Source organism: Homalodisca vitripennis, chromosome 7, assembly GCF_021130785.1.
Source record: "Homalodisca vitripennis isolate AUS2020 chromosome 7, UT_GWSS_2.1, whole genome shotgun sequence".
In the NCBI taxonomy this organism is placed as follows: Eukaryota; Metazoa; Arthropoda; class Insecta; order Hemiptera; family Cicadellidae; genus Homalodisca; species Homalodisca vitripennis.
The window spans coordinates 46,464,102-46,601,669 of NC_060213.1; the positions used below are offsets into that span (position 1 = coordinate 46,464,102).

A 137,568-nucleotide genomic window follows, 5' to 3' on the forward strand; every position below is an offset into this window, starting at 1 on the left:
AATAATTAGGCCACACTCTGTTTTTGAGTTTTATTTCAAAACCGTCATTATTTGTGGTTGGCTCATGTACTTTGTTTTACTGAAAAAAGATTGAATATATAAATCTGAACAATTAAGTATCTTTTCATTTCTCTATTTCCCAAATTAATTTCTTATGAAGCGTAGATACTACACACCAAGGATATCAAGATCTCGATTTAAATGGATTTAAAATTATGCTAGTAAGTTTCCAGTAAAAACCCACTTCCACTCATTTTTTATGAAGAAACTATGCAAAAAATTGTTTGTTTTAAAATTCTCCGTTGCCAATTTTCCGTTCATCTCTTCAGACTTATATGACTCCAGATTCCACTTATATGAAGTCAAGTCTGTGACAGCAGCAGACTTCTGACGCTGCACTAAGTGGAAGATGAAACTGGAGCTTAACTCAACATTGAATTCAAAATTGCATTAACACTTGAGTAAATCGATCTTTAATCGATTTTGTTAGTCTAGCTCATAATCTATTCTCATTTATATCAATACTTTTACAATGACTGTCATATATCTCCCAACAAACCAAAAACTCCTTTCTGCTCACTGTCATTTTGCGTAGCTAATACAGATGAAATTAACAGAACTAACAGAACAGAATTAACAGAGAATAAACAGAATGGGAGGGGAAGACAAAACGCCATAGTATTTTTTTACAAACTAATTAGCCTAGTTTATTCTTAAACAGTAGATCACAAAATGGAAATAGTTTGATAAAAGTAGTAAATTTATTCAGTACAATGACTCCGAGTTGCATGACCTCGGCTTCTTCAGTTTCTCAATGTTTTTGAGGACGATGTCATGTAATGTGCAATAACGGTTGCGGATCTCACACATGACAAGCCACAAGCTAAGGTATTCTTTCTCGTCCAGCTCCTTCACAGCTCTCCGATAATCCTCAATATGAGGGTACTTGGCGACCTGCAACATTACACTAATATGTAACTGTCATCATATCACATGAAAAAGCATAAAGTAAGATACTTTTCTGCTACAATTCTGCAGCCATCATCAATGTGAGTGTATTTTGGGACCTACAACATTATAACATTTAACATGATAAAGCATAAAGGTAAGATTCTTTCCACCTCCTTCACAGCTCTCCAGTAATATTTAACGTGATAGTAATTGGCAAACTGGAACATTACATTCACATGTAATTAACATCACATGACTAGCTACAAACTAAGGCATTATTTCTCATCCAACTCCTTCAAGTTATGCGGTAATCATCAGTGTAAGTATATTTGGCGACCTACAACATTATAACATGGAACTGTCATCATATCACATGACATAGCACAAAGTAAGGTAAATAAATTCTTGTACACCTCCTTCACAGCTCTCCAGTAACATTCAATTTAATAGTACTTGGTGACCTGCAACATTCATCATAATGTAACTGTCATATATGACAAAGCAAAAAGTTCCTTTTTGCCCAGTTCTTTCATAACTATCCAGTAATAGTTCCAGTTCTATGTCGTACTTCTTGGTAAACTGCAATATTACATCATTGTGCAACCATCATCATATCACATGACAAGCCATAAAGTCAGGTATTCTTTCCTTTTACCTCAGTAGGGTTACGTTTTTACTGGTTTATATTTGCCAGTAGAATCTATACAAGGAACAGAAAAAACTTGTGTGTTATTCAAATTTGAGTAACTCGGAAGCGGCACATCACTAAGCCCAAATATCAAGATAATGGCTGGTAGATAGATCTGGATTACTGTGGAGGATGATTGTTGGAGTGAGTGAAGTTCCCTCAATACTAAAAGCCTTCCATAAGACTAAACATGAGAGTATGGTTTCTCTGCCCAATTTTGTCAGGAAGAGGCTGGAACATAGCTTCCCATTCTTCCAAAAGAATGAGAACGGCTATTATCCCTCCTTATGAGATCTCGACTGGAGACAGCCCCTAACCCAAACCTTACATGACCTGAATATCCTGTCATTATGGAAGCAGCACAAAAATAAGTGAAAAATAAGACTAAGTGCAATCAGAGAAACTATTATACTTTTGGAATGTTTCAAATGGGACATTCTCAAAAAACCCTCTTATAGCCTGTACTTGTCTCTTAGTGATTTTCATGTATGTACATAGCTTGCACCACAGCACTTCACCCATAATGAAAAGCTTTGAATGCCGTGACAAGTTAGCTATCTTCCCAGACAGAAGAGGTGTATGTAGAGGGCATATAAAAACTGGTTAAACAATATGACAAGTACTTGGATTTATATTGAACTATGTGGAGGAATAAAAAAGTGTAGTTTTATATTGTAAACAGTAAAATAGTTGTATATTTATATATGCAAGGTTTTATATGAAATAATTATTTCTGGACTGCCTTCGTAAACTGTGTTACTGAAAAAAGATGAGCATAGAAATAAGAACAATTTAGCATCTTGAACCTATTGGCAAATCAAAATCTTAGCACATTTAAAACCCAGAAGCAGAGTGGTTTGCAGTGGATGATAGTGCAACAGCAACAGACAGTCAGTGGCATGTATACATTTACTTAAGGCATTTTTTATTGCACTAGTTAATATTTTAAAACATATTTTTATACAATGTTAATACATTTATTAGATAAATAAATCGCTTACTCCCATAAGCCAGAGTTATTTGCAGTAGCAGATGGAAACCACAAAACACCAAACCCAGCTGAGAGCATCCTAACGCATTCTGGTGGAAATGTCATGAAATATAATTGTTATTGCTAAACGAAGAACAGAGAACACAGCATATGTGCCTTTCACCCACAATGGGTTAAATTTCTGTCTCCAAAATTAATTCCTCATAAAGCCCAGATTTTACCACTCACATGTAATGCTATCAAGACCTCAATTACTTCAATCAATTTAAATGTATTGTGAATTTGTTAATGCAATTAAATTTCCAATGTTAGAACACTTTCGTTCTGCCAGGATAATATAACAAAATTGTTAACACCTGCAAACGGATATTTATTTATTGCAGTTGAAGTGAGTCAAACAATTACTTGTTGGCCCTGCTGATTTATATCTAGATGCATACTACATCTTTTTCAGTGGTATAACTAGATCTTGGATTTGAGAGGTAATAAATCTGACAGAAAAGCACATCACAGCAGAGGGTATAGAACCAGTCTTAATAAAACTAAATTTAAATAAATAACATAGGACTACTTCAAAGTAAAACATTTAACTGCTGTATTCGAAGAAGTTGGGCTGCTTTACATGTCTAATTTTCTAAATTTTTTTAGGGGACATTTTATTCTCCTACTACCCCCAAAATAGTTATGCCACTGTTTTCTTTGATCAATAAATCAAAACTATTAGAGCCATGACTAAGATATGTCCAACGGATTACTCTTGATCACTTTTTGTGCACATACAAAATTCTAATTTTAATTAATTTATACTAATTTGATCTCATTACGTACTTATTTAAACATCAAGAAATTTAAAATTGAATCACAATTAATTATAATAATATGATTCCAGGACAAAAACTGATAGAATTATAGGATATTATCATCCAACCTTTTGGCGTCAGCAGTATTTGAATCAGACCATACGTGAAAAGTGGTGCTGTACAAACATAGCCAACCTTGCTGGCCGACTGGATTTTGAAAAGTAGATATTTTCTTATAGAAAACTAAATTACCAATAATTTCAGCCAATCAAACAAAACTTTTTTAACTGATTAAATATTTCGTTAACCTTGGATCAATTGGACCCTGTTTTTCATACAAACATTACTATGACCTATTGTAAAATAAACACAGAATTAAGTATCTACCAAATATTAATTCTTGAATTGAATGGTTTCTATTTCTATATTTATTCAACAAAATACATGAGTTATATACAAGAATGATGTTAAGGTATTTCATCTAGTCACTTCTTAACACTTTCAGTGCCGACGTCATTTGACGTTGCGCATGGAATTCTATAACTGCTAATGTCTTTAGACGGCACCGACTTTAACAGTAATAAAAATGCATTTAAACATATTTGGACTACGGCATTGAGTCATTTGCTATTTCCACTTATTTCTTACTCTATGAATTATTATCTATGAAATGTTGTTTATGATCTATGAAATCTGCAATATCGGAAAAAAGTGATTGTTTACGAACTTGTCGTCGCATTGGCCATTTGTTGTCGTTCTGCTATCGTACTGCTAATTCGTCATCTGCATTGTTATTGTTTTGCTTGCTTTTACTTTAAGTTTACAACGATTGTTTTGTGAGTAAATACAATGAATCGTGACAGTATCAATCGTGAAGACAATCAAACGCTAGAAGAGTTATTCATATTTTAAAGTGACAGTGAAATTTATTCCAATATCACAAAGATGATGATCCTGATTTTATTACCAATGGACTTTTTGGAAATGCAAGTAATTTTTTTGACATTATTTCTTTCCTCAAATAACATATATAAGCAAAATAGTAATAAAAACTTGTATTATGCTCTTTGATAACTAAAACACAATCAGGTAAAGCTGCAAGAAGAGCCACTTCCTATCAGTGTAGCGAGTAAAAAATTGCCATTTTCAAAGAACTATGTTTCAAGACTTTCCACACTAAAAAATATTTTAAAATAAGTGGGTCTCAATTGTAAATATGTGTAGCTATAGTGACAGTAATAACAATGCTGAATACGGTGGTTTTTTGTTAACTTTTTATTTTAAAAAAATCTTATGTTTTTAAGTTATAAAACAAGACTTTCTGTTTGAAAATATTTATGCATGAGCATTTGCATTTGCATTTGTGTAGAAAGAGGAAGTACTCAGCTTTAAAAAAATGTAGGTTCCATGTTTTGTTTTATTTATTTCAAAAACAATAAAAGGACGACAGTGTAAGAAAATTGGACAAAATAGGAGGCAGCAGTGAAAGTGTTAAGGCATCTGAATATTTCAAAATAAAATTTCAAAAATATTTACTTGATTGTCCATTGATTAGTTTTTATTTTACTTTAAGACACTGTTAAAAATATATTTAGATTTAAAAATATGATTTTATAGTCACGGAACAGTTTAATTGATTAATTACATAATAAAAATATTATATTATATACATATATATATATATATATATATATATATATATATATATATATATATATGTATATATATATGTATGTATTATTTAAAATAACATTGTTAAATTAGTAAGTAAGTACCGGTACTCATTAAAACTGTCCTGTGATAGTAAAATCGTATTTTTAAATCTAAAAATATGAGCAGTTCAGACATATTCTTGTACTTTAAGCGTCTATTGCACTTATTTCTAACGGGAGCGTGTCAAGTTCGCGAATTGGCCAAGATTGTGAATGACTGAATGGTAACGCTGTAAATGAAGAAGCACATAGATTTGTATTTTGAAATGAAAAATATAGATGTCTGTGCAAGACAAAACTTAGCAAAATACAACGTTATATAAAATAATAATTTGTAGTTTATATTTCGTGTAGCAAATGCTCATGAAAATTGTTAATATTTATTTAATATTCAACATTATATTAAAACTACTGGAAATATATCATTTAAAAAGATTTTGCTAGAAAAAAGACTACTTATTATTCATTAATTCCTGATGATAAAACCAAACAATTAAATTTTTAACAAGCTACATAAAATTATTTATATTTTGATACACAAATCATTTAATTAGGCAGAAATTACTTTTATTATATTTAAATAAGTGACAACCTTTTCAAATAAATTCTAATTGTCTATAATTTGGTGGAATAAAAATTTTTTATTCCATGCTATAATAATAAAATAAAATAATTAACGTAAACAGCACATAATTGTTAACCATTTAGGGGACCATCCAATTGTATGTACACAACAGAGAATCATATTGCAATATCTTTGTTATATTAAAGCAACTGCATTGTAACTAAATCTTTACTAATTACTAATGTAATTACAGTAATAAAAAATAAATAATCGTCTTGGTGCACCATATCATAAGCTAATAAATAATGTAATTCTAATTATGAAAAGTAAATAGTAATTAATATTTTGTAGGCCAGTATGTAATTGGTGCACCAAAGCATAAACAATTAATATGTGTGTATGTTAAAGCGTTACCATTCGATATTTCACGAACTTGACACGTTCCCTTTCTAAAATTGTGTGGGTAACTACCGTAATTGGGCTTGGTAACACTGCAATATAGAGAATGACAGTACTGCAGTATTTGTGCTCCAAACAGGTACTGGGAGAACTGGAGAATAGGCCTGGAGTATTCCTTGCTTCGCGTATCAGGCTTGCCTAAAAGGGATCCCAGAGCCTTCTCTTCTCTGGGTTTTTATCTGTAGCCAGTAGTATTCCTTTTGGCCACTGGTCACTCTCATCTCGTTTCTATCACCCAACCATCAAACTCCTCTTTATCACATCCCCATCCCCTTTACATTATCTCCTTCTCTGAGGGATGCCCATGTTGCTCTCCGAATGAGTGAGACAGGACCGGAGTCCTACGACTGTTCTTAATATTTACGAACAGTCCTACGACTGTTGGCCGCCAGATCCAACTCTCTTTGCTGCGGGTCTACCCCAGGTGAACTGTGGTTTGGGAAGTAGCGCATCCCAAACTAGGGGAAACACCTGGCTGACAGAGGAGGAGCTAAATAGGCTCCAAAAAAAGATAAGCACAAAAAGCATTCAGCCGTTCTCAAAAAATGGCACTGGTGACAAAAAATTTCAATGTAAAGAAGATGAAATAAAAAAGAAAGAAATTTGATGATGAGACCCCATCCACAACAGATAATGAAGTAATATTACAGGAAAGAGATACAGTGAGAGTGGAAATATTCAATGAAGTTTACAACAGAATTGTTTCTAATTAAAAATAACAGCCAAAGAAAACTTCAGCATATTTTAAGCATTTTCCAGAATTTATTTGTGTTCAAGATGGTCAACTTTTAAGAAATCACCTAAAGAATCTATCTGAAGATTATTCAAATGTGATTGTCAATGTCATTATTGCTAGATGAGTTAAAATACTTTTGTGACTTCCTGAATATCTTAGAAGAAACCAATGCAAAAAGAAGGCCCACCATAGGTAAAGGAACAAACGTAAACATGAGTAAGAAATGTCTAGGAAAATAGTATAAGCCTGTAGTGAAAACCAACGCGTTCACTGGGAACTTTCTCAATCTAGAAACTACCTTGAAAATGTTTCTTATAATTCCAATATCCAGTGCTTCGGTGAGAGATCCTTTAGTGATTTGAAGAGAATAAAACACTATCTTTGCACGACTCTTTCAGAAGATCACCTGAATGACTTGGCAATTCTCTACATTGAAATTGTCTCTTTGAAAAATATCATCCGTGACAAACTGATAAGACCCTTTTGTTGCTCAAAAAGCCAGAAAAAATATATTTAGCGCTTACTTCACAAAATGTAAATATTAAGAACTAGCTGTATTCAGCGGCTCACATGCTTTTCGTAAGCTTTACCCATGTATGAGCACTTCTAGTAGGAGTAAATTATATTTCTAACGCAGATGTAGAGTTTGCCATATTGACACAATCAAGAAAATCTGTCAAAAGAGTATGTTTATAGCCATTGTACATGTATATGTGAAGATTACATTTCACTTTATTATAAAGTGTTCTAACACTCAAGCTTTAAGTTCCACCAGAAATGTATTTTACAGACAAATATACATCATAACATAGCGCCTTGAAATAGCGTTTGGCTATTTAATATACATAACTGTCTCGTAGTTGCAGTTTGTAATGCGCAGGCACTTTCAAAACTTTTATGTTTTGCAGCACTGGTCTGGTGGCAAGTTACATCAATGGGCATAGCATATTTCCTTCTGCGTGGAAAAAATACATATACATACCAATCTTCATAATGATCAGTCAAATAGTTTCGAGTTTATTAATGTATCAATATACAAACATTCATCCTCTTTATATATATATATATATACAAGTAGATAGTAATATGGGGTTCCTGGCGCACTTTCGGAGCCAACCGAAAAGCAATGTAAAATACTGTTCAATGTACCATAAAGGAAGCTGAGAAATAACACAGCAAATCTCAATGAAAAATTAACCGAATCTACAGTCGTTCGTCTCCAAAAGCGATCGGTACATTACTCTGTGGAATGAAAAATTAACCGAATCTGAGCTTCTACTTTCTTTAAGCTGTGCTTTGTAAAATGTTTGTCAAATCTGCTACGAATAAAGGAAAAATCTTCGAAATCTTAATAAAATTTAATCAATTTAAAACATTTTTACTAAAAACATACTTTAATAAAAAAACTTTTCTACTAAATAAACAACATGAACTCACCAAGCTCTCTTCAGTTTCTAGCATTAAAACAGTGCAACAAAGATGAATTCAGTGAATTGCCGGTTTATTCTCAACAACAGTTGATACCGTCTTTAAATGAAACAGAATTAAAAGAACTTGTAGAATCTTTTGCAGAAAAAACGTCTAATGGAGTGTTTTACTATCGGCAAAAAACTAAAAAAGTAAGGGATTACATATTTAATATAATTACGAAAGATATTGAAAAGAAAGTAAAAAAATAAACAAACAGAGAGTTTTCATCGTTTTTTTATGACATTTTTCCCATATTATACGTTCTTTCAAGATAATCAAGACTTAATTGATGAATTTCTTAGGAATTTTTGTGAGTATCAAGATTTATCAACACAATTATTAAAGAGCATTATAGAATTTTTCTTATAGAATATAGCCACATTTTGTGTGAAACAAAAGTATTACTGTAGATAATATTCCATGTGATTCCTATGAAGAAAGACACCAACTATGGTTATCAAAACAGTACTATGACGTGGGGAGGGACTGCAAGTTTTAGAGTTAAGACTTTATTCTACAAAGTTAATTGTTATAATTTCTTTATCTTTTATAGTCTTCTTTCCAGTAACAATCAAGTGTAATTTTTCATTTTTGTTTAATTCTTTAATCTTTTTCTCATCCAAAACAGTCAAAAATCTGTTCGGTAAGTGTTACTTTACAATCTTCCAACTCGGCAATTATTGTAAACCCGAATTTATCTTTCATTTTCTCCAAATTCAAGATTCTATGTTTTCTTCCTTTCTTCCAATTCATTTAACTTCTTATACTCTTTAAACTTACATTCTCCAATATCATTTAACTCTTTCAAGAACTCCATTTAAATAGAAAAAATTTAAAGACGGAAAAAATGAAATTTGCTAACAATACACTCGAGAAGTCGGGGAGAATGTGAGTAAAACCGCATTCTTTTCAAGAGGTTCTTCGTTTTTAATTTCTCCAAATGTACTATAAAATCATCGAGGATTTCTGGTTCAAAATCATAAACAAATTCAACAATCCAGATAATGAAAAAATACAGGTAATATCTTTTTCATAATAAACGTGTGTATCGATACCTACAAACCTAATGTATTCTTTGAAAAGGAAAATAATTTGTCAATGGTTCCAAGAGATAAGTAAAAATTTTTATTCTGTTTTCTAAATTCTGTAACAAAATTTTGTTTTGCTTCTTGTCTCCATATTGCAATTTTTGTAAGCAGGTTATTCAAATGTGTTAATTTATTTCGAAATTTCTTAGGTTTTAGGTCTTTCTAACAAAATTAAATTACAACCTCTACAAACTAAATATCTTTTTTATCGATAATTTCTCCTCTATTAGAACACTTGTAACAGTTGGCATTATACTCTTCCATTTAAACAAAAAGATTTTTTTATAAATGGAGATTATGGAACTAAGTCTGCCGAGATATAAATTTTTTTCTGCGCAAAATGTTTGTGTTTACATTTCTACAACAGAGATAAATAAGAAATAATTTCATTCTATTGTACAACTATTTAGGATATTATGTGTACGATTATAAAGATTATTCCGGAAGAAATCGAGATATTTTTCATCAACGAAAGAGTATATTTTTGAAGTTTTAGAAGGAATGAAAGAGAATAATATGAACATCATCAAATTATTGTAAAAGACAAAATGAATGATTGTGTCTTTGGTGTAGTGTTGTTAGTGTGCGTGTTTGCGCTATGGGGAATCACATCACATTCAACTTCTACGGTGTCCTATTGTTTAGAGACTTGGCCCTTGCACTGCTACTGTCCAACCAAGTTAATGGCTAGGAGCTGTAATTCGGGTCTTTAGACTCTGGAATTTTTTTTGTTTTCCCCAAGTCTCAATTTTCTTTGGTAACTACTGTGTAGAAGTTGATGGAGAGATACAATTTGGGAATTTGTGTCGGGTGTTTTGTAAGTGTAATGTTGTATTAATGAACGATGTGAATGAAAATGTAATGAACGAATTAAGGAAGAGAAGGAATTAAGGGAATGAAGTGGAAAGGTGAGGAAGCAAATGGCGCGCCAACCACAGTTGTCATTACTCGGCTTGTTCTATAGTCATTACACTATGGCCACTCGTGTAAAGACTTGTCCCCAACCACTGAACGACAACCATGTCTTCCTCAATAAAAAGCGCGCCTGAAGCTCTGGGATTTTGAACCCAGAACCTCAGGCTTTGAAGGCAAGCGTCTTTACCAACTGAGCTACGGAGAGTCTCGAAATTATAAGCTATATCTCTGCTATATAAGTTGTTCAATTAGGAGTGCTAGTTTACAAATTTATTAATAATTTTATATTTCAAAAACCACTCAACCGATTTTAATGAAATTTGGTACACATATAGTAAATACTTAAACTCTTTCGACTTAACTTATCCATAAGGGTGAAATCATCCCCTATTTCTTAATATTCATAAAAAAATAAAAAAAATTATCAGAAAAATCTGAAAACTTCAAAAAACAAGCGAGTTCAACTTAAAATTTCATGAAAATAAACAAAATTTTCAAAAACTACCCCAATCATCCCTTATCTTAAAACTCTTATATCTCGAGAACTATTGGAGCTTTTTTGCTGAAAATTTGTATATAGGATCAGTAAATATTAAAGTATTTTTTAAAATCATAACTTCCGGTCCAACCCTTAAGATGACCTTGGAATAGTTTTTTGTTAATATCATCCCCATTTTTTTAAGATATTCTTTTGAAATTAAAAATGAATACTTATATCAATGTCTTTTACAATTCTGTAAAGTTTTAAAAATTATCCGATGAATAGTAGTGGAAAATAACGTGATTTTTACTGGAATTTCTCTAATATCGTTCTTAATCACATCATAGGCTAAAAATTTCTCAGAAACCACAACCACATAACAAATCGCGTTTGTAAACAGCTTTTTGAAATCCCATATTGATAATTATATCGTTCTTTGAACCAGAAATTATTTGTCAAACTCTTTGTTGTATCAATGACATAAATAGGTCTATTCGCTAAAAATTCTTTAGGATTGTAATACATTTTCCTTATTATTACAGTAAACTTTCTTAAAATCTTGATACATCTGATACATGATTCTGAAAAAGACCTCCGGAAATGTTTAAATTTTGTAATTCCATCTGGATAATAAGAACCGTTCAATTTTACTCTGATATTTTTTTACATTCAAACTATCAAACTTTGAAGGATTTTTTCTCTTGATTATTTCTGTCTATCTGTTTGAAAACCTATGATAACGAACTTGGGATTGAAGATATTTCTTATAAATATTTGTGATATCGAACGAATAAGTTGTTCCGGAAATACCTTTTTGTTCAATACATTGCCAATCTAGAAAATTAAACATAATGTTTTGACTTTTTGTAATTTCATCAATCAACCTAATTTTACTGTGATTTTATAATCAATCATTGGAACTCTAATAAAAAAAATCTGTAATTGTTATTTTTCCATCAACAGGCATAACATTTCCCAGTTGCAGTCTTCAGAATCACAATCATCGTCTTCTGCTCTTATAAAACTTAGATAAAAATCCTCCTTTATAGATCGGAATAGTAACATTTTCAAAAAATCCTAATCCAAAATGAGATAAATTTCCAGCTGCTTCAAAAACACAAATTTAAAATCTGATTCAAAGCCATTAGAAGTTTGAGAAATAACATCACTTTTTTGAATACGAAATAGTTCCTTTAATTGTGCTTAATTGGCCACAGTTTTCGACTTCTTCTATCAATTTATTGTGTTTTCTTACTTCAATCTTAGAAAATAAAAACGGTATAAAATTATCGATTAATTCTAAACATTATCAGTTCCAAGATATGCTTGACCATCTTGTTTTGTTAAAGTTCCAGAAATATAAAACTGGAAGTTAGACGAGCAAAAGTTATCTCCAAAATCAATATTAAACTCAGTTCTTTTATTCGGTTCATTCAAATGTTGTTTACTAATTGGATAGAAATTTTTTAAACTCCGCCCTTTCAATATCACTAGCATATTTTCTGTTAGTCCGCCATTTAATAAGAGAAAAATTTAGAAATTTTAAACATCGTGTATCATTTTTTCATCGATCTAATGTACGTTTTTATAAGAAAAGATATAAATTTTAGTAAAATTAATTAAAAAGATTAGAGTCATTTTTAATGATCTACTTCGTCATATTCAGGATTCTCTTCCTTAAATTTTGCGATCTCGGTCACATATTTCAATTAAAATCTGCACAGGATAGTAACCGCTATCTATAATATTGTTCCAATCAACTGTATCTTTATTTTCATCCAAAAACTTTATACTCAAGTGTTGATAGAGACAAAGAACAGACATATGATCTTTTAATTGATAAATGTATATTTTCTTGAAATGAACTCTGATGATAAAGTTTGATATTTAGCAATGTTATACCAATTCAATTTGTTTACGTATAATCTCATCATATCTTCGGATAATTCATATTTTGAGAAATGTCATCCCAATGTTCTTTTTTTCAAATCTCTTTCGTGTTGCATGATAAAAAGATCGAAAGCACTGTAATGTCCCGCCATCTCTATTTATTAAGAAAAAATTTCAAAATCATGTTTTTTATAAATTGGCTCTTTTTTTGAGTTACATTCTGCACATTTTCCAGATATTCTCTTAACTCCATTGATGTTTGCATAGTATTTTTATATCATTTGTTGCAGTTTTTTCTTTACATCTCACACACACTAATATATGAGCGCCATTTATATAAGGAAAATTAGTCATCATAGCCGCCTAATCCATTAAATCTTGTTATCAATATTTTCAAAAGTTTTATTAACATCTTCTTTAAATTTATTAAAGTTTTTCTTCTAGTTTATTTACTTTATCGAGATATAAAGAGTATCGATCTTCTATTCTTTTAAGTAAATTCATTATTATGTGTTATTTGCTCATTTAAACGTGTACCAAAAATTTTCAAAAAATGTTTATTTTCTCATTGAAATGTGTATCAAAATCTTCCAGAATTTTGTTAATTACTTCACCAACTAATACCATTAAACACTATTTTTATATGTATTAAAGTTTTCTTCTAGTTTATTTACTTTATCAAGTAATTCACCAACATCGTCTACTGATCTTTTTACTTCTCGCTTCAAGTTTTTCCATAGACTTCTGTTGTGTAAAATCTTTAACATGCTGTTTATGACTCTCATAATTTTGTTTTAGTTCATTAAACATTTTAATAGGATCTTCTAAGTTGAATCATTACAACAACATCAAATGGAATTAATTCCTTTACTAACACCGCTAATTCTTTTTCCTTTAAAATCTAAGGCTTTTTTAACATTCGGATCATGTAAATCAACAATATCGATGTTTTCTGATAATTTTAGAGGTTTTAAAATTTGTTCTTTAACAACAACATCATGTTTGTCAATACCAGGTCGAACACCGACAATTCTTTTCTTATTAGCCAAACTAACATAATTCTTTTCAACTTTGATCGCTTCAGTGAATTTCATCAGCTTTTTCGATGTGAGACATTAAATTGGTAAATAATTTTTTTACACCATCATCAACTTCTTTTTCCAATGTTTTTATTTTATCAGCAACTTCATTTGAACTCATGAAATTTTGCAAGTTTGTTATCATATTCTGCTTTAAAATCTTCAATCTCGACAGCAAACATATCTGAATCTGGAAGGTTTTGTAATAAATTTTCTAACTTGTTATCAAACTCATTTCTCAAACTATCCAAAATTCAAACTATTATCTACATTTTGAATAATTTGTGTTTCCAAATACGTCAAAAATATTTTGTGAATCCATATTTATTAAGCAATTAAATTTGTTAACAACTTCTTTAAAATCTTTACCAGTACTCAGTTCATTCAAAACAAAAACACATAAAATGACCACAAAATTGGGGATCTTTATAGTCTTGAATCTGAGAATCATTGTAGTAGACGCTTGATTTTTTCAAATATTTAATCAATTCTATAGGTGGTTTGTCCTCAATTCTTCCATACGAATCAAAAAATAATCATTCTTATCTTTTTTATAATAACAAATCCAATGCGTTCCACTTCCCATAAATCGAGTCTAAATTCACAATTCCACATTCAAATTTCTTAACTTTTTTCCAGGTAATGTATCTCTCATGAAGATTCCTCTAAAAATGTTTAAATATTTTGCAGATTTCTTCCAATTCCCCGAATGTTAAAGGTTTAAATTTTTTTTTCAATGTTTGATTTCATTCACGTAATTCAAAGTTTTTTCATCTAATCAGATCCTGTAACATCTTCCAACTCTTTATCTAACCAATTTAAAATGTTTCGAACAATAGGAATCACATCCTTTTTAACGATTAGGAGCAGCTTTACGAACATAAGGAACAACATTTTTAACAACTGGAATATTTTCTCCAAAATCTAATAAATCTTTCAAAAGTCCACCATTTTTAAGTTCTTTTCAACTGATTATAAGAAAATTCTATTCTGGTTCCTTTATTGTTTTTCTTATGTTTTTCGAGTTTATTGTATTGTCTATTTGTTTTAAAAATATCTTATCTTCGCCATTTTTTTTAGTTGATTTTATTTTAAATTGAATACTAACGGGTATTTCTTCTTAAAAGCGGATTTTATTTTTTCTTTCTGATTTTTGCTGAAGTTTACGTTCACCCTCCATTTATATAGTTAAAATTTCAAGTTCTCTTCGATTCCCCATTCCTAGTTTTTCTCTTCAAAAACATTGCTCCCAGTGTTGGAAGCGCAACAAATCTTTCACCTAAACTAGCATCTTTTGATAAAAATCTATCCATTGCCTTATCTTGCAAAACTTTTATCTGCGATATGTCTGGAATTTGTGTCTCTATGTTTTGCATAAAAATATCGTGTTCCATAGCAGCTTGATCTAATTTATTTATACCAGGATTCTCCTCTTTTTAGTCTTTTTTCGAGTTTTGTGCCAGGCCCCAGATACTGATAAGTTGGTACGTGTAATTCAAAAGGTAAATTGTTGATAAAATCATTCAAAATCCACTACCCTCAATCATAGAGGAACTTATTGCCGGCAAAACTCGTTATAAATATTTAATTCCATCAGGTTTTTCAATCATTTCATCAAGTTTGTTTCGAAATAAAATCTTTAAATCGCTTTCTTTTCGTTCAAAAAAATTGTTGTTTCCAGCCTTTTCTTGAGCATAAATATAATTAATAATTCCATCGAGTTTTGTCAAATCGTCGATATATCTGTACTCAATCGTATTATCACTGTATTTTCTCACACCTGATCCTTCGATTCGTTTTTTCCCAAATTGGTTTAATTCAAATTGAGATATTTTTTACCTTTACTTGACTTTGGTTCTTAGTTGATGGATCATTATTTTTGTAAATTGAATCAGATTTCCAAAAAATTTCAGTATACTTTTTCAAGTCTTCTTCAGAATATAAACCGTCTTTTGGAACATCAGTGCCTGTTAATAATCTCCATAAACCTTGAGTTCCTTCATATGTTTTTTCATTAAATAATGATAACATTATGCTCAAAATTCACGGGCAAATTTCCAATCATAAAAAACTTTTCTTTTTTCTGTCCCAATACAAACCAAATTTATCATCCTTTGCTCTAGAAGAAATTTTTTACCAATTTCACCAATTATTATATCCGTTGTTCCAGGACTTATTGGTTCAACTATGGTAGAGTCTTCAATGATTCGAGGTCCTAAATGGTGTTGAAGATGGTAATTTTGGCAATTCAAACTCAGATTCTGGTATCGAAATATCAGCAAATTGTCCGTACAACTGGAACCCAAAATTCATCAAATTTTGATTATCGCTTAAAACATTTTTCAATTTTTGCCCTCAACAACATTTTTTATTGCAGAAGATTTTACAGGTTGATTAATTTTTTTGAATAAATTCTTGTTCTTTTTCATCAATTCGAATCTGTTTTCTTTAAAATTCATTGATTAATTTCTTTTCTATTTGATCAAGTTTTTTCGCTTCTTCAGAAGTTACGTTCGCCATTTATTTAGGAAAATTTTGAAACGTAAACGTGGAACGTGGAACGTGAAACACGACCGTGGAAACATGAACGTGAAACGTAAACACGAACGTGAAACATGAACTGAAACATGAACGTGAACGTGGAACGTAAAAACGAGAACACGAAACGTAAACGTGAAACGTTTAAAATCATGAAAACAACTAGATTATCACTCGTTTATATTGGAAAATTTATTCAAATATTTACCATTTTTTAGGCTTCAAAGTTAGATTAATAGTTAAAAATCCATAGTCTTCTTTCCAAATTTTATCACACAATTCATTAAAGTGGTTAAAACTCATATCAGATCCCACATAATTGTTGTAAATCTTTCTCGATAGTGATCGTCTTGCTTAAAAACACACAACATATTCAAATTATTTCTAATAACTTGTTTATCAACCTTTGAAAAAAGCATTGAGAAAAGATAGATACAAGATATGTTTTTGTGACGAGATCATTACGAAATATTCCTTAATAACGTCCTGATTTTCCAAAATACAATCATCAAAAACGATTAACGAATTGGGTTTTACATTCGCTTAACGGAACTATGTCCTCAGAAGCATTATAAAAATATGATATTTTTCTTACTTAAGTTCTTCTCAATATTTTCAAATCTTTCTTGTAATTTTTTTATAGGCGTCTTGTTCTAAAGATTTACTAAAAACATACAAATTGGAATAAGGAATCAACCTATTGTAGATAAAATTCAATAATAAAGTTGTTTTTCCACACATCCACTTGAACCAACAAATTAACAATCTGATTGGTTGATCTTTCTTATTTTCTTCAAACGTTTTGAAGTTTTATCTGATCTTTTTGCTTTAAAAAATTTCTCCATTTAAATAGAAGATTTTCATCTTGAAGCAACGCTTGCGAAAATGAAGCTGTTCAAGTTGACTTCAGAAAGCTCTAAATTAGTTTTAAACTTGGAACATCCTATACACTTAGAGGAAGAATCAAATTATTTTATCGGTTTAAGCGTTTTTAATTCTGACAATTTTGTAATAAATATTAGTGAAAGTTCTCCTTATTGTATAGGATTTAGTGAGAAGAACGTAACAAAATATTATGGTTTAAACAAAGGATATTATACCTTCGATCAAATAAAAAATTCCCTTAAAAATTATCTGAAAACATTCAAACAATCAGATAAATCTTTAAACTTTGACGAAAACAAGTTTGAAATGCAAAAAAAAAATTATCTCTCTAATAAAATTCAAATAAAATCACTCAGTAAGAATAATGTTTTCAGCAATTATATTGTAGATTTGTTAGGGTTTGTTCAAGAAACTATTGAGCCAAATCAGGTATATTTAGGAAATAAAACGCCAAAATTTTAGACCGTTCGATGAAATTGAAGTGCACTGCAATCTCGTTGAACCTAGTTTTTGAAAAATCATACCGAACATTTACACAAAGAATCTGAAATTTTGTACACTTTTTTCCCAAATGTTGCTTATGGATCAAAAATCAGTGAAAAAACCGAATGAAATCGATTATATTCCAATTAGAAAAAATATTAAAAGAATTCAAAAAATCGTTCTGACTATTCAAGACTCTAAGGGAAATTTATTAAATAATGAGAGTAAAACAACAATAAGATTTAAGATTGAAAAAGGAATAAAAATGAGTTTGATGATGATGACAAAATTCAATATTTTTACTTAAAAAAACAGGGGCTATTCGAATGGCCCCTTAACAATCTTCATCCTGACCCTGTTTTTATCAATGAATCTGGACCTTTATACTGAAATAAAAATTACTAGTTAAATTTCTTTTCTATCTAAATGGAGTCAGTTGTAGACCTACTCAATAATCAACTTAGATTTAAAAGCAAACATATCTTTACAATTGTTGACGAAAATAATGAATTTTGGTTTTAAGGCTAAAAGATGTTGCAGAAATATTGGAATTTAAAAATACGAGACAAGCTATCATAGATCATGTTAAAGAAAAATACAAAAAAAGCTTTGAAAACATAGATTCTGACAAGGGTAAATCGAATCGCGACTCTTACAAAAAATTACATCCAGACACTATTTTCATCAATGAACCAGGCATATATTCTTTAATACTGAAATCTAAAATGAAGATTGCAGAAAACGTTTCAAAATTGGGTTTTTAGAAGAAGTTTTACCGAGTATTAGAAAATATGGAGTACAAACTTGAAACGAAAATAAGCAGTTAAAAGATGAAATAAAACAGTTACAAATTAAAGATGAAATGAAATCATTGAAAAATAGAGAATCAAGAATTGCGAATGGAATTAATGAAGAGAGATATGATATGTAAAGATTTTGAATAAGAAAAAACACCATGTTTTTGTGTTAATTAAGAAGAAATCACATGTGGGAAATGGCCTTATTACGTTATCAGAGCTCAGAAACGAGAAATACCAAAACCGATTAAAAACATCTAAAAATAAATTATCCTGAATTAGAGATTTTGTTCATTGATGACGAACCAAATTCTATCAATCTGTATAACCAAATGAAAGAATCTTTGAATATTTTATACAACGGAAATCATTTTACTACAAATATGGCAGAATCTCGACTGATTATAGAATATCTAAATTACACGATGAAAAATGTTTCTAAACTTTACTAAAAACTCTCGATTTAATTATATTTTGTTTTGTAAAATGTTTAGCATAACTAGGTAACCATTGTAGAATTCTTTTTTCATATTCACAAGGCATTTCGTTTTTTATAACTTTCGCTGAAAAATTTTTAGCACAATCTTTGCAAAAAGCATCTTTTCTATTCTTTACTAATACTGCCAGTTATTAAATTCAGAAATATTTTTAATTTCTTTACAAAGTAACACTTTTTTCTCTTCTAAAGTTAATTTGTCCATTTTATCATATAATCCTTACAATAACAGTCTTTTCTATTCTCTTCTTGACACTTTTGTACATTTCTTTTGAGACTCCATTTATATAGAACAGAATTATTACACGATGAAATGTTAAACTCTTGAATTATGATATTTTGTTTGTAAATGTTTTTGATAATTATTTAACCATTTTATAGTTTCTTCCACATTCAACATTGAGTATCTTCATAATAAAATCTATGGTGATTCTTCTTTACACAATCTTTACAATAGGAGTCCTTTCTTATCTCTACTATAGTGATCACTATTAAACTCTGAAATTTTTTTAAGTTTCTTTACATTTTAAGACATTCTTTATCTTCCAAAGTTAATTTTTCTATTTTATCATATAATTCTTTATGATATTCCCTTTCACAATCTTTGCAATTATAATGCATTCCATCTTTCCTATTTTTATCTTTATAAAATTCATTTAAATCTTTTAAATTCTTTGCACTTTGTACATTTCTTTTGAGACTCCATTTATATAGAAAAAATTACAGCTTTGACTTTCTCAATTCATATTCATAAAACTTTCCGGTTATTTCTTCATTATTTAAAATCTTTTATACTATAAGTTACAGGATCTGTGTTATTAATTTGATAAATCACAAAAGATTTCTCTTGACCAGTTGTTCTTATATTTGTTCGAAAATGTTTGTTTTTTACTAACAATTCTTACATGATCCATTGACTTTAAATTTATTTTTGTATGAATAATCTGGTGGAATATACTTGAAAACGGTCTCTAATAACTCCTTTTCTGCATCTTTATCTACGTCTTTGGGCTTCATTTGATTGTGCTGTGAACTGTATCGTGTATAATTGTTTTACGGATTTTTTGAAGAATATCGATCCATTAAAGTTTTTATTAATCTCAAAAATTACTTTCATTCTCTTCATTTTGAGTTCTGTTATATCCTCTCTACAATACTTGATTTATCTTCGTTTTTTCAGTTGATAAATCTTAATGTTGTATTTCCTCAAAACATCGTTAAAATTTTCTTTTATTTTTAAACTCTAAACCCTTATCTGTATGAAGTAGGTTTAGGAGGTTTGTGATTGATCCTTATGGCATCTTTTACTATATCTTCGAAAGCTTTTGAAATATCCTTGCCGTTTTTTCTTTTGATAGCTCTTGACCAAGCATTTTTGAGAAAGTATCAATAACATTTAACATATACTTAAATCCATCATTTTGATCTGAATAGTTAGACATTATAACTAAATCTTGCAGCCCATAAATCGTCAATTCCTAATGTTTATAATTTTTTCTCTTTTTAAACTTTTTTCGTACTGGTGCATGAACTTCTCGAGCTTCAATCTCTATCTCATCTTTAGTCTTCAATTCTTTCTTTACTTGTTTTTTCATAAGGATTCTTTATAAATTTACTCTTATTTGTCTTACATTTTGAACATTTTGCAGCAATTCTATACAATCCATTTTGAGTTTGAACGATTTTTGAATCTATATTTTTCGTTTTCTTTTTACACTTGTGACAGTGAATTAAATCATCTTCCATTTACATATCAAAAGTTTCCAAGTTTATCTAATTCATCTAAAATATCTGTTTTATATCCATACGGTAACTGTATCGATCTTATTTTCTAGGACAATTCTCTTATCATCTTTAGCGTTCAGTGCAAGCTTGTTTATGGAATGGTAACAGTGTACAACTCATGTTTATAACTTTTGATGACTGTCATCTCCCTAAATTCTTCTTTATCTTCGAACAAACATCTCTTCAAGTTTTCGATATTATTTATTGTTTTATTTACAAACGGCTTCTCTTAATTCCTTTACACCTAACTGGGTTTTTATCTAGATATTTTGTACGAGTACATCTTAGACCTTAAACCACAAATTCTTCCTAAAACTTCGCTATTTAACTCATCTTTGAATTTCCCTATTACCTTCTTATTTTTAGTAGTGAAACATTCATGATCTTTTGGATAATCACTTGTATCAAAAGTCATCTATATTTTCTTTAATAATTTTTAAAAGGATCACGTTTTCAATTCTAGAAAATAACTTGTCTGTATCCAATGTAACACAGATTCAAATCTGATCAAACCTCTTTAATTTATCGTAATAAAACTCGTACATTAGCAATTTTGAGAGGTCGAGAACTGAAAATCCTATGTAAATCGGTTTGTTAAATTTAACCTTTTGTTTGTACATGTGACTCGCTATACAGTTGTCGTCAAAGATGTTAAAGCATTTGAAATTTGTTTTCTTAGCTTGTTTCATTGAAAATTCTTCATTTCCAAGCTTAATATCACATCTGTTTCTCACATTTTCCATAGATTTTCCAAAAAACTGAGTTGTTCATTCAGCTTATAAAAGTCCTTTTCAAAGTCGCTTGTAGCTTTGGTTTCTCATGTTTGTGTTAAAATCAATGTATTCTTTCATAAAAGGCTTCTGATCGAATGCAAATAACTCTATTCACATGTTTCAAAATCATACCTTGTTCCAAATAGAACTTCAAATTTCTCGAATGAACAACGTATTCAGTTTTATCCAGTAGAGTTGTGCAAAGTTTGTTTTTTAAAATGTTCTGGAGCAAGAGGTAAATCCTTGTGATGTTCGTTGTAAATTTGTTGGATATCCCAGATCGACTTCGAGAATATAGCCATAATCTTCGTCGCCAGTGAGTTCCAAAATTGTTTCTTTCCATTCTGCAGTTGTGTAAGTTTTTTGGATCCATCCACTTGATATCACTAAACGGCAGTTTTTGTATAAGACCATACCCATAAAGGTTGTTTGCATCGAGATAGAGTAAATAGTTTTTTTTCGGGCTTTGTCTTATCAAAATCTTTTAAATATTTGTTATTTGCTTTCACATATCGTTTAATACACTGAGAAATGCCTCCGCGAATACCTTTTTTCGATCATCAAATACATATTATAATCACTAATTAATTGTAATTCTATCTTCGTTAATTTTTAACATAGCATCCCATGCAAGACTGGGAGCTGTTTAGATAGTGTGCTGGATCGAGTTTTATAACAATTAAGGCAAATGTTTCTGAAATTTTCGAATATATCAGCAAGCAATAAAACATCTTGGATATTGTACAAATCAGAGTAATTTCCTAGATTTTTCTCTTTTAATTTGTTCCAAACATTTAAGTAGTGTTGAAAATCTTTCTCAGATATGCTCTCGTCTGTCAAAAGTGAATAGAAATCTTGAATTCTCAATTCTTCTGTGTAATCAAGTTTTTCAATACTGTCGATAAATTCATAGGGAAATATTCCTTTTCCAGATAGAATTTTAAAAATCTCGTCGTCGGTCATTTGGCTGTCTTTCTATTATCTCATTCAGTCCATCTTGTATAAAATGATTTGTATGTTTGAAGTCTTCTCTCTTTAGATTTTTAGCTAACTTTTTCTATAGACGAGGCCATGAATCTGAAACGTGTCTACAAACGAAAAACTTGATGAATTTTTCTTGGCTTATCACCTTCGAATTCATAGCCATATCCAGAATTTACAGAATAATTTATATATTTTTCATCGGTGTTTGCAATCAAATCAACATTTTTCCATATTGTTTAGCCAATTCTTTTATGTACAAATGAGTATCGTAATTTGACATATTGTGGCAGAAAACGGGAATATTCTGAGGAAATTTCAAATTTAGATTGCAACATGCATGAGCTGCGCCTCGAAACTTGCCGGTTTAAATGACAATGATCTCTCACTTTATTATAACTCTTATCTTTCCAACTATCAGGAGTAAAACCATACTGAATTGACCCAACATCATAAGCAGACCATTCACAGATATGACAAACGTTTGAATTTTGATACGAAATTTCTTCTTCTTCTGTCAATTTCATAGGTTTTCATGTTCTTAGAATTATATTTTTTCGCTATGTATTTCGATAATTTATTGAGTTCTTCAAACAATTTGTCGGGACGTTTTTCAAATCTTCTTCATTTTTGGCACGATAACATATCGGTTTGTACATGCGATTGGTCACATTCGACACTAAATATAGAGTTAAAACCATAAGGAATGTGCCTCTGAATCTTGGTTGTAGTCGATCTTTGTGGATTGTTCTTGCATGTCGGAATTTTTTCTAATATGCTCTCAAAGTCCATATAAATTAACGTACGGATGGTTAAATTTCTTTTGATAATTAGTAAATTTTAGTTGTTTGACCTGGAAATGGCCATAATTGGCTTACAAACTTCATGATTTTTACAAATTTCTAAGTGATCTGTTAAATCTCCAGATTTGTAAAAATGGCTTAAACATCTTCTACACAAAAAATTTTCTTTCTTTTATGTTTAGACAACTGCGAAGAGGAAAACAAGCTTATTTAAAATCGGTTATCAAAACATAATGAGATTTATCATCTTGTTTAACATACAATAAATCAATGTTTGTTTCAGCGTCATATTTTTCAGAAATTTGTAACGGAACAATGTTAATATTTTCATCAAAACTGTAGATCATTGATAGACATTGTTGGATACTTATACTTGGAATTGTAGCTTCGTTTTTCAAAATTATTTGTTATTTCTTTCAGAGACATTGGATACTCAAAACCTGAAAATATTTCGTCATTCACAAATTTTTTCGTATTGCTTTACACGTTCACAGTCTCTTTTCTGGTTTTTTCAATAGCACATCTTATTGAGTAAATAAAGCAAAAATCATCTCTAAATTTTTATATTTATACAAGCTTTTTTATCTTTGATATTCTTTGGTAAATCGATGTATGATCCTGCATTCATCATTTCGTGTTTTGTTAAGGCTCAAAACTAGTTGTTTACAACTTTTAAATGTCCATCCCGGAACCTTTATTTGGATTATTCGTTTGTTCTCGATGTGTTTAATTTATTAAATTGCTTAGTAATAAAGTCGTTTACGTCAAAGATTTCGTCTGCTTTGATAGTAAAATACATTAGACATGTTTTGCGGTTCACCATTCACTAAAGTTTCGTTCGTATTCACATTCCAAAGAGAAATAGCCCTTCATATTTTTAACATTTTCTTGAAATTTCTCGATTAAACTTTTAATTTCTGACCGCATAATTGAAAAGATATTTGTAAATTGACATGGAATTGTCGTTCAAGTTTGTTAAAATGTATTGCTTGAAAAGACCGTGTATTGAGGATAAAAACTTCTACATCAATGATATTTTCGGATTTTACTTTAAGAGTTTTATCAATTTCTTCGATCATTTCAGACTTGGTTTTATCGTTAGTTACCGATAGCCAACTTTTCAGCTATTGGAATGAAGTTTTTCATCATTAAATAGGTCGAGATTTTTCTTTTCAACTTTGAAATTTCTCTTTAATTCACGTAATTTCTCAATATTAAACATGTTTTCGTGATCGGCAATTTTAATTTTCTCTAGGCCCACTGTCTTAAATAATTTAGTTCATTATTGTAAAATTTGCTTGTTTTTTTCATGACTTTTAGAATTATAATGGCGATCATAGTTTTTTTCTTAAAATTTCTATTTTGCAGAACGGACATGATTATTTTATCGCGCTCCATTTAGATAGAAAAATTTATTTTAACTAAATGGTGCTTTGTAAACCAACGATTGCGCCTCTCACGGCGTGATATCACTACGGATATGACGCATGCGAAGCGATTATCGTGATGGTCGGTCTGTAGTAGCACACCTCGACTGATCATTGATACACCACAGCGCAATCTTTCGAACTAAAATGTCGGTAATGCAGATTTGCTTTTAAGAATAAAAATTGTGTTCCCGTTTACTATTATAACATTTTCTTTTTTCAAAAATGTTAGATAATTTTACCTATTTTAATATGCGTACATTTTGTTACTTGTAATTTTTCAAATTATATTTTAAATTAATTTCTTAAATTTTTACTTCTCGATGGGCTGTTGTATTGTGTTGCTGAGTATATATGTCCGCGAATTCGGTTTGGTCGGTTAGGAAGTTTACTTCTGAACTGTTTCAATGCGAGTGGCCATAGCGGGAGAAACACCAAGTTCAGAAGTATTCAGATCGTATTCCGGAACCATTTCTCTAATCCGTATCTCGCTCTTCTTCTCTCTCTAGCCTGAATATAGATCCTAGCCTATAAACGGCAGAAGTGTTCGTGTCATATAGGCATAAAAAAGAGAGGGAGAGAGAGAAAGAGACAGAGGGAGGAGAAAAGGTCGACCGAGAAATGGTTTTGCACTTTTTTGACTTTGAATTTTTTCTATTTAAATGGAGTTCTTGAAAGAGTTAAATGATATTGGAGAATGTAAGTTTAAAGAGTATAAGAAGTTAAATGAATTGGAAGAAAGGAAGAAACATAGAATCTTGAATTTGGAGAAAATGAAAGATAAATTCGGGTTTACAATAATTGCCGAGTTTGGAAGATTGTAAAGTACACTTGCCGAACAGATTTTTGACTGTTTTGGATGAGAAAAAGATTAAAGAATTAAACAAAAATGAAAAATTACACTTGATTGTTACTGGAAGAAGACTATAAAAGATAAAGAAATTATAACAATTAACTTTGTAGAATAAAGTCTTAACTCTAAAACTTGCAGTCCCTCCCCCACGTCATAGTACTGTTTTGATAACCATAGTTGGTGTCTTTCTTCATAGGAATCACATGGAATATTATCTACAGTAATACCTTTGTGTTTCACACAAAATGTGGCTATATTCTATAAGAAAAATTCTATAATGCTCTTTAATGAAATTGTGTTGATAAATCTTGATACTCACAAAAATTCCTAAGAAATTCATCAATTAAGTCTTGATTATCTTGAAAGAACGTATAATATGGGAAAAATGTCATAAAAAAACGATGAAAACTCTCTGTTTGTTTATTTTTTACTTTCTTTTCAATATCTTTCGTAATTATAATTAAATATGTAATCCCTTACTTTTTTAGTTTTTTGCCGATAGTAAAACACTCCATTAGACGTTTTTTTCTGCAAAAGACTCTACAAGTTCTTTTTAATTCTGTTTCATTTAAAGACGGTATCAACTGTTGTTGAGAATAAACGGCAATTCACTGAATTCATCTTTGTTTGCACTGTTTTAATGCTAGAAACTGAAGAGAGCTTGGTGAGTTCATGTTGTTTATTTAGTAGAAAAGTTTTTTATTAAAGTATGTTTTTAGTAAAAAATGTTTTAAATTGATTAAATTTTATTAAGATTTCGAAGATTTTTCCTTTATTCGTAGCAGATTTGACAACATTTTACAAAGCACAGCTTAAGAAAGTAGAAGCTCAGATATTCGGTTAATTTTTCATTCCACAGAGTAATGTACGATCGCTTTTGGAGACGAACGACTGTAGATTCGGTTAATTTTTCATTGAGATTTGCTGTGTTATTTCTCAGGCTTCCTTTATGGTACATTGAACAGTATTTTACATTGCTTTTCGGTTGGCTCCGAAAGTGCGCCAGGAACCCCATATTACTATCTACTTATACATACACACACACTTACATATCAAACCAATAACACTGCCATATGAAATGCACATATGAAAACAAAAAAACAAAAACAAATCCAAATTTTTCAATTCATTATGACAAGTGTTAGGTTGAGCTCTTTGCCAACGATCAGCTAATTAGAAAATATTACTCTTTATCAAGTGAACTCTATAACCTAGCCACATGTAGCTATAGGCTTGAAATTTTTCATGCAACTTCGGTGAAGCCTGGTAATTTGACATAAAAAATAAATAAAGATCAGAGAATTACAGCGTGGGACAGCAGGTGTCCCATGTGCTAATCTGCTACACTAGTATGCCAGCAGGACAGACGCAGTCCCATGCGACTTTACCGCTTATTAATAGATAGACAAACACTGTCCCAAATTACTCTAAAGGATTAACTCATTGCCACATAGAATTTTAAAAAAACTATAAAGCATACTTTTTCCAATTGACATGGCTAACATCACAAAGATCTTCTTACTCGATATAAAAAATTAGTGTGAACGTCAGAGACTAAGAGAAAATTTTACATTCTGTGAAACAGGCAGACTCTGCGGTACTTTGGTACTATACGGAGATACTACTTGTTATTACGCAATCTAAGTAGGTAAACACGTACATACATATTATAAATAGAAAAAGTTAAAGTTAACCCTTACAAGCGCTCATGTGATCTGATGTTGGAAAAGTACTGATTGAAAATGTCAGTGCGGGCCTCGGTGGTACCTTCGGTGATAAAATAGAAAAAACATCCTTCGAGATAGTCCCCAAATTCAAGCTCAGATAATGTGAGCTATAATAGTTAACTTTAACTCTGGTACTACTAGTAGTATATTTATGATATCCTATTCTAAACTTACTTATATCGCATAATAACAAGTAATAGATAGAGACAGAGTGGTCTCTAAAGTACCGACTTTGCATTTCATGCTTGTCCACATATCAACTCATACTCAATAACAGTATTGGTTCATCAGTTTTCTCTCTTGTCACTTGTACGCACAGTTCAGTCATCAAGTCTGAATAAGTCGCAGATTTAGTAAAAAACATTTTCAAGCCGTAATATTAAAGTTAGTTTATCCAAAGAAGAGTGTACAGGACACCTCAATCTTACTATTGGTATTTAACCACCACCACGTATGACTGATTTCGTTGGTATTCAAGTTCCCAAGAGTATTTTTCTTCAAGACGGTGAACATTCACATAGGCCACAATCTATTTGAACTTGGAAAAAATAGCTCATGTCCATGCTAATGATAGGGTAAAAACTGCATTTATACTATGGATAAAGCTTCAGTATAGCTCTCAGTATTTCAAAAACTTTTGCATGAATTTTAGTGTCATTCAACTAGGAAACTTGTTGCTTGTTATGTCTCTCGTTATTTGACTGACGGAAAAGGTGAGCATGTAAGAAGCAGCCTACAAACCCTCAAAACACTGGTAGTCATAGAATTATTTCTAAAATTGTCAATGCTGGTGAGACATATCTACCATTCTAAAACATTCCAATTCCAGGAAGAACTGCTTATAGACATTATTTAAGATGAGACAATTCTGACAATGGTGAAAACAATCGATTAGGAATAAATGCTGTATTCCTTTAGGAGCACTGATCTGCCAAGAAAAACACTTGCACTTGCACAGTCATCACAATTCGTCAGAAACTGACACTGATGAAATGATCACTCAGAATTATAACTAGTTTCCAAATGAGTGACTAAGTACTTGCAACACATGGAAAATTAACATGAAAAGCACACTGAAGCTGAAGTGAATTACTAAACTTTGTACACGCATGACAGTTAATCTACCACATAATCTATGCTCATGTATCAAAACTTTTACAGTAACCCTCAATATCTTCCAGCAATAGATAAACTTCTTGAGATAGGATTACGTCTCAGTTAAATGATAATATATTCCAAGAGCATGTAAGATTTTTGGACAGCATAGCAGTTCATACTAATCAGCCAATACTGACATAATAATGGTACGTAAAAAAATTTTTTAACAAAGCATACTAACTAACCAGTCTAGTAAATTCTTAGACACTAGATAACAAAATTGAAATACAACAGTTTGAGAAAAGTAGTACATTTATTCAGTAGAGTGAATCCAAGTTATAAGACCTTGGATTCTTCAATTTCTCAATGTTTTTTGAGGATGATGTTATGTAATCTGCAATAATGGTTGCGGATCTCAAGCATAATTAACAACAAATTAAGGTATTCTTTCTCATCCATCTCCATCACAGCTTTACGATTATCCTCAATATACGGATACTTGATGACCTGCAACATTACATCAATATATAAACTGTATGTCACACAACAAGGTATGCTTTCACGTCCAATTCCTTCACAGCTCTCTGATTATCTTTAATATAAGTGTACTTGGCAACTATGAACATGTATCTTTAATATAAGTGTACTTGGCAACTATGAACAAGTATCTTTAATATAAGTGTACTTGGCAACTATGAACATGTATCTTTAATATAAGTGTACTTGGCAACTATGAACATGTATCTTTAATATAAGTGTACTTGGCAACTATGAACAAGTATCTTTAATATAAGTGTACTTGGCAACTATGAACATGTATCTTTAATATAAGTGTACTTGGCAACTATGAACATGTAATTTTATGTCACACAACACACGGTTAACCTGCAAGAATAGAGTCATTTCTTTCTGACTTCATATAACATATAGTATGGCAATAGTAGTAACATAGCTATGGTGGGAAGGGTTGATTCAATGTGAATGTTGAGTTTAGCTGCAACATACGGTCAAGTCTGTGACACAGGCAGATTCTAGATGCGTTGTGGAACCTGTAATATAATGTCAACAAGCAAAACTTTCAAAATTAATACAAGGGTTATTAGAAAAATAAGGTTCCCGTGATGTTTTAAAATAGACAGCTCTATATTTCTACTTAGTGTTATACATCAATTTAAAACTTAAAAGTTAAGCTATTTTTCCGCATAATCACCGTTTCTGTCCAAACACTTTTGTAGACGATGCTCCAACTTTTCTATCCCCATGTTGTAGAATTCTGCCGCCAATCCTTTGAGGAATCGAGTAACCTCTTCCTTGACTTCATCATCGGTACTGAAGCGTTGCCCACCCAAGTGTTCCTTTAATTTTGGGAATAAGTGATAATCACTTGGGGCTAGGTCTGGGCTGTAGGGGAGATGGCTGATCTTCAAGAAATATTGTCTCAACTTTTCCAACAACTCCATCTGAAACTGAAGGCCGTCCACTTCGGTTTTCATCGTGAATTTCCATGCGGCCTTCACTGAGTTCTCTACACCATTTCCGAACGTTTTGAACAGATATGCAGTTTTCCCCATAAACTTTGATTAACTGACGATGAATTTCAATAGGTGAAATCTGTTTTGCATTTAAAAAACATATCACAGCACGAATTTCGCATTTGGCGGTAACAACGATAGGAAGCTCCATCTTCGAAGGCAGCTAGGCCAGCACTGTTCGACGTAGAGAGGCGCGAGTGGTATGGATAGAGAGAGGGACAGCTGATGAGTAAGACAGTATTGCCAGATTTCTCCCAACGTATCGCATTCTGTCTCGGCGGCATAGGGAACCTTATTTTTCTAATACCCCTCGTATAACCAACCAAGTACATACTGTCAAAAGAATATTAATTGTGACACTAAAAAGCTCCAATAACTTATTAATTTAATTGTAATTTCTGTGAAAAACAGTATTTCGGCCAAAACTTTTAATCCCTTACACGTAAGAGTAACTGGCCATCAATTTGACATTGTCCATAGCGACATAGAAAAATCTTTTGTCAGTCATGCTATAAATGTGCACAATCAAAATCATTGAAATACTTGTTACACTACCAAAGCCATTAATAATATCCATGAAAATGTAAATGAAACATTTAATTTAATAGATTTAAATTGAAAGAGAGAGAGAGAGAGAGAGAATCTTTATTTGCAAAATCCTTAAGATTTGAAATGGCGTCAATATTACAAAATTTACAAACATTTGAAGATTAATAGTCATTCAGATTAAAGCTTCTCCAATTCAGAAATTCAGCAACCGTGTAGAATGGCCGCGCAGGCAACAAAGTTTTCAGACAAGTCTTCAATTTGACCAGATCCAGCACCTTCTTGAGCTCCTCGGGCAGCGTATTAAAGAACTTTGCTCCAAGGTATGACGGCTTTCTCTCGAAGAGGATAAAAATTCAAATTAAAGAAAAAGAGGATAAACTGCATGCACTAGCACTTCAAACAAGACATCCGAGAAGTCTTGATTTAAGATAAATTTCATGTTTTGTACTTATTTATAAACCTTAACTTCATGGACATTAGACTGATCTATTGCGTTAATTTATAATGTTTGTTTCTTACTTGAATCTTCACTTTCTTTTCCTTTTATATTACAATATTTACACTGTTTATATTTATTTGAAAAAGTGTATTCGATATATGAATTTTCAGACTCTTTAGCAAAAATATTTTTTTTCAGTAGCACTTATTGCTTTGGTGTTCAACAGAGATTCCACATAATACTTATTGCCTAAATTGGTTATACTTAATTGTTATGAATGTCTGTCACTGCAAATAAGATTTGACTATAACATAACTATAACAAATCTCTAGTACTAGTTACAGACAAAGGCGGTTAGAAGCGTATAACATTCGATTTTGTTTATACCTATGTCAGCCATGGCGCACCAGCACTACTGTCATGGCAACAAGCACGGCCTTTTGTTGGACACTACTCTCCAATCGTGCGCGGACCGCTCACATCATTGACTGCAAGAGGAAACCATAATATTTAAAATACTACTTGAATATATTTGAACATTTTCCATCATTTTTTCTCATATGGGCTTTGGATTGCTAATGGCAGGTTTAGCGATAAATAATAAATGTTTGAAATTGCAGTTTAGCAGTAAAGCGCAAAAACTGGTCATTCTTACAAACTCAAAACTTTGTTGGTAGTAAATAACATTTTTTATATGTCCAGACACAGAAATAAACAAGCTAAGTTTTAATGTAACTCTTGTAATTTTAACTCTATTACTTGGTACTTTGGTATCATCCAGAGGCCACTATTTTTGGGAGAGTTTTTCTTATTAGGGACCTGAAAAAAATCAACATTATTATAAATAACATACTTTATTTACTTACTGTGAAAATTAAATGTCATTATAATGATTGGTTCTTGTTTTCTGCCTCCCAAAAGGAAGTGATATCAGCGAGAGGGCGACTTCCCTGTCTCTATCTGCTTCTTGTTATTACGCAATATAAGTTGATTTAGATTAGGTTATCATAAATATGTTATTAGTAGTACCAAAGTAAAAGGTTACGTTTACGAGTGCTCAAATGATGTTAGCTTGACTTTAGGTATTATTCTGAGGAATGTTTAGCTTTTCTCAGCAGAAGTGCGGAAAGGTACTACCGAAGCCCGCACTGATCGCCAGTGGCATTTCCTATCTGTACTTTCCCAAACTCAGATGATGTCCCAGATCATTCACTTTTCCGACGTCAGATCATGTTGGTCGATCTGGCATAAAATCTGAGGGTGCGAAAGTACCGATCGGAAACTGTGCGCCACTTCGTACCTCTGGCAGAAGAAAGAAAAATCATCCATCGAGATAGTACCTAAATTTAAGCTCAGATTACGTGAATGCTAGTTAACTTTTTATATTTATAATATGTACGTAAATATTTACCTACTCATATAGCCTACAACACATAGTAGATAGGGACAGAGTGGCATCCTTCTTAGTGACATCGCTTCCTTTTGGGAGGCAAAAAACAAAAACCAATCATCATAATGACATATAATTTGCACAGTAAGTAAAATTAAGTCTATTCTTTCTAATAATGAAGTGTTTTTATGTGCCCAGTAGGAAGAACTTCCAAAAATAGTGGCCTCCGAATGACACCACAGTAGAAGTACAAGTTAGTTTGCGGTTAACTCGGGTACCTGTACTTTTTGATCCGTGAGTAGGCAGGTGCTTTCCAAACAGACAGTTCATCGGCCGGTGGCGCAACATGGTATCTAATGTTTTATTATTATTTATCTTATAGTATCATTGAAAAACAGTATTTTTAACGCTGTAATCTTATTTTTCAAAGGCGATACTTTTTGCAGTTGGTTGTTCTCTCTCACTTTTGTTACAATTTTGTGAGAGGATTATTAACTAGTGTTGTATTTTCCCAAAATGGGTTGTTTCACAAAATGCAACAAATGTGATCGCAGCTTAAACCCTGATATATTAATATAAACAAATTGTATACTAAATTTTATTATAATTTACATTCTCTGAGAAGTACAACAATACATGATTTGAATATAAGTAATATTTTGGTGGTTTAATGTAAAAGTCTTGCATAGTGCTGAAAACAGGTCTTAAAACCTTTAACATAACTCTAGATCTAGGGTTATAAAAGGCCTTTTAGTTTTTTTCAAACTTAGAGTTGAACTTGTTCACTACTCACCTTGGAGATGACCTTCGCTCGTGAAGCATAGTACCGAGAAATCTGGTCAAAGAATGCGGCCGCCTCGCTCTCCACCGACTGTATCTCGGCGAGCGTGTCCTCCTGGACTGACACACCAAAGTTGTTCCCATCTTCAATCTTGGGAATGAGGAAGGAGATCCACATCTTGAGCAAGTTTGCATCCTCCACCAGTTGTTTGATGTGAGGTTTCACTGTCTGGATCATGTCGGACAGCAGCTGGTTAGATGGCGCCGTACCGGAGAGAAGCGCCAGCACCTTGGTTCCGCTCACCTCGTTCATACAATTCATCTCCAGCTTGGCCTTCTTGGCCACTGGTTCCAGGTGGCTATCACAGACATCAAACTTTACAATTAACCAAAACTCTGGAACGTGCACAATAACAAGACTTGAGATTACATTACGTCTTGATAAGTCATTTTAAACCTGTCCTTGGCTGACAAAGTCAATGGATTTATTGTGTGATATATCAATTAAAGCTGTGAAAACAATTTCAAAATAAACAGCAAAGAGTTGTGTAGAAAGGGTTATGAAAAGGTTTAGGGATTGCTAACAAACAACAGAGTATTTTTATTTTAAAGGTAGAGACATTTATGAATGTAAGACAGTAAGGACATCTGTATAAAGCTGTTTTGATGGATCCCAAATGACACCAAACAAATTAAAATTTTTTTAAAGACAGCATATTAAAATCACGATGTACAGTTAACGTATTCATGAACATAAAAACATGCCTAGACTGTATAAACATAGACCCCTCCTCTACAATTATCATTCTGTATAATTATTCAAGGGTGATCCCTTACTCCAGGATGATTATCATGGTCATCACTGTGAACTCTCTCAAGAAACAAAACATGTCTTACCAAATCTTTGTTTAAGTTTATCATTTTGTTAACGTTTATTCATTATCTGTCTACAGTATTGAGCTATGCTCAAGAAAACATATGAAACATAAAATATCTGATGCAACATAACATCAATTGTAACAAGTCACTTATTAACAAATGGAAACCAAATCTAAATAAAACTATAATAACTTAAAATATTTGAGGCTGAGTAAAGAAACTTTGAATTACATCCTTCTTCACTTGTTTAAAAACTCCTCAACCATGTTTTAGGCCCGGTATAGGAGAGGGGCTCCAGCTAAGGCTAACTGGTTAACTGGGTACTGAAGGTTTCTGTGTCATAGCTGATTTTTATGTTCATATTGGCGTTTATTGAACTTTGTTGAATATTTTATGTACAGGTAGAGAATTTTGTAAGTATGTAGGGAAGCCAAAGTCAGAATTCCAAAAAGCGTTTGCAGGTTTGCCTGTATTTCAGTTGAAATGATATAAAAAAAAAATATTTTTTGGCTTCTGAAAATCTTATTACAGTCCACCGAGTTTCCCAGAACACAACTACATATCTCATGTGCGAGCTGACACTGGCGTAATAGACTTACAAAGCAAGATGATCTCGAACCCACTAGTGCTACATAATCTTTTGACTTCATGGCACTATCCAGCACAATCCCCAAGAACCTTGCTGACAGATTTTAACAACAGAGTTAAAAGTGATAAAACAAATATTATACACATTTGTAATCATTAAGTGTAATAATTGTAACTGTAAGTGTAACTGAAAATATTAAGCAAAACTGCCACCAAAACTTAAATTCAAATCCATTGAAAACATGAAATATAAAAGGCAATCTTTAAAAATATATGTAAATGAAGGAATAAACTAACAACTTGAGAAATTCTGTAGCAATGCTACTTAATGCATGTTTTTGTTAAAGTAAAGAATTTGAAAATTGCTCATGACAGATGAAATCTATACTATCTAAGCAGTATCACTGAATCCTTTAAGTTGAAAATTAAATTTAGGGGAGGAAGAGGAAATCACTACAGTACAACCCCGATAAGTATTTGATGGGACTGTACGACAGTGAGTGTGTACTATTTACAGTGTGTACTATACTACATGACACACGGCGGCCGAGTGGCGGTCATTGTCCCGGATTCTCGGAAACAATAACAGACGCGTATTTCCCCAAATCCTCTCCCACGCTACCGCCACGCCTGGCCCCTCAGTACCGTTCCTACCTCGCTCCGCTCGCTTGTGCCCGTGTTGTGTGTGTAGTGTACTGTATTGTTTGCTTCTGTTCTGCAATCGTGCTTCAGATAGTGTGCTTCATTTGTGTTGTGCGTTTGTTTTTATCTACACGATGGTAACAAAACGTAAAAAATGTTGTAGTGACAATGGAAAAGAGACTAGAGGCATTAGGTAGGATTGATAAAGGCGAATCTTTAAAAACAATTGCAGCATCTTATGGTATCGGTACATCTACAGTATCGGATTGGAAAAAAATAGGACAAAAATCGAAGAATTTTGTTTTAAGATGATAACTAGAGACAGTTTGGGCAATCGGTGCAAAGCTAAGAAAGCTAAAAACGAGACTCTTGACGATGCTTTGTTTGTTTGGTTTTGTGCGGAAAGGGAACGTGGTTTGCCAGTGTCTGGGCCTATCATTCAAGAAAAGGCAATCAAGCTGAATAAACAGTTGCTTGATTGTGAACCAAATTTTACTGCGAGTCAAGGATGGTTGGATAGGTGGAAAAAAACGGCATGGTATTCGCCAACTATCTATCACAGGTGAAAGTCTATCTGGGGACAACAGCACTGCTGATGACTATAAAAACAAGTTTTTGCATTTTTTTAAAGAAGAAAATTTAACGGCAGATCAAATATATAACGCCGATGAGACGGGTCTGTTTTACAGAATGTTGCCGAGCAAAACTTTGGCCTCAAAAACTGAAAAAGACGCAAAGAGATACAAAAAAAGCAAAGACCGATTGACAATAATGGCCTGCAGCAATGCTTTGGGGAAGCATAAATTTCCTCTACTCTTAATAGGAAAAGCGAAAAATCTGCGAGCACTGAAAAACGTAAATCGGGATTCTCTACCAGTTGTCTACAAGTCTCAAAAAAGTGCATGGATGGACAGCAACACTTTTAAAAACTGGTTTTTTTATTGTTTTGTGCCAGGTGTGACGAAATATTTAAAGATTGTAGGTTGCCAATTAAAGCTGTCCTACTAATTGATAATGCTCCTTCACATCCGTCTGCAGATGTACTGGTCAGTGGGGACATTACCGTCAAGTTTTTGCCACCTAATGTAACAGCGCTATTACAGCCCATGGACCAGTGGGTTCTCGAGAAAATCAAGAAGGTTTACAGAAGACAGATGCTAAGCACAATCATTGACAATGAAGGAGAACACTGTGTAGTTGAGATTCTCAAATCATTTAATGTGAAAACTGTAATGTACATGACTGCAGAATCTTGGGTATTTAACAAGTGACTACAATCAGCTTAATTAAATCTTGGAAAAAACTGTGGAAGGGTGTATGTGACTTGCCTGAAAATATAATTCAACCAGTGGGGAACTGTAATATGGAAAATGACTCTCCAGACGATGTCCAGCTCCAAGAACTTTTGGATATGTTCCAAAATATTGATGACTGCTCTGAAGTCGATGAAAATGACATTACTCAGTGATTAGGGGCAGACAATAATGGAGGCTATGACCCACTTACTTACGAGGAAGAGATCACGTCGTTTTTACCTGATGCTAATGAATCAGACGCTGAGGAGGCAGACAGGGACATTGAAGATCCAGTGATGAGTCATGGAGATGCAGTGACCAAACTAAACAAACTAATGGTTTATTTCGAGCGGCAGGCATAAACATCGCCGGCTGAATTGCTCATGTTGAAGAGACTGCGGGATCGCACAGCACACAAGCGGCAGACGACATTGGCACAACCAAAGCTGACTGAGTTTTTAACCAGGAAATGGAGTTATAAATGTACTGTAAGGGTTAATAATAATTAAATGTGCATATGTTTGATGTTTTTATAATTATAATGGAGTTTATCTGTAAGTATATACCGTATTTTATTAATTTTTACCTAATTCTCCGGCTAACCCAGATTTTCGTTAACCCGGATCGGCCGCGGTCCCGATTAATCCGACTTATCGAGGTTCCACTGTACTAAGACGAAATGTCCAAGAGTTTAACAGTACGTATCAACAGAAAAACAACGCTTAGATATCTTGTTTGGGTTATGATATTAAGCAAAGCACAAATGTTAAACACATGTATTGAGTAACAACCTATAATTTGCTCACTGACAGGTCACACACCTGTTGTTGAAGGTGATGGGTTCCGGTACAGGAATGTTGAGGTCTTGATGAATCTTGTTCATATCCTTCAGGTTAAATTGTGACGACTCCAAAAACTGGTTCAGTTCCACAATCTTTGCCGGGAACCCTTTCAGGATCAGATTCTCCGCCTTAACACAACACAATGGCTCAGTCATAATGACATCCGACCGCTCGTGCAGCAATTCATTATGCAAATAATCTTGAAGAAACATGGTATATCTTATATATTCAACAACATTGTCATAGTGCATATTATAATATTTATTAATATGAGAAAAAACATTTACATGATAAGCTAATGTACATTTAAATATAACTCCTAATTATCATGATTATAATATTCTAATTTGAATAAATAATAATATGATGATACAAGAAAAACTACAACAATAGTAATTTTTCAGTTATTTTCTATCTAAACTGAGCAACATAAGTACTAGTACTTTAATTTTAAGCTTACATTTCTGAGTTATATGGTCAGTTATGACAGGATTTCACTAACAAAAATATTAAATGAGTGAAAATATACTTTGGATACGTAAAAGTTACAATTTCCATCTTATTATGTTTAAGAACTGAAATGCCAAGACAACTAAGCAAAAGCAAAGTTGTCAGGACAGTAGCTTTTCACTATGGTAAAGTGTGAACGTACTTGTAAGACAACATTACCAACAACTGTGTTTGTGATATGCTGCGTAGTGTTAAACCGCTCATTTGGAAAAAAAACATTGGTGTATGAAAAATGCTCATACAATTTTATACAGCACTGAAATACATAATGCATCTCAAAACAAATAAAGGATCACTTCTTATCTTTACATATAACAATCTCGTGTCACAATGTTCTTTTAAACTAATCTCCAAACCCACGGAACCGATTTCAATGAAATTTTTTAGTCATGAATGAATTGTTTGGTCCAACTTAAAGATAGGGTAGTTTTATCTCAATTTTTAATTGCAAATTTCAGATTTTAATTTTTTAATTGATCAACTGTTCTGTACGATGTAACTTTGACTATAAATTGAAAATCCGTTTTAAAACACATCTTAGTTGTCTTTTGATAGAAGAAGGCTTCCCTGACCTGAGTATGTATATATATATATATATATATATACACAAAATCTTTCAAAACGTGTGTGTTTATGGCCATTGTAATTTACTCTTGTCTTTGCATTTTTTGTTCTATGGTTGATTTTGCCTTGTTTCCCTATTAAAAAAAAAAATATATATATATATATATATATATATATATATATATATATATATATATATATATTAATCAAGGCAAAATTTGCCTTGTTTCCCAATTAAAATATATATATATCTATATATATATTTATATATATATATATATATATATATATATATATATATTAATCAAGGCAAAATCAACCATGGAACAAAAAATGCAAAGACAAGAGTAAATTACAATGGCCATAAGCACACACGTTTTGAAACATTTTCTTAATCGTGGTAACAAGGCAAATTAAACATTGGCGTCGAAAATACAATTAATTTGAAAGAGAAGTGCTTATACACGTCAAAGCATACAAAAGTGTGGGCAAAGCCACAGCAAAGTAAAAATAATAGACATTTTTATTTTAAGAGTTCATGTCTGAATGGTTCTATAAATTAATATAATGTTGATATGTCTATATAAAAAATGGTAAGTTTCGTCACTCTTATGGGTTCCTTCCAGACCATCTTTCAAGAACAATACTTGCAACACATCTGTGTGGTTGGATCAACTTATCTAAGAATCTAAGGGGTGCTAAGATATCTATCCTATCAGATAGTCAAAGGGGTCTGGGGCTGTCTAATATTACTTAAAGCCCTGGCTAACCACAACAATACCACTCTGATGTGGGTGGCAGGGCAAGAGGGATTTGAAGGAAAGAAGACAGCGGAGAGATTGGCGAAACCTAAATCTCATACTAGTAGGCTCGGAACAAGTTTGTGGCTTGGCTACATGTTAAGTCAGGAACAATGTCACAAAATGGATGCTGTGGAAACTTTTCTCTACTACAAAGGTCTTCAGACCTAAGACAAGCGAAACCAGTCATAGACTCACAATAGATAGACATTGAAGCAATTCTTGGGCTCAGCAAACTGGACATCAGAGTGTTCTCTAGTCTTATGACAGGACATTACCTGCTAACTACCACCTGTTTAAGATGGGTGTCTCCGGTTCAGAGATATGTTGCTCCTGAAGGAGTCCGGGGAGACTGATATACATATCATTTATGACTGCAAAGCGATTGCCCTTTTTACGTGGGGAAACCTGTACTTGAGTCGCTTGTGTCGATGAGAATTGTCAACACCTTATCCAGACAAGTGATGTTCACCTCAGTGGTATTTTTCACTTAACATGGACCCAAGACCAAGACCACTAATTTTAAGGTTAGAAAGCTTATCTCTTGGTTTCTTTATTTTGCAATGGAAGCCATCAAGATATTGGTTGGAAATAAAAAAATATATAATTATTCTATTATTAAGCTGGTAACATAAGTGACATGTTAAGTTTGACATTTTCTTGACAACTTTACACAAAACGTCTAATAACTTGTCTATAACACACTGTAATTCAATTTGCACAATTACTAAAAATGATGTCTTTCCCTCCAATAATGGGTACAAGGAACGGCAGGTTCTTGTCTAAATATTTTTTTCTCCATCATAAAGGGATGTTCATACTAGTCATTAACGAACTGGACACACTGAAGGACTTAAAATAATCCATCAGAATTTTTAAATGTCATTATTGTTTATTAATAAATATTATTTTTAAATTAAACTTATTAAAAGTGGTGATTGTTCAGTACATTCCAGAAAATAATTCTATTTTGCTTATAAAAATAATACCTAGCGCTGAAAACGGATAGATTTGGGCTAGTGACTTATCAAGTAGTGTGGACAACATTTTGAGAATAAATAATAAACTTTAAGTCAGACAGTTGCATTCTAACATATTTCTTCTCTAATATAATTCAAAAGTTTTAATTTTATTTTAAAATGTTGACACAGTTTTCACCCTGGTATGTCGAACTTGGAGAATCACCAAAATCTGAAACTTAATAACTAAAAATTACCATACAAATATATTTAAACTTCAAACTCACCTTTGTCATGAGGTTGTCTTTGTATTGCTGTACCTGGAACATTACATATCGTCAAATTTATTTGGTTAAAATGAAACTTTCACAGAGATTCTGTTCGTTAACTTATGATAATAATTACAAATATACAATACAGTGATATAATACAGTGATATAATACAGTGACATGATTAACACAATTTTTTGCGTTGCAGCCTCATCTACAAAGCCTGAAATGACTATAAGACTCATTGTTTATACTCAGCTTCTTAGGATATGCAAATGTATCTAGTTTATTTTAATTATTAGTTCGGTTAATATCAAATGCAGAATGTGTTCCTTTAATTAAAACTTTTTTAATGGTTGTATTGATTGATTTATAATCATACCTTTATTTATATCTTTCAGAAAACTCTCACAGCGCTCAATCTGTCCCGGGCATTACCAACAATTATTCCGAATTTGCCAGTCAATTACTAAGCGTCTCAGAAAAATTGTATTCCATTCATTCCACATACATCTTTATAGAATAACTTGAACATAAGACAGCTTGTAGCATAAATCACAACGAACCTATTTAGATGTGTTTATAAAATATGTGTGCTTTTTTGTCAGTTATAATTTCTACAAGCCGTGTTAAATAGCACAGATATTATCACTTAGAGATAATTAATTATTAATTAATTATTATTAATTAATTATTATCACAGATACATAAACTTTGAAGCAGGGAGGGGGTTGTTTTGTGCTCAGGAGGTGATATTTTTATTAAGTGATATTTTCCTGAAGTGCTACCATAAAAACAATTGTGAAAGGCAAAAAAAAGTTAAATATATAGCTATATAATTTTTTAAAAGTATAAACTAATAAATCTTTCATAAAGTAATTTACTAAATTATGTCACCAACCCTTATATATATATATATATATATATATATATATATATATACATGTTTAATCGGAGTTATTCAATGGTATCTATTGGGTATGAGTAAACTAATGTTTTTAAATGTCCCCAAAGGTAAAAGTCCAAAGGATTTAAGTCCGGTGATCTTGCTGGCCATGAAACTGGTCCACCTCGGCCTATCCATTGATTTGTGAAACTCTTTTTTAGGTGTCCACGAACTTAGATACAATAGATACCATTGAAGAACTCCGATTAAACATTTCTATTGGAATAGAAACCATTAAGCAGACACGTGGAGTTTTTGAACCGGTCCGAACCTCAATGAGAAGACGCCTGAACGCGTGAATTTTGAACAACGGAGGTCATTTTGAGCATCATCTTTATTCTTCCGGTGAGACTTAAAGCGATTGTAGATATGTTTATTGTATTTAAAAATAAATTTTTGAACTAAAAATATGTTTGTTTTTCATCAGCTGTTACCAATCAGATACTCATTATTATAAGACAGCAAAAGTTTGCTGTGTAGTGTAATACGTGAGGAGTCAATTTCATAACTTTTTTACACATTTAGTTAACTTTGCTTATTATGGTTGTTTTCAGAATTAAATTTTCTACAATCTGTAGTAGAAAAAAACCATTTGTTTATTGGTCATTTAACAATGTTATTGGACATCAAACATTTAAGACGGTATTTTTGTTATTAGATTTTTGGCAAATTACATACTTTTTCTCAAAAACTGTTCACACTAAAACCTCTAGAATGGTTTTATTTGATTTTCAGGTGATTTTCCTTATAAATCCACCTTATTTGAGTTGAAAAGTAAGAACAAAACATTTCAGAATCACTAAATTTCACCAGGTGAACTGAAAACAAAGCAAAATCTTTCGCCAGCCATTACTCATTAATGGAGCGTTTCCGGACCTACCATTATATAACATTTTTTTCTTATTTTTAGCTCTACAATCACCTCTTAAAATATTTTACCATATTTCTGAGTCACCCTGTATATATTTCAACATATAATAAAACAATAACACGATTTTTCCAATATTTATCTTACTTGAAGAAAAAAAGCATTTTATAAACGGAGAAAGACAGTAACGATGAAACAAATTGTAAATACCCAAAAGACCAAACATAATTTTTTACTTGTTCTTTGTTTTTAAGAATAAATATTGTTGCTAATTTCAATGTAAGGCTCAAATGGTTGTGTTTCAATCCTTGTTTGCTCAACACTTCACCAAAGCATCAAAAATGTTGTATAAAGCTCGAAAACTAAAAATTTGGGTAAATACCCAATGTATGTTTATATATACACTGTGTATTCACCATGCCCACATCACTAAACATACACTGAATCATTTACTCTACATGTACTGAACTATCACATTCTGAAAATTTTACAAGTGAACTGACAAATCTCTAAATAAGTGATTACAAAACCTTTGTGTTTTCGTGATTACGAAACATTTGTTTTTTTTTTTTTCATAATTACAAAACCTTTGTGTTTTCGTGATTACGAAACATTTTTTTTTTTTCATAATTACGAAACGTTTGTGTTTTCGCGATTACAAAACCTTTCTTTCAACGTATTTTTCCAATTGGAGAACCTAACAGACATAAAACGTTCTTTTTTCATAAACCTTGCTTTCAGACTCTTTACAAGTGTTTATAAAACATCTTACCAATAGAAGAGCTTAATCGAGTCTGATTGTACGTTGCTGATTTGCTTGCTGATATCATTGGCACTAATAATAAAATATTATATTCAAAATTATTCACAAAATATTTTTATATTCTATAAATAATAAAATTTATTTAAGAAGCATTTAAAAAGTAATAAAGAGTACTTGTAACCAATTATAGTACAAGACAATTAATACACGCCTGGGTTATGAGCGGTGTTACCAGCTGTCATATAGAAGAATAACTAGTGATGAGATAATTGACTGAATTCCAATCGAACAATCTTTACTGCTCATCTTCACTTCTCATCTATCCTGAATCGTTTACATTCACAATTTAAATTAACACGTGTTTACACTATGACACAGAACGTAAGCAAAAAATAATAATGAAATTAAAATATGCAGAAAAATGTATTTCCAAATAACAGATATAACCAACAAGAACGAAACGAGACATTGCCACGTCACCTCATACTGAGTATCTGCTGATATGACAATGTGGCAACACCACAAAGTGAGTGCAGCAAATGCACATATGACCAGCCTTGCAATAATGTCTTGTACTATAACATGTGCAAGTCAGGTCTTTAATAGAAGTGTAGCACTCCCAGCAAACACATTTTTGTTATGAGGTAATAATTCTATTCATTTGGCTTTATACTTATCATAATAAATATAATTAACTTGCTTTTGTTGATTATTTTGCTATAATATAGTATACACCACCTTGGCGTCAACTACAAACATAATTAACAATTAACAGTAGCCTACTGGCGTTTACTAACATGCTAACTACTTACGGTGCTTCATGCTTTACATCTTTTTATTAGTAATGAAACTAATAATATATTTATTGTATATAAATGTACACTATTATGTTGTCAGATTTAAATATTTTCAAACCAAGATGTTTTATTTAGTCTGAGTTGTAAATCAAAGAAAAGTATGTTTCAATTCCAGGAAATAAACAAATTATTCAATATTTTACCATAACCCTTAACTTCCGTGCCCATATTAACACGGGCGATCACTATTGCATACAACTGCCACGCCTGTGTTAACACGTTTCAAAAAGGTGTTTCGCTAAACCACTCCTGACAGCTGTAAAATGACACACAATGGCCTCTAGTAGTGTTTATATGAAATACTACAGATCCACAGTAGTGCTGCTTAACTGCTATTACACTCTGGCAGTCCACAAAGAAACTATCACGGAAGCAAATTGGTGAAGTTTTTCCTGGACCTAGGAACAGAACGTTGTTGTTTTCTAGTTTTATTCAATTGCGTTATTACTATTACAAGTTTCTTTTATTTTATATTTTGACTTCAGTTGGTATGGCAGGAATTAGCTGTAATAAGGATTTGTTCGGAAGCGTTTTGAATTAGGCACTTCAGCAGTGTAACTATTCTGAGAATGATGGTGATCCTGAAGCAAATTTAATTCATCAACCATAACCAGACGTGATGATACAAGAGATTCTGATGGCAGTTTGGTAAATGAGTATATCGCTAAAGTTGATCGTGGTAAGCGAGAAACACGCTACATTTGCGCTGACTATGGAACAGCTTTGAGTGCAGCAAATAAACCCGGCAGTACCTCTTAACAACGCCGTTGATAACTCTGCACTTAAAATGTTAAATAAAGTATTATATGATGCTGTTAAATCTGTTTCTGAAATTTTGTCAGCTACCCGATATAAATGGATCCACCAACCTTAAATAAAACGTGGATAAGAGTTCATTTGAGATCAGATACTCTGAAAAGTTTACATATTACATAATATTTAATGTACATAATATTTTACACACCCCCTCAATTATTTTTTTAATTTGAAACTAAAGGAAAAGTTGAGGAGAAAATATAAAAAATACAGTTCTTTAGAAAATTATAATAGATTTAAGAATCAAAGGTCTTTTTTGAAGCGTGAAATTGAAGGTTGTGTACGATAATTACTTGCATAACATAGAAATTTTAATTAATAGAGACAGTACTAAATTTTGGAGTTTTTTAAATAATAAGAGATCTGAAAATAGTAAGTTAATGGTTATGGAATATAATGGAGTCAAGCTAGATAGTGGAATAGCAATCGCCACTGCATTTGCAGAATATTTCAGTTCGGGTTTATAACAGATATACAGCGGAGCCGAGTGTAGAGTCAGCGACGGCGGCGCCGTGTCTGGCGGGTGTGTCATGCCTTGCTCTCCCGCGCATTAGCGAACATGACGTACTGGAAGCTATTAAAAGGTTAAAATCTAAAAAAACACCACTGGGCCTGATTTTCTGCCTCAATATTTATTTAAAGGGTGCGCGGACACTTTAGTAAAACCATTAACATTTTTGTACAATTTAAGTCTGACCTCTAACGTTTTCCCCGACAAATGGAAAATTACAAAAATTACTCCTATATTTAAGAGCGGAAGGAGATCGGAAATAGTTAATCACAGGCCAGTGGCAGTTTTGAATGTATCAGCTAAAATATTTGAAATAATTGTACATAAATCTCTATTTAATCACTTTAAAAAATACATTTCTCCAGCACAACATGGATTTGTTCCGGGGAGGTCGGTTAGCACAAATTTGTTAAATTTTACAGGATATATCTCCTCGGGGCTAGACTCTGGAGCTCAGACTGATTCTTTGTTTTCTCGACCTGGCCAAAGGCTTTTGATAAAGTCGATCATCAGATTTTATTTGCAGAAGCTGCATTTTTATGGCATATCATTAAGTTTTTTTAAAATTTTTCAAATCTTACATTGTTGATAGGAAACAATTTGTTTTTTATAATGGTTTCAGCTCATCAACCTTTAATGTTCAATCAGGAGTTCCTCAAGGTTCAAATTTAGGGGCCTTGCCTGTTCACTATATTAATAAATGATATAAGTAATTGTATATTCTTCTTCTAATACTCTTTTGTTCGCGGACGATTTTAAAAATATTTAAGCAAATAAGGTCACATTCGGACGCTGACGAGCTGCAAGCCGATCTTAATAACGTTTTTAGATGGAGTATTGTAAACAAAATGTCTTTTAACGCAGCAAAACGTCAGGTAATGACTTTCAGAAAGATCTCGTAATTACATAGAAAATGATTATTTTTTGAATGGAGTACTAGTATCTAGAGTGAACGAGAAAATTAAAGAATTTAGGTATTTATATAGACTTTACTTTATCTTTTAACTGTCATGTAGATGCGTGTGCTTCAGCAGCTAGTAGAATTATGGGGTTTGTTATATTAGACAAAGTTTCAATTTTAAAAATGTTGAAACTCTGATATTGATGTATTGTTCATTGGTCAGGTCGAGGCTAGAAAACAATATCATTATTTGGAATCCTATTCACATTACATATCAAGATATGTTAGAAAAAATTCAAAAAACGATTTTTTAAGGTTTTTATTTTTCAAATGCTTTAACATTTTTACGTACGCAGTTCCATATGACGAGTTGTTTGGGGGCTGTTTTGGGTTCGGGAGTCTTGAATTGAGAGGAGGAGGGTGGCTAGCCTGATGTGTTCCTATATAAGCTGGTGCGAGGCGTGGTAGACGATCCTGCTAGCCTGGCCGTCTTATTCTTATCGCGTACCTTCATTCAACAGTAGGAGCAAACTTCTGTTCGCGGTTCCATTCTGCCGCACGACGGCTCACGCATCCTCGCCGCTCTACCGGGTGATGAGGTTGTACAATTTTATACAGAGCTTAGGGTCTGATGCAGACATTTTTTTTTTACTCACAAAATGTATTTAGAATTAAAATGCCTCAGAAGTTTAAATTAATTAATCAGCTGTGTACATTGTAATTAATTTTTATTGTATCTATGTTTGTAACTGTTTGATATTCCACCCAATTAATTGTTTGTTCCTGATTTATTTCATGTGCATATATATTTATTACTCATTTTTTTGTTGTTATCATTGATATATTTATTATTATTGTTATGGATTGTTATAGATTTATTTATTCTCTTCGTTAACTTATAAGTTAAAAGTTATAGATTAATATAAGTTATAGGCAATAGGCTGTAAGTAAAATTTTTTTTATGTTATCACATAATTTAAAACCATATATAAAGTGAAGTGAGTGAAGAACATTCCCACCGTTAATTGTTTATATGTAATAACTGCTTTATTGTAAATGGTTAATACTGTTATAAAGCATGCAAATAAAATAAAATAAAAAAAATAAAATAAAATAAAAATATGAAATAGTGCCAATTAATGGTGTATCTTGAGAGATGTTTTTATTTACAGTATGGGGGCTACACCATCATCAATTACCTTGGACTCATAGCTAAAAGGGGGAACTGGTCAGTCAAATTACATGTGACCTTGGAATTGCAGATAAACGTACAATTGAGTCCTGTAGCTGATTTTCTGGAACTTCTGAATATTCCTACCTTTGAGAGCAATATACTTTAGTATGAAATGATTGAAATGTGGCAACGTAACAGTACCATTACCATTTAGTACTCTTAGTATTATGTAAAATAAAATTCAGCCAAATATAATATTTTTATAAGCTATATTAAGTTATTTGTACTAATATGTATTACAACGCCACTGTGGCGGCATTATCGGTATTAATAGTGACATACAGACATGCATTAACACATTCAGTGCTATGACACGTGACGTAATCCATTATCTACATGCCATTACACTACGGTTAGCACCATGTATCAGAAATTATATATACCCCTTGTTACGAATTGGGCTGTATGTATCATTTTTGACATACATTACTTTCTAGTTTGAGCCATATGTATGGGCACTGAGATTTTGAATCTCATGGCCCAGGCCTACCATAGAATCCAGCCAGTTTCATTCGAGGATGTCAGATTACTGCTTATATTACAGGTCTGAAATAAAGTACAGACACTATTTCAATGAATCTTTGAAGTTATAAATGTATAAAAACAACATGCAAAATATAAAATGAACATAAAACGAGCTAACACAAAGAAAAAGAACATTTTGACCAGTTATTACAGTTAAATAAAAACTGAAGGTTTTCATGGATTAGAAATAGTGTAAAACAAGTGTTTACTGTTGAAAATGCATAACTCATGAAGGGAATTTCCTTCGCAAATGTCAAAATATTATGAACACCTATTTTACTGTCCTTTTTCCTAACAAGTTTTCGGCTTTCCCACTTCTTCCATGATTCCAGTAGCATATTTTAAATCCATCTCTTTCTTTTCTTTGGTGACTCACATTTAATATTTTCAACCAAGTGATGTATACTGCTCTTCATCTCCTAGGTGCAACAGACACTATGTACTCTACAAGAAGAGAGGTTATTACCTTTTCTCTGAACAACATGTGTAATAACAACTTGCGTGGGATAATTATTCACGTGACCCTTACTTGATTTAGTCTAAATTTACTTGATTGAAATAGAATGTGCCACGGGTATCATTTTTACACAAAGATGAAGAATTTAATTTACCAATACTCATAGCTTGTTTCAAAAATAACTTAAAATTAGAGTATTATATACTTATTGATTTTAAAATACACTTGGCCTTTGCTTGCAAAAATCAAACTTTTTCTGGTGAGCGGTACGCCATATTTGGTAGTTTGGACAAGGGTGGCAAATTTCCCCAAAAGGCCCTTGAGGTTTAAGACATGGCAATAGACACCATAGAAGAATAAGATGAAGAAGCAGAATGGCAGACTTTATATACGACTTACCGTAAAAATTACATGTGAATATAATGATCGGTTCTTGTTTTCTGCCTACCAAAAGAAAGCGATCTCAGCGAGAAGGATGCCACTGTGCTATCTACTACTTGTTATTAGGACATATAAGTAGATAAATACATAAGTATGTATTATAAATATAAAAAGTTAATGCTCAATTAGTGATCTGAGCTTGAATTTACATAATATCTCGAGGGGCGCTTTTCTTTTTTCACCAGAGGGAAGGATTTTACACATGGGTAGCCAAACCCGCATTTATATAGGGATGAAGTATAATAAGTGGCCACCAATATAATAGAATAAACTATCAATATTCAATTGACCAAACTATCGATTGAAATGCTGTCAGACATGATTACTCTGTAAAGTAATAATTGTAAGTATTACGCTGTTCAAACTTAGTATAAATAAAGTTGTGTTATTTTCTATAAGCTAAAATACGTACACTTCTTTTACACTTAGAAATATTGCTTCACTATGATAAAATCTTAAAAGTATATAATGTAATTCAGTTTGACATTATTGTGCCAAATCAATTCAAACAAAGTTAAATTATGTGTATGGCATTTCAGTAATGGCCACTAGAGACGGGAAATACTGTTTGTCAATAACCTATTACAAAATAATGTGTTGAGGTATTACGTTTCAGTAACCTGGCCCGCAACTCGTCTAATGTAATCTGATGCCGGAGAAGTTGGATGATCTGGGATGTGATCTGATGTCGGGAAAATACCGACCAGAAACACCCCTGACCATCAGTGCGGGCTATAGGCGCCACCCTGCACTTTTGGCAACAGAAGAAAAAAAACATCCCTCGAGACAGAAACCATATTCAAGCTCAGATCACGTGAGCACTTGTAAAGGTTATTTTTAACTTTAGTTGTTACTGGTTACAGAGTAACCTAAACCAGAAAGTTGTTATGAGAACACCAAATGATTCAGCAGTATATAACTGAAATAACAGTATACCGGTAACAGGTTACCACTGAATACCTGTTACTGACGCCAATACTGCCCATCTGTAATTAATGGTGACCTACGTATTATCTGTCACACAACAGTCGCAAGTTTTTCCTTGAAAATAGTAAAAAGTAAGTAAATGTTACATTGTTCAGTTCATAACATTTTGTAAATATACATAGCCTAGATTGTTTTATTTATTGTTAATATATTAATTTTTAAGATGTTAAACCAGTTGAACTATTTGTTATTTAAAATGCCTATTAATGTAATTTGGTTCAACATTTTTTTTTTTAATTATTTGTAGATACTCATGAATATTGTGAATCGACGATAATCATAATTCGATTGTGGTGGTGGCCGCTTATTATACTGCAGCCATGTATAGAATATTTTACATATTTTTCTCATATTCATTGGAATTTCCAATTTCTCCAAAAATTAGTTACTTTTTGCTATTTAATGCTTTCTTTAAAAATTACTGTAACTATTAAGTTAAAATCATATGTTTAGTTAAACAATTGTAATATTAAATTATTCAATATACCACAACCTAATAATGAGTGTAGGCCACTTATTACAGTCTACCCAGTAATTTTACTACCTAATCCTCCTCATAATTAAATTTCTAATATGAGTTTCTCTTATTCCTAATTTCATGTTAAGTTAAAAAAAATAAGCCGTGGTAACCCATAAAACAATGTAAAAGTTCCCAAAAAGAAACCAACCACAATAATTCACAAGAGTAAGGAAATCCCACTAAAAAACAATTAAATGTCTATCTGCTGATTCCAAATGTTCTAGGTCAACTGAAACTGTAATACCGTTGAAATGAATAAATAGTGATGTGCGCGAGAGTAGAGGAAAGATATCCATGGGAAGCACCATCCAATAAATGTATTCTCACACAAAACAAACAAAACAAAAAGCATAGAATCCCCGCCTAGCGAGTCAAAGTGTTTAAAGGGTCTGTTTAACTTAAACGATACTTATAGCTCATAAATAATACATATGGCTCGTAAATTATACATGGCTCATAAAAGTAATAGGCCTATTACTCCATTTAATTTTTAACAAAGTATGTGTTAAGAAAATTGACACTGATTGGTGTAATGTTGGGTACTTTGAAATTATCCGAAGGCCACTATTTTTTAAAGTATTTTTACAAGGGACTAGAAGATTTACATTAGAAAGAACATACTTCATTTCACTTACTGTGAAATTGACATGTCATTATGTTGATCGGTCCTTGTTTCCTGCCTCCAAAAAGTTGGTGAGAAGGAGGCCATTCTATCCCCATCTACTACTTGTTATTACAAGATATAAGTAAGCTTAGATTAATACCATACATGTGTTACTGGTAAAACCAAGGTTAAAGGTTAACCTTTACAAGTTATCACGTGATGTGAGCTTAAATTTTTGTGCTATCTTGAAGGATGCTATTTTATTTTTTTCACCAGAAGAAAGGGCAACCGGTGCCCACACAGATGGCCAGGAGCATTTCCTGGTACTTTCCTGACCTCAGATAACGTCTCAGATTACTATTCTGACGTTAGGTATACTGACAAATTTTAACTTAAATTCTGTCTCAGATTACAAGTGAGCGCAATTGTTAAATTTGTATATTTATAATACGTAGGACATGTATTTACGTACTTGGGGAACTTTAAAAAGCGGCCTACACTCATTAATTGATTGTTATTATCGAACAATATATATATATATATATATATATATATATATTATTCAGCTTGGATATTATGTAACAATTGCACACAAGAAGAATTATAATACATTAACAAAAATTAAAAATTATATTACAATTATTTATAAAATAAAATTAACAATAAAATTAAAAAATAACAAAATTAACTTTTTTCTAGACCTATTGAGAAACATAACAGTTCTAGCTTGCAGCATGGATAGCAGTGAGTAACTGCTTTTGTGAAATGGATAACTGGATTCTCCACAGACAGACGCAATACACCACGGTACTAAATCACAAAGTTGGTCTGCTAGACAGTTTGCCAGTACTCCACTCCTCAAACTTGATTTTTCCCCAAGAACTTTCAATTGCTTATCTCATATAATTTTCTTATACTCATTACCATTTTCAATTTATCTAAAAATTAGTTACTACTTGTTGTTTACTGTTTGTATTAAGTTAAACATTACTGTAATTAACAAGTTAAAACCATATGTTAGATTGAATGTATTGTGAACCAAATTCTTCATTTGATAAAAAAAACTGAATAACAAGTGTAGGCCGCTTATTGGAGTCCACCCACCTACTCGTATAGCCTAATACAAAATTAAAGATAGGGACAGAGTGGCCTCCTCATCACTGACATCCCTTCCTTTCAGAGGCAGAAAACATGAACCAATCGTCATAATGACAAGTAATTATCTCATAAAGTCAAATTAAGTCTGTTCATTCTAATAATATAGTTTTTTTTAGGTCCCTGGTAAGAAAAACTCACTTCTATAAATATTGACCTCTGGATAATACCAAAATACCTAGTTTTTTGTAGTAACTTACTGTAGCGCTTTGTCAAAAGTTTGACCATTTTTTGAAAATACCATCCTGCCTATTTCAATTTATGCCTATATCCAATTACTAGAAGGTAGGTAAGTTAGAGGCTTAGGGATTAGTTCATCATGCAACTTAAATTGATATTCCATTTTTGAATTCTCTCTAACCTGTGTATTTAATTAAAATATAAGCTGACCTGTAATCACAACCAGCTTCACAATCTTAAATTAAGTATAGTACTGCAAGCCTACAAGAAATCCTAGTTGATGTCAATAAAAAAACTACTCAGCACAGACCGACTAAACAGATAAAAAGGTAAATCTGTATCTGCTGATCTAAATTAGACTTAATTCATAGAACTCAAAACTATGCCAAATGATTCAATTGGTCACTTCTGGCCTTGATTGAATTCCAATTACAGGTGCCAAAATCTGACTTCCTGATAATAATACGCAAAAGCCAAACATGTCCATAAAAGTTGCGGTTTTGCTTAAAAACATCCATTATAATATACTGATTAGCCTGTAAGGGACTAACTTTATTTTATGTAATGTAGGCTAAGGGCTTGCAACGATGGTTCGATAACATAACCTCAATAATGATAAGTGCTAGTTTAAAAATTAAACCAAGATGGTCTTGACGTTTACCTTGTCAACTACTGCATCTGCCATTATATTGCAATGTGTGTGTGTGCACTTTCTACTGTAATTTAAAATGTACACATGTACTTGCACTATACACACCAGCCACAACGTTGAAGTTGTGGAATAGGATCTTGATGTTGATGTTCTTTCCCGGAAGCGAGGAATAAACTCGGCTTTGGCACTCTGGTTTGAACAGCAGGTGGGTAACATGGTCAAAGTAGAGTCTATATACCCAAGTTTTTTTTTTTTAATTTGCTTCCTTATCCCACATAAAACACACTTTATTATCTGTTTCAATTTATAATCGCATTTTAAAAGAATAATATTAACATATAAAACACTTCAGTCACTGGGCTTCAGATCCTAGTTGTTACATATAACAGGAACTCGATGCATTGCTCAAATCTGGTTTAAAAAGCGGGAAATTTAAATAATCAGTGAAAAACACCTGATTTTAGTTTAAAAAAATAAGTAATCTTAAGATTACTTCCTACAATAAAATGTTATATTGTACCAGGATAATTTATTTTAAAGTGATAAATCGTTATAATACTGAGCATATATCACATTTCATATAAAAAGCAAATAATAATAATACAGTAGGTAATGAGAAACAGTATAGAAAATTTAAATAAAAAATATCAAACCGCACCAGTCCGGTAACAACAAATAATGCTTAATACAGTTGTTACTAAAATGCATTAATCAATAAATCACCACATTAATAAATAAATATATTTATATATATTTATATATATATATTATATATATAAAACATATATATATATATATATATATATATATATATATAAAACAGCTTATTTTAAAATCATTGTATTTTCTTAATGTGTGGTGCAATTATGGCCTTAACCCTTGAAATAGCTATTTATTTTTAATTTGTAGGTATTTATATTGGAATATACTTGTTATACATGTTTTTCTAGCAATAAACAAAGTGTCATAATATTACATAAAATTATTGCATACATAGCTTGCTAATTGTTTTTTTTTTTTTAATTGCAACTTTTGAATAAGGTATCATTTCTACTGAACAGTTTTAAGCAAAAATCGAAATAGCAAAAAATGCCAAATATGTATCTGTAAGAAGTTTATAACATTTTGTACATACATAGACAAAATTAATATGGTTTATTATTTTTGTTTATTGCAAATTAATAAAAATATAACTTTTTAATTGGTCATACCTTTACATGTTTTACTTGAAGAGTAATGTTTTAATTTTATCTTTTGCTCTAAAAATCTAAAAATTAAATTTGCAGACAGAATCAAATGTGGGAAATATCTTTACAATATCTAGGACTAGTAATATTGTCTGTTGCCATGCTACGGTACTTTGAAGTTCCATCCCATTGCTCTTTTCCTTAGATTTTAGCTATGAATAATTCAGTATCCACGATGAGAACTGATGTACTACAAATAAACAAACAATAAGAAACAGCAGTAATATATTACTGTATCACTGCCTCTGGAGGAATGAGCATGCTTAAAAGTTGAAACAAATTTTTTTGTCCTGTAGAGGTGGTGCTAACTTATAGTTACCAGTGGTAATCAATGTGAATAGCATAAGAACAATGTCAAAGCTTATGTGTAGATTTACAAATTTACATGTGCAAATTTAGTTTTTTCAGGCACTCTAGGCTAAGCATACGCTTCTAAGCGTGCTACTGACATGATCGTGGCCGAAAATTTAAGGATCATCTGAGTAGATAACAATTTTATTTTGTATTCCATACTATACATCACATTTAAGAAATGTCAGAATATATTTTGGGATATGGTTCAATGGTTCAATAGGCAAAAATAATTAAAAAATGTTATATGACACAACGGTTTATTTTTATTTATTTTGCATCCGACTGCCTGAATGTATTTTATTTTTAAAATTGTAACTCATAAACTGTTTAAAACTCTGATGTCAAAACGATGTAATGAGTTCATTTTGAGTGTCTTCGTCAACAAATCTTTTTGGATCTCTCCAGATGAACATGACTCCAGATTTCAGGAGTCAAGTCTGTAACAGCATCAGATCCAAGATGCTGCACTGAGGAAGGTGAACTGGAGCTAAACTCAACATAACAACAGAACAACTGTTTAAGTTGCAACATTGTAATTTTGTATTATTAGGAAGTAATTTTTTTTTTTTTTTTTTTTCTTCCTTGGGGCGGCCTACTGCCATGCACTTAAGCCTCAAGGGCCTTTTGCGCACCCCCGAAAACACCATGAGGACTACCAGTCTACAACTTCAGCAGTTCAACAAACCGCCGAAAACAACCTATCAAGTCCTCCTGGGAAAACTCGCCACCCCTGTTCAAGCTACCAAAGATGGCATACCGCTCTCTTGCTATTGCTGGGCAATCAAAGAGCAGGTGCTCAGCAGTCTCCTCCTGCTCATTACACCTTCCACAGAGCGGATCCTCCTGAAGGATACCAACTCTGTGTAGATGCTTCTTCAGGTGACCATGCCCCGTAATGAGACCAATGACCTTGGAAGACATTGATCTGTTTAATGAGAGAAGGTCCGAGGCCACCTTGGAGGAAGGTGACTGTAATACCATTCTACTCACTCTCAAACCCGGATGCAACCTCCACCTTCTCCCATGCTCCGCGCGAATCCATTTCGAGACAACCCTAGAGGATTCACACCTTGGAACACCGCAGAATGGTTGAGGGCCCGTCATAATTGTTGCTGAGCCCTGGTTGGCCAGGACATCAGCTCTTTCGTTCCCAGAAATCCCCTCATGACCAGGAACCCAACAAACGGTTACATTGTTGATTCTGGCAAGGGAGGAAACGGTCTGATAGCAATCCCAAACCAGTTTGGATTTGATTGCGCAGGAATCCAGCGCCATCAGCGCTGTCTGACTGTCCGTGAAAATGTTGGAAGTAACTTTCTTCTGAAAGAACAAAAAATCCATTGTTCATTGTCAAAATGGTGGTTAAAAAATATAATTGTCAAGGCATATAAAAGATAGCTTATAAGAAGACAATGATGTTAATATCTTACCTGTTATGAACAGATGATAAAAAAAACGGAATAAATGCATGTTGACTAATCTCTTGCAATTCACTTCAGTCAATAAGTAACAGATTACATATAGGGCAAGAGTACTAGTATTTTTGTATATCATCAGTTTTCTATGAATAAGATATTATCATTTTTGTATTTTTACAACGTATATTTTATTCTTGGCAATGTTTTCTCTCATGAAATGTTGCCTTATAATTATTAAAAGACCGCCATTTGGAAACTATTAATGATACATTTTTTTCTTTGAAACGAAAAGACAAAAATGTAGAAATTGTAGTGTTCTAATAAGACAAACAGACAAGCAAAACTAAAACACTTTAACTTGAACTATTTCTAAGTCATTATATTTTAATTAAAAATACAGGCGTTAGGGCCTACACATATTGTTATAAGACCCTTTTATTATTTTAATTTATTGAACCATATCCCAAAATATTTCTACACATTTTTGAACACTCTGCATAAATACAATTATAATTTACTCCTACACAGCTGTAACAGATGTTTGTAATAAAACTCAACACACATGATCAACTCAATGGAAAAATTGTTCAATATATAAATGTTTTGGTGTATTTTTCTGATTTATAGTCTAATCTTTTGGGTTCTTTACTTTAGTGTTCCCTGGCTGAGAGATGTGTGAGGTGGACTGCCGGCTGGCATGCAATGAGCGTGAATCCATCAATAAGTTCAGGGTTATCCAGGCCAACCTTCGGCAACAAGACTTACCGTACTTCACTCCAAAGGAGGTGGTTGTCCACAACACACCAGACGATTGCTGGGTTAGCTTCCTGGGCATAGTGCGGGACTTGACACCACTCGTGCGACAGTATGAAGGTACAAGAGAGATCAAGCCTATTCTCGCTTACGCTGGGAAAGATATCTCTCACTGGTTCGATACAAGGACTGGAGATGTGAGTATTAGATCATGAATTAATGTTGTAGTGTACTCTATTATCCTACTAAAATCTTAAGCCATTTTGGTAGATGCAAGGACCTAGCCAATGAGGGGATCCAAGGGATCCAGACCCCCCCAACTTTTTAATTTTTTCAATTACTTTTTTAGTAAATGATATTATTTAAATAATTCAGTATTACTGACATGTACTGCTAAAAGATCGTTCTCAACTCAGAAACGGGTGAAGAGCATTTTAAGGAAAAGAACAAAGCCGTTTGAGATCGAAAGTTAAAAAAACAAAACGAGGATATAGCTATTCTAAGGTCATGGACAGCACATACTTCAGAAGACATAAAGTGACATACTTTCTCAGGTAAAAGTATATGGAAACAAAGAAAAGATTAAGACAGGATATATGCAAAATGAGAAGTGTCCTTCAGCAAATGTTATAAAAACCCCAAAAGACGACAAAACTATGTGGATATGAATAAAGTGCCATTAACAATGTTATGGAAAACATTGAGTCATTAAATCCTGTACTCTAATAAACAAAATCAATTGTAACATTTATTTTTACAATATATTTATAGCAATACACAGTTAACTCTCATTAATGATTTTTTAATTTTCTTTGATCTCCACGCTATAGTATCTGGGGCTCCCACTGTATATGGATCTCCTATGTGGCATAACTAAGGTAGGAGTCAGAGGGATAAAACTGCCCCTTCCCCATAAAAGCCTTAAAAAGTTCTAATAATATATGTATAACAGTAATGAAACTTGTTTTAAATACAACAGTTAAATGTTTTACTTTGCATTAGAACTATCTAAATTATTTCCATTTATATTTACTCCATACCCTCGATGTGGTACAATCTTCAATCATTCATCTCCACCCCTCCAGTCCTATAGTTATGCCACTGCTATGAATAAACATTTTATTGTTTTTATTATTGTGGTACCCCAGCTCTTGTGGAAGGTAAATGATGTAGGGATCATCCATCGAATGACTATGTTGTGGCATGGAGCTAGGGAGATAAAGAAACTGTTGAAGTTGACACCATGGGCATGACAGGATCATCCTGAGAAGATTGAAGGTCTGGCACCTCTAGAGGAGGTGAGACTTTTAATACGTAGGAGGAACAGGCAGGTGAAATTTGCCATTTTGATAATGGGTGTACTTTATTTATTTTACATTTCAATGGACATCTCCATTTTTACAGTTTTGAACAATAATTAAACAATGAAAGTAAACAACTACAGTGACAAATAGAGCAATAACGATTAATAAACTATTTAAGTGACGAAACGGATATAAACTATGAATGACAATAACATAATTAATTATTAGTGTACCGTGATTTGAACTATGGAAAACAACGAACAATAACAGCAATAAATTAGCACGAAACAATGAGAATAAAACCATGAATAAACAAGAATAGACAAGAATTAACAAGACACAATATATAAATAACAGCAATGAGAGACGTACAGGTAAAGTATAAGAACGAGTGTCTTCCCTCATTGTGCAACTACTAGGCAGATAACTCATGCAGACCGGCGATCCTCCTCTTGAGCACTGGTATACTGTTCACAAAAAAGTCAACGATGTCGGCGACGCTATTACCAGAACTCTGAAGTCGGTACATCGTATTGTTTGCTGCGTGGTTGGTGCGATGTTGCTGCCTAGCGAACAGGTCTCTGGAGCGAGTGGCTGAAGGGGTCCTGGAGAGGATCTGGCTCAGCATATCGGGACAGTCGATCTTGCCGTTAAGGATCTTTGACAGCAGTACAACGTCAGCGGAGAATCTGCGATCCGCAAGAGTCAGGAGTCCCAGATCACGAGACACTTCCCCGATGGGAACTGTACTCAGTTCCTAAGCTATGATGTTTCCAGAAGAATTCCCAACTATCATCAGTTTTATAAGAAATGCATAATAAATACAGGATCTCTTTTGTTTTCTCTCCTCTTCTTTTGCTTCCGAATGCACCACAATAAATAACTGATGAGAAATTGCTCTTTTCACAGAGTTTCATAACTACCAAGCCAAAAATTTTGAGAAAGTTTGGTAAACTTACATTTTTTACTCTAATCCAGCACAATGAGGTTGTTTGTTCTCATCTACAGATAGTTCACCGCATCCACCCTGTGACTGGGGTAAGAGTGCCATACACCCCTCATGGTCCAGTGCCGCATGTGCTACTCGAGGTACCAACCACGGAGTGGATGCCTCTTTACAGCATCCCTTGGTGGTTTAACCCCGCTTATGTGGTGGGCTATGTGACCCGAGCAGCACGGTACGTCCGGATCATGAATGTTTTGGCCAAAACCGAAGTAGTTACAGAGGTGAGTTATGTAAAACATTGGCAGCAAATAGTCACACCCATAGACCTCATGAGAATTTTGAAAAAGATGAAATAGTAATTTCTGAAGATAAAACCACAATTTAAACAGTTCTATTGATAAATAATGCTTTGGCAACTCAAAGTAACTTTATGGTAAATTTCATTGTCTTAAATACTTAAGAGGAATTTCAGTCACTCTAATCTTATACAAAGCTTTAATGAGAATTTCAGTCTGTGGTATTTATGAATGATGAGAATAACAAAACATTTCTGAAGACTATTGATAATTATTGCAATAGACAGATTTCTGTAATATTTATCTGGGGATGACTGTGTGTTAATCAATCATGCAAGTGTTTTATACACACACATATGTTGATAAATACATCATGGAGTTTTTGATGAAAAGTAAAAAGGCAACACAATACTCATCATAGCCACAATAGAAATGAAATGTTTGTGTGATCAAATACCACATGATTTACTATAGAGGAAAAAAAGGTAAAAAGTTGTTTAATCTGTATACAATATTGTACCAAAATGTCTAGTCTAGAGTTCCAAATTATAATACTTTTAGAAAAGTAATTCAATTTTTTATTGTAGGTAACTGTGTGTATTTTGCATATGCAAACAGGTGTTAAGGACTTCTTCATAAAATATCTTCATAATCCAAAACTTCTATAAGATGGAATTTTTAGATGCCAGAAGCTTCCAGAAGCAATTTCTTTGTGGGTGCAAATTTCTATGGACCATGAAATTTGGAGAGGCTCATAAGTTACTAGAGTCCGAGAACTTCTAGAATCTTGAATTTTCATATGCTAGAAACTTCCAGAGACTGTGAGATTCCAGACTCTGGAAATTTTCAGTGATCAGAAAACCATGTACAATTAAAATTTATAGAGGCTCAGAGGTTTCTAAAGTTCTTCTACTTCTAGAGACATGAATCTCAGATTTCAGGAGCTACCAGAATGTTCTGTAGCCAAGAAATTACCAGTACCCTGAGACTTTGACTAACTTTTTTTCTTTTTTCAAATTCATTTTTATTTACATATGCAATAATCAAAACCAATTTCCTTACTTTACCCGCTGACATGAAAGAACAACAAAACCACTTACATAATTCCCAACCATAAATCAAAGGTATTCCAAAAATCATTTCTACATTTTGGACCAAAAAAAGTTAAATTCTTTAACTGAAATTCCATTAGGAAGTGCACTGACACTTATACCTTTAAATCCATGTTAACATCCTCTTTTACAGATGGGGTTAATTTTTAACCAGTCTTCATAAAATATCTCATAACTATAACACTATTTGAATTTATATGTATTATTCTTATTTTAACACTAGATATTGTTATATTTATGGCCATATTTGGTATATTGTAATGTATTCTACTCTTTTTTCTAATCTAATTACAGCTCTTCTAGTATTTTCTCGTAGGTTTGCTCTGAAGACACTCTAGAACGTATTCTCGAGCGTCACTTGATGAGTAATTCTCACTCCGAAAGCTACACTTGGAAGTCAGAGGGTCAAGTACTCAACATGAAGCTGACGCTCGACCAGAACGGAATTCCTGATCCAATTCCAAGACTGAGAGCAGTTAATCTGCCCGACGATTACTTCATACCCTGCCTCATGCTATATTTCAACGACGATCTAACTTAACGTTTACAAGGAAGTATGACACATTTTACTTAAACATTCTTTAATATATCACATTGATTTCAATTGTTTACATCCATCATATGGACTTATTCAACGATCAACTATTTCTAGATATAACACTAAAATCTTTTAGAGAACTATTCTCTCCAGTAATAAATATATCACAAGAGTCAACATTAACAAACATTAAATTTTTAGAACCATTTGACAGTTAATTACATTTGTCTGTAGTAATATTCACTTTTACAATATTGAGCATTAACGAAATTTGTTTGGATGTAGCTAAGAATTTTGATGTACTTATTTTTCTCCTATAAATTCTGTAAAAAAATATTCTGTACTTAAGTAGAGAAATTAAAATGTTTCCTATGCGTAATGTATAAGTTTTTGACCAATTCAACTGATATAACTAGATAAAAGTTATTTGACGTTTTTACATCAGAAAACAAATATGATTTTAATCTTAAAACTACAAATTAAAATGTTGCTTGAGGCAATATTAAAGTTTAGCAAACATTGAGATATATCAAATTAGGCTTTGATATCATTAGACACATTTACGATTGGCATATTAAAATATTCAAGACTCAACACAGCCTGAGAAAAAGATTGAAAACAAACACTAACAAACTAGTAAATCATAAAAAATACTTACTCATCTATTAATGGACTTATAACTAAATATATTAAGATACAGTAAATGTGTGTTAGCACCAACAAATCTTAACTATAAAGTAAATATAACAGCAATAATATTGAGATACTCTCATAGTCATATAAAAATACTCAGCACAGTTTCCTGCTCTGATTAGAATTTGAAACAAACAAATAACAAACGTGTTGACACAGAATAAGCTAGACATTGAATACGGCTTGGTGCACATAACGTGAAGAAAGATTTGAACATAGGTAAATTTGAAAAAATTAGTGTAGTAGAAAAATTAATGAAACAGTTCTTACATATGAACTAGTTTCAAAATCCAATTTTGCCGATCTCGTAATAGCCTCACTCAGGTCATTTCCCAAAGACCTATAGATTTGCTGGAGGTATGGGTACAATAAATTTCTGGTTATAAAAAAAATTTAATTCATAGACCTTTAAGATAACTTTCCCAAAAGGCAGGAAAAGTAGAAGCATTTTTTTTATCACTCCACGTCGATCACTACAGGCTTTTAAAATAGCAAATTTATGAAAATTTGTAATCAGGTCCAAATAAAAATGCTTGAAGATAAAATTTTAATTGTATATCTGACTTATAGCTTTAGGAAATTACATGTTTGTATTCATTTGTGACTAAAGTAAATCATATTAAAAGAATTAAATATGATTTAAGAAATTTACATATTTTATAGGTTTCTAAGGAAATGGAATTTTTATTTGTAAAAATTATGACTCCCTCCAGTCATCTTGCTCATGAAGATACTGTAAAAACTTCATGTCTCTATCATCAACAGTTTTCCTTTCGGACTGATTGTAAGATATCCCAAAATTTTGATTTGAGTTACTACCACTTCTTACAAAGTATTAAAAAAATGTTCTAATTTTCCTGTCTTCATAAATGGATTGTTAGAAAACTGTGAATATTACCAAGCCAATAAAGTTGGAAAAAGTTTAGAAGTGCCATACTTTGCACAATCATAATCAGGCTGGTGGTGGATTGTTGTTAAAGTATGTGTTTATCATTATTCTGACTTAGAAAAATTAAATTGTCTTTGTTGCCATTTTTTTAAAATGTGAATGATGATATTTTCAAAAACAACATTAACTGGTATAATTTATACTTATTTGTTTTATAAATATTACACATCTAACATGATCGTATATAAGGGGGGGGGGGGCTCAAGCTCTCCTCCCCCAAAATAATTTACTATATACGCCTCTGACATCTATTATGAAAATGTTCTCATTCGTCTACCCACATTTAGAGAAACAAATTTAAAACTCGGAATTGAGACAGCAAAATTCAAAATCTGTTCATTGAATAATTTTCGAAAGAAACAAGGAATGTTTATTTGGGTTTATATAGTGTGGGATCTGCATAGATCTAGTGTTTCACTGTCCTCCGAAAATATATAATAATACAATGATATAATGATATATTAAGCTTTGTTTTAAAATAAATACTTATTCATTTGTTTTGAAAACTTATGTATAAATAGGTACAAAAACTACACTATCCGAAGTTTCTTAAAGTTGTTCCATTAGTTTTTTAATTTCGTACATTATATTTATTTGGTTGTTATTTAATAATAATATCTGAACCCAAATAATGAGTCTTGTATAAACTATGAATCAAAACATAATGAAATAGAAAACCCTAATTTTTTTCATACAAGCTATAAAGTCAAGAAATGCAAAAAATGGAGTGACCTTTTTCAATTCCTTCTTCACATTGAGTACACACGGTACTGACAATATAATAAGCCAAAGATCTAGCTACGAGTGGGTTCAACATTAACACATGGATCTAACCTAAACAGTCTTTTGGTTGACACTAGGACTTGGGACATTTAAATTATCCAGATGTGTCCAACTAACAGACATGGGGAGCAGGGCCGTACTGAAGTATCGGAAACACTTTCATACAAATTTCCTTCTTAAGGGCCCCCAAAACAACCCCTCTACCTCCAATACACTAGTCACGGCCCTGATGGAAATAGTGACAAGGGGAAATTGTGAAAGCAAACATCAACTAACACACGAAACACGTTAAGTTGTGCGTATTTTTTGTGCACGTTTGTTCTTTTCTTAGGTAATCATTTCACTTTGTTTATTAATTCGCTATAAAAATACATAAAAAAATAACATACATTTGTTCTAAAAATCATTTTGAGTAGAATGAGTTGTAGATCTTCAGTATTCGTCTGGCCTTCAGTAGTAAAGGGGGTTGATAAAATAGATAACTCGCTATTGGGGTCTACAAAAATACAAATATTATAAAAAATATTGCAAGTTTGTACTATAAAACAAATTGTTTTGTTGTGGTTGATGCTGTGAGAAATTGGTTGCATAATTCCACTCACACTTTGGAATCTCATAAATACCCTGTTGAACTGGTTCATGGTTTTGGACACATCGGATGAGAGCAGAATAAAACATGGAATTTCAGTCAATATGATGAGACATGATGAGTCGATACGATGAGGTGAGACGAGAGGTCAGTTCCGAGAGGCAACTCCCAAGTCTTCAATGATTGTACGAGTACGAGAACATGAAGCGATAACAAGAATGGCACCAATAATTCTACTATATTTGTACTGTCCATTGATGTTTCTGTTGGTTTTTGTGTAAGTACTTATAACAAGGGGAATCATTATATCAAAGGACATTTCTTCACACTGGCGGACATAATTTATTGCCTGTTTTAAAGGACTTGTTCCATAATTTATAGTTAAATCATAAAATAATTTTGGACCAAAATCCAAAAAGTCAATCTTGGATGAAACTTAAGGTTCTGTTAGGTATCGAGACAACATTAACATATAAGTCATGAGTACACAAAATATAAAACCATAATCTGACACTGTGCAAAACATTATTCAATGAGACCGACTTAATGAATAACCAACATATCTTTTTGAAAACAACCAGACCATTTTTGATACTGAATGTTTTGACTTAAGAATCGTATTATTTTCACCCAAAAGTGTGCGTAATATCGTGTGGCACATTTTATAAAGCGGTATAGATGTATACTTTTCAACAATAAAACTCAATGGACACTACAAAAAAGACTCTAATAAACAAAGCCTAACTTGTATATTGTTTACAAATTTAAATCTTCCTACATAACATTCATATATTGATTGTTTTAATACGAGATATACAACATTTTTATATACCTAAGTTTTTATTCCTTGTGTCACAAAGAATCATAACATTCTAAATTACAGAAACAACAATTAAGTTATCTCTTATAATAGTGGATTTACCAAATTGTTTCGTTACACTATGTAAGAAAATTAGGAATGTCTTAAAACTCCATTTAAAAAAAAACTCAATATGCTTTTTCAAGGAAACAATAAATCAATCTGATAAATGAAAAATATTAAAAATTAATTGTAGTATATTTTAACATGGTTATTTTTTATTAACAATTGACAAGGAAGTCTAACAACACTGAAGTCCTTCTAAAGGTTAGAATTTTAAGTATATTTAAAGCTATAGTACTAAAGCCAACACACTTCAAACATATGAAAGGCTCGAAAGGAATATTTTTCTAGCTGTATAAACAAATAGGAAACACAGTAAAATTTCAACATAAAAACTGTACTTCTAATAATAAATACATTTTGATCTCTGTGTACTACAAAGAATTTACTAAATGCCGAGTTATTTTATTTAAAACATATGGTTGATGTTTTTGTTCTATGCTAGAGAGTAAAATAAAAGTAAACCACTTACAAACACCTAGCTCATACTATAAATGAAATTGAAGTGAAAATCTAAGAAAAAGATGTATATATGTGTGTTGTTATAATATTCAGTATAAGGCTCTTTTACATGTGCGAAAATGTTTAAATTGAAACCGAACACATACTATCAGAGGTCAAATGTCAGTGCTCACTTAGGAAAAAGATATTAATTACAAATTCCAAAATACTGCCTTAAATTTAGGAACAAATATTTGGAAAATTGAATTAAAACTTATAATAGTTTATAGGTAAAGTACATGAAAAGTAAAATGAATGCACAATAGAACACAATACGTAAAGGCACAAAACAACACTCCTTACTAAGCATCCCAAGTATAGTTACAATGAAAAAGTAAAATTATAAATGACTATAAATCATCAAAAGTTAAATACACTGACCCTCCAGAACAACAATCTTGTCCTAAACAATTCCTACCACTCAACAATACATTTATAACAACCATTACAATAAATAATTAGCCCTAAAAGTATTCCATCTGGGTGAGCTCAGTAAAATTCCTCACTGAATGTTTCACTCGAGTTTTAACCAACAGAGGATATCATGTGAATACAGTTTCAACAAATTTGTAGAAAACGTTATCAATCTACAGAAAGAGACAATGAAAAGGTTCATGGCTGCTAAACATTTGGCTGTTGAACCTTCCATACTGTAACTTTTATACTTTCATAAGTCAATAGTTTAAATCTTTCCTGAAATGACAAGAGAAGCAAGGGATGGACAGTTTGGTTACAAATTCTTTGTTTTAGTTTTGGTTCTAGATTCCAGGCAGTGCGATCTAAAACGTAATATTTTTAATAAATAGTTTGATTTTAATACAACTTCATTATTAAATTGATTGAAAAAAAGCAGAAGTATCACTAATTCTCAATCTCAGTGGCATACCCTGGATTTTCAAAAGGAAGGGATAAAGAATGAATACTCGGTTCCATGTTCACCGTGCAGTACGGAGTGTTATCCATACAGCAATTCCCGTGGTACTAGCCGTCCTCAAGACATCAACTCTCCGGGCCACGCTCCTTATTTAATCCACACATTAGATTAAACACGTTATTTCGGTCATACTAAATATTTGTCCGTCTCAAACTTATTTCTTGAGTTTAGACAACAAAAATTTTCAAGAAGCATGTTGCTATATAGGTTACTTACTTGTTCCAATTTACATTACTCTTTAGTTGAATGAAATTACTGTGATAAATTTAAAGTATTAGTATAGTTATTACTAATTAATATTAATCTTAAACTACAAATTTATTTATTGTTTAATTAAGGTAATATTAAAAGCAGTTTATATGTTACCTGTACATTATGTACCTATATTTGCACGTGAAAAAAAGACAGAGAATTATTACTTTTATTGCCTCTTAAACACTAACATAACAAAATCATACTATTTTAATGTTTCAGTAAACATCTATTCGGTGTGAATTAATTGACATTTTTACAATAAATTATAAGTTCTTTTTATAGTGATCTAAAAATTACAGATAAATAAAACATAATTGAACATGAGGTAAGATACAAAAAGTACAGTCAAATCTATTTAAGGGCCTTCGCACGGACAGTTAACGCAACCTGCATGACACTAGGCATGATGTTCCTAGTAAAGGTAGTAACGTGAGTATGCCCTATTAGACCTGTACTGCACGATGAACGTGAAACCGACTATAGTAGATTGAGATTTTCATTCATATTGCATGGATTAATTATTTTGTCTAATATTTTTATTTTGGGCATAATTTGGAGTCTTCTGAGGGAAGGGGATTGTAACCTGTATAATCCTCATTGGCTACACTACTAAATCTATGCACGACTCCAGTAGAATGTTAATGTCTTGAAACAGCACTGTTTACATTCTAACTGATTCATCCCACTGACCTAGGATTTTTAAAGGACAAGTTAATACTAGTCAATCAGATGCGTGCTTGTTAATAACCTCGAGTAGCACATTCAGTAAGGTGAGCTATAGCTTGGGACTAGTTGGAGGAGTGTTTGTGCCCCTCAGAACTGACCATCTCGCTGGAGCCGCTGGAGGTTAGGGTAGTGTTGCTGCCATAATGTTCGCCGCCGCTGCTCTGCACACTCATGCTGCGACCTTGTGCCGAGCGTCTCACTCGATTGGGGGAGAGTTTGGAGGGGTCGACGCTTGTTGGGTCTGCCTGCGGATAAGAGGATAAGATGACAACAATCGTAAGGTACACGACAGGGATAGGATTTGGTGGGATAAGGCTTCTTATGTCTGCCTGTACATAAGATGATTTGATAACAACAATCATAAGATGTATGATAAGGGCTGAGTTGAAAGGTATGATTCTTATTTGGTCTGCTTGTGAATGGATAAAAGGATAAGATGACAATAATAAGGTACATGACAGAGGGTGGATTTGGTGGGATAAGGCTTCTTAGATCTGCCTGTGGATAAGATGATTTGATAACAACAATCATAAGGTATATGATAAGGGCCGAGTTGAAAGGTACGATTCTTATTTGGTGTGCTTGTGGATGTACAAAAGGATAAGATGACAATAATAAGGTACATGACAGGGATAGGATTTGGTGGGATAAGGCTTCTTAGGTCTGCCTGTACATAAGATGATTTGATAACAACAATCATAAGGTATATGATAAGGGCCGAGTTGAAAGGTACGATTCTTATTTGGTGTGCTTGTGGATGTACAAAAGGATAAGATGACAATAATAAGGTACACGACAGGGGGTGGATTTGGTGGGATAAGGCTTCTTAGATCTGCCTGTGGATAAAATGTCAACAATCCAAGGGTACATGATAAGGGGGGAAGCTAAAGAGTGTAATAGCTATTTGGTCTGTTTGTTGTGGATAATAGGATGACAAAAATCGTAGAGTAGATGGTAAGGGATGGAGTTGTTAGAGTCATAGCTATTACTGGGTTGGCTGACTGATAAAAAGACAAAACAATAACAAACGCACAGTATGATAGATACTTAAAGGAGAGTTGTAAGGGTTGACAGTTGTTGGCTTTAACTGAGGAAAAGAGGACAAGATTACAACAATCATAAGGTATACATAGTAAAGCAATAGGTTTGGTTAAAAGAGATGGTTTTTTTGGATGTGATTACGAATAACAAATGAACACCAACAATCATGGATCCATGATTGGAAGAGAGTTAAAAGAGATCCTTGTTATGTATGCCTTTGAAAAAACAGGATGAGGATGATAACTAAAATTGTAAGGATACAAGATTGAGGTAAAGTTTAGAGAGGACGATGCATGTTTGGTTTGCCTGCAGAATTATAAAGTACATGATTGGTTAGAATTTGACTTCATTACAGTAATTACTGAAAGAACTCAAATAAATCCAAGAATGATAAATACAATATGTGCAATACCACATTGATTAGTTTTAAAACCATACCATTTATTATTTACAGTGGAATTCTTTGTTGCATTAGTATTCTGGAAAATCTGTAAATATCCCTAATATTAAAAATATTAGGATGAAAGTATATAAACCTAAAATAATTAAATATAAACAGAAATTTGAAAGTTTTGCAATCATTATTATTTGTGGTAACTTATAAAATAACTGAGGTACTTTTCAGTATCTTAAAAACTAGTATAGTAGATAGGACATGGACCAAAACCGTAACAAAAGTTCAGTTATTTTGCAGTGGGTCTCCTTATCTGATATCATTTCTTATAAGCTCTTATATTGCCAGCCCACCTTTCAGATAGAAAAATACATTCTCCAAAACATAATTCATAAATGCTACAGTCTGGAGTTTAATACTATCATTTGCAGATTCCATAGCTCTTCTACGCTTGGGGTGACATGGTAAAACTTCCTGGGATTACAGATAAAACTTAATACACAATTTAACATTCTTGATTGGCTCATATATGTTTACTATCTGTTTATTATTTTATATAATGATGAAATAAGGAATACTGTAATAGATAGGTACAGAAGTTTTTGGGAGTGTATCAGTTAGTCACTTCTAAGGGGGAATGAGGTTGATAGAACACCCTACAAAAGCACTAACAACTATTTTTTGAAGTACAACACCAAACCAACTTGTTTTAAATACAGCAGTTAAATGTTTTACTTTGAATTAAACCTATCTAATTCATTTAATTCAGATTTATACAGATTTATTCCATATCCCAAGTGTATGGTACTCTTCAATCTCATTCAACCCTCTCCTCCCTACTCACTGAGCCAACTTCTAGTTATGCTACTGGAGTGCATATTTTGAATTCAGGAGATTTGATCTAGCTGAGTTCTCTGAGAAATAAGGATGATCTAAGAATCATGATTCACGAAACTACTATAAAGTTTAGCAACCTACTATAAATTTTAGCACCTGTAGAAGAGGGATACAGGTACAGCACAAAAGATCCTGAGGTTACCATACACCCACATAAGATGAATTAAAATGGGGCCTTTTATGTAGACTTTTTGAAATGCCTTGATATTTTTTAACTTTATTCCTCACGCTTGTTTTACTAAGTTTATTTTACAATGTCCACTTAATAGATGTCTATTTTTGCTACATGTTCCTTGATTTAAGATTAAAACTTGTCCTATACTTAGGTTCTTTTTTGGTAAAAAAATAAAAAAGTTTTACCATTCAGTATAATAACATAGGTTTTTTCCATGGTCAAACTTGGAAAACAAATATAGCATATTAAAACATCTAACATTTCCAACAAGATTACAAAACGCAGAGATTTTTATCAATGTTTAGTTTACTATTTTCTTACAGTTTCATTCTGAGACACCTAAATTGTTAAACTAACACCTCCTAAAACCAAGTATAGCAAGCAGGTTTAAATTCAAGTTTTTAAAATAGGTATTGTATTACTACTGTTATTTAAACTTGCCACTCAAAGAAGTATATTTTTCTTATTTAGGCCTACCTTAGGTAGCCGAGGGGCGAAATTAAATGTCAGAATTAGAGCTTGAATGGGTTTCATCGGAGACTTGGGCCTGTCAAAAAAACACTCTTGTTACTATCTTTAGTAAATTACATCATTCTTTATATCAGATATTGTTTAACTGCATAACAGTGTGAGAAGATCAGAGAGAGAGATAATGTGATGTGAAAAAAATAATTTAAGTGAAAAATTTATCAATTAAGTTCAAGAAATCAAGAAAATGAACTATTTAAGATGTTAGTAAAAATGGAACAATGCTGATTTTTGTGAACATTTCTCATGTTTTATTTCAATGTGTTGATTTTGTACAAAGTAAAATGTACAAGTCTTTTACTCATTATTCCCAATATAATACCAGGCCCAAGTCTTAATAAACCACAGATTAGAAATTCAGAGATACCTTTATGGGTTTTGTGTGTCCTTGCACTGTTTTATATAGTTTTGTATTATGTCAGTGTCTACCACTCCCTGTAACAATGAAACATATGTAGCTTGTGTGGATTGTATATCTTAACACTAAACAAATGTTTTAATGTAGCTGTAAAATACATTCAACCATGTATACATGTAATAAAACAATAACTCATAAAATATATTTACTGTTTGAACTATTAATAAACTATTAATGACTACAACCAACATTTCTATTTTGATAGGAAAAATATATAGTTTTTTGCTAGTGAAAACTTTGTCACTCAGACATTGAACGTATTAGAAAATAGCAATGGCATACTTTGTGCCATATAAGGAAAATTTACCATTGTCTTTACACCACATAAGTGTTAGTTTTGTCTACCCTTACACTGCCATTATCTGATGTAATCAAGAGATGCTAGTACACTATGTTGGGTATGGAATGATTTATAAGAAACTGCCATTTCAGTTTACAAAAAGAACAAGTTCAGTCCAATGAATCTTGAATTTACTTAGTACAACTTCAGGTCAAAGCAATATTGGTGGTCCTCAAAGTGGATATACTTGAACTCTTTTCTTTCTTCTAACAACATAAAAAATGTAGTTTCATCTAAAAATACATGTTCGTTTGAAAATGTAGGTTTTGATGGTTTGCTGTCATTTATTTTTTAAATCTATTACTCAATATTAATAGGAATTATTTCTTGTAAAAGCTGCTTTTAGCTGATTTTCAGAATAATTATGAAGTATTCATCAGCACCTGCACTTATTTTGCCTTTTGAAGTTACAACATCTTACATGTCAATATGACAGAACAAAATCTCTACAGCTTTTTTATGCACCACAAGAAGATAAAAAAACAGAAATAATTAAAAAATAGTCAATATATTATCACAATTTTAATGCTATTAAAAATAGGCTGATTTTTTACAAGTATTGCAAATCTTAGCACAATGCACATTTTCTAAATTTTAGAAGTGAAATAAAACTCATAATACAATATTATCAATTGCAAAATCTACATTCAGGTATAAGTGAAATATTCCTTAATTCGTTATCATATTTTGTATTTTGGTTTTACAAAGTAGTTGTCCAAGCCTTTTGGAATTTTCATAAAAGATTGAATTGCTCTCAAAGCAACAAGGTGTTACCATACACCAAAGTTTTCAAGATAAATAGCCTATGAATTCTTTGGAATCCTGTGGCATCAAGTAATTACTTTTTGCCCATGTAATTCCAAGATTATGACATCTACTTGTCTCATTTATGTATAAATACAGTGCAGATTTTGTCATCAAATAAAGCCTATTTAGGTGTTCACCTGGTAAGCAAGGGCATTCATGATAATGCTGTAAGGAACGTAGCCCAAGGGGTGGATGTCCTTCATCAGAACATTAGCCGGGATCTTATGGAAGTGTATATATTCCAGGAAGCTGCTGATCGTCTGGTTCAGGCTAACTGTGTTGTGACAGTTACTGTTCTGGTTCATGCTGTCACAATACTTCTTGCTCCACATTAGGGCTGCCTGAAACCAAATATGATTCGGTTTGAGGTAATAATCTATTACGATGCAATAGCCTGCTATAAGATCTGGATTAAGGCGATGGTCTGATTTGAGATGCAAAGTACTAGCAGATATAAAAACATGAAATAAGAGAAAAGGAGGAGACTATTTATACGGGTAGGGTGCAATAAGCGGACCCTGGTTTTTTATATTGAGAATTGGCAAATGATATTACTTAATCATAACCATCTATATAATCAATCGATACTAATTAATTATTTTGAACTATTAACTCAAACAATCTATATCAAAAGCTGTAAACACTTTAAAATAATACAAGAAGGGTAATATCTCAATTTTACATAAGTAATTTTGATTATTAAAAATGGCAGTCAATTTTAGAAAACTACACAACATTGCTTTGAAAGATGATAAGACATGTTTTTTGTGGCTTCAACATGTTGGACTCGTACCGAAAAACCCATTATGTGAAATTTGTGAGAAAGAAACAACTTAACTGTGAGAGGAACAAATATGGTCGTCTTCAGTTTTCCTAATTCCTAATTTTGGTTATAATAATTTGTTTGATCACTGTAAATATTAAATTCATATTTTAATTTAAAACATATAATTGTTATTTAGGACTATAGGTACTTTTATATCGATTGATAGTATAGGATTTGAGATGCGAATATTAGACATTGAATATTAGACATTCTTCGATATAAAAATCCGGGTCCGCTTATCTTATCCTACCCTACCCATTTATACTTAGGAATTATTTACTACGAATAATTTTATTTGCATATTTAAAAGTCAATTTATATATCTACAAAAGAACATTGCAAACAATTTTCCAGAACTTTGTAACAAACTTCAAAAAACCACACAATCATAACAAACTATGTTCAATATTTATTTACACTAGGCTACTTCTACATTACAACAAGGTTATGGAGTGATATCATCAAGTAAACGTATTGTATAATTTGTTTTATCCATTTTCTAATTACTATGATGCATTTGAATAATAATTATTGTAACCCGCACGAAAATATTACGATGACATTTGAGGTAGTGTTATCATAGCAAGCTAGTGCTAGAGTTTCCACTATGACGTTTCCACTGCGGCTGTCTGCTTAACATCTGCAAAACAGATGAATGAAAACAAATTAACGTGTTTTTTGTCTGCAGTAACAGCTGTTTGCTGCAACAAATGTTGAGACAGACCAGTAATTTGCCATAGCGTAAAACTGGCAACAGTGTTGAAAGTGAGGTGTAGAGGAGGAATTCAGATGCAAAAACCACCATCGGGCTATTTTCGTGCGGGTTGCTCTAATTATTTAGTTCTCACTGGTCGTTTTTATGACATTTTAGAGGATAGAAGAATCAGAAACTGCAGAATGAGTACTTAAAATGTTCATACTAAATCTGAAGATTAAGCGTTTAAACTTAACATTTCTCTCTAAAGAAAACACAATTCTTAACGGTTAAATACAATTTTGAATAGTAGCTTCATGCACTTAGCACTTAAATGCAGACAATACCTGGAACTTGGTGAATTCGTCTGCTCTAAGCTCCTCTCTAGCCAAGATCAGCCTGACAACGTGCTGCGGCAACAAGGTGAAACTTCCGAGGTTCAACACTTCGTTGCCGTGTTCGTCCACAAACTCCAACACCTGTGCAACACTTGCAGTGACAAAGTAACTGCTCATTCATACACAATAGATACACACGAAACTGCTAAGATCCAATTCTAGTAGCAAAATCTCATTACTAGTTGATCAAAGCACAATTAATTAAAGTTTCCTAAAGTACAGTATGCGGTTGTTGTTACAACAAAGTGTTAATATCAACCGTGTAGTGAATACTCCCGATTTGGTCATGTTATCAGTTACAAGTTTTAATGTCTGTTCACATAAAGGTTTTTTCACGCATAAGCATGAGGGAGTACTGCCTCCGATTAACTTGACTGGAAAGACCGGGAAAGTCTGGAACAGAGTGTATTCTCCTTCTTCCAAGGTAACGTAGCCGAGACAGTGCCCGCTATTCCCTGCTGAAGGAGGATGTAACATGGGATCTTCACAGGCGGCTCCAATCCTCAACCTTGCCCATCCTCAATATCCTGCCATTTCTGAAGCAGCTCAAAAGTCCTTTAAAACCGAGTGTAAAGCGAGGTTTCCTCAGTTTTTCTATCATAAGTGGGGAGGGGGAGATATGGTAACATTTAAAACCTAACACAAAACAAAGCGACCACTCCAGCTTACTTTTTCCACTTAAATCGTGTCTCAACGACTGAGAGAGGAGAAGCTGTCAAAGCCGGTGTGTCGTGGGGGAGGGGGGGGGCTAGCCGGGGGGAGTAAGTTAGTGATCCATTCTCTCGAAGAATTGGTGGATTCAAAATGTTATTTGTGAAAGTATTTTAAATAAAGCTCATTTTAGCCACATAGAAAATGCTATCCTTGACCAATTTAATGCAGCCACAAAGAGCAAGGACGTAACCAGCGAGGGGGTTCAAGGGGTCCGGACCTCCCCCGCAAATTTTCAATTTTTTAAAATTGCTTTTTTAGTAAATGATTATTATTTAAATAATGAAGTATTACTGACATGAGTACTCCTGAAAGATCGTTCTCAATAAAGAAACGAGAAAAGAACTTTTTAAGGAAAAATGGGGTCTTACTCTCTGTCCACTAAGGGAAATATTAGTTGTCTGGACCCCCACCCCAAAACAGATTTTTCCTGGCTACTTCCGTGGATCCACGATAAATGTCTTAATATAAGATATATCGGTAATTGTATATTGAATATGCAACTTATGCACTGTTCAATGTCAAACAAAAGGTTCTTACCTTCTGCACCAAAGTCTTGGTGCACTTATACTGGATGTATCGCTCCGCGGAGGCAAGGAGAGCGCAGACCGTGTCAACGTTTATGCAACACTGCACGAAACCGTGACACGCTCGACGTAACTCGTCCAGCCCGTAGTAGTCTGCGGCGTTCATCACACCTGGCAAACTCTGGTGTTCAGGGATTACTCATCAAAACAAACTATTACATATTTATGGACGATCGCCCTTACAAATAATGTTGTAATAACCGTTTGAACGAGTCGCAAATGAAGAGTATTATGATTACAAAAAGTATTGGTCACCACTGATGAAACCAATACTTGTTAGAGTTTTCACAATAATTAAATTATACCTATGTCATTATCCTAATGCTAAAAATATTAGCCTATAAATGCGAAATTAACTTTGTTTTGTTTTCACGCAAAATAAGCAGGGAATGTTAAGCAGTTCAATAGAAACCGATAAACACAACAAAAAACAAAACATTTTTACGCCAAAAAACAAACAAACCCAGTACTGCGTCTAGTGAAGCACAGACTGACAACGAAAACACAACAAAGATGTACCGCTTACAAATGATACACGTACCACATGAGGGGGCATAAAAATAGTTCGTTAACCTTTGATGAATGCTTAAGTTATGTTTTAATATTTGACACCAGAAGGAGGAAACACTTAAAACGCATTGTTTGTTTAACATACATATCATGCTAATCTTTTTTAAACATTTTATTTATTTACAATCTGTTTAATTTGAGAAAAACAATAAATAAATATTATATACAGAAACAACATTTACAATTAAAATTGAGTTACATGTTAACCATTGTTAACATTAACGTAATTAATTCAAGAACCTAAAAGGTAAATCCAGGATAGTAGTTCGGTGGAGTCTGTACACATTTTTAGAATTATCAAGTAGATTTACCGCAAGTTGGTTTGGATGATCATCTAATCTTGAAAGATAAATGCGACTGAATTTGGTAATATCTTATTAGACTGTTGGAATGTTCAAATCTTGATATAACGTTTTATTGGATACATACCATGGCGCTTTTGCAAATTTTTAACAAATTTGATTAATACCGTTGAAGTATCTCCAGATTTGAGTTGCCTGCTGTGTCCCATAACTGCACACCATATGTCCATACAGGTTTTAGGATAGTTTTATATAATAGTATCTTGTTATTAAAACTGAGTTTTGATTTAGATCCGAGTAGCCAATTTATTTTATTTGTTTTTAAATTTAGCTGTTTTCTCTGTCCAAATGTGGGATTTCCATGTAAGTCTTCTGTGTAAGCGCATGCCCAGATAATTTACTTCAGTTAAGTGGGGTAAATGAACGTCATTCAATGTAACTGGAGGACAAGAATTTTGATTGAATGTACACGTTTTATTTATTAAACGCTGATTTATTTTCGTTAATTTTGATTCTCCATGTCTTAAACCAATTAGTAATTGCATCTAAGCTCTGTTGTAAGTAATGAGATGCTCGAACACAAGCTTTATGGACTGACAAAATTGCAGTACAGTATCATCTGTGAAAGTTGCAATTTGAGTAGGTCTATGTCCATTTTCTGGGAGGTCAGCGGTATATAGTTAAATATAAAAATGGACCAAGTACACTTCCTTGAGGAACTCCGGATTCTATTGAATGTAGCTGAGTAAGAACATCATGGCATTTGATTTGAAAAGATCGGTTTGAAAGATGCGATTTTAGTATTGAAAAAATAGAGTGAGGCAAAAACTTCTTAATTTTGTATAATAGACCAGTATGCCACACCTTATCAAACGCTTGATTGACATCTAAAAAGGTAACCGAACAATAACTTTTGTTTTTAATGCTAATCTTAATCCTAATAATATTAATGTGAAAGTGTCTTTGTTTGTTTGTCTTGCTTCCACGCGTTAGCTATTTAACCGATTGTACTGAAACTTTTACATGGACATTCTTAGAACCCTTGCGATGAATATAGGCCTATTCTTATTTCCTAAATCCCTCATGGCTACGCTTCACTGGTCTCTAAAGCAGCAAAAGTCCCATTTTGGTCTCTAAAGTTGTATATTATAAATTAAAAGGGCCTATTAAATATAATCAACTGATCGGTGTAAACATAGTTTTATAACTTCAAAACCATACGTTTAGGCTAATTAATTTAACCAATATTTTCAATTTGTTTGCATTTATAGTGTGAAAGCATAGAGTAAGCTAGATAGTAACAACATTTCTTATTTCAATCTTTTCTGCAAACGCTGTCGTAAGAAAATGTCCGGATAAGAAAATTAAAGTTTTATTAAATTAATTTATAGATTTTTTATTGATCATACTAACTTAATTTAATTATGTTTCATTTAATAATTCATCAATGCAAAATTAAAGTTTAGTTATAAAGTATAGATTCTTAGCAAATATTTAGTATTAGTAGTATGATGCCCATGACATAATGGTTTAAACATAATTCCCACAACATCATTCGTTTTGCAGATGTTTACTAATCTTCAAAACCCAATTATATAATTCTTTTGGTAGATTGTAATTAATGGAATGCTAGTAACAATTCCTAAACGATTTTATAAACATTTTTTTGTATCTCGTACAGTTTTTTTTAATATTGATAATATGTAAGCCCTTGAGAATAAATTTAAATATGTCAGTTGCCAAAGTGCCTAGAACCCCTCCCTTTATATTTACAAAAGCAAGAAAGCAAAATAAAAACAATATTTACTGGAAACATAACGCTGGAATAGAGTTTGTAAATATTCCATGATGGATAAATATTTCCTAATATTTGTTAATAAGTACAAAAGTTGTTTTTGATGTTTATTTATATATCCTAATTTACGTGCTCCGCGAGTATCTTTCAAAACTCTAAACTCTTTTGCATAAGTAAGCAGTTGCTCATTAATTTTATTTAAAATTTGGGCCAGGCAAAATGTTAATTAGAACAAATTTTAAATATTTAGGTCCTAGATTTGACTATGCACGAGAAAACATTCCATTCAATGTTAAAATCTGTGACTACCTGAAACGTGGTTGTCCTCCTCCGTAGACTAATGGTTATAGTCTCGGCTCTCTAACCGAGAGATCACGGGTTCAAATCCCGGGGAGGTCCAAACATGTAATAATAAATAAATAAACCAGTGAACTTCGAAGCCAGTATAGCTGACGCTGAGGCTTAAAAAAAAAAAAAAAAACCTGGTTGTGCGCTATCTATCGGCAAACGAAGGAAACAGCCATATACGTATTTTACTGGAAACTATTAAACGCGTGTTATATTGAGAACACTCTGACAATAATAAAAAACAATCAACATTTTCAGTTTAGTTCATAAAAATGAAGTAATTACTACAAGATCAAAATGGATTAAAACTTTGAACAAAAGATTTTGCACACTGGCGCCATCTATGCTTTAAAGAACTAGCCTTACGGATGACAATTTCTTCAATACAATCCCCATATGGATGTAAGGTTACAATGACACTATAGGAGTATGATAAGATTCTATACTATTGAATGCCAGTCAAGAAACTATCGACTTACCAAGGAGAGTTCGAGGCTGCAACGTCACACAACCCGTGTGGATATATTCTATCAGCTGACGGAAAACGTCAGGCTCAAACTCTTCTATGATTAGTGTGGCGTGCTGGTGTCCTGTGGGCTGTCAAAACTTGTCTTATGCACACATATTTGGTCGACACACAACACACATTGTTCATTAAAAATGATTACAATAAAAAAATAAACAAGAATGGCACGTTACGAGCATGATGGGCAAACAAAAAAAGCTAGCAGATTTTGTCCATACCTTGCAGTTCTGAGTAAGACTTACGTAGAGGAAAATATTTTTTAATCAAAGCAAATTTATGGGTTATTTGAGAGTTGACATCCTTCACAAATTTCTTGCAACAACTAATAGCGGAATGTTGCCTGCATGTTTTTTTGTAAATTTTAAAATATTACATATAACAAATTAGACTAATGATATAAATAATTAATAGATTATATAATAATCGATTGCTAACGATGCATTATTACTAACTCGAGGCGCAAACGTACGTTAGAACACATTTTTAAGGACAATGTAAATTGATTATGACTGTAATGGGTGAGTAAGATGTAGCCTTGTCACTATCTAAGATTAATTGATTAATCCAATTTCCGGTTAATCAAACTGATTATAGGCAAAAATAATTAGGTTTCATGCGCATAAATATATAACAATGGCAGTATAAAAAAGCTCATTGTAGTATATCTACTCTCCCTCCAACACAAGATTTTCCTATTAAGGATTGTGTGTATTATTCTTCAATAACAGAATTTCCATTCAACCAAATCACCTCAGTCTCGTTAAGTTTGATTAACGAGAATTTAGTGTTGCAAGTTAAGACTTAGGGCATCCTGCAGAGTCACATGGAGTCAGTCGCAGAATGATTATATTCTAGGCTATATTGACTGGCTGCAATAGTCGAATTTCTAATCCACCACTTCAATCAAATCAATGTCTGCACCACTTTTACAGAATTCCACACCATTAAAATTGTTACTCCAAGAGCCAGTGATACAGTAAACTCGATTTCAACATACCCTAGTTTCGAATCATCATTGAGGTTAAGTGGAAGAGAGGACTTTGCAGTTCTAACTTCGCCTCCAATAAAATCAAGTTTCATTTAATTTCATGATCAAAATCTGACCTCAAAGTAGTTGGATTACAGGATCACACTAGTATCATCTAATGCTTTGCCTATCTTGTAATCTATAGATTACATATTAAAGTTTGTCAATGGGGTCTTAGCTTACTGAATTTAGAGCGTTAAGTTCAGCCAGAATTCTTTATGAAAAATTATCAGTTTTTCTGGACAGTGATGATGACTCCATTCTCTTCCTACCAGAGAACTCTGCGGGAGTTTTACACTGCCTCTAACTTTCTTATCTGCTTATTTTCAAAACTCCTTCTCTATATTCTGGCACCTAATGAATCAGACCATTTGAATTTTCCGTGTCCCACATTTCCTCGTACACGACCACCAGGACCTCCTTTGTCACGTGGCCAGAGACATTTCAGTACCGATTTCCTTTCTGACATTTCGCAAATTAAGGAAAAGTCTGCTCAACAGGATCTTACATTGTGTTAGTTACACAGGAGATAATAATGCGTATAGACATGTTGTGACGAGGTCCGAGGGTTATCTTAGTTATTTCTCAGGTTCAACGCTAGGGCTGCGCCACGTACTTAATTATTCCCCTTCAAATATTTACTATCTGACCTCTTACTCCACAGATGGCAGTTCGAGCGCTCATTGTTCTGCCCCGTAATTTGTAGGATTGGATGAGTATCTAATGTGTAACTAATATAATCAAAGGTAGTATGTTATTATGGGAAGTACCAGGAAATGATTTATTCCTTTCAATTCTCAACACCGGAAAGAGCTGGGGGAAGATAGACATTGACCTTCCCGTGTTTTCTTTCAATTTGGATGTTTGTGATTAGCTTCTTGGTACACTCATATCTGGTCGCAGCATCCATCTCAAGATTAATATTGTTATATACAATGAGTGGTTCTAAAGACACACAATTAATTTCAAGTTCTGTTTTAAGTGTCACATCAGTTGTATTATGTACTAGACTATAGTAATGGAATTAATAATTTTAATATCGAAGTCCTCATCATATCTGAAAACACAGTGTAATATTTGCCCAAGTTTGTAAAAGTATAATAAAGTGACAAATCCTTGATACAAGTTGTTTTCAAGAATCACCATTTTTCGTGACATTGAAATGTAACTTGTGTTGCTCTATCCTAGTCAAGTTAGGCCTAATGACATAGTATTTCCAGATATATAGTAATTATTTGTTATTGAGGGAGAGAAATGTCATTGTGACCTTGAGGCAGATATCTGATCCCACAAGGTGTAACTAAGTCGTATGACCATTCCCCGTCAGAGTATTATGTGGAACTTTCCTTTCCTAGTATCATAAACCTACATCTTTGATAAATAAAGTAGACACGTACGCCTACGATGTGATTCAATACCAATTATGAATAACATTTATTTCTATAATAACCTAATTAGCGGAAATGATGTTTCTTTTTTGCCTTGCGAGTGTTCCAAGGGTTCAATCCATATGAAAACTGAAAACAAACTATTAAAATCTTCAATAATTTCATCAAAAGTTTGAATAATTTCATGTATACATTCGCACCAAAGGCAGGGACAGTAAGAACAGTCGACCATTTAATGAACTTACACACCTATGAACGTTGAAGCTTGGTAAATTACTTTGTAAAAGTACTGCCACAGTGACTCGTTCTTTAGATTTTAGTTGAGTTAGATTAGCAAAACCAATTCTTTTACACCGGTACGTGCTTAGTTGTGGCATATTTAACTGAACTAATCGTTTAAAATAGGATTTGTCAATCTTAAAAATCAAAGCACATATTGAAATAGACCAAACTTGTGAGATCTAATAAGTAAACCCCTACAGAGAGTTTTTGAATGCACTGTAGGCTCACGTTTACCTTCATAAACATAAACAGGTAAGACTAATAATATTTAGCTCTCTAAAAACATTAAGTTATGTTTTCAAAAATTTCTTACTGTCACTGCTACCTACAACAAATGTTAATATTAATTAACATTTATTCAGAGAACCTTTTGGGGACTCAAGGAAGATTTACTACGCTGAAAAAGTTATAAAAACCTGTTTGTTTAATTGTATAATTTGACAAAAAATTGGTTCAGGTTTGTTGTTAACTCCCCAAAAAATTCTCTTGAAGCATATTTACAACTTTACAACACAGAAAACCCACAATGGGTCTAGTGCGATAGATCAAACAATGTGTGCTCGGATCAAGACAGAGAGTAAGTAAATAATGAAGCTAAGGGAAAGTGAGAAAAGTAGAAAACTAAAATGGAATCCAAACGAGAATATCCAGAGACAAAATAAAGCATGTATAAATATTTTCATATTTAACTATTTCAGTTCGAAATGACAACTGTTGCAAAAAACGGCTATCTCGTCAAACCTTTAATGGTTTAGGTTTAAGAAAAAGCTGAGTTTTTGTAAAAAATCATTGTTCTGTCTAATATAGTAAAGGAAAGAAGTCAATTGATGTGCCTCTTATGCAATATCATTATAGGCCTCTTCTAGTTCTAATGCTCTACTACAGAACTCTAACAGTTATCACTGGCCGTTAGAAGGAAAGAGTTATGAAAGCAGACATTTAAATGGTTCGGGAGTTCTTGAAGTTCAGGTTTATATATCAGGGAACCGGAATTTCATAGGGCAAAAATTAAAGAACTTCAAAATCAAAGGTGCATGCTCTCAATTCAAACGTGTCTTGCATTTCGGATGGTTGTAGGTACTGAGACTCTTGAAGGAATTTATTTTCGGAATTCATTGAGGCCAGTTTATTCAAGAAGTATGGAGCCTCAAAAGGCCACTAGGGCTTCTAGCGGCTGGACCAGAGACTTTCAAATGCACAGGCACAAACAGCTGCTTATGGATGTTAAGTTGTCCAGAAACAAAAGATGAAATTTGAGAATACCAAGTTATTCAACCAGCCATAGCATTTAGAGGCTAGGGTGTTTCGGATATTTGATGTTTTTAGAACCTGGCCCACTGAGCCAAAAATCATTGTAGTCTACGTTGTTGTACGGTCAGTTGTATATAGGAGTATCAATTAGAATTTAGCACTTGCTGGAAATTATACTTTAACCCTTACCCTAATTAAGGAATGTGTATTTAAAGAAGACTAAAATACTCTGTCAATTGCTTACAGCCTTACAAAAGTTAGAACTCAAAATGTAATACCATTCAATGCTCAATAATCAGTGTTGTTTGGTTTTCCAATTATATATGTACAAACTCTTTTCACCCTTTGCAATTTTATTAACTCTCCCACCCAAATGAATCTTCACTGTGTTTAAAAACTTGCATAGTACTCTGGATCATTCTTGTTTGTGGTTTTTTATACACATATGAACATTTTATACTTACAAAGCAACAAGGAAACACATCAAAGTGTCGAATGACGACAAACATAAATTACTAGTAGGATATTTAATCAACAGAAGCATGAGCATATTCTGAGGAAAGGAAACGAAAAGGAGATGTATTAGCACAGAATAGTCGTGGTGTTTCACTGGTTGCTACAATAAAGGTGCGCAAGAGGAGGTGTCAACTGTGAGATGGACGTATGTTCTATAGCATACCTCTTGGATAGGAGTAAGCTGCTGGGCGTAACTGCGCTAAAACCACAGACAACATTCAGACGTTGACGATAGCTCTGGTACAGATCGCGACAAGTAGGGTGGTTCAAGTTTCTTAATTAGCATTAGTGTGGCATCTGCTCTGATAGTATTAGGGTGGCTCCCTTTCATCTTGTTTGGATTGGATTTTAATAGTCATCTTGTAGGTGAGCATGAAATGTTTTTTATTGGATAAAATTTCATACGTTCACTCCGCAGACGGATCTCAGTTTGTTTTATTAATAAACACTTGAAACGTAAGAATGCTATAAGATAATGCCACAACAAAAATGGTTATCAACGAAGTTCGCTTAATTTCTCCAGTAAAATTAATTTATTCTTGATAATTTAGTTCGAGCATTGTTTAATCTAAATTCTCGAATTTTTACATTGCGAGTGAGAAAACAAATGACGGACTCAATGGATGGCTAGTGCTCTGTCAGAGAAATAACATCAATCGCATTTGACAAAATAATCGAATATTCAAGAAACATTCATGAACAAGTTTTTTGAACGTCATTAATGCCATGTAGTCTATTCGCTTCTTGGATTTACGTTTTAATTTAAGATCTCCTGCTATAGTTTTCATGTACCTTTAATAATATTATCAATGGATCCAAACATATGAAAAGGGAGCCACCTTAATTAGCCTAATAAAATCCAAAAAAGAAAGTACAGCGAAAATATTCTATTCTTTTCCACTTTTTGTTTCGTCACCTGACTTGTCGCGGTTTGTAACACTGGCCATGTTGTGTGATACAGGACTGTTTTTTTGTTTTGTTTGTTAGATACATGATTCTTTGAATAGATAATCGTTAGATCCTATCTATAAATAATATGATTAAGAATTCGCAGCGAATTTGTAAAAGTTAAATATTTGACGAATTATAAATTACAGCATAAGTGTAAAACAAACATAATAAGTTGTAGTAACGAATTTTAATTTGTTTACAAAACTGATCTTTTCTGATGATTAAAATTTATTCGCTTTTCACTTATACCACTATATCGCTTTTGTTTCAATCAGGCAAAAATACCATCTTAAACTATTGCACCCATCTTAAAAGCATTTCCCATTAATACTTTTTTAAATATATGTTATCAATCAAAATTTAAAATAATATCTTAATATTTTAGTGACATGGAATAGATTATTCATGGTTACAAATGATTTCTTATACATTATTATTTGATTACAGCATTCTTTGACTAAACTTTACTGTGAAGATGAATGAAAATGTAGAGGAGTCAATTGCCGCACGATGAAAAGCGTTGGACTTCAAATTCTATGTGGCAGAATCTTTTACATCATTGCTGTCGACCTCTTATTGTACCCACACTCCCCTCATTCTGCTTAAGACCTCCACATTGCCCAGTGACTAATGATGCTACTCAAGTGAAGTTTAAGACTTATGGGATACTCATATTGAAGAATATTACCATAACTATAGTCCTTCAAAACATAAAATGCATCTCCAAAGAAAAAAGCACGTAAAGATTAAATTCTACGAAACAGTAACTACATGGTTTCATCTCACTAGTTAAACAATTACAACCGGGTTTGATCTAAGAATAGGGTTAGGTGTTGTATATATTCATTCATCCAAAATAGGACAAATGTATGAACATTTTGTTAAATGATTACATATTAAAAATCAAATGATTACATATAAAGTCACTGGTACTCCAGTTGTTTGTCTATCACATGATTTGGAATTAAACTGCATACATATTTATAAATATTGAGAGATTATAATTCATTAAAAATAATCTATAACCAAGCAATAATAAATATCTTAATCTGTTAAGGTTTTTAGGACCTTTGAATAATGAAATTGGACGTTAAACTGGTTTACATGTTGACATAACATATTGATAGCACTTCTATACATTTCGAAGGGAAATTTTATTATCTTGGTTAAATTTACCATATCATTTCAGGTGAAGAATATGTCATCATTAAATTATCAGATTGCAAACCGAATCAATAAAAAGACTTGATGTGATAATAACTTGCATAAGTTTGCAAAATGTATGTTTTAAATATTCTCATGAACACATATATTCTCATTGAACATTGTAATTCACTGATATTGTCATATCAATGAAGTATCTATTGAACCAAATAACTTTAAAAAATTATTTAATTCTCACCTAAAAAAGTGTTTAGTTTATCACGTATGCTACAAATGTACTCTACTTAAATAGGTTAAAAAAATTAAACCTAATTATTTACAACTCGGTATTGTTAAACATTCAACAATAGAAAATATTTCCTTCCCGGATCCAACAAGAAAATGCAACATTATCAAGCAAGAACACCCATGCACATAAATCTATAAACTAACAATCATACAATCGATCACAAGTATTAGGATTGTAAATAACGTACTGTGATAAACCGACTTAATTCTTTCACAAAATAATTTAACATGTGTAAAACAATATAAAGCATTTTTATAAATGTTTAAATAGTGTATAATAAATACTATGATGTACTAGATAATCTAATGAGGTAGAAAATGTAAACAATTGCATTTGACTAAAATACTACTAAAAGTTGTCTACAAATATTTTAATGAAAACAGTTTACCCTTTCAACTCCAAAAATATAAAATAGATTAAAGAGTTTAAAATAATAGAAAATATTTAAAATTTGAATTTGTGTAAAAAGTACCTGAGCAGCTGTATTCTGCAAGTTCAACAGGGGTTCGCTGCTTCGTTTCAAAAACTGGCGAAGTTTGTTCTCTTTAGGAGGGGCTTCTTTTTTCCTCTGGGGGCTAGGAGCCTGGTACAGCATCTTGTGGAACACCCTGTCAGATATATGGATCTTAGCCTCTACTCTCATGCTTTTAAAAGAGATATTAGATCAATGAGGCGAGTCAAATATGAACCGGACTTTAGTTTCTGAGATGTGACTGGTCAGAGACGCAGTTTTACATACTGGAGGGGTGGACACGATATTCCCGCGCATACAAAGCACAGAGCTTCGTTGTCAATTGTATAACGAACCAATTTGTCAATCAATAAAGTCTTCACTAGTCAGAATGCAGAGTTCAGTATAAAGTTGACATATACATAACAAGTAAAACTTTTTTCCAGTAACATATTTGTTTGTGTATAAGGTTTTAAAAATGTTATATGTCACTAGTGGTAATTTTCCTGTATCATTAATGCCTAGAAAAATAAATTAAGGCAAAAAGGCAAAATAGCAGTTCCAAAACCAAATTTAACAGTTTTAGAAAAAGCTATTGTTTTTTGGGACCGAAAACTTATAATACAATACGAAAAATACGTGATTTCAAAACTATTGAAATTATGACTATTAAGTAAACAAAATATTAATTTTCTTCGACATACTATTAGTTAAAACTTTTTATTCGGATCACAGTTGCACATAAGTATAGATTTAGTTGTAATGCAGACATTTGATAAATGGGAGTTATTCTAATCAAAACTAATTGACAACATTTCATGTCAGCTATCACGAATTTAATTTAGCATAAAGGAATCTCTGCACAGGCTTTGCCTTTAGAGGCCCTATATATTTCATAAAAGTATGTTCAATTAAAGTATTGGTTAGTATGATCATTTCAATTTATTTTGATGTAAGTCATTTTGCACGTAGTGTATTGAAGCGTGTATTAAGTGCTAAATACAGTTAAAGTGATTCGTAAATTATGAATTTAAAATTCTTGTAACGTTTTAAAAATATGTACATAACTTTTTTATGAATAAAGATATTCTTATTGTTATACTCAGAATGAAAACGTTCATGAACAGCTGCAAGCACACAGAAAGCGAAATAATATAGACAAATTCTACAGTTTATTATCCAAATGGGGCCATGGACGTCTTAAACTTGGCAAACCTCTAAAAATGTGGATGCAAAAGACACGAGTCTTCGTCATTATTTCGATGCTGCCTTTCTTCATTGCGTTTTTGACAATATCTTGCTACACATCCACAAACGCGTTTGGTGCTGGCACATGATTTTGTAACATTTTTTGTAACAACTATTCAGTTGTTACAAAGACAGTTGTGTCTAACCCCATCAGTAGTCCTGCATATCTGCTACAGCCGCAGAAATAAAATTCTGGTTCATATTTGACTCAAATGTTTTGTACCATATATACAATTATGATTCGTGTATCGAAAGCAGAGGAGACAGAAAATATCTCCTGTTGATAATAGTGTATATTTAGCTGACATTTCTAACATTAAAGTACAATTTTTGTGGAATCGAATATTAATTGTTTTAAACTGAACGTATTCAGCTATTTAAGATTAAAAATAGGCTTTTAATTTTACCTATGAATTATTTGTGAAAAAGTAATCAAATCAGAGGTTTTGGACTTTCTAAATGATACAGATACTGAATACTATAACAAGCATACAATCTCGTTGTAAACCTATAAAGATAGTGTACTCGTAAATCTAATAAATACATAACACTTAATCAAAAGTTTTTGTTTTTATCTTAAACGTTATTATTGGAAAGAAAACAATTAGAAGTAATAGTATACTTATATAATTAATTTATTATGTCATTAGTCTTTTTTATTCAAACCTTTACAAATAAGTTATTCAAAATAAATCAAAACCAACTGGACCAGTTTAGTTTTGAGTATGTTTGTGTGTGCTTGTAAGAAAATTCCATGCACATTTGTTACCAATTAAAGTATACATACTGGTTTAATTCATATTGGCTAACCGATATGCATGTGCGGATTTTTTCGGTTGTCTTATTCAGTGATTGTTACACTAATGTATTAGAACTTTAAGTCTTATAATAAGAAGAGAATAAGTATTAGAAAACTCCTAATGGTGTTATTGGTTTCAATTCTTGTTCACATGCACAGAAGAAAAGACATAATAGCAACAAATAACTAATTATAAGATCATTCTTTTACTAATCTCTCTGAAGCGCAACCTGAATTCATAAGCTGCTTGCAATACACACTAAAATAAATTTGTTATGTAAATTATTTATTCGTCGGTACTTTAAATGTAATAAGTTGAAATTGCATAACACTTTTAAAGACCTGCCACTCTAAATCATGTTCCTTTTTAATAAATACTAATTTCTATTATTTATTTTATTAAAAATTCAAAAATATAAACCAATCAACGTTACCCACGGGTTCGCACGCAATTTAATGTTATAAACTAGACACCATGGGCAAATTATTTTTAAGTGGCATTATAAACACTCCTGATAAATCATAATCATTGAAAGATATTCTGATTTACTGATCCATTTAAGGTTTAAGAAACAGTGTTTTGGGACCCTAAAGTTGGAGAATAAAACAGTTTTTATAAGTACCCGTTATATAACTAGAATTCTCTCCAACATTTCATGATACTTTATGGAATAGTAACAGTTGCACTATTTTAGGCCAGTGTGTAGGAATCCTAATGTCGAACACGTAAATACATACTAAATTAGCATCAGATTTATCAGAACACACTAGCAGGAAATCGCGAATTTCGGCCCCTCCATCTAGTTTCTGAAGGGGAGGAAATATTATTTGTGTGTCTATTTATTGGTAACTGACGACCAATTTCTTTCTTATCAAAAATGTCTCTATTGAATCCAAGAAAACTAGCTTGTGTACTCTTACAACCCAAATTGTCTCCTAGACGTCGTATACATTTCTTCACACTATGCAGTAGAAAAGACTACTCGTGTTGCCTAGGTATTTTGGTCTTGAAATTGAGAGTATTTTGATTCCAAGAGTAGCATATGAAGAATGCCTAAACACTAATACGAGGTGACCTTTGAAGGGTAAAATATGTTTGACAAGATATATAAATTGTAGTGTCAGAGTAAAGTGAGAAAATCGTAATTTTACCCCCCCCCCCCTCTTTTCATGACGACCAGTGGTTGACATTCACCGTCATCAGGGGGTTTCTTCCTAACGAGAGATGTGTGTTAATATAAACTTAAGAAGGAACATTCTATGTGGAGTAATTTGTTAATGTTTGGGTTAACAAATTAAAATTGTACATTTGTACTGGAAATGTGCGCAATGCAATTCTGACCAACACAAAGCAAAACGTAATGGAAGTGCGTGAAATGCTCTTGGGAATTTTGAAAATATGAGTACATACTGACTCCACTATTATTGTAGAAGAAGATATGTGTTTCCCACAACAACTCCAGGTTTTGAATATCTACGCAGAGGCGTCACTACTATTTATTGTAAGACTAAAATAAATTTTAGACATATGAAATCATTGAATAAATTGTCATAGATTTAGGCGGAAAACCATTTGCTTATAGTTTTACCAAAAGACTTTTTTTAGGAATTTTGAACAAATTGAGAGGTATGATGATAAAAGGAATATTCCTGTTGCATGGCAATGCTCTTACCCTAGCACCTCGTGGTAAAGCTGATCTTGTAAAATAGTTGTAATGAGATGTCTTGCACTATCGTCCTTATTTATATTCTTAACTTAGTTCATGACGATCAAATCACTAAGCTAAAAAATATTTTAGTGGAAAAATAGTTTTAACTTGGCTGGAAGAGATAACTTGACTTTGGAGTTTAAAGTTCAATAACTTATCCTCGGTTGCTCATAATTTGTATTAGACTTAACGAACAGTGCGAACGTTTTCAACATGAATACGGTACCAAATGTCGACAAGCCTGTAATATGACTAATGTATCGTCGCCTGTTGCTGAAATAATTGTATCAATGTTATTTTTTAAAGGAGGCTTCGACTAATACACAAATAACCACCCAAAGCTCAAAGAAATTTGTGATTTGTGACTCTTTAACTGATCTTAGATTTAAGATTTGCCCTGTAACTGTATTCGATGTGATTTTGTATACAATTCCATTGTAAAATATTGATAAAAAATTTACGATTTTACAACTAAGAACAGGAGCATCGACAAAATAACTAGCACATATATAACAGCACAAACTGAGGATCGATGCGTATTCTGAGAGTTTTACGTGGTGAATCCTAACTAACTTGCCTAATCATCGATTAAAATACTTGTTGCTGTTTAATCTATTGACAAGTTAACTTAAGTCATTGAAAACTTGATTAAAAATTATATTTATGCTATTATCTCATGGTGTAAAAGTGTGAATGATTCTATAATTGTGTGTAAATGATTAAAAGCAATATAAAGTTCTGAGGTTGGCGTTTGAAAATGTAATGCTGTTTTGATACAGTTAACATAACTATTCATTATTGATCAAGTTTGAGAAGAGAGAAAGATTTGTTTCTTGATAAATTTAGGGTAAAATTATAAAGTAAAAGAAGGTTGCCATTGTTAGGTATTATGAAACTAATTACTGAAGAAATATGTTCCATTATTGTTCTTAAAACTAAGCGACGAATCTCCACTGAACCTGCAGAACTGGTTTTATACATCTTCAAAACAATCTTGGACAGATATAATTTAGATTTAGTGTTTAGGAAATACCACCACACAACCAAAGCATTAACTAAACATCTAGTTCGCCACACACAACACTAAACCCGCAGAAAGCCGACACAACAACTTGTCAGCGGAAACATACAAGTCTTCACTGATGTAGACATTTAACCACTTATTCGGAAATTTTCTTCCACACTAACCACCAATTAACATCATGTTAGGGTCCTTGAACAGAAAGGGGTGAGCTGGTCAAAATGTGGTGTGTAAAAGAAAATTTCACATCATTCCACATCAATTACAGATAATTACTGACCTTGCCAGCAGATCGCAGAGCATTGTAAATCGAATTGCGTTAGAAGGAAATAGCTTGCGATTATTCACTATTGTTACTAAGCTGTAATAGCAAGCATGGTTTCATTATATACAGTAATATTTCTTGTAGATGAAATAAAACCCATTACTAAATGAACAAGAAGACTTAAATATCTTGTCAAAGTAATTAACATTGTTTATTAAAGTGGCCAGTTCGTAATATGATTTTCAACAACGATCCCAACCAATTTCATTGCTAGTTTCAATTAGTAGAGCTATTATGTGAATGGAGAAATTAAAAAGAAATGGGTTAATAGTTAGACCAACTCCTTTGATATAATTGAAAGTTGTTTACTTTGATAATGAAATGCAATGAATATTGTAATAAAGTTTAACTATGAGGAGAAGTACTCTAATTCTAACCTCTACACATTTTCCTTTCTGACCTTCCCCAAATGTTGTAATTTTCTAGTTCTGAACACACCTACAACATCGACAAAATCAAAACATTTTATACATTTATCCTGGTACACAAATTTAAGAAAATAAAAATGTTCACCGTTAAATAAATCTTGGGTGTAAAACTAAATTTTAAATATATTGAAATAAAATCAGTTATGATAATAACTGAAAAAATTGAAATTACAATTTAGTTAACTTAGAGCAATTTACAGACTAGATAGTATAAGCCATGTTTTATTTATCTAGCAGTAATGTATGTGATAATGGAGTAGAATTTAGAAAGGAAAGAAATGGTTTTGTAGAGTTGAACATACGAAACTAAAAGAAGAAAACAAACATGGAGAGGTAAAAGTGGGGAAAAAGTGCTAACACATGAACTTTGGATGAATTTAAAGAAGGATGAGGTTAGTAAAGAAGAAGATGGGTAAAGTAAAAATAGTATTCAGGGAGAAAATAAGAAACAATACTTAGATCTCATTTCAAATATGGAAATATCAATATAAAATTGAAAGTAAATGGTGAAAAAGTATGTTTTCTGAGAATAGGAATGGAAATAGAAAAAGTAATTGGAGAACGAAAAATCTAAAGGGAGAAAAGGAAATGGGAAGTTTGTTATTGTAAAGGAAAGAACTTAAATATGAGTAACTTATTTCGGAAGGAAGGACGGAAGAGTATTGGAAGTCAACAGGAAAAGGAAGAAGAACAAGATACAGACCTGCTTCGAGCCGCAAGTACAGCTTTCACTGCACAGACAGGCTCTCTAGTCTCTCCTACAAGGAAGGTGACATCGCATAGCTCCGGCATGGAGGCCAGAAACTTCATGTCCTCAGCGAGGCCGGTCTTGTTCTCGAACGTACTGAGATCCGGTTCATCCATCATGAGAGGGTTGGTGTCAGAACACTCACCCCCTCCCCCTCCTCCCACCTCAGGCATGGCGCAGGCCACCTCTGTAATACATACACTTTGTCGAAATTATTGTATACGAAACAAAACTTAGAAATTAAGTTCAGGAACTTCAGCGAGGCCGGAATAACGTCCTCAGTGAAGTGGTCTTGGCGAACGTACTGAGATCCGGTTCATCCATCATGAGAGGGTTGGTGTCAGAACACTCACCCCCTCCCCCTCCTCCCACCTCAGGCATGGCGCAGGCCACCTCTGTAATACATACACTTTGTCGAAATTATTGTACACGAAACAAAACTTAGGAATTAAGTTCAGGAACTTCAGCGAGGCCGGAAGAATGTCTTCAGTGAAGTGGTCTTGGCGAATGTAGTGAGATCCGGTTCGTCCATCATGAGAGGGTTGGTGTCAGAACACTCACCCCCTCCCCCTCCTCCCACCCAGGCATGGCGCAGACCACCTCTGTAACACATATACTTTGTCTAGATTTTTGTACAAGAAATATGACTGAAAACCTTAGGAATGGAGTTCAGGAACTTCAGCGAACCCGGAATAATGTCCTCAGCGAAGTGGTCTTGGCGAATGTACTGAGATCCAGTTCATCCGTCATGAGAGGGTTGGTATCAGAACATTCACCCTCCCCTCCCCTCTTCATGTCTTCAATGAGGTCAGTATTTGATTATGTAAATTAGTTCGTATACAAAATTAGGATCGCATGTAGATGTCTCGAATATAATAATAAGTAGTTTGTCCTCAAGAATTGTTTGAGACCAGTAAGGGGCAAGATTGCAACGTGTCCGTCTGAAGTCTATGAAATTCCATTTCTTTGTAACTGGACACGATTGCAATCTGTTCGTCTGAAGTCTTTGAAATTCCATGTATTTGTAACTGGACATGATTGCAATCTGTTCGTCTGAAGTCTTTGAAATTCCATGTATTTGTAACTGGACATGATTGCAATCTGTTCGTCTGAAGTCTTTGAAATTTCATGTATTTGTAACTAGACACGATTGCAATCTGTTCGTCTGAAGTCTTTGAAATTTCATGTATTTGTAACTAGACACGATTGCAATCTGTTCGTCTGTAGACTACGAAATTCCATGTGTTTGTAGCTCAGCGTACATTAGAAAAACAAACCAACCAATATTCTTTCTTAGGCTTACTCGGCCGGCTTTCTGGTTCCTCACTGTTGAGAGCCATCTTTAGTCAACATATGTTAAACCGAATCTATGTAGCAAACACCTCGTCCTATCGAAGGATAATAAGAAAAACCTTAGAAGTAATAAATTAAAAAAGAAAATAAGCAACAGATCATTAAAAAGCAGGCAGCCTGTTATAAACAAGCCACATTGGTCATACTGATTACTGAAACTATTTTATGTGACTTTCAGTGTATCACCTGTTGACTGAATGTGGCTTTACACGGCGAGGCATACTTTGTAAACTGGAAAACTAAAAAAATTATTAATTTATGTTTCATTCTCATTGATAACTGAATAATAAACCGTGCATGTGTCAATAAATACTTCTAATCAGGCCAATCTGTCAAGAAACACTAAATACAAAATGATGTTTAAAAGCTTAAATATTGATCAAAATGCTCCAGTGAAGAGACTAAGAAATTTAGCTCAACAATGTGCTTGTTAAATATTTCTGTAACAATGACGAGAGAAAATACTAATCATGAAGTATAACACAATAATTGCAATAATAAAACTTCGAGTAATACTAATCAAGCAGTCGCTCTGTGGATTTAATTATAAGTACAATTTTGTGGACATAACGAAATGATCAAATTTTAAAAAATTCAAAGAGCCCTCAAATTTTTATACTATAACTCATTTACACTGTATGTAATGCAGCCGATCTTTAAAAACATCTCGCTTTAAAAACATCAACCCACATTACCAACACGACTTCACTCATTGTACAAAGCCAATAACTCAAGAAAATAATAAACAATACAAAAAATAAAATGTAACTTTTAATGAGTTTATAAAAATAACAACATATTTTCAGATTTCAATATTAAAAAAATTGTCAGATTTGGCATTGCACTATGCGGAAGGTGAAATGGAAGTGAACTCAACATTCGCATTAAACCAACCCTTCCCTCCATACATAACTATGTAATGCAAAGTCATACATTTTCAATACCTTTTCTCAGCATCGCCCATTTCATTAGTTTCTAAAATAGCTGTAAATTTGATTTAAATTTATAATAATATTCAGGGTTATGTTATATAATCGAGGAACACTAAAACTGTGTCCAAACAAAGTCAAAAAAGGTCTCGAAACAGAAAAATTAAATTCGTTTTCAGTAGGATTTGTAACGATATGTCTATAAAACCATTTTAATACGATATACACATAACAATTTATGGTTGGAAATATTTTAGCTGCCTATATAAGGGACAGAAGAGTTTTGTACTCTGTTTCTTAAATATCTCAAAGTGCATTTTTGTGAAATAATCTAATAAGAAAGTATCGAAGAATACGTACCTTACGATCAAGATATTCCAAACCCAACCTATTTTTTACAATTAAAAGAATGATATGTACAATTGTTATACTAAATAATGAGTCATATTGTTATCCATATTAATGCAACACGTTAAATATATTTAAATTCCTGTAATAATGCAATTCATGTATTAATGCACAGTACGTCTAAAAATTAAACATGCCTTTTATGTAGAAATAAGGCAACAAATATCTTAATATTATTGTAAATTCACCTTTATTAATAAACAAAAAAGTTACATATTACACAAAATATTAATGAGGGATTGAAATTTATGAATATCTCACCTGTGATTATGTCTAAAAGCGGTCACCAAATGATCTTCTGTTGGAGTCTAACGGCCTACACAATTCACTGACCATAATCCTGACTTTCTTCGGCAAAATGTGTTTTAAAACTTTCGATCAATACTTAGAAAACCGTGGGAAAAAATAATTTAAACAAAAACAGATTGTCTCTCTCCCTATCAAACCCATTACCTCCTAAGGGATTCACGATCCAAACAGGTCCCACCCCTAAGACCCTCCACGTGTTTATTTCTTCTTGCTATTCACTGATAATAGAATAAACTTTATACTATTTTTTTTTTTTTTTTTTTTGTATCTGTGGCTTGTATTGAACAGATGCCTTAAAGATATATGAAGTATGCAAACAATTTTATAAATATAAAAACTTAAATAATTCAAATTTGTTATTTTACAAAAGGGTAATAAATACATCCAAATAGCACTTTATATAGACTACTATCTCGTAATAAGAAATAAAACAAGGCAATTACTTCGTATTTCATTATAAATTGTGCAGTATATATTTTACTGTTGACAATAACAAACCACTCACCTCTATCCCACCTGTGGCTGGGTGTGGAACGTCTGAACGGGTGGTTCTATTTGGATTCCCTTGCGCATGCTCTCCACCGAAACTAATCAATACTTGTGAAGCGGACTAGTCCATCGGAACTCGAACTATTATTTAGTTAGGTGTTGAAGTGGGTTGAGTAATGGTATTATTTACATGGTTAGATACAGGTTTGGTTTTTCAAGGTCATCTTCCATACGATATACATTGGAAATGGCCTACTAGCTGAACCTTCATTCTAATTTCCAAAGATTAAATTCCACACTAAGAAACTTATTGATTTCCAAAAATACTAAACTACTTTAGCCGTATTTCCTAGTTTTTCTGATTACTACTTTTGGACGTTCAACATTTCAATTTCTCACTTACCACTTAACAGACTATAATAAGAGCAAAATTGTTGAATCTTCCAGTATTTTTGTGGAAATTACACATCCAGTTATATACAGATTTCCTACCACACGCATTTAGGAAAATTACATTTGAGATTTCTCCATTCATGCATTAGGTCTTTTGAATGGCGCAATTTGTGACGTCAATTTATGATCGTATTTGTAATTAGCGATTTGAAAAATACTTGCTTTTATTAACACAAAATAGGAATTCGCTACACCACTTATCGTGTAACAGGCTTCGCTAAAGTTAAATGCAACATTTCATTCTCCATTTGTCCTGAGAATAAACAGACAAACATACGTCATATAGAAAGGGAATTTTTATATCCCCGGCAGATGAAAAAGAAATTTTGGCATCCAGTGAGTTATTGGGTTCAAAGATGCTTAGCCGAATTTCGTGATCTACGTAGAAATGAAGTTTCACGCAAAACTTAACCCTGGATCTGGCAGTTGAAATTCCTATAATGGCAGACACTATTTTGCTAGTTGTGCACACCTTCATTCAAACCTATGTAGAATATTTATTATTAAAGTAAAGTATACACTATTTTATATTTTGTTTTTTAGATCAAATGCAGGAATATTTATATGCAGTTGGAATTATTTTTTATTTAAATTTGTGTTTTTGTTTTTCATTATAAATATAAAAGAAAAGTAAAACAAACATATACAAAAGTACAGGAATTATAAATAGAAAATTTTTTACTTGTAAAAATATACAAAAATGTCCTAAAATGGGTTTTTGTGTAAAACAGTGAAGAAGTTTTAACTTTCCGAAATATTTTAATTTTCTTTGATAATAGTAAAATTTGTGTTTTTTACAAAAATGACATATTCATGTTCTAAGATGTTTTTAGGCATTTTCTGTATGCTTATTATATGTTGAGGAATACTCCATGTTGTAGAACATACAACCTTAGAAAATAAAAATATTTTTTTGTGTTTGTTTATAGGTTTATACGTAAAAATGTTTCTTGCAAAATTCTAAGAAGTGTTTATTAAGAAATAAAAGTTGATAAAAACACAATATATTGTCAGAAAATCCTTTATATGAAGTAAATGAATTATAATAAAAACTAATTGTCTAATAATGTTTGTCCAAGCTCACCTGATTTATTTACTAGGTCATTCATAGTGTTAAAAAGTAAAAATAATGAAATAAACAGGATTTTAAATCTATGCGTACTACTTAGGTATAACGATTTTTATATCACAAATTCAGCCTACAGACCTGTGAATGTCACTAAATTATTGCCAAAAAAATGAATAAAAAATAAAACCATACTTCACCTTATAATTAATATATAGAAGCTTAGAATTCACAACTACTAGTATAGAATACACAATTTGTAATGCCCGTGTATCACTATGTACTAACACAACTTTAACAGTAAAATGAGAAACGACAAAATACTAGCGGCTAGTGAAACTAGTCGTCTAACATTAAAGAAATGTCGCGAAAAAGTTTGCGTCGAAGGTGTTTCTTCACAAAATATCTCAATAAACAGAGGTTTGAAGCAGATAATTGTGTTGGGAAAGAATGCAGCGATGTAGCCAAACTCATTCCTCAACAAAATTTAGCGCGGTAAAATTATAAGGAAAATCCCTTTTTTTGCGTTCTCTTGAAGTGGCCAAACAGATACGGAAAACCAAAATTGTGTTGCAATTTCATATTTCGTTGCATACTTATTACGCATTATTTTTCAATAAACTGTACATCAAATTAATCTGTCAAACATTTGATTAATAAAATAAAATAATTGTCCTCTTAAGTACAATTTTCAATAGCAAATGTTTGAATAAAAAAGTTACTGCAAAATCGACTAGTGAATAGTCATTAGACATTGGAGAATCATTCTTTAGCGACTAGTCACTAGTCGTCTAACAGACGGAGGGTTACAATCTGCAGACAATCTATCGATATATCCTGCCACATGATACATTCACATTTTTGTTCACTATGTTAGTTATCTCAGTAGTGTTAAAATAATATAAATTCTGATAAGGTAGGGAGGGTGCTACAATGCAAGAAAGCGCTGGTGTCTTGTCACTAATTTTCAGCAGGGTACTTTCCCCCGTATTGTAAGAGTTCTTTCTCAAGTACTTTCTACAAATTCCTTTTATTGTAAGAGTAAGCTACATGTGGTAGTATGTCACATATAAAGATTTCATAAGGTGACTTCCGAACCACCACCAATGGCCGAGCAGGCGGGCTGCTTGCAAGGACAGGATTGCTCAGCGGTCACCCATCCAAGCAGTAGCCACGCTCGACTTTGCTTGATCCGGTTATCTTGCGATACCCGCTACACTGCGCTATTAGCATAGATAAATATACATTTTATTCCATAATAGGCACTTAAATTACAATGTTTGTGCATATTGTGATTAGCCCTACAGAAAACATCGGAATATAATGGTTTGAAAACTTTTCAGTATATGAAAAATAACTGAAGAGAGAGACGATATTTTTGGTTTTAAATAGGTAATTTTCTTAGTTAATATTTTATCCAAAATTGTGAATTTCTTCAAATTTAACTAAAATAATTACTTCCTTTTCAAGAATCGTTAAAATATACATGGTCCTATGAAGTCATAATTCATATACTTACGTACTGTAAATAACACACTTTTAATATTAACCGGTTTCCTTGGCATGAATACAAAATTGACCAATATTCCTAGAAATTCTCCTGAAGTGAACCAATTTGTTTATTTTTCTACCTTTATGGAAGGTATCTTAAAGAGAAATTGCTGAAAGAATATTAACACAACCAAAAATTGATTGCACTACCTTAACTCCGGATGTGCTGGCGACTCTCTTGATTTTGTCCCGTGAGAATAATAGTAAACTTCAAACACACTCACGTCGAAAATGCTACTTTAATTCATACTTTAATTTACTTTATTTATGGTTGGGAGGAAATGCTTCATTTTAAAGATGGAATTCTTACGCGCCCAATTATTTTCACTTCTATGGATATTTTTATAGTTTGTTTAAGAATAAATAAAACTTTTAAATATATCACCGTTGAAATGCCCTACAAGTATACTTTTCCAATAAATAATAAAAAACTTTTGGGTGCGAATTCATCACACCTTTAAAATGAGACATCTCTCATAATTTTACGACTAAAAATAAGGGCGTAAAAGTGTTTTAAGCCATTGTTTTTATGGGGAACAATTTGTTGATCGCCGCAATATGCTTTTTCATAATCAAATATGAAAAAGGGTAGATGAATGCCTTCAAGAAAAAAGTTGCGCAACAACAAAACAGTATACAAATTGCGCTTTTTAATTGAAGGCGCTACGCTCATACATTTATTGTTTACTCCTTGGAATACTCTACAAGTATACACTTTCTATGAAACACTAAAGGAACCTTTGGGTGCGTATTAATTACACCTTTTAAATGAGACATTTACCATAATTCTGCGACCAAAAATAAGGGCGTAGATGTGTCTTATAGGGTAAAACTTAAAATCTCCTCAGTATGCTTTACTTGTAATCAAGAACGGAAAAGGGTAGAACAACGCCTGCGAGCATAATTGCGCAACAAATAGACAGCATACAAATTGCATTTTTTAATTAGAGGCGCTACGCTCATAAATGTATTGATTACAAACTACTGTGCAGGCACGAGTTATGAGTTGTGGCTAACAATGTGTAATTGCATTGTGAAATGAATGTCAAAATTGTAATAACAGTCATGACTTTTGCCATACGATGTAATTTGTTAAAGGCAATACAATTTTTGAGTTTGAGTTTTAGATCTTCTAAGTTGTCCGATCATTTGGTGTCAAAGATTTTTTGATGAATATTAAAAAAAAATAAATTAAATATGCAATAAGTTTTTCGATTTTAAAATTGTAACTTTTGCATGACTGTGGGTAACGATATATTGTTTAACATACGAATCTTTCCAATCGGCCTAAGATGAATTAATATGCCATTGCTATAGATATTTCTTAGGGAATTTAGTATAATTTTATAGAAATCGTCAATTTTATCACCCAGCCACAGAGACGGTATTTAAATCACGATGAATTTCTATTGATATATAGAAAGTTTGCATTAATCTTAATTTCAACACAATATAAGCAACACTGTATTGAATTGATAGCGAATGGGTTTTGGTTGAGCTATTGCCAACATTTTTACATTTTGATCTTATGGGTAACAATGCTGACGACGGGAAATACTAGAACAATTAAACTTATAAACAGAGGAAAACATGAGATTTATAAAAAGAAAAAATAATAGAGTGAAAGTCACTTTTAAATGTTGATGAAAATATGTAGTACCTCCTAGCTCACCGGAAGTTGTATGATTGGAACCGTGCTATGAAAACTAATTTAATGAGCAAATATTTGAATGCATCGTATGGAAAGATATTTCGAGAAAGATTTCATTTCTGCACTTTAAATTTTGCATGAAACTGCATTCCTACATAAACAAGAATTAGTTCTATGACGATACACGTCTGACTATAAAATTTAGCTGGGAGTCTTTTAGTCAGTACACTGACATAATTTTTCTTTTCCTGTCGGGCGTATATTAAGCTTTCTTTTATGAATGTTCGTCTACATGTCTGCGGTACATCTCGATAATTAAATGAGCTATAGATGTGTTGATATACAAGCTCAGCGAAGCCTACTTTTACGTGAAGCGTGGTGTGGCGTACGTATCTTGTACGTATATTAACTTTAATTGTACAAGTTGAGTAATTAATACAATCAAAGGTAATGTAATATACGGAACCACTCCTTAACCTTTAAGGTTTTTAAAGGTTCACTGGGTAGAAGCGTCAAGGTTTCATGATGAATACCAAGCATATAGGTTTAATTATTCGGTTATTGTAGTATATAGAATTAAATTATATTATTTTTAACCGATACATATTATTATTTTAATTATTTACTTACTGAACCACACCAATAGGCGTGCTGTTAAACCGACTATTTAAATTATTTTTATTTTGAGAAACAGGGTACGATTTATTATTAAAAAAGAATTTTATAATTTTAGTTCTCAGGCCTCCGCGGTCAGTGTTTAATTATCTTTAAATTTTTTCCGTTAATTATCAAGATATTGACTGTGTTAACAATATTGTAACGCGGTGTTGACCTAACACATTTGATAATTATTAAGTACAAAAGAGAATAATAATATTTACTTTAATCAGCGAATAGCACAAGAATTGCACATGAATATTCATGAATTACACACGAATACACAGTAAAACTAGCACATGACTAGCTATGAGTAGCAAGCGACTAGCTATGAATAGCACGTGCTTAGATATGAGTAGCACGTGACTAGTTATGAGTAGCAAGCGAACATCTATGAATAGCACCTGAATAGCTATGAACATCAAGTGGGTAGCAACTATAGTACTTAACAACTGTGAATAGCACGGGACTCGCTATGAATAGCATGTAACTAAATATAGATATTTCATGACTAACTGTGAACAGCACATGAGCAGCTATGAGTATTTATTAAATAGCTATGAATAGGACGTGACTGTGAATAGCATGTGGCTAGCTGTAACTACTCGTGGGCCACTTAGAAATCTCTTTTCAATGTGATATCGGGGATTGTATAAAATTATATGTAATATTACTGTGCGGACAGTTAACAGACAGGCAGAAATGAAAAGTGTCCATCCCCTCCAGTGATTGGCTTCGGTAACGCTCAACAAACTCAATCTTGAGAGTAATTAAGTCATTAAGTTCTGAAATTAGACATTTACTTATTCTATATGCCAATATTTTCTACTATGATGCCTGAGTTGCCTACTCGAGCGTTACCGTTAGTTAACTGTTCTGAATTAATCCCTCTACGCGTAATTAATTTTAATTAATATCACGGTCTGTTTGGAAAATTAATAAGAATAATATGGCTAAGCTTTGAACTTAGATCGACTTGTTACGTTTGTAATGTAATTATTGATAAAACATGATGTGTGTGATACTAAGGCAATAGTCTGACCCATAAATACTCGTACAGTCGGCGGACTTTGCCATATAGTCGTGGTCGCTTGCTGAGGAATGGCTGTGATGAGCTGACTCAGTTTTAATCTGGTGCTGAGGCGGATGCCTCGCGTGCTGATGCGTCTCAATTGTCGAGTTATTGAAGCTCCCGCCCCTCTTCGCAAGAGCCATCAACTCCCCCCCCCCCCACTCTGCAAAGAACGGGGCAAATAGTTATGGAATGCTTCATGATCGCAGCTCGACAAACACAATTAGAGGCAATCTCTGTTTAAATAGCATTCGGTGTACTCGAAAAGTCTATTATTATTTATCTAATTTTATAATTAATTATGTACTAAAACAATATCTTTTCCCGAGTGTTTTTATCATACGGCTATGTTTCTTGTTTTAGTAAATAATGTTTGTTTAAATAGCATTCGGTGTACTCAAAAAGTCTATTATGATTTATCTAATTTTATAATTAATTATGAACTAAAACAATATATTTCCCATAAACAAGTGTTTTTATCATACGGCTATGTTTCTTGTTTTAGTAAATAATGTTTGTTTAAATAGCATTCGGTGTACTCAAAAAGTCTATTATGATTTTATCTAATTTTATAATTAATTATGTACTAAAACAATATCTTTTCCCGAGTGTTTTTATCATACGGCTATGTTTCTTGTTTTAGTAAATAATGTTTGTTTAAATAGCATTCGGTGTGTACTCAAAAAGTCTATTATGATTTATCTAATTTTTATAATTAATTATGAACTAAAACAATATATTTTCCCCAGTGTTTTATCATACGGCTATGTTTCTTGTTTTTTAGTAAATAATGTTTGTTTAAATAGCATTCGGTGTACTCAAAAAAGTCTATTATGAATTTTATCTAATTTTATAAAATTAATTTATGTACTAAAAACAATATATTTTCCCCAGTGTTTTTATCATTACGGCTATGTTTCTTGTTTTAGTAATAATGTTTGTTTAAATAGCATTCGGTGTGTACTCAAAAAGTCTATTATGATTTATCTAATTTTTATAATTAATTATGAACTAAAACAATATATTTTCCCCAGTGTTTTTATCATACGGCTATGTTTCTTGTTTTAGTAAATAATGTTTGTTTAAATAGCATTCGGTGTACTCAAAAAAGTCTATTATGATTTATCTAATTTTATAATTAATTATGAACTAAAACAATATATTTTCCCCAGTGTTTTTATCCTTACGGCTATGTTTCTTGTTTTATAGTAAATAATGTTTGTTTAAATAGCATTCGGTGTACTCAAAAAAGTCTATTATGATTTATCTAAATTTTTATAATTAAATTTATGTACTAAGGGGGGGGGTAACAATATCTTTTCCCGAGTGTTTTTTTATCATACGGCTATGTTTCTTGTTTTAGTAAATAATGTTTGTTTCTAAATAGCATTTCTGGTGTACTCAAAAAGTCTATTATGATTTATCTAATTTTATAATTAATTATGAACTAAAACAATATATTTTTCCCCAGTGTTTTTTATCATACGGCTATGTTTCTTGTATTAGTAAATAATGTTTGTTTAAATAGCATTCGGTGTACTCAAAAAGTCTATTATGATTTATCTAATTTTATAATTAATTATGTACTAAAACAATATATTTTCCCCAGTTGTTTTTATCATTACGGCTATGTTTCTTGTTTTAGTAAATAATGTTTGTTTAAATAGCATTCGGTGTACTCAAAAAGTCTATTATGATTATATCTAATTTTATAATTAATTATGAACTAAAACAATATATTTTCCCCAGTGTTTTTATCATACGGCTATGTTTCTTGTTTTAGTAAAATAATGTTTGTTTAAATAGCATTCGGTGTACTCAAAAAGTCTTTATGATTTATCTAATTTTATAATTAATTATGAACTAAAAACAATATATTTTCCCAGTGTTTTTATCATACGGCTATGTTTCTTGTTTTAGTAAATAATGTTTGTTTAAATAGCATTTCGCGTGTGTAACTCAAAAAGTTTATTATGATTTTATCTAATTTTATAATTAATTATGAACTAAATACAATATATTTTCCCCAGTGTTTTTATCATACGGCTATTGTTTCTTGTTTTAGTAAATAATGTTTGTTTAAATAGCATTCGGTGTACTCAAAAAGTTTATTATGATTTTATCTAATTTTCTAATTAATTATGAACTAAAACAATATATATTTTCCCCAGTGTTTTTATTCATACGGCTATGTTTCTTGTTTTTAGTAAATAATGTTTGTTTAAATAGCATTCGGTGTACTCAAAAAGTCTATTATGATTTATCTAATTTTATTAATTAATTATGAACTAAAACAATATATTTTCCCCAGTGTTTTTATTCATACGGCTATGTTTCTTGTTTTTAGTAATAATGTTTGTTTAAATAGCATTCGGTGTACTCAAAAAGTCTATTATGATTTATCTAATTTTATAATTAATTATGAACTAAAACAATATATTTTCCCCAGTGTTTTTATCATACGGCTATGTTTCTTGTTTTAGTAAATAATGTTTGTTTAAATAGCATTCGGTGTACTCAAAAAGTTTATTATGATTTATCTAATTTTATAATTAATTATGAACTAAACCAAGTATATTTTCCCCAGTGTTTTTTTTCATACGGCTATGTTTCTTGTTTTAGTAAATAATGTTTGTTTATATTTAGCATTCGGTGTACTCAAAAAGTCTATTATGATTTATCTAATTTTATAATTATTATGAACTAAAACAATATATTTTCCCCAGTGTTTTTATCATACGGCTATGTTTCTTGTTTTAGTAAATAATGTTTGTTTAAATAGGCATTCGGTGTACTCAAAAAGTTTATTATGATTTTTCTAATTTTATAATTAATTATGAACTAAAACAATATATTTTCCCCAGTTGTTTTTATCATACGGCTATGTGTTCTTGTTTTAGTAAATAATGTTTGTTTAAATAGCATTCGGTGTACTCAAAAAGTCTATTATGATTTATCTAATTTTATAATTAATTATGAAACTAAAACAATATATTTTCCCCAGTGTTTTTATCATACGGCTATGTTTCTTGTTTTAGTAAATAATGTTTGTTTAAATAGCATTCGGTGTACTCAAAAAGTTTATTATGATTTATCTAATTTTATAATTAATTATGAACTAAAACAAATATATTTTCCCCCAGTGTTTTTTATCATACGGCTATGTTTCTTGTTATTAGTAAATAATGTTTGTTTAAATAGCATTCGGTGTACTCAAAAGTTTATTATGATTTATTCTAATTTTATAATTAATTATGAACTAAAACAATATATTTTCCCCAGTGTTTTTATCATACGGCTATGTTTCTTGTTTTAGTAAATTAATGTTTGTTTAAATAGCATTCGGTGTACTCAAATGGTCTTTATTATGATTTATCTATTTATATTATTTAATTATGAACTAAAACAATATATTTTCTTTCCCCAGTGCTTTTTATCATACGGCTATGTTTCTTGTTTTAGTAAATATTGTTTGTTTTAAATAGCATTCGGTGTACTCAAAAAAGTTTATTAATGATTTATATAATTTTATAATTAATTATGAACTAAAACAATATATTTTCCCCAGTGTTTTTATCATACGGCTATGTTTCTTGTTTTAGTAAATAATGTTTGTTTAAATAGCATTCGGTGTACTCAAAAAAGTTTATTATGATTTATCTAATTTTAATAATTAATTATGAACTAAAACATTATTATTTTCCCCCAGTGTTTTTATCATACGGCTATGTTTCTTGTTTTAGTAAATAATGGGTTTGTTTAAATAGCATATTCGGTGTACTCTGGGGGGGGGGGGGGGGGGGGGGGGGGCGGGGATGGGGGGGGGAAAAGTCTATTATGATTTAGTGGGGGGGGGGGTGGCGGGGGGGGGGTAATTTTATAATTAATTATGAACTAAAACAATATGGTGGGGGTGGGGGTTTTCCCCAGTGTCGGGGTGAGGGGGGGGGGTGGGGGTTATCATACGGGGGGGGCTGGGGGGGGGGGGATGTTGGGGGGGGGGGGGGGGTCTTGTTTAGTGGTGGGGGGGGGGGGGGGGGGGGGGGTGTGTGGGAGGGGTGGTGTGCGGGGGGGTGTTTGTTTAAATAGCGTGGAAGGGGGTGTAGGGGGATGGGGCGGGGGGTGTACTCAAAAAGTTGGCGGGGGGGGTATTATGATTTATCTGTTTTTATAATTAATTATGAACTAAAACAATAGGGGTTTATTTTCCCCAGGGGGTTTTTATCCATACGGCTATGTTTCTTGTTTTAGTAAATAATGTTTGTTTAAATAGCATTCGGTGTACTCAAAAAGTCAATTATTGATTTATCTAATTTTTAATAATTAATTATGCTAAAACAATATATTTTCAATGTGTTTTTATCATAGCGGTCGGACTATGTTGTGTTGGGTTTTTTCTTGTTTTAGTAAAGATAAATGTTTGTTTATTTGTGTTCGGAGTTTTTGTTAGCATTCGGTGTACTCAAAAAGTCTTATTATGATTTATCTAATTTTATAATTAATTATGACTAAAACAATATATATTTTCCCCAGTGTTTTTTATCATACGGCTATGTTTCTTGTTTTTAGTAAATAATGTTTGTTTAAATAGCATTCGGTGTACTCAAAAAGTTTATTATGATTTTATCTAATTTTATAATTAATTATGAAACTAAAACAATATATTTTCCCCCAGTGTTTTTATCATACGGCTATGTTTCTTGTTTTAGTAAATAATGTTTGTTTAAATAGCATTCGGTGTACTCAAAAAGTCTATTATGATTTATCTAATTTTATAATTAATTATGAACTAAAACAATATATTTTCCCCAGTGGTTTTTATCATACGGCTATGTCTTCTTGTTTTAGTAAATAAGTTTTTTGTTTAAATAGCATTCGGTGTACTCAAAAAGTTTATTATGATTTATCTAATTTTTTATAATTAATTATGAACCTAAAACAATATATTTTCCCCAGTGTTTTTATCATACGAGGGGCTATGTTTCTTGTTTTAGTAAAATAATGTTTGTTTAAATAGCATTCGGTGTACTCAAAAAGTCTATTATGATTTATCTAGATTTTATAATTAATTATGAACTAAAACAATATATTTTCCCCCGTGTTTTTATCATACGGCTATGTTTCTTGTTTTAGTTTAAATAATGTTTGTTTAAATTAGCATTCGGTGTACTCAAAAAGTCTATTATGATTTATCTAATTTTATAATTAATTTTTGAACTTAAAAACAATATATTTTCCCCAGTGTTTTTATCATACGGCTATGTTTCTTGTTTTAGTAAATATGTCTTGTTTAAATAGCATTCGGTGTACTCACAAAGTCCAATTATGATTTATCTAATTTTATAATTTAATTATGAACTAAAACAATATATTTTCCCCGTGTTTTTATCATACGGCATATGTTTCTTGTTTTAGTAAATAATGATTTGTTTAATAGCAATTCGGTGTACTCAATAAGTCTATTATGATTTATCTAATTTTATAATTAAGATTATGAACTAAAACAATATATTTTCCCCCAGTGTTTTTATCATACGGCTATGTTTCTTGTTTTAGTATAAATAATGTTTGTTTAAATAAGCATTCGGTGTACTCAAAAAGTCTATTATGGATTTATCTAATTTTATAATTAATTATGAACTTAAAACAATATATTTTCACACCCAGTTGTTTTTATCATACGGCTATGTTTCTTGTTTTAGTAAATAATGTTTGTTTAAAATAGCATTCGGTGTACTCAAAAAGTCTATTATGATTTATCTAATTTTATAATTAATTCATGAACTAAAACAATATATTTTCCCCCGTGTTTTTATCATACGGCTATGTTTCTTGTTTTAGTAAATAATGTTTGTTTAAATAGCATTCGGTGTACTCAAAAAAGGTCTATTATGATTTATCTAATTTTCTAATTTATAATAATTCATGAAACTAAAACATATATTTTCCCCAGTGTTTTTTTTATCTAGATGTTTTTGTTTTAGATATAAATTTTATAATTAATCTATGTTGAATCTAATTTTAAACAATATATTGTTTACCCATGTTGGTGCTTTTTTCATACGGCTAATTTATTTATTAATCATGAATTTCTCCCCAGTGTTTTAATGTTTCTTGTAGTAATAATGTTTGTTTAAATAGCTTTCGGGTTTTTCGTGTGTAAAACTCAAAAAGTCTTATTTGTTTAAATAGAACTTAAAAAACCAATATATTTTCCCCAGGTGTTTTTTTTTCTATACGGCTATGTTTCTTGTTTTAGTTAAATAATTGTTTGTTTTAAATTAGGCATTCTTCTTTAAATTAGCAAAGTCTATTATGATCTATCTAATTTTTAATCAATACAATATGTACTAAAACAATACCTTTCTTCCCAGTGCCTTTATCATCTGGCATTTTTTGTCTTTTATAAACAATATATAAATTAAACGGTGCATATTTTGATAAGAAAATGTTTCTTATTGGATAAGCGTTAACGAAGGATTAGACAAGTTTCATTTATGTCTGTCTGTCCACTCGATATCTCTAAAGTAAACTGATTTATAGACTTACATAGCTCAGACACATTTATCATACGCTAAAATAATGCAAGGATAGACTTCTGCATTGGAAACTGAATTTGAGCAACGTTATCCAGGCAGGAATTTGTGTGATTCTGACTTCACACACAATTCCTAGGACTTGGTTCCATTGATGATTAGGATGTCAATTAATGGCAATGAGAATCAAGAAGCTATTAATAAGGTTATATCTCACTCATCCGTTCTGTTCATAGTAGTTTATAGTTTCTGTTCAAATAGTATGGCAGGGCATTGACCGCCATATTGGAAAACTGGCACAGCCTTTCTGAAACTCGGTTATACATATTTTTTGCTGATTATCACCGAAGGCTATCTATCACTCTTGAGAGTCTAGAAAAATCATATCTGTCGATCTGGATATGTGTACGCACAATATCTCGAGAACTAATTGACCAATAGACTTAAAATTCTGCATGAAACTGTATTTCCATGAAAGCTACATGGAATTCGATGATAGCGCATGTCACTCCATGGAATTTTGCTGATGGTTAGCGAACATATTCACAAGATTTTCTTATGGGTATCTATAATAGCAACGATAAACTCGCATTTATAAACAAACTGTGCTTTTATATACGACATATTAAAACATGTAGCCTAACTATCAGAATAAAATGAGCTATTAACTTTTAGATTTGCTTGTCAGTGTTATAGTAAAGGCTATACATGTGTTATAGTATACTCCTGCCTTGTTAGCAAATAATATAAATTTAATACATACAAATTCTTTAGTTTAAAGATTTACCATTTCAAAACTGTCATGCAATATTTCACAAAAACAAATAGTGAATAGTGAAAGTAAATTAAATGTCTCAAAAAGGCGAAAAATTTATGTTATTTATTAAAATCACATAAAATAATGGAACGTGCATTGTTATTTTTTAAATATACGTATACAATAATACCCTACATAAAGGTTAAAAATATGTATAATTTACATTATAATAAATAAAACTTATTTGTTAAAATCGTCATATTATGTTATTTTTCAGTATTATCTTGTAACTAATACAATCAAAGGCATTATATAACATAAAATTATTATGATTATAACTAAAAATAATCACTTGCCTCAAAATTATACCACGGTTATATACACAATATTTACTAGGCAAGTATAAAAAATAACCATAAAACTATACCCTCAATAAATAGAATACAGAGTAATAATATAGAAAATAGTAGCTAAAACAATATTCTAAACGAACGTTCAGAACAATAAGAACCTGAAGACAAACGATAGTGTTTTAACTTCATTATCTTCTCTATTATGTGAGCTGTTTAAAATGGACACACAGTTAAATACTATTTTGTATTTCACATAAGATATCAAAATGAATCAGGAGAAGTTTTCAGAGGAACACGTAGGAAAAGAAACACTAAAAATATGCAGGTTCGTCACAGAGTTCACTGCCACGATTCCTTGATTATTTTCATCTTATTAATTAATTATCTACTAATTGCCAGTGTGCGATTTTATAATACTTAATAATCGAGCCAATTAAAACTCTTTAGTAGTAATAATATTTAATGGTATAAACATACTCGTATTCTAACAGAAATATGAATATTACTATAGTATTATTTCTTTATAACATATAAAAAGAAATGCCACCACTGTTCCTATTACGTAAACAGACCTACAATAGAAACTCAAATATTATTTTTTTATTCTGTTTATAAAGTTGCTTATATTTTTATAGAACTTAATTACAACATGAGAATGTTGATTACATAAATGAATAAGTGAAGTTTATTCTACAGCAATACAACTTTACAATACATGGAAATAATGGAATATTACTAACCATTGTTACCAGTAATTGTGGCTAGTTAACAAATTTACAATACATATTAAATGTAACAGATTTGAGTTAAGTTCAGTATATAATTAAGGTTGACGTGCAGCTTTTGGCAGCAGTGTTTGTGGCGTGTCTTGATGTGGCGTAGGCGAACAGTAGATAATATAAGATAAGATAAGACAGCTATAATTTTTACAATAAACCTAGACTTAGCTTCTTTGCAATGGAAAGAACACCTTAACATGGACATTTCACCTTTACCTTAGTGCAGCCTCTGAAATCTGACACTATCAGATTCAATTCTTAACTACTGGAAACTAGAGTCTAGGTATGTAGGTAGGGATCCAAAAAAGGTCAGCTAAGAAGACATTCAAAACGAACTCTTTGTGTCGTTTTGACATCAGTTTTGCCTGACGAGACAATGAGAACATCTTCATTCAGATTACACTGGATGGCTGCTGTTTTGTAGTCAAGGTGTCTCTGATGTCGAGATGCAAATAGATCGTTTCGAATGTCTTCTTCGGCGATTTGTTTGGATCTCTTCGTATGAACGTAGACTCTAGATTCAGTTATACAAGTCTGTGACATTGTCAGGTGCTGCTCAATGCGGAATTCAAACACAAAATTCTCATTGAATCAACCCTTCCAACCTTAACTATCCTATAATAAGTATATCATATTATCGCATAAAATAATTAAACACTCGGAATGTCACTAATGTGAACAAGGAGTTAATTTATTTATCAGGCACATTTATCTAGTAGTACATATTCATAAGTACCACTACCCGAAAAATGGGACTCTTAGTAACCATTAGAGTCAAACTTTTCTTGAAGAGCAAATCGACGCTGTCGACATTTGCTCTCTAGGAAGTTTGGCTGGCAGTGTAATATAGAATTCCTTACCGTCTTACTCCGTAGAAATATGAGGAAATGAAAGTGCTACTTCCATCTTCGTTTTAAACTCCTAAAAGAGCAATTAGAACCCCGTTTTTGGAATACCTTTCAGATCCTCTTGATGGAAATCGTCTAGCAGAATAATGTTTTAACTTCCTAATATATGTTATCCCGCGTCTTTTTTGTGAGGAAAGAGCCCCCTAATTTTTGGTAACAGTCACAGTGGTTGGCAATACGAGTTACTCGAAACGGGAAATATAACTATCCCACTGCACAGAACGCCATTTTGTTTGAAAAAACAACCCACTTTATGGAAAAACTTTATGGAAAAACACCCAACTTTATGGATTTCCAGGATTTCCAGTATGTAATTCCGTACCGGATGCAACTAACTCTGAGGTTGATTATACCTATCATTCTAAAAAAGGATAAGGCACTCTGTCTCTTCCGCAACCTCTTGGATAGTTTTTATTAAGTGAAAAATGACCGATGTTACAGGGAAATGAAGTTTGGTTCTGATAAAAGTAGGGTAAAGTTTTAGTTAGGCATTAGTAAGGCAACATATTTTTTCCCAGGAGGGTTCACTTCTGGTTGGTTTATAACTCTCAGTTGAACCTACACGAAGTACAGCAAAAACCGTTGTCATTTGAATCTGGACAACTTTATGGATTTCCAGGATTTTGACGTCACTAATGTCAAGATCCTGCGGTGCAAGGATATAGATCTAGTCTACTGCGGGGGATACTTTTGGAGATGGTGGTTGGTGGATGGTTCCCTAAGTATTAATGGTAGTTTCTAGCTTAGGCATACGAGTGTGACAACTCCTGCTTGCTTTAACTGGAGAAGCTGGCACAGAATTGGCTTCCCCTTCTTCCAAGGAGACACAACTGAGGTTAACGCCCAAAATCTTTCATTCTGAACCTTGCCAGGAGGTGGCCCCTACCCAAACATTAAACATCTAGAATATTCTGTCATTCCGGAAGCTGCGCAAAGGTCCTTTTAGGATTAAGTAAATTTTAGTATTAAGTATTTTTTTATTATCATAAGATAACATCAAAAGGCAACATATTTTATAGTTTCACCAATAAATAAGTATTAATGTTAACCATGAACTATTATAAAATTAAGTCGGTTCGTTTTGCATATAGTGACGGTATTATGCAGAACTCATTCTGAAACAATCAAACAATTTATTGATTGATTGATTTATTACACTGAGTTTACAGGTTAGGTCGTGGTCGAACTGTCTGTAACATCTGATTTTGAGTTTTTTTTAAAGATTGAGTAGGTTCTACATAGTCTGGAGCACTTTATTATGATCAGTACTGTCTTCGAGTAAAATACCAAAATCTCTTCTTTATACGATATAAACCAAAGCTGTGTGCTTCTAAGCTGTTATTGAAACATCTTGGTAAATGTTTGAAAAATTAATGAAAAATCTGTTCGGAATCAATGAAATATGTGTGTGGAATTAATGCAACATTTTCTTGGAATTAATGAAAAGTCTTTTTTAAAAAATCTGTTGAACAACCAAAAAACAGAGTTTATTTAACTGAGCCAAACTTTGATGGAAATATTTACTTTTAAATTCTTAGTAAAATTTTTTATAGTAAATCAAAGAACTATTTACTAGTTCCATAGATTCTGTTAATTTTTTTATCAATTTGAGTCAAATTTAATTTAAATACCTACTTTTTAAACTCTTAGTTTAAAATATTTCGTGTTTTAGTGAAGATATCTAAAATAACGTGTCTCTTTTTGTGAAATTTAAAATTTAAAGAATAAATAATGACAGACATTACAACTCTATAATACACTTCAAAAAAATATCATCAATGGCTTTGCCAATTTTTGAATTCTCTTAAAAGTAGTAAGATTTTAGTTCAAGAGTGTACGTAAAAATATGTCAACCCTTAATACTGCCTTAAATTAATGACAAATGTTGCTTGCATTTTATTCGTAATCACCTATTTCATTTTCTAAACTAAAAATCTTGACTCAGAACATCCTGAGGTCAGAGATCCTGTAAATTGACTTTGGTTAAAAGTGTTCAACGAAGACCAATTTCACATTTTAAAGAGTATTTTTCCTTTTAATAAGTAAAATTATTTCCTTCATAACATTTTGTACCATTAGAGACCATCTGTAGCTAATGTTAAGCATCGCTTTGAAACGTGTAAAAGATGGTTGAAAAATTTACAAACTATTCAGTAACAAAATGGCACACTCTTTGAAAGTTACTTGTCATAACTATGGTCATCCTAAATTTAATTCAATTGATATAACAACGTATATTTCGTAAAATGAGAAATCTGTCACATAAAACCAGCTTCAAAGCGGTACATTAGACATACCAAAAGTCTAACCAAGTCAGACTGCGTAGCCTCTTAAGAGTTCACGTTTTAATCATCGAAGACCTGTATCACATGGAGACATAAGGTAATTTAACAAAGTGAACCATATTTGCTTATAATTTCGTATCGAATCCAGGAGAAACGATATTTGTAATTGTTATCATGTAGCACGAACATAGCCTTTGCAGTGTTATTGAAACTGCATGTAAAATTCCCTTTAAACTGGTATGTCGGACAGCAACCGACATCGCGATGACGTAACTTTTACTTCATTTTCAGCCAATAAGTGATGTTTCCGATAGGTGCTGAGATCACACGGCGTTCCCAGGAAACTAATATAATAACTAACTAGTTCTCATGTGGTAGACTATTTCCGACCTAAAAATGTGTAAGGAAAGCAAGGGGATTCAAGCCCTTCATTAACAGACCAACTGTTGTAAAATCCATCAACAACACCATTATTTGCTGTTGGGACCAGACCTAGACTATCATTACTGTCTCTATCTGTTACGTTTTTTAGGGTGTACAAAAACGTCATCATCATCTTTTTGTATATGTTCGTCAATAAGTTTGAAATCAGAAAGAAAAGATATATGCGGTAACAATATATCTTTTGATATACTTTTCATATACAACATACAAGCTTTGAAAAAAAAAATAACATATTTACAATCAAATCAAATTTTGCTGAACACTTATTGGAGACTGACCATAACTACACAAATGTTGAAAAAAACATGGAAATTTTAGATATCGAAAGGAAAGGAGAGAAATTAAACACAACAGAAGAATTACTTATATATCTAATTATAATAAAGATCCTCATAACATTTTAAATAGTAATCCTAAAAATAAGACAAATTCAATTTCTGAAAAAATTAAAATATTAAATACAGATTTACTAATAAGAAAATTACAACTGTGTCAATTTAACACATGTTTAAAAGGTCCACATGTGTATATCTAATTGTTTATTACTTATTTATTTATTTATTTAGAGGTTAATGTACACTGATGATGGTTAAAAACCGAAACACGAGTATGTAATAAAAAGATTTTTAAAAGGGTTTTAGTTACTTTCATTACATTAATACATTAATTCGGTAACAAATATTCACTTATTGCCGCCTCTGAAAATAGGCTAGGGAACTGACTACAATAAAAGCGACAAAAAACAGATAATAATTGTTCTCCAGCTTTCATGTATCGGTTTCTTAGAATACCACGCGATAAAACCGGCTGAAACGAAGTTAAATTAATGTCATCACAATGTCGGGTGCCTTCCAACAATCGAGTTGAACGCTAAGAGCAGGATTTCCGCGTCATCCGTCTTATGAGTTTTATGGGAAACATTTTACCATTGCAAAACCTGCTTTAAAGTCCAGGTCTTCATCCTGCAGAACGTTTTGAAATATTTCATACACTGTTAAAATACCACATTTATTACTGTAAGTATAATTCGATTATAGTTTGAAATAGTTATTTATAAATATAATAATGTATGAGTAACCACTAATTTACTAAAATTTAGGGTTTCGCTGAAAATATGCTTAAATAAATTACGAGCTGAAGGTCAAACAGGCAAAACATCCCATTAGAAAGGGATTTATTATTCGTAGAAATCTCGAAATATGCAATAAAAAACCAACAGTTTGCTCTGTAAATAAAACTCTCCCAGGGTTACCACTGCATTTTGATCGACCAGGAATGCTGATGATGAGCGGCTCAGTTTTAATCTAATGGTAAGACGGATGCCAACCGCGCTGACGCGTCTGCATTGTCGAGTTATTAACAGTTTTTCTTTCCCATAAGAGTCTGTAACCGTAAAAAATGGTACATAATTGACTCCTATCCCAAAAAACCATGCTTTGCATACAGAATCCCAGCAAGTCCCCTTTTTACTTGGAGATGTCTTTGTAAAGATAGAAAAACGAGAATTCAAAAAGTTCAAATTGTTAAAAGTTTGCACTTTGTATGGGAGTACTTCACTAAAACAATAATTTTCTCATCCTGTAAAATTGTAATTATTATTTATATAGCTTAGATCTCCCTTTCAATCTTGTATACAACACTACTGTGTATAACATCTGTAGTCATATTAAAAACGCAGATAAAACTAAAGCATAGTTTACCATTTTATTAGTGTTCGTTAGTCGTATGGTATTTGCTTTAAGTCTGTAAACGAAAACAGGATGATCAGTTTGAAGAGGAATAAGGGCCAGAACCTGCATATGCTTCAGGAATGTACTAACGAGTAATTAAGTATCTATCCTACTTACAGCATAATAAACGATCGGCGTTTATTAAAAATTGGGCAGGGGGTGGTAGCAGTATATCGAGGCTAGCAACAGCCCTTAATATTTAGGTAGCCTTGTCAACCCAAACAGTCATCTCCCGCAGTAGACCAGACATGCCGATGTACCTTTGCACCCTAATATCTCGAGAGTTAGTGATGTGCCGCTCCTGGACATTAAGATTACCCAGATTTAAGTGACACATCGGTTTTTGCTGTAACTAGTGTTCGTAGAAGTGAACGGAATAAGCAAGCAGAAGTGAACCCTACTGGGGCAAGTTCAAAGACATAAGGGTATAGATCAATAATATCTCTCAATGAAATAATACAGGCTTTGGGTTCGAGTTCTGTATGAAAGACTTGTATTATTGGTCTCTGCATTTGTATGAGATATATGCTGTCAGGGTTGTATCAAATGTAAGCAATCCTCAAATTAATCTTTAGTGGCAGTATACAATGTAGGGGTACGCTACACCACATGTCGCGTAACAGGTTTCGCTTAATTTGCTTGTAACATTTAAATCTATAGATAAATCGTTTGTGGAGAGGTCGTGGGGAAAGATAGACTAATAAGCAATCATTTAGAAAAATCGTACATGCTCTGGAAGACAAAAAGGAAAGTATGAATGATAGGCTTACTGCGCGATAGGCTTCAATAACGATCAGCCAAATTCCATGAACCTATAAAAAAGATATTTTATCAATAAAAAAATGAAGTTTCATGCAAAATTTAAAGTCATTGAAGAAATCTTTCTTGAGATATCTTTCCACAAAAAACATTCACATCTTTGTTCATTGAGGTAGGTTTCATAGCAGTGTTGAAGACGTAATAAAGTTCCTAGGTTCCTAGGGAGGATATTACAAAACAAAGAGTGCTCTGAAATCAAATCTTTTCACTGACTTTTAACATTTACTTTGCCCTTTTTTGTCTTTTCCCTCTATAAATAACAATTTCCAATGTTAACATCTCATATGATTGTTCTCAGTTTGTTTACAAATTTATATAATATTCTGTTATATTCTCGTTTGCCATCACAGTTACCAATTAGACCAAAGTACAAATATTCACTAACGCTCAGCTCAGCAAACTCCCATGGAATGACATGCACCATAATCGAACCCATAGTTACTTAATATATAGGTCAGTTCGCTTTCGATATATCGTACTAACAGATAAACATATACGCAGACAGACAAATTTTTCCAGCTACTTAAGTGATTGGCTTCGCTAACTCTCAGGCAATTAGTTTATGTTCAGTACATCAACATTAATTATCGTATGTTGGACAGGTACTTCAGTAAATAAGGAATATATGTCCCAGATACCATCTTTATAGTGACATTCTTAGGAAATTTAATCTGCGGGGGTAGTGGAGGGAAAGGGTTGAGGTAGTTGTTGGACCTCAATAACTCAGCAATGAGGGTATCAGCACGCTAGGTATGTGGCTCAGCGCTAGATTAAAACTGACTGTCTCAGCCATCGAGTCCTACTCACGACTATAACACAGGGGATTCCCACTTATTGGCTGAGCGTTGGCGAAGCCTAGACACACAGAGGGGAAAATATTCCTTCGGATTGTCTGTATGTCCACAACGAGAACGAATTAACGAATAGAATTGAAAATTTTGTATTAAACATCTTTTCCATATAGGCAACATCGAAACTAATAATGCGAACAATGATAATAACAATACCGTATTAAGTATTTTTATAAATTAGCGAAGCATAAAATATTATACCAATATCAAAAGCCAATTTTTTGTTTCAGTTCCGAAAATTAAACCTGCTCAGTCAGAAGAAGTATATTTATTTAGGGCCAACAGAAATATTACTAATGTATTGTAATATGTTCCAGTAATTAACTTGACTCGATGTCTCGATAATTATTAACAAAATTGTGTATAACAAAAAGAAACGTTGAGAAATGAAAATGTGCTAGTCAGAGCTTAGACCGAACTTAGCCAAGATATATACAATATCAATTTTGGTTAAAAAAACATTCTGGTATCAAGTTTAAATTTATTTGGGCGTTATAGGGACAGTTCTCGTTTCCACAAGCCACTATATATATACATCGCAAAAGCAATTGCTCTGCCGAGACTCAAACCCGAGTTTCTCACTTGCCGGACGAACATGTACTTATTACGATTCAATTATTTTTTTATTTGACCGTTTCTGTCACATACATGTTTAACTAAGCAAACTAACATATGATTATATGTTAGTTTGGCCTTCCGATTGGAAGGCCAAGTACCTGTTAAACGAATAATATTTATTACATTTTTATAAGCGGGAATAGTTTGTTTTAATTCATGTAAGACTAAGCACTTAAAATCACAATACCGATCACGAAAACTAAGGACTCAATCATAATACTGCTCACGTAAGACTTAAGAAATAATCCCGGTCTCGTAAAATGAAGGGATTAGCCATAATACTGGTCACGTAAAATGAAGGGCTTAGTCATAATACTGGTCACGTAAAATGAAGGGCTTACTCATAATACTGGTCACGTAAAATGAAGGGCTTAGTCATAATATCGATCACGTAAGACTAAAGATGTTATCAGAATAACGGCTGCGCAAGACTAAGGACGTAATCATAATACCGGTTATGTAAGACTAAGCACTCAATCATAATACCTATAACTTAAGACTAATGGCTCTATCATAATACTGGTCACGTAAGACTATGGACTTAATAATGATACCGTTCACTTAAAACTAAAGGGCTGTGATTATAAACCATTCTTTTTGTTTTATTACGCCAACACTGTTTTGCTTAGATCTTTAATCGTTAATCATTGGTATTATAAATTAAGGCATTTTTATATAATATGTAAAATATTTATATATTATTATTATAAATAATAGATGATTATAACAGTTATGTAAAGTGAAATAAAAAACAAGTTTCATCATTATTACCTCTAAATAACTAACGTCGAAATATTAACGTCGTTATCATTGCATCTTTTTATAAAACCAAAATTTATAAATAGAAACATACTATAAACCAAAACACTACATTTTTAACAATAATATAATCTATTACGAGTGATCAACCCCAATCTGAGAAGTTTTGCCAATTCGAGATCCAATCAATCTACGGCTTCCCCCAGGCTTACCAACCAATCCGCAGAAAACGGTGGGAACGACGTCGTGGCACTATGGGAAAGTTACTTTCCCTCACAGACACCAAACAATCTGTGAATTTCACGAAAGTAAAAGGCGTTTCAGTTTGGACGGAACCTCAGTTTTGGCATGAATTTTGGAGAGTTTAATGTGTAAGTGTAAAATTACCTAGTACCACAAAATCGAACAATTATGTGAATTTTTATGAAAGATTGAACATGAAAATAGATTTTATTTTGACAAAAAAACATATTTATTACTTTTTCCCCTAAATTTATGAAGTACAGTATTATTTAAGGAATAAGTTTCTGTGTGGAAATAAACACTTTTAACATAGTAGTTCAGCTACAAAATTCACCTTATATATAATGTATAATATAATAAAATAATTGTAACATGTTAAGAAATAAAAAATAAATACAATTTATAATGGGTTAAAGAAATAATAGTAATACGTAAAGGATTATTCATTTGAAAAAGCCTACACATAGCCTTATTGAAATAACAAGGCCTATAAGTGCTTTGAAAAATTAATTAGCTATAAAAATATAATTGTATTTATAATTATCCTTAACAAGCTAAGATAATTAGTAGGTCAGCACTGCGTGTCGCGAAATAGACTTTGCTTAAGTTAAATACACAATATCAAATATATATATATATATATATATATATATATATATATATATATATATATATATATATATATATATTATTCACCCTATAGACAGGCATGCAATAAAACAGAAAATAAACTTTTACACAACCCCATATACAAAAGAGTTGTGTGAGCCTACTGAGTGAGCTTCAATAACGCTCAGCCAAGTTCCATGGTTGGACATGCACCAACATAGAACTCATTCATAAAGTTTTATGCAACATTCAAAATGTACATATGAAATCTTTCTCGGGATATCTTCGCACATCATTCTTTAACTTGAGTTCTAGAGTAGTGTTTAAAAAACGGAAGTTCCGGTAAGCTAGCGAGAATACTAAAACTCAAAAGTGAGCTGGAGTCAAATATTGTCACCGACCTTTACAATGATTACAGCCTGTTATATTTTCCTTTTACTTTAGGCATCAAAGTGTCACTTGTTAAAATCTATGATTGGACACAGTCTGTTTACAAACGTATTTATTCTGTACTTTCTCGTTGCCATCATGGTTACCCGTATGTAAAAACATTCGCTACGCTTGGTAAAATTCCATGGAGTGACATGCACCATAATAGAATTCAGTGCTCCTCATGAAGTTTCATGCACACTTTCAAGTTCATAGGTCAGTCTGTTTTCGAGATATCATGCGGATAGACAAATAGATAAAAACATAAATGAAATTTTCTCAGCCCCACGAGTGGTAGGCTTCGCTGACGCTCACCCAACTAGAGAAAGCCCACCTTGTCTTACTGTGATCTAAAAACGTTTTTAGTAGTTTTTAAACTGACTTAAAAATTGAGTATTTCACCTCAAAATAAGTTTATAGTATTTATAATACTATCGTGAGTGATAATGCTGCTTGAAATCTAAAATTTATTTTATTGAAAAACAAGAAATATATATAATATTAAATCTCATAAATAATTTGGAATGGAAAATCCAAGGTTCAGAAATCTGGTACATGTCCAATTGTTTGATCCTAGACTTTACAAGATGAAATCAAATTTAAACTTTTTCAAAATTTTTAATCCTGGAACAGTTTAGTATTTTTAACCATGATGGATATAATAATAAAACATTGTATACCAAAATTGCTCATAGAAATAGAATTTTTAAGCAACAATCAACAAATTTTATTACATCATGGGAGTGAACCAAGAGGAGTTAGAAGGAAATGTTAAATAATATCATAAGTTGAGTTGTACATCAAATTAAAGAACTTAATTCAGAAAAAAACAATGCCTCAAACCATACCTCAACTGGTTTACCCGAGCTAAAACGGTGACGGTTTAGTTTTTCCTTAATTACGTAAAATAATATAACTTTGTTAGAAGTATTTGAAAAACTTATTCAGAGATATAAAGAATTGTCAGTTTGGTTAACCTAATACATGAAAAAGGCGTAGCTATAGTGGGAAGGATTGATTCAATGTGAATGTTAAGATTAGCACCAGTGCACCTTCTCTTGGAGCAGTGACTGCAATCTGACGGTGTTACAGACTTGGCTCTTGGAATGTGGAGTCATGTTCGTCTGAAGAGATCCAAGAAAGGTCGGCGACGAAGAAGCTCAAAATGAACTCTACATCGTTTCGACACCAGAGACACCTACATTACAAAATAAAGTGTGATTTGTGTGAAGACTCATTGTCTCATCAGGTCCACAATTGAGTGACAGCGTCAGGATTCAGATGTGCACCTGATGAGACTTCTTCACTTGGGTGAGAATACCTTTTCACCAACTGGACCTAAAATCATCATTCACACGTGACCGTGAATTGCAACTCAAAATAGCAAGCTCTTAAGTGATTTTTAAAGTTTCACATAAAAATTACTGCACAATAGTGCAGTATATAATAATTGAATAATAATTCGGTGAACCTTTCCAGAAAACTTCAAAAAAGATTACAGAAGAGTTTAATTATGTGAGGCAATGAGGAGTGTGTGCAGAGCCTGAAATTTCTATACAAAAGTTTTGTATTTTTACAGGAGCCAAGAATGTAAGTAGCCACAACTGTCATTATAGAAGAAAGTCGAAAAATGTCAGAATGAAGAAAGTCCTCATTGTATGATAGAGGAGAGCCTTAATCGGAAACCCAAAATTTTATGTGGGCTGGGATGGTTTTATTCACATTTTTCGGGGACGCTATAGTAAATTAAAATTTGAATGGGAGATTATTTGAACTAATGTTGAGAAGTACCATTGCACTCGCTTTAAGCAGAGCGTTAGGAGTACGACGTACCACCATCTCATTAAGCTGTACAAATACGAGCGGTGAACACAGAGTTTCACAATCGTTGGATAGGTCGTAAGGGGGGGGGGTCGCCACCTAGAGTTTAAACGCGCTTGGCTTCTTTTTATTGGATTATTTATCCATGGTTCTTCAATCGGTTCAAATTGACCTATGCTTCCAAACAAAACCTTTGTATATCACCTCACCTGTATTAGTTATTCTACTGTTACTACTTTGTGGTTTCAAAGGATGTATTTGATGCTCGATTTAAAGAGTGCCTATGGAGGAAATAGGGCGCTTAGTTCAGAGCTTAATTCTAGCATCACCCAGGAACAACGACAGTAAAGAGATGGTTCGATCGTGCCAAGACTGATCAGTACTCAACGAGAATGAGTGAACCTCAGGAGCGTAGTGCTAGAATGCTGTGGTCCAACAAATAAATGCTGATTTTAATCATAGCATAGCAGGGATAAGCATTGACAATCCACGGTAAGTTGACAAGTGCAGCTCATTCAGTGATTAGCTGAGCGTTAGCGATGCCTGTTACTTAGAGGGTTAGCAAAATTTCTTCTGTCTGTTCGCAGGATTTGTCAACAATCAAATAAGCTATGGATTTTATGTTTTTCATGAAATTTCAATTCATTATACAACATCCAGTTCGATTATGGTGGATGCCCCTAAATAGAATTTGACTGGGCATTAGTGAAGCATAACTTTCAGTCTATAAATTTTGAAATTTCGCATGATCTGATATCACTCCGTGAGGTTTCAAATTCTTCTTTTTTGTATTTATCGAGATATCTCCAACAAATGGAGACATGGATTTAAATTGTTGCATAAAACTTCATTTCTGAATAGGTAAAATTTATATAGATGATAGTGCACTTCCCTTATTGCAATTGGCTGAGCGTTAACGAAGATCGTTAGGCAAGATCGAGTTTAATGATGGTACGTGCTATTGCTTGTTCCACATGCTATCCTTAGGAAAGTCTAAAACATGCCACTTGGTCTAGCAAACTCCTAGCTTCTACTTGTGGAAGCTTAAAATTGTTATTGATGCATTTTGAACCAAAATAATAACTTATATTCCATGAGCACAAAAATGCCAGTTACTGTTGCTCGTTTATATTTTTGTAACTTAAAATATGGCCAAAGTATTGTCCATAGTCTGTACCAAAGTTTTTTCCTGCCTTTGGGACTTTGAAATTGAAGCGGCTGAATCATGACGTATATTTCTTTTGTTATCTACAGCCAGGTTCAAGACTGATATGCTGATTGAAGATTTAAAAATGAAACATGTCGAAACAGTTACGTGCTCCTTTTATTGTAAAAATATAAAATCCTTGTGCCAGAAAACTTTGTGAAGAAGTCCTAAAGGTGACGACAGAGTAGCGCTAGCGTATCAAAGAAAGTTGAAACAATTGTTGTCAAGGGTTGCCCCCTGACGATATCCCGTCGCTTTTACACTACAGATTTCGGAACGTAACGTTTTGTTGATGACATTTTCATTCGTGTCATCTCCGGTAATATACTTTACTTAGACTAATTAGGTACATATTTTTTTCGTGAAACGCACTATTCTACTTGTAAAATCCTACACAGGTCATGTTTATATTTTTTTATGGTATCGTTTTATAACTTTATAAATTAATTTATTGTAAATGCAAAACTAGCTTTGCATAGTTGGAACAAAAAATTGTCGTCTATTTTTATTCATCGTGTTAAGCTCAACCATGTATCCATCTATTCATGGTGCAGTGTAGATAAGAATAAATTATTAATTACACTCTTTTCTCCATTTATTGCTTAGAATAAATTAATAATTACATTATATTCTCCATTTAGCAGAAGTTCTCCAGATGTAGAACTTCAATTCTCGGCGAGGCAACTAAAAAATATACAATTGTGTTTGGAAAGATTTTCATTTCAAAATATAAAATAAATTCACCTACTCGGTGTATAACATTATAAGTCTTCCATATTATCCATTAGTATTGCAAGTTGCGTACTGTCTGTTAAATAATAATAATAATCTTTTTTTGCGTCTTAAGTTACAAGATTGCATGCATGCGTCAGGTACATTCATCATTATATACATTTTGCATTAAAATAGATATGCAATGTGTAACAGACCTGGGATGTTTTTAAAGTTTTCAATAATTTTAATCCCAGTGACTAAACATGAACTCATGAACGGAGTAAAACGTCTTTGACACCAGGAGATGTTTTAATCAAGATTGGAAATGTTTAGAGTCACTGAGATGTTTAATTCCCTCAGGCAACTTGTTTATCAGTTTCACGCCAACTTGGGACGGCAAGTCGTTCTATATTGTACTATCCGAAAGTTGTCCATGTCTCTAGTCTCATATTGGTGAACGTCACTGCCTTGGACCAACTCTCATTTGATTCGACAGTATAGAACGACGTCGAGAATACAGGCATAGGGTAAAGTTAAAAATGTCTCTCTTAAATTATGCAACAGTTACTTTTATTTGTTTTAGGGTTCGATGTTGAGTGAAATTTAATTTTTGTTTTTTTTAAGGAGAGGCCGATCCCCTTCTAAGCCTTATTCTGTTCGTCCTCGTGGGCCACTGGCCTGTGCGAGGATCTTATCAAACAGAATAAGGGGGAGAATACATTGTGATACAGTTCAAGATCAATGGTACTGATAAAAAGTGCAATGGACATAGACAGGATTTGAACCTGCGTTATCTCTAACTCAGACCCATAGTTCAACGACTTAGACCGCTCGGCCATCGGCACTCCAAAAAAATCGGCAATTTAATTATAACATTTAAACTGTGGAATGAAGTACATTTTAATAAAAAGTCAAATGGTAACCAAGTATGGCCATACAGTTTGAAATATAACGGTATGCAAGCACTGTCGGTATCTTATCACAATTAAATATGTATAGTAATAAATTCGGATTAATTAACTTGTTGTATGTGATGACCAAATGGTTGATATTGATGACCAATTAACGGATATATATTTCAATTAACTATACACCGAATCGCCTTCTTCTGAGACAAAATCGAACCCGATGTTGACCCAGATACCGAAGAAATTCCGACGCGAGCGCCTCAACAATATGAGGCAATGGACCAATGGGGTGACGAAACCGCGGGGAGGTGGCGTCAGGGGGTGACGCCGCGTTCATTTTGGTTCTCCCCGTCGCTTCAACAGGTAAGTTTGATAACTGCGGTTTTTAGTAACCGTATCAAAAGTGTACATACAATAAACAGCTTTTTTGACAGGTCTTTACTGTGCTGCCCTCAGGTAGAGTAAAAAACGCAAAATTATTTTTTTAGAATTTCTCATAGAATTTGATATGTAAGCCTGGAAATGTTTTATACTTCGTTTTGTATTAGCAATGCATGCGAAAATGTCTATGAGTATCTTACAAGTAATCTTAGTATACAAGTATTTTTACACACGTGGTTCTCGAAAACTTTTAAAGTTATTTTAAACGGTTATTGAAATACCATTGATTACGAGTAAGCAGTGCAGTTGCATCAGTTGGTTCGAATAGTGTTTTTATTTGTGTGTTTTACTGCCATAAATTCAATTTGTATGCTTGTAAAAACAAAAAGCTTCAAATTTTTTCAGGGTTAATAATTAATCAATCAATCTTAACAAGCAAATTTTGAAGTCTGTTTATTCTTGGAAACATTACGGCAAAAAATCTTAAAAATTAATGAGACTGCTTGAATATTTACGTTATTTCAACAACTAGACTAGAACAATATAAAGTTACTCATTGTATTGTTAGTATTGCAGACTAACCACAGAGTCTTTTAGAGTTGTATTCTTAAGTTTGGTTTAAAAACACTAGTATCAAACATCTTATTATATGACTATTAACATAACGCCTGTTGAAAAATAAAGAATTCATTTTAATTCATAACTATGTTATAAAAAATATTGTGCTTCTATTTTTAAGTATAAAAAGAAAGGAGTATGTATAACGTATAAATAAAGAATGGATTATTTCTGTCTTTCTAGGCTAGGTCTCAACATTTAGTCACTAGATTAATAGAGAACCGCATAAGTACAATCAGGTACAATATATTTAACATCGCCTCAAAAAAATCATTTTTTATTTAATGTTATTACCTCGTAATTTAGTAGGATATGGAAAGTGGGTCAAATATACGATTTAGATGTGTAAACCATAGGAATGCGTGTCCCAAAAACCTCATTACTTCAAATTTGCATAACATATTAATATATGGTTTGAATTAAATTTTAAGGTGGAGATACAAACCACCAGTTAATATTACAATATTCGTATATAGTTATTCAATAAATTACAATTTGGAAATAAAGGCACATCTAATAATTTAGCCTTTTTGGGGAAAGAAAGTGGTATGGACTAATATAAAAAGACTTATTTTTGTATTTTGAACCCTTTGTCAAAAACATATATTGTTTACTTTGTAATTCAAAAGTAACTTACAATTTTCAGTTTATGAAAACAAGTAAACTGTGCTTTATATACAATTGACACACCATCCTCCTTACTCATACGAACTTGGTTTGTAGGTTTGCCAGTATGAGAAGCATTGTGTCTGTAAAAATGCTTTTGTGTTATGGAGGGGAGTCTTAAAGCCAAATTCATAGCTTAAATAGTTATACAAAAACACTTTGAATTAAAGATCTCAATCAACGAAGGTCTCCTACCAAATTACTCAATATATCGCTTAAAAACTGTTTATTACATTTGGGTAGCACATCCCTCTTTCAAAAATGTTAATAGTGAATAGTTTATGCTTATGCACTCAAATATTAAATTTGAACTCTTTCCTGAGTTGTACTTACTAGTTGTACTACGGTAAATTGAATTGTTTATTAATTATCTAGCAGTATATTTATATATTATGGTGGTATTGGTGTTCAAACTATAGTTTTGTATTTTAATGATTTTGTTATATGTATCCTTCTCAATAAAAATTGTTCTATTTCAAAATATAGGAAAATTTGAGTATAAATATTTTGTATAATTAGTTGTACGAACTTTCCTCACACAAGAAAGTTACTACTCATACTTATAAAACATAAAATACTCATATATACTTATATTTCTCTCTCTTGTGTAAATTCTGGTAAACAGACGTGTTTATATTTTTATTTAGAAGGCAAAAAATGGTATACAAATGTTGAACTAAAGGTTTTTATTAATTTTTTAAAATTTGAAGTGAATTTGTTACTACAAAACATTTATAGCAAAACCAAAATGGTGTCCACAAATCCACTCTGTCTAAACATTTATTGATTTGTGGAATAAGTACTTTTCGAACATACCTCCATTTTCATAAAATGTGAAACAAAAATTAAATTTTCTACATTTCTTTATATTTTGTTATTATTTATATTATAATGATTAAAAATGTCCTTAATCGTCATAACTGTTATATGAGTAAACTGTTGGAGTAGTCCAGAATGTCTTGGCCTTCACGTCAACACTTTTAATGTATCAAGTAAACAAAATTTAATAACTTTATTATGTCATAGGAGGTCCCGAATGTGAATAATAAATTGTAAGAAATTGAAAAAAAATCAGTGCTAGAACACAAATAATAGAAAACGACACTTTTATTCAGAATAAACTGATACATTTAAATTAGACAATGAGAATGTGATATTTTTTATGAATATTGTCATGCGAATGAATATTGTGGATTGGTATATGAAGAAACTTGATTAGTTTGTAATTTATGAAAACAAAGTTTAAGAAACATTGTTTGAATAGATATGCAATAAATAAAAAGCATCCTCAGCTAGTATAAATCAGTATTTAGAAGAGTTAAATGTTTTTTAATGTATGTGTCGAAGCACAGTTTTTAGACACAACCCGATCTCTTTGTATCTACCAATTCTCGCCAAGTACTGTTGATACCGTGGCTGAACTTTGAAAGAGGTGAGTATTTTACCTCTGCAGATCCTCTTGGAATCGCACATCAGATAATTTCTTAGAAATCTCATAGTAAGTCATTAGTAAAAGTCTGTCAATCCAGGTTTAAATTTTAGTGAGTGAACAATATTAAACTATTGATTGATAGACTTAAGTGAATTTACACGTTTAGTGCCAAATTTCCTTATTTAGTTTCCTTATCAACAATGTCCTTTTATTTTTCGGCCTTCATTGACTTTTGTCACCCAAAATTTTGAAAAAATTACCCAGTAAAACCCCGGTTTCACTACCTTAACAACAACCTCCTAATAAGTTTTGGGCGACCTCCTTTCTCTTCAGAACTTGAAATAGACGTGAAATAGTCTAAAAATGGCTTGCGGGCTTAGTTCTGAGAGCCCTGCTAAATATTCAAAATATCGTCATGAAATAGTATAAAATGATTCAAAAACCCATAGTATGATCGCCAGGCGTCTTATTGAAGCTGCAAATATTGAATTTCGGTATGCTATACTTTGGCGTGGCGGGGAAGGGGGTGTGAACATTGGGAATTGAAATAGAAGGCTGCAAGCATCTGCAGAATAGAAATCAATTTTGTAACTCCACGACTACACATGTTTTTCTGAACCATACTATATCATGTGAAAAAATTACGTTCTTACTAGTTTTAGAGATATCGTGAAACAGTTATTTTGGAACGATTGCGCTCTGACGACAGTTTCAGCTCAAAACCGTTGTCCGATTGATAGTTGTAGTTGCAAGTTCGATGGGTCAATGTATGAAACTGCTGTAGTTACGCTAAAATTGGCACATCTGTTGAAACTTAAACTCGACAAAAAAGCAAGACTCGTTGAGATGTTTTATTCATATAATTTGCTTTAAATTCAATAGACCTTTAAACTAAAAAGATAGGGGTTGACATTTTAAAATTTAAAGTTAGCCCATTAAATTCCCCCCTGAAAATGGGGGTTGAAATATTTTATCCTTAAAAATCCCAAAAAAATATTGCAATAAGTATGGCGAAGATTGTACATCGATATCTGAATCGGCTCGGAATATATCAAGGAGTATCAGGACTTAATGTACACCCTGTATAATATACGGTGACTAGTCGTAAATTTTATAGCTGTAGTGTGAAGGAGCGAATAATTTAATAATGGAATTGTTATTCGTCTATTGAAACAGTTAAGCATCGTAGGTTAAAAATCCTCAGGATTAATTACATGTTGATGATTATATTGTCCAGATATACCAAACATTAACTTTGTTTACATTTTTGTAGCGTATATGGTTTAGGCTCACAGAAAAACGTAATTAAATCATGTGTGAAGTTTGGAAGCAACATGTTCAAATCTGAGTTAGTAGGTTGTGATCGAGTAGTACAAAATTGATATCTTATTTTGGGAACACTATCTTTTTTCCTGAAGTAAAAAATTTAAAAAAATATGCTTATACATAGATAGACGAGAAAGTAAAAGAGATAGACCTTAGGTTGAATTTAGTAACTAACTTCTCTTGGTCCTTGAAACAATATCCTAAAGTTTGTATAGAGAGTTTTGTACACCCTGTATAATCTAATTTAACTTTAGGATGGATATAAGATAGATAAATAGATATAATCTAGTACCATTATCGTATAGATAGAGTGGTTATTTAAAATATAAATAAACTATTAAATTTATAGTAAAATTATAATTTGAATTCAGTTTTTTACAATCCTAATATTGTCCATAAAACCATTATTTTGATAGTTTTTAGTAATTAAAATTAAGAAAATAACTAAAATAAGAAAGAGTTCTGTTGTCTCCTTGAAAATATAAAACTCTATAAAAGTAGCATTTCAGGTTTTTAAACCATCGTAAGTGATATAAAATTACTAAAATTTTAAAAAACTGGAAAATTAGATAGAAAAGTGTTTAGTTTTTAACTATCCTTCATCCATCCTTTAATTCTACAACGAATAAGACAGTGCTGATTAAGATATGATGTCTAATGCCTTCAAATCTGGTGATCCTTCATACGCGCATTACTGAAGGCTGAAAAGCGTCATTAATTTGGCAGGCTTCCATTACTTAAAGCTAAATTTTAGTCTATATAATAATCCATTAAATGCTGATCTCTTGACTAATTATGCATGGATGTCTAATTTTTAATTTTAAGTACTCACAATTTTTCTAAATTGAAGATAGTTATAAACCTTATCTAAAACGTATTACTGATGAATTTGTATTATCAAAATTAAAAATTGCGTCCACAATTTCTGATCCTATTCTGAGATCAACAAAGATCAACATTCTCGGCCCACCATAACCAGGTTTGATTACTCAACTTGATAACTCACTAAAAACAAATAATAGTCTTGTATGCTGTCTTGTTCTCAATTAATATTTATAACAAGACATATATAGATTTGCTGAAAACATCATTTATTACTTTATAATTGTTTCTGAGATCAATGCTATAGTATTTATTTAGGTAAATACCAAAATATATCAATATAAATTAATAAATATTGAATCGCAAAAAGTACTTGCTCCGCCGGGACTCGAACCCGGATCTCTCACTTGCCGGGTGAATGTGCTACCATTACACCACAGAGCCCTCACTTTTTACGATTCAATTACTTTGTATTTGGCCGTTTTCGTTATTTAAACACATATGTGAAGGAAACGGCCAAATACAAAATAATTGAATCGTAAAAAGTAAGCGCTCTGTGGTGTAATGGTAGCACATTCACCCGGCAAGTGAGAGATCCGGGTTCGAGTCCCGGCGGAGCAAGTACTTTTTGCGATTCAATATTTATCGAAATTAAATTAGGCTATTGCCACTTATACAAATTTAATGAATGTAAATATAAATTAATATATACATTATTGTCTTATGTTGTTATCGAAGAGAAATTAATTATTTATTGATGGTTAACAGTTGCCCGCAGCATCGCATGCAATTTTCAAATTCTAAGTATGTAGTCTACTTAGTTAAAGCACTTATGATGTAATATGATCAATTGTTCACCGGATGAGACAATGAGGATAACTCTTCACCTAGATTACACTATATTGTTTAGTCTACGTGTCTCTGATGTTAAAACGATGTAAAGAGTTCATTTTGAGCTTCTTCGTCACCGACTTTTATTGGATTTTTCAGACGAACATGATTCCAAATTCGAGGAGTCAAGTATGTGACAGCGTTAAATCCTTGAAAGAAGGTGAATTGGAGCTAAACTCAACATTCACTTTGAATCAACATTTCCCACTACATCTACGTTATGTGTTGCTACATTGGTCTAGCAGTTCCCGAGATTAACGATTAGCAACATATTTACCTACTCACTTTTATTTACAAGATTATGCTCACACATACCACAACAAATCTCGCTCAGACACATAATATACTAATACATACGTCCTTCCGTTTTCCAATCCTCCCACCTCCAGCAACGGTATCAGTCATTGGGTGACCTCCCAGTCGTATGCCAGAAACTGGTTAACATTGTAACATTTTAGTGACGCTAAAAAGTGTTTAAACGTGTTTTAGCCCATTGGGCGTTTGGCATTTTTTATCTAATTTTTAAATTTCTTTATAAAATTAACACGTACCTTCAAGGGTAAATGTTCATAGATTACTGTGCTGTGTCTCCCAGTACGGCAGTCATCTCTGCCTCTAGTCGTATACGTATGGTACATTTGGACACATAAAATAACGATTTTATCAAGATATCGAGTCACGGCCGAGTTAATAGTTTCCTTACGTTTCAACTCTCTGTGTTTCAACTGAACGATTATGCGAATCATTTGTTTTTGAAGTTTAAAAACTCGCATGGATTGATTGTTTCAACAAGCTCCCACAACGTCAACCCGAAGATGAGGTGGACGTAAATAAAACCATAATTCGCCGTCATCAGAACCTGAATAGGACAGTATTTAGTTAAGGATCTCAAAACATAAATGCCCGAAGACAGTTTTGGCAAACATGGTCAATGTGGTCATTCCAGGTTAATCATCGATCAAGGTATACTTCCAGAATTTCGAACACTATACTTCTTCCAGTATTGTATATTGTACCTAATGTGCACGACCATACGAAATACACGCATACAGAACGAAATACATATTTAATAGACATTTAAAATTTCAAATTAGTTGTCAGTAATATAAGATTTCTGTCTTTGGGAAAATTCTAATATAAAAATATAGATTATAATTTATTTCATTTTGTTTATAATAAAATCATGTGTTACAAAATATAGGGTTGAGAACAACTGGGCTATTTAAATATGATATAAAAACTATCAACATTATAATGAACAAATACATGTACACCATTACTAAAATAAAAAAAAGAAATAATGATAATTACATACATAAAAAATATAAAATAAAATTATCAGGAACTGAAATATATATTTCGTGGCATATTCTGGTAGATTCACACAAAAACGTTTGACGCTTAGTGATAATTCAAAAGATTATCCAAACCACGATAAACAATATGTGTTACTATATTATTGCGGATGAAAAATCGAAAATTTATTATATATTTTAGCAATATGAAACTACATGAAAAAATTAATAATATTTAAAAACTCTAACATTTTTATTATAAAAAGTATAGAATACATTCACTTTAAAATATCGATATTTTCGTATTCCTTACAATTTAAACAGTAAACCTCAAAATGTACCAATCTGTTTAATTTAACTATTGCACATAAGATTTATAAAAGAGTATAAACTCTTAATTGCCTGAGCATAAGCAGAGCCTATCACTCATGGCGCTGGACAATGTAATTTCTGCTAGTCTGTCCGTACATTATTTTTAAAATAAACTGTCCTACAGACTTATAATGTTGCATGAAGCTTCATTTATATTGTATACTAATATACTCAACAATGAGTTCTATGTCATTCCATCGGATTTGGCTGAGCGTTAGCAAATATTTTGTATATTGGTCTTGTGTGTAATCATGATGGCAACGAGAAATTTCCAAAATAAATAAATTTGTAAACAAGCTTAGAATAAGCGTATGAGATTTCAACATGTGACATTTTTAATCACAAGGCGAATAAAAAAATAATAGAGTTTAAAGTCCATGTTCAATGTCAATAAAAAAAATATTTCAAAGCACTTTTCCATTGCAGTACCCTCCTTAGCTCTCCAAACTTTTAATATTTGTACACTTCTACGAAATCCATCTCAATGAACAAAAATGTGAATGTATCATGTAGCTAGATACTACGAGAAATATTAATATGTAGTCTTTCAATATTGCATGAAGCTAATTTCTATATAGGAAGAATGAGTTTTCTCATGGTGCATGTCCAACCATGAAATTTGGTTGAGCGTCACAGAAGGCTGACGTGATATTTTGTCTTCTTGGAGGATGTGAACATTTCTTTCCTGTATGATTGTGTCTGTCTATCTGTCTACAAAACATCTCGAGAGTAAAAGGAGCTAAAGATATGAAATTTTTCAAGCAATTTCAACTAAGTCTGTTACTTGACACATGGTGTGGCGTATTCCTACATTGTTTAAACAACTTAAAAATGTTCAAAAAGCTCACCAAGAAATTAAAAAAATTAATAAATGCTAAATGGATATGAAATATTATTAATAGAAAGTACTTTTTTGTTGTATTCAAGAATATACAAGGAAAGAATACTAAAGAATCTACGCCACAACTCATGTCAAGTAACTCGCTTCGCTTAGGTTGAATGAAACAAGTTTTTAGGACAATTTTATTCTAGAGATGTCCTTCCGATACACCAAATGGAATTTTGTCAACCTAGTGAGTGGTAGGCTTCAATGATGCCAACCAAATTGCATGGTTAATGCATGCACCATCATAGAACTCATTCTTGTGTGTGTATATATATTGTTTTGTGTGTATATACACAAGAATATATATATATATATATATATATAAATCATGTTTGAAGACAAATCTGAGGTCTGTAAATTTTCAGATTAAAATTGTATTTATTCTGCTATTATCCCTTTGTACCATTATTATTTTAATGTACCATAAAGCCAACGTAAAAATTTTTTACTAACTTTCAGCTGAATCCCACGGAGTGACATCAAACTTAGTATTGCCTATATAGAAATGAAGCTTCATGAATAATTGCAAGTCTTTAAGTATCTTAGTTTGCGAGATATTATTGTATTCAATCATTTATAAATATTAAACACAAATATACTGTGTATTCATTACGTACATAATGTGGCTATTGCAAATCAGAACTTTTCTAAAAGGTTTTGCATTTCTTAGGCACTGGTCACAAAAATGGCTTTTACATAAAGCTCTACCTTAGTCAAATTATTAATACACTCTTCCCGTAATTTTTTAGTTCTGTCAGCTGAAAGCCATATTCTGATATGAAATATCCTATTGGCAATTTCGTAGAGGTTGCAAAATATGAGAATTGCCTTACCTATACCTATTAGGTTACCTATCTCAGGTTTTCAATTATTTCCTCCGATATCTTCAAAAACGTTTATCATATAGTATTGTACTTACTACGGTTTTCATGACCGCATCAGAGTATGACTGTCGCAGACCCCAATTCAATGCTATTAAATAGAAAAATTATGAAAATAAACAATACCATCGTGGTCACTAGTTCATACATTCTAATATAAATGTTATTCAGTTTACTTAATTGTATTTCTTATCAGGTCAGTTTAGAAGAGTGCTTGAAGCTGCTGAGACATCCCACAGGTTTGGGTCGAACAGCTGACTCAACCCCTCCCACCATAGCTACGTCATGTGTAAAAAACCCCGGTTTCTCCACTGTGCTTAATGATCGTGTCTTAAAACATCGGAGTGCAGTCAATTGTGAACCTGATTCATTTTGAGCTTTTTAGAGGCCAACATTTTTTGGATCTCTTCAGACGAACATGACTCCAGATCCCAGCAGTGACGTCTGTGACAGCTTCAGATTCCAGATGCTACCATAAGAGGGAGGTAAACTGGAGCTAAATTCAACATTCACAGAAGCTGACTGTAGTTCTCCTCCCGTCCCACAGGTTTCACATTCATGCGTATGGCAACGCAGCTCAGCCCACGTGTCACACAGCGCTCCAAACAGACAGCCCATACAACAGCCCAAATGTTTAAAGCATTAAAGCATAACTTCCAGCCCTCTCTAAATGCTAAAAACTCTCGACACTCTCTAATGGAGAATTGACTCACCTATCATTCATGGAACCTATAGCACACACAAAGAGTTACGCCGCTGATAACTAAGAAACCAGAAGTAAGCTAATACGGCAAATCATGTCTTCATGAAAACATCGCAATAAGCTCTATTAGGACTTAGTAATTACCATGCTGAAGTAACGCTGAAAGTAGTTCCAAAACAAAACGATACCTGGGTTGGACGTTTTTATTAGGTGAGATTACCCATTAGCCCTATATGAATGGTGATTTGTTAGAATTTTGCCCATTGTAAAACACATCCACAACCAACGAAAGTAAGTTTTGCATAACAGTAATATTACCTCTACCCATATTTTATATACATGGAATTAAGAAGAGAATAAACTTGTAACGATTGAAATAAAACCACATTAACCGAATAAAATGATACTAAATTGATTTAAATAAATTTTACTAAAGGACAATTTTCATATTTTTAGTACGAATTTTTGAAACGCAGTGTATCTAATGCCAAAGCTAGTACAAATTCAACCTTTCAACTGCAAGCGGCGGCAGTAGAATCTACCCACTGAGCTTATCAATGCGTATGCAAATCGCTTATTATTTGGGTCACATGATAATTAGGAATGCAATTAACATGTAATTGTAACGCGTTGGAGCATTTAAATCGTATACATGAATTTGCTGTGTTATATAGTATTTTCAATTTATATTTTGCATTTCCAATTGTATTGTTGATCGCCATAATTATTAGCTATTACATAAATTTAGACCTTTTAGGAGGTCCTGGATATAAAACTGAGAGGATTTTTACAGTAAGGGAAAATTTGCGTTAAGCCATATTCACGTTCAACACCTTTTTGCTACACAATACGTTAACTACATTACTTTGCCCCATGGCTACCCGCCCATACTTCCGGCTACTTGTGTACTTAGTTCTTCACTCTGTAGCAACAATTTTACCTCATACTCTGTACGATCTCTCACGACATTTCTTGTGTCTAGCCCCGAATCTTTCCTTGAATAACTCCCAGTCAACCCCTTGCTAGACCTTACTCACATTCACGTCTCTAGTTAGATCCTCATCATACCTAGATCTACTTAGTTATTTAATAAGTCTTTTTAACGTGCGATATAACTGCAATTCAAGTCAAGCTACCAAATGAAACACGCATACAACTTTTCATGGAGAAGCTAAACTAAGAATTTTGCACAGATGAGGTTTTTCACCAGTTGGTATATCCATGATCGTAGTGAAGAGTTAGCTTCTAGAGCAGCCCGCATGAAAAAATCCGATGATGGCTGCTGCATCTGAATCCGCATCTGTACCCCGCGCCCAACACTGTTGCCAGTTTTACGTTTATGGAAAATTAATTATTTGTTAAATTTTAATAATCTGCTTTAACCATTAAGAAATATAGTATTTTATTTCATTAATTTGTTTGCAGTCAACATGTAAATTATATAGACACATCATAGCGAGGACAGCTGGTGGTAAGCAGTGATATGGCAACAACGCATCAAATGTCATTGGACTATTTTTGTGCGGTCTACTCTAGTATTTTACTTTCGTATCACGATCCAAGCGGAACGAATTTGTACTGTATATCCTGAACAGTATATTTTTTCAACCGTAGATTTCTGCGAGTGATCATAAGTTAGCTCCGTAGTGGTAGGAAATATTTTCCTATTCATGATGGGCTAGATGACGATATAGGAGACAAATGGGACATGACGTGGACTAACTAAACAGGATAAATTGCAGAGATGGCTTTTCTTAGAATACCTGTATCTACGTTAATGATCCGGTGACTAATTATTTCACTGTTTCTAGGGAATATACTTGAAGTACATCCAAGGGAATATTTCTCTGTTCATTTCAGTATCTTCAATGACTTTCCTTTTAGAGACCACAAAGTCTCAGTTCTTCACAAAAAGTAACATAGTTCCAGACCACGATATCCGTTGAAAGTCCTAAAACTATGGTTTATCTACTGTATTCTGAATGACTTTCCTTTTGCAGACCCCAAATTCTCAGTTCTTCACAAAAAGTAACATAGTTCCAGACCACGATATCCGTTGAAAGTCCTAAAATCTATGGTTTATCTACTGTATTCTGAATGACTTTCCTTTTGCAGACCACAAATTCTCAGTTCTTCACAAAAAGTAACATAGTTCCAGACCACGATATCCGTTGAAAGTCTAAAATCTATGGATCTACTGTATTCTGAATGACTTTCCTTTTGTAGACCACAAATTCTCAGTTCTTCACAAAAAGTAACATAGTTCCAGACCACGATATCCGTTGAAAGTCCTAAAATCTATGGTTTATCTACTGTATTCTGAATGACTTTCCTTTTGTAGACCACAAATTCTCAGTTCTTCACAAAAAGTAACATAGTTCCAGAC

General features: G+C 32.3%; 3 protein-coding genes across 10 annotated transcripts; 1 reads left to right on the forward strand and 2 right to left on the reverse strand.

The window, feature by feature from the left end:
- Window positions 1–679: 679 nt before the first annotated feature.
- LOC124365807 (proteasome activator complex subunit 3-like) lies at window positions 680–53,114 on the reverse strand. 3 transcript variants are annotated; one of them, XM_046821833.1, is made up of 5 exons: window positions 52,937–53,114; window positions 40,528–40,554; window positions 37,387–37,535; window positions 33,175–33,520; window positions 680–954 (listed from the first exon to the last, which is right to left on the reverse strand). In XM_046821833.1, the coding sequence occupies exons 1-5, from the start codon at window positions 52,958–52,960 to the stop codon at window positions 766–768; spliced, it is 735 nt and encodes a 244-aa protein (XP_046677789.1). In that variant the 5' UTR covers window positions 52,961–53,114; the 3' UTR covers window positions 680–765. The 3 variants fall into 3 exon arrangements, with proteins under 3 accessions (XP_046677789.1, XP_046677788.1, XP_046677790.1); XM_046821832.1 differs by having other exon boundaries at window positions 40,528–40,560; window positions 52,937–53,113; XM_046821834.1 differs by lacking the exon at window positions 52,937–53,114 and adding an exon at window positions 52,486–52,579 and having other exon boundaries at window positions 40,528–40,560.
- A 3,368-nt stretch (window positions 53,115–56,482) lies between these two features.
- On the forward strand, window positions 56,483–61,271 carry LOC124365809 (cytochrome b5 domain-containing protein 1). Its single transcript, XM_046821842.1, has 3 exons — window positions 56,483–56,896; window positions 59,012–59,230; window positions 60,674–61,271. The coding sequence occupies exons 1-3, from the start codon at window positions 56,618–56,620 to the stop codon at window positions 60,896–60,898; spliced, it is 723 nt and encodes a 240-aa protein (XP_046677798.1). The 5' UTR covers window positions 56,483–56,617; the 3' UTR covers window positions 60,899–61,271.
- LOC124365808 (serine-enriched protein) lies at window positions 60,922–92,388 on the reverse strand. Of its 6 annotated transcripts, XM_046821839.1 has the most exons (9): window positions 92,157–92,388; window positions 85,945–86,080; window positions 83,232–83,267; window positions 78,558–78,675; window positions 75,017–75,174; window positions 73,715–73,846; window positions 71,985–72,188; window positions 70,232–70,301; window positions 67,358–67,492 (listed from the first exon to the last, which is right to left on the reverse strand). In XM_046821839.1, exons 1-8 carry the CDS (start codon window positions 92,372–92,374, stop codon window positions 70,254–70,256), a joined length of 1,050 nt encoding a protein of 349 aa, XP_046677795.1. In that variant the 5' UTR covers window positions 92,375–92,388; the 3' UTR covers window positions 67,358–67,492; window positions 70,232–70,253. The 6 variants fall into 6 exon arrangements, with proteins under 6 accessions (XP_046677791.1, XP_046677793.1, XP_046677796.1 ...); XM_046821835.1 differs by lacking the exon at window positions 70,232–70,301 and having other exon boundaries at window positions 60,922–67,492; XM_046821840.1 differs by lacking the exon at window positions 70,232–70,301 and having other exon boundaries at window positions 67,295–67,488.
- Between the last annotated feature and the right edge of the window lie 45,180 nt (window positions 92,389–137,568).

What these genes read in the sequence shown, in the direction of transcription:
- LOC124365809 (XM_046821842.1), top strand. Translation starts at nt 56,618, where the DNA reads ATGTGTGAGGTGGACTGCCGGCTGGCATGCAATGAGCGTGAATCCATC. An exon ending in TCGATACAAGGACTGGAGAT is followed by an intron (nt 56,897 to 59,011) that starts GTGAGTATTAGA and finishes TCTCATCTACAG; the next exon opens with ATAGTTCACCGCATCCACCC. An exon ending in AAACCGAAGTAGTTACAGAG is followed by an intron (nt 59,231 to 60,673) that starts GTGAGTTATGTA and finishes ATTTTCTCGTAG; the next exon opens with GTTTGCTCTGAAGACACTCT.
- LOC124365807 (XM_046821832.1), bottom strand. Translation starts at nt 52,960, where the DNA reads ATGGCAGATGCAGTAGTTGACAAG. An exon ending in CAGATGCAGTAGTTGACAAG is followed by an intron (nt 40,561 to 52,936) that starts GTAAACGTCAAG and finishes GTAATGTTCCAG; the next exon opens with GTACAGCAATACAAAGACAA. An exon ending in AAGACAACCTCATGACAAAG is followed by an intron (nt 37,536 to 40,527) that starts GTGAGTTTGAAG and finishes TGTTGTGTTAAG; the next exon opens with GCGGAGAATCTGATCCTGAA.
- LOC124365808 (XM_046821835.1), bottom strand. Translation starts at nt 92,374, where the DNA reads ATGCCTGAGGTGGGAGGAGGGGGAGGGGGTGAGTGTTCTGACACCAAC. An exon ending in GTACTTGCGGCTCGAAGCAG is followed by an intron (nt 86,081 to 92,156) that starts GTCTGTATCTTG and finishes TATATCTGACAG; the next exon opens with GGTGTTCCACAAGATGCTGT. An exon ending in ACGAATTCACCAAGTTCCAG is followed by an intron (nt 72,189 to 73,714) that starts GTATTGTCTGCA and finishes ATTTGGTTTCAG; the next exon opens with GCAGCCCTAATGTGGAGCAA.